Source organism: Strongylocentrotus purpuratus, unplaced genomic scaffold (assembly GCF_000002235.5).
Source record: "Strongylocentrotus purpuratus isolate Spur 01 unplaced genomic scaffold, Spur_5.0 spur5_contig_845, whole genome shotgun sequence".
Classification (NCBI taxonomy): domain Eukaryota; kingdom Metazoa; phylum Echinodermata; class Echinoidea; order Camarodonta; family Strongylocentrotidae; genus Strongylocentrotus; species Strongylocentrotus purpuratus.
Window position 1 is genome coordinate 2,171,938 of NW_022145552.1, and position 131,320 is coordinate 2,303,257.

The following is a 131,320-nucleotide window of genomic DNA, read 5'->3' on the forward strand; positions in this document are numbered from 1 at the left end:
TGCGAGGTAGCAAAGCAACCGAACAGGAGAGGGTGTGAGAGGTGGTTATTCCATCCAATGTCATGAATTTTGATATCCTGGCTTAAAAAAGAGACATAATAGAAAAGAAAAGGAGCATATGTCAAAGTACAAAGGTTAATTATCAGGGTGAAAATGGGGCACTTCTTACACCTACAAAAGAGGCACTCACCGGGGATTTTTAAAAAAGGCACTTATGAGAATGGGAAAAGGGTCACCCATCAGATTGATAGGGGCATTTAAAAGAGGTGAAAAGGGATAGGTCCCTTAGTAGAAAGGGCACGTATCATTGTTAAAAAGGAAATTGTTTTAGGTGAGAAGGGGCACTTATCGCACCTGAAAAGGGAATTTATAATAAAGGAAAAATGTGCATTAGTTGATAGAAAAGGGACACCAATCAGATTTTGATAGGGCATTTATCGAATGTGAAAGGGGGCTTTTATGAGAAGGGGGAAGTGGCTCTTATTCTATTGTTTTATGAAGTCATATGTTACAATAGCCGGGGCACTTATCATAGATTAAAAAGGGTAATTATGAGGAGGGAAGGGGCACTTGTCAAAGTAGAAACGAGTATCTCTCAGATTTTAATAAGGGCAATTATCGGAGGTGAAAGGTGCCACTTATCTGAAGTGAAAAGGAGTAACTTCTCTTACCTGAAAAGGTTCATTCAGAAAAGGGGCACTTATTGCAAAGGAAAAAGGGAACTTGACGAAGGAAAAGGGCTGCTTTTCAAAGATGAAAAGGGGAAGGGACACTTTTACAAACTGTAGGGTCACTTTTCAATGTAAAAAGGGGCACTTCTTACAAAGTCAAAGGGACACTTCGGGGAAAGTGGGAGGGCCGCTTCTGAATATAGTAATTAATTCAAAAATATAATACACGAAAGGTCAAGCTGCATAAGATTACCTGGAGAAAACACATAGATAAATGTTAAACAGTTTCTCGAGTGAAATCATCATTTCAAGAGTTCAGAACCGGACCGTGTACATTAGACCGTCCATGAAAGAGAACGCAAAATAGATTAGATAGTACCCCGAGAAAATCACGTAGCAACATGCAATTCGTCCATACGCATTCAATAGGTTCAGAAACAAGGTAATTCATTTTTGTACATTAATAACCGGAACGTGCATCATTCATTTAAGATTAAGAATTAGAGAAAAAAAGATAAGTGGACTGGAAAAAGCAAACCCAGGATATTAGACATGATTTTAGAAGGAAAACTCGAAGTTGCGTTTAAAGTATTTTAACGATGGTGCTTCCAAACCATTCCAAAAAGAGGGGTCGGTATAAACAATTTGTTTGTAGGGAAAAGAATTGGGGAGATATCAAAATTGACTCTCTGTATTGTGGGATAGGATTGGATAACTTTTTTTATCGAACATAGGAGGCAATATATTACGCAAATCACCCTTGTGAATTTATAGGGCAAATCAGCAGAGTAGCTGATACATGAATATTCCGAGGAAATAATTGTATAAATCAGATACTTTCAGAATACGTTTTGTAAGAAATAAAGACACGTTACATGATCCGAACATCCTTGCAACATGCAATACCACATTGTTTTGAAATTGCCTCCGAGTTGATTTTTTGAAGTCTTTGCGATCATATGATATGTCCATATCTAATTTAGATATATATTGAAGGCACTAATTTATTTTTTCTCCCGGAAATTAGAAAATCGCGCCGGCCTATAACTCGATCAGTGGGGGGGGGGGGGGGGGGGGGGGGGGGGGGGGGGGGGGGGGGGGGGGGGGGGGGGGGGGGGGGGGGGGGGGGTAGTGAGCAATAATTTTTTGTTTTGGCCCTCGAAAATTTGAAAAATCGCACCCCCCCCCCCCCTTGAACGCCAGGGGGGGTGGGGCATCTAAAAAAAAAAGGTAAAATTAACGATTTTTTTTCCCAGGAGGGGCCGCCCCCCCCCCCCCCCCCCCCCTGGATTCGCCACTGGACATAGGTATAATGCCTTTATTTTTCAAGGCATATTTACCAGCAGCTTTTTTTTTACGGACCCTTAAAAGAACATGCATTCATTCACTGTACATGTATCACAGTGCGCGCGAATGACGTAACAAAGGTTCTACGCAATCAGTTTTATTTATAGTGACTCAACAATAGAAGCGCGTTGATAGCCCCTGAACACAAATCATTGCAATGCGCATCGCGTCTAGTAGTAACGGAGCCTCACAAGAGCTCATTATCCAAACAGCATAATCCCGGCTTCAACAAAAGTCAGTATATTTCGCGAAGAAACATCCTTAAAAACTATACTAAAATACCCATTGTCTTGTAATTCAAGTAGGAAACTTTTATAAAAATTATACATCTTCCATAATTAAAAAAAAATCATGACTAAAGGTAAAAAGAAGATAGAAAAGGATATGGAACCTCGGAAGGATGACCAAGTTCTCTATACCGATGAGGTACCGAGTTTGACCAAGAAAGGAAACCTGTATCTACCGAACAAGAAAGGCTCGCCCCTCGATACACTGGGCTTAGATCTTTTGATGGGGAATGTGATGAACAGAGGACAATACTGTAAGGTAAGTGGGAAACATTATTTAAGAACCGGTGTTTAGTCATTTGCTTTTATTCGAAAAATAAACATCGACTAACATGAGAATCTTGCAATTTCTATGCTTCTCGGTATAAGGGAGTTTACAGATAGCACATGGTACAAATGACCCCAAATATCCACTTTTACACATGGAGAAGTTCCACTTTGAGCATCTTAGAATAATAACTGCCAAAGTCATAGATGTGCTTCATGAATACCTTTTGTTTGACCTCTTGAAAAGAATACTTCCACCTGCGTATCATAGAATGTACCGTTGGTGCATAAATGAATAATGTTACATAACTTTCATGAGCGCATATCCAGTATTCATCTCTGTGGGTTTTACCATTTTGGTACAAATGACCTTTATCTGATGCGCAGATTGTATTTGTGAACTGGCCTATTGTCCTGTGGGTATACAATCTATGTCATCATCATCATCACCTTCATCCTTTTCATCATTAATTTCACGGAATTATCATCACTATGATCATCAGCGTCAACATCACTACCACCACCACCATCATCATAATTATAATAGTTATCGTAATCATCTTAATTTTATGTTTATGATATCGTTTTTCTTGGGGGTATTTCATTTCACATCACGGGTCACCTCGTATCGACTAGGACGGATGATTACGATGGTACGATAAAACATTAAAAACAAATAAAAACGAGATCATATTTAATTTAGAAATAATTGCCGATTATACACGGACATAGTCGTACAAGAAGATAGTTTGCCGAATAATGAAGTGTTTTGAGTTTAAGGTAAAGACCAGTATTGGAAACGCCCCAATTTCAAAAAATGAAATAGAAGCTCTTATTACCAATCATGTGAAAGAATATGTTTTGACTAATACATGATGATAAAATTTTTTCCGGGATACCGCCTGTATATTTGGTAATTTATTTTATCGTTTGGCCTGTGAGAGATAAACGCACGTGTGTGTAGTCCCATATACATCTTTCTGTGTACAGTGCTTGTAACTTACAAAGACTGGGCCAAATTCTTATAATTTTGATGATTCCAGAAGCTTGCAGTATACACACTAATACTTATGCTAGATGATCAACACCTTCTGATCGATTCCACAACGTGTCTTTCACAATGCAATCGCATGACCATAACTGGTCTTTATCTTTAAAGTGAATTGGTAATTTCGTTGAAGGTTCATATGAAATGTTACTTATTATATTCCTTCCATACTGTATATACTAGCCCTCTTACATGCAAGAAATTCAGAAAAACATTCTCAAACCACAGAGATATTTATGGTTTTCTTTGAAGGCGTCAATGTGTAACTCCCCCTAACAGTAAATTCTCCCGACCAATTTGTGAATCATCCCAACCGTTTTCCATGAAAATAAGACATAAAGCATGCTTTAAATTTGTTTGTACACTTAAATGTTTGGAATGGTATATAGAGCCAATTCATTGCTTTGTGATGTTATCATTCACCTAAAATTCAATTTAATTATAACAATATAGTTGGGAGAATTAAGAAAACGATCAGATCAGTTTTTCCCAATTTTTATCTTTAATAATGGTCTGATTTCACTCAAAATGTCTGATTATCTTTAATTGTACATCTAGCATTGTAGTCACTACCTTAGCACCATTTTCTCTCATCTGAACAATGTTACCAAGTCCTTTTAAGGTGAGGGAATTATTCTGCTTGAAGGACAACATGTGTATTAAAATACAAGCGAAGATGAATTAAGAAAAGTAAAATACTGTGAAAATATTGTTAATTTTCCCTTAAATTTAGGTGATACATGTTTACAGTAAGAAGCGGAACTGTGATTTTGCTCTGAAGATCTTCTGCAAGTTGTCGGCTCCTGACATCGTGAAGAAAAAGTTCTTCCCGCAGGAGATTCTCATCATGAAGAAACTAAGCCATGATCACGTGGTGAGTGACGTAATAATGGTTTCCGTGCCTTGTCTTCCAGGCTGTATTAGTAATGTTGTTGTTGTTGTTTAATTTGCGCAAGTCAGTCAGTAATTTATGACCATTGTTGCCGAATATTCTGACACTTGGCATTACCTCAATTTGATGGTTATCAATTCGGTTTAACAATCTTTTAATAAATTACTTTTATTATGTTTTATGTTATTAAAGCATTATCTTATGCCACAGATATAATAAATAAATTAAAAAATTCATCTGTAAACAAGTATCGGTTTTGTAAACTTTAGTTATTTACACTTTTTTGTCCGACAATGCATCACATTTTGAATCATATTATTTCTATTCCACCCATCTTTTCTATCATTGATTTCAATCTCAGATTCATTTATTCGACGCACACCTCTATGTCAATATTCAATTTGTTTAAGTCATTTTTGTAACCACATTCAGGACATCTACTCAGTTTACTTCTTTGTCTCTTTTCAACCATTAATCTTTTGCGTTTTCTCTATCTGTCTCACTCATTCTCTCTCTCTCTCTCTCTCTCTCTCTCTCTCTCTCTCTCTCCTCTCCCTCTTTCTCTCTCCCTATTATAAAGTTGGGATTGGTCGAGGTACTTCTCACCAACCGTAATGGATACCTCTTGATGGACTTCATGCCTAATGGAAGTCTTCGTTCATACATTAACAAACAAGGTTAATCTAATCATTTGCATTATCACGGACTGCAACGAGTTTTTACAAGTTTATGTTATAAATTATAGCACCTTCATATTTTATGCATATCCCTCTATTTATCATTATTCATTAAAAAAAACTTTGTCTTAATTTGAATTTAATACCGAAAGTTTATCCGGGGTCAGGTTTCTATTTATTTCAAAGCATAATATTAATTTTTTCTATATAACGGTGATTTTAATGGCCCGTCACCATTCAAGGTGGTTATTCAAATATTATGCAGGCCTCTGAGATTTGTCAGGCATAGCAACAACGCAACCATCGTTCTGATTTATATTGAATTGCAATGAATCGTAACAGTGAATACAATAGCTTGTCACTCTATGGGTACTTAGGATTGAAGAACGCGCGAGGCAATAAACCGGCTTACCAACATACTTCTTCAAATGTTATGCATAGTAATTATACAAAGGTCGTTCTTGACAACCCGAAGCTTGCCCGACAAAGCAACAAGTAATGTTTGCAGACTGGATTCCAAGTATTGTAGTTCATTTATTGATAACAGGTTAATGAAATAACTCGTCACTATGTCCCCAGGCAAGAAACATCCATAAATTTGAATATGTTAGTAAACCGGTATATTGCAAAACGCGCGAGGCAAATGTGATGACATTAGGGACTTTTAGATTCTGCACGACGAGAACGCGGACTGCCCTTTTAAGGCAATGTGACATCACTGTCAGTGCCTTAAAGGACGTTACATTGCCTTAAAAGGGCAGTCCACGTTCTCGTCGTGCAGAATCTAAAAGTCCCTACTAATTTTGTATGAGGTCTAGACTCATGTTTTACGTGTTAACATCCGTTTTCGACCAGACTTTGAGTGCAAATGATTCGAAAGAATAGACATGGAAGGCGGTGTTTAAAGATGTCTCATGCATTGAGTGGTAGAAGACATTTTACAAGACACCGCTTTCATTGTATCCCATTGCTTCTATCGTAGACCATGGTCATCTATCGGAACCCGAAGCTCGATTTCTGTTTCATCAGCTCCAGTCGGCCATCGCCTATCTTCATTCCATGGACATCGTCCACCGGGATGTCAAGTGCAGTGTCCTACTCTTGGACAAAGATTATCGGCTGAAGTTAAGCGGTAAGGTCTTTCGGGTATTCTAGAAAATGTTGCGATTCTTGCAATAACAATTTCTAAAAATTCTACATATTCAGTAAATGAAAACAGCACTCATTTCGAAATTTTGAAAAGGATGGGGTATACTTATCGTTATCTTTTGTGAACTAGACTGAAGGTATGCCACATTGATTTGAAAAAGTCCAGGGAAAACGGGCCGACTTTGCCACTCCCCCCCCCCCCCCTCCCCTCCTCTAAAACCCCGAGTGATCATTTCTTTCAAGTGTGAGAGACCCGGTGAGAGAGTCTCAGCGAGTTTTACAATTTTGTACAAATAATCTCCAAAAAATATTTGAGGGTCATTTTGTTCAAGTGCTATATCACCGAAGTGGCTTATTATTATTGGTTCTAGGACAATAACCCCCTGGAAAATCATCCCAGCCGATTACCAGCGGGACAATACCCCCCCCCCCCTAAGGATAATAACCCCCGGGAAATTACCGCTAGGACAATTACCCCCCCCCCCCCCTCCCCGAGAATAACTCGTTCGTTTGTGTCTCCTTAGATCAAGATAGTTATGTAAAGGTCCTTAAATAAATTAAATTGATTAAATTAAGTTCTTCCATCGCCCGATTGCTGCAGTGGACGTTTCATTAACTACACCCCGAAAAAAACTTAATTTAAACCGACTTATTATCAGGGTATAGACTTCCCCTTTAATGAACAGGGGGTATTGTCTAAGGGGTGATTTTCGGGGATGGGGGTTGTTGTCCACTGGGGGTCATTGTCCTAGGTGGTGAATTTCCGGGGTGATTGTCCGGGGGATTTTTCCAGGGGATAATTTTCCGGGGGTTATTGTCCTGGGGGTAGTTGTCCGGTGGGCAACTGTCCGGGGTGATTTTCCAGGAGGTAATCGTCCTGATACGCTCATTATTGTGCCATTATGTATGTATATCAAAGATTTGATTTCGTCATCGTGATTTTTTTTTTGGTCGGGTTCTAGAATTTCAGTTTGCAACAAACTGCGCAGACGGTGAGAAGCTAACGGAAGCTTGTGGGTCGATGGGATATGTAGCCCCTGAGATACTTGAAGGTGATCCATATGAAGGAAAACCTGTTGACCTATGGAGTATGGGTAAGAACAGCAGCCTTTTTAGATTTAATAAAAAGCACATAGTCTTCCTTAACTGAGTAAATACATTCTCTTTAAACAGCAACAGACATGACTTGTGGATTTGGAATCCCAAACCACCAGTTTTAAAAGATGTTAAAGTAATTATATCCGTTTATTAAGCTACCAAATATTAAAAGTAAAGGCACGTGATTCTGAGACACAAAGGAATGCTGGGGGAACTATGCTCTCGATATTGTTTTTCATGTACTATGCTCATTATCTATCTATGTTTCCTCATATCGGATCCCCTAATTTAATTCTTCTATCTCAAAAAATACCCTCAATATTTTCTACTCATGTCTTTTTCATTTTCCTTATTTTCTTTGTGTATGCTGTTTCAAAGATTTGTGTTATTGTGTTTCTTTCCGATTTTTTTTCTTTCCGATTTCTTTTCTTTATTGCGTAATTTCGGTGTATACTTTTTTTTTTTCTCTCTCTTTCTTTCGATTTTTTCCTATAACCATTTATCTCTCCATTTTTTCTCCTCTCTCTCTTTCCCCACTCTCTCCCTCTCTCTTCTACCACTCTCTCCCTCTCTCTTCCACCCACTCTCTACCTCACTCTTCCCCCACTCTATCCCTCTCTCCGGCCCTTTCTCTTCCCCACTCTCTCTATATCTTTCTTTCTCTTCCTTTCTCTCTCCACCTTCTCTCTCCACCTTCATTTCCCTCCCTCCCTCCTTCCCTCCCTCTCTCCCTCACTCGCATCTCGTATTGTCTTTCATCAGGTGTGACGTTGTTTGCTATGCTGTGTGGTCGACTACCTTACCACGAGGACTGTCTAGATATCCTACTCGATTCCATCTATAATCCTCAAGAGAAACTCTGCTTTCCAAACTCTGTCTCAAAAGGTATGTCAGAGAGAGAGGATAAATAGAGAGAGGGAGAGAGAGAGAGAGAGAGAGAGAGTGGGAGAAAGGGAGAGAGGGAGAGAGAGAGAGATGGGGGGGGGGGGTCAGAACAAGAGACACGTTGGTCACTTACAATGAAAATCTGAGCTATGATCTGCACCGCAATCCATCTTGACAATATTTTGGTGTATCGGCGAGCTATAATATCATTACTTTCTTTTTCTTTCTCCCATTATGACGATATCTGCTTGAATAATGTTCGAAAGTATTTTTAGAAATACATATATTATCTTTGAATTCGTGCGAGGGAACTTTATCTAAAGAATTGTGATGAAAGTGAGACCAACGAAAATATGTTATCAATAAAGAAATGCGGATATTAATAGTCCATGAATCTTAAAGAAGAAAAAAACAATGCGTCATGAACAAAAACATTACTTTTTTACCCCTAATAATTGTTCCTTCTCCATTATTTTTTTTCTGAATTGGAGTCGCGTTGATACTTTTTACGTCATGACAGGTGCGTAACCGGGGGGGGGGGGGGGCGGTGGGGCCGGTCGCGCCCCCCCCCTAAAAAAAAAAAACAAAACAAAAAAAAACGCCGGCCCAAAAAAAAAGAGAGAGAAAGAGAAGAAAAAAGTAAGAGGACGTAGGAAGAAAAAGGGAAAAGGAGTCGACAACGGAACAACGAATCGTCTTCTTTCTCTAAGAATTTAATGAAATGTCAAAGCTTCCGCGCTTCGAAAGAGGGGACTGAATACAAATAAGTATTAAGGGTCGGGAAAGGTACAACGAATCGTCTTCTTTGTCTAATAATACGTCAAAGCTTCCGTGCTTCGCGTAGGAGGAGGGAGGAGGAGAAGGGGACTGAATTCAGACAAGGATTAAAAGTTGAGAACGGTACATCAAATCGTCTTTTTTCTCTAATAAATTAATGAAACGTCAAAGCTTGCGGGAGGGGGACTGAATACAGATAAGGATTAAGAGTCGAGAAAGGTACAACGAATCGTCTTCTTTGTCTAATAATACGTTAAAGCTTCCGCGCTTTGCGCAGGAGGAGGGGGGCTGAATCAATTCAGATAAGGATTAAGAGTCGAGAAAGGTACAACGAATCGTCTTCTTTCAAAGCTTCCGCGCTATGCGCATGAGGGGCGGACTGAATTCAGACAAGGATTATGAGTCGAGAAAGGTACAACGAATCGTCTTCTTTCAAAGCTTCCGCGCTTCGCGCGGGAGGGGAAAAACTCCCCCTCCATGCACCCACCCCCCTCGGGAGCGCGCTCTTTAAGTGATTCGCACGCTTTGCGTGCTCACTACCCGCCCCCCCCCTAAAATGAAATCCTGGCTACGCGCTTGCGTCATGATAATTATCTGTCTCTTTCCAGACTGTCGTGCCTTCGTGCACGCATTGCTGGTTCCCCAGCCTCAAAAGAGAGCCAAGTTCAGCGACCTTGCTAAAATGGAGTGGCTAGTTCACCCCACCATCACAGCACATTCACTTTTAACGTCAGCTCCTACTATGACGTCACAATATAAGAGTGGAGGAGCGGACGACGGCTGTGTGCCTGCTTCGTCGGGTGCTTCGCTCGGTAAGTTCACATCTAACCAAGATAGTGATCTTTAGAAATAAAAAAAACCTCTTTGTAGCTTGCAAAGCATGAATTTTTTTAACTTGCCACGTACATAGCCTTTCATTTTCTCTCCCATTTAATAGGAAGTATCATGAAATAATGATTATAATCAACATCCAAAATATAATTTTCCTTTCGATAATTCAGTCAATGTCTTATAAATATTTGGAAAATATTTGTAGTCGTTAAACAAATTATTTCGACTCTAGAATGACTGAAACCGTTGAGGAAGTTGATGACTTATCAAGTTTTGACGCAATCTTTGATCTGTATGACAGGGTCGACACATAGGTAGATCGAGGAAACAGAAAGGACTTCCTTTTTTTTCATTTAAAAAAAAGTATGTTTAAAAGAAAAAGAAATGCCTTATAAAGCAAATTTTAAATTTGTTTCATTTCGTATGACGTTTTGGAGCGCAAGTGACAAAGTTCATCATGGTTGGAAAGTCACACAAGGGTGACCTCTAACACAAGATGCAGTTCCTTGACACATCCATTTTATACATCATTAAAATTTTCCAGAAATATTTGATCTCTTAAAGCATTGATATTCTTCACCTGCAGATGCGATGCTGCAATCTTGCAGTAAGAAAGGCAAGCAATCAGTATCGTTCGATACCAATGTCGAGCATGGATTTTCCGAATCTCAGAAAGAGGCGGGAAAGAAAGAAGACGGGAATGCCGTCGTTACGGACGTATTGAAAGCAGTTGCTATCAGACATGCGTGAGTAATATTTGTATCTTTTGGTCATTCATTATTCTTGTAGCTATAAGCCTGACATTTGTGTCGATATAGCCGAAAGTAAAATTAAATTTTACTCGACCAACCTCAATTAAAAACATTTCTCAATTTCCCACCGTTGTTCATCAATTTAATTCATTTTAGTTTCGTGTGACACCGATTATATTTTCATTTGTTCTTCTTTCAAATAGAACGGGAGAGAGTCCAATGAGCGTCCACAAAAATCTGGACACGCCCATTGGTCACGGTCCTCATCATTTTGCACCCGACACTATAGGCCTGAAGGGACCAGCTGCGCGTCGGATCAGTGCGCAGCTTAGTCAAACGAATGGTGAGATTACTAAACTCTTCTCCGAGTATTGTAGAGAAATTTAAACCCTACGCTTTGCTTTGATATTTAGTTCAAAATTTGGTTGAACCGAGGACGTTTACTTATTAAACAAGCTCAACTTTTTCCTTTGATGGTCGGGTTTAAAGTAGTCAACCGAAGAATCAAAATTGTTTTGAATTGATGCAAAATTCGATATCATTGCGAAATGGAAGCCTTACTGGTCAAATATAACAACTTTCTTCTTTAAAATATGTTAGGGGCCCCAGTGGCGGATCCAGGGGGGGCCCGGGGGCCCGGGCCCCCCCCCCTTGAGAAAAAATCATGTAAAATCACGTGATTTTTACCTTTTTTGGGGGTTGGGCCCCCCCCCTGGCGCTCAAGGGGGGGGTGCAAATTGAAATTTTTTTGAGGATCAAAAAAAAAAAAAAAATGTGCTTACTACCCCCCCCCCCCCCCCCCCCCCCCCCCCCCCCCCCCCCCCCACTGAGCGAATTTTTGGCCGGCGCGTTTTTTAAATTTTTGGGAGCAAAAAAAAAAAAAAAAAAAAAAAAAAAAAAAAAAAAAAAAAAAATTCTGCTCTCTACCCCCCCCCCCCCCACTGAGCGACTTTTTGGCCGGCGCGATTTTCAAATTTTCGGGAGCAAAAAAAAAAAAAGTTGGGCCCCCTCCCCTAAGAAATCCTGGATCCGCGCCTGAGGGGCCCGTAGTTTCATCTCTCAAAAATGTTAATTTTGAGATCCAGATACGTGCCGCCACATGCGACACACAGCTAGCCACTAAATTGCATTTTACGCTAATCCATGATTTCTATATGATTTTTCAGCAAATTATTCGTGTTTCAAGAGAAAATCTTTAGATCCATTATGTCCATAATTATCAGTTGTCGTGAATTTTCTTCGTGTGGCTACTTTTACCGAAATATGTACGGACCTTTAGACTGTTAGGAATTAGGACTGAGCTAAGGCGTGCGAAGCAAAGCCGAGATAAGCTGGAGGCTAGGGGCTACAAGCCTACAACCCCCGGAACGATGGGGTCTGTTTGTAATTTCCATATTATCATCAAGTGTATTTTGATTATGGATATTTTAGCTACAAGAATGCGCTAGATTTTCTACCCCGGTAAAATTGTGCCCGCGTAAACCTGATGTAGACCGGCGAAAGAGGATTTTGAAAAGAGAACCCCTTTTGTTGGCAAACCATACTTAAAAAGCGCATATCACAAATTTGTTCATAATTATGCGTTGCAATATAGAGAGGAAAACAATGAAAAAGAACATTGAACATATTGATATTGCATATAATTTTCGGTTATGACCTCCAACTGTCTTGTATATTTTTTCAAATATTATTTTGTCTCATCAAAATTATTGTCTTGTCAAATAATCCTTATATCAATTACCTACCAATAAATCTCACAGTGAATTTGAATCAATCACATCAACACCATCACAACGCTCATCCGACGTCGGCGTTGAAGGCCAGCGTCACCAGAGTCGGCCATCACGGCGGCGGCCATCACGGCCTAGGCCCGCGTAAGGCGAACTGGCAGGCTGAGGGCGGTGCTGCCAACGTTGCGGTATCGCGGAAAAACAGTCTTCTAATGCAGACGGCGAATTCATGTGGGGTGTCCAATCTAGGACGCGGTTCAATCGCTCTCCACTGCGGTAAAATACAACCGGGCGGTTCAACGATTAATCTGTCATCAGTCGATTTGAGTTCGTATAACGCCCGTTGCCAGGTACGTACCGGCCCAAGCAACAAGTTAATACCAAAGCAATAATTTCAAATTGCCCAACATCGGGTTTTTGAGGTTTTTGCTGACAAAGGCACTAGCGGATTTAAGGTTTCTTTTTAACACCTAATCATGCATCAGCACGTATTAAATCATTAATAATTGAGAATCGTACGATTTTTTCTCTCTCCCCATTTCAATCAAATGAATGACTCCAAAATTACCTGAAAATTCGACATCCCCGATTTCATTTTATTTGAGATCAGAGATAAACATAATCCTCAATCCAGGGCTACCGTGACTGCAAGGGAGTTCGGCCAAAATCAAGAAATTGCAATGGAACCCATTTGATACATTTTTTCATCAATACCTGGTACCGAGGGCCCGAGCTTGCCGAAAAGGGGTATTGGAGCATATTTCATGAACATTTAAAAAATGCACCTTTTTGACACAGACTGCAAAGCAACACGATTTTGACCAATTAAAAAAAAATGTTTTTGAAGCAAATTTGAATGATAATTCAGGATAAATTGCAATATTTCAAAAAGTATATGTGCGCCTTAAAATATTTCTTGTTGGTGGTTTAGACTATTATCCCAAGGAGCGTAAAATTAATACACTATGTCTTACTTTTGCCTTTCTATTTCATAATCTAAGACAAAGGCTAATCCTGCTTTATTCTCTCTATTATATATTCATTTGTCAACAAACAGGAGAAAGATCGTGAGCATGAGCTACACGATCTCCAATATTCGACGGGGTCAAAGATCGCCCATCTAGCAGGCGCGAAGCACCACCGAGCGGCCGAAACCACCCGAATAAACTCGATCTTCACCGAGGACATGAAGGCCCAGCAGGAGCCGAATGCTTTGAAACCCGAAGAGCAAGAAATGCTCGATTCTTTCCGATCGCAATGTGATACTATGAAACATCTCGTTGCATAACGTCGAGATTACTACTAAATGAATTAACAAACTCTGCAAATAAATGAAACAACTGTACTGATGTTAGGCCTACTTGTTCACCTTTAAAAAAAAAAACATGTACAAATATTGCTCATGTACAATGGCATAATAGTTGTAAGTCATGAACAGTAACAGTCATACTCTAACTCTAAATTATAATGTTAACTTATCTTCAATTGCCTAAATTTTTCTAGTATTTATTAAAAAATGTTTGTAGATATTCATGTATGTGCTTTACTGTGGACTAACTAAAATCAACATACTTTCAATCAACAAACCGATTTTGCTTATTCTGTTGTACGATCACTCTTTCCTTTCATCCATTTCTCTCTGCCCCCCCCCCCCCCCCCCCCCCCCCCCCCCCCACAGCCACCCTCTCTCTGTGCTCCCTTTCGGTTCAATACTTTTCATCTCTCACGAAATTGTCCGCAACCCTCTTGCCCGTCACTTATTCTGTCTGTTGCCAACAGTCACTTGACCATACACACGTGTATACCGGTACTTTGCATTTGTTGCAACTATGCTGATCTCTGAAATGTATTTTGTGTGATGGTATAATATGTTGACTAGACTTTGTGTAAGTTTTATCATACACAACACATCACATACTCTCGCGGTTACTGGCTATGGATATTCTACATACATCAAACAATTATTCAACATAATAAACGATTAAGAAAAAAGATAAATACATACAAATTGACACTTTTTCAGAATTTATGGAATTGCAACAAAAAAGGAGAAGTTATCTGCAAGCGTACAATATTATTTCAGTCTAGATAAGAAATGTATATATCGAGTTGTTTTACAAAGAGCAAGATACATGAATGTACCAACAAATCAAATCCAGTTTGTCAAAGTTAATAAAAACAAATAAGTATGGCATATACTATGTACATACAAGTATAATCAAGAAAAAGATCCTTAAATAAAATGCCCATCTTTCTGATCTCTCCCTTTTTCAAAAAAATGATGTATATTGAAATAACCTTGTTATTCACGGGGGAGATGAAAGTAACAGATGAACAAAAGTAGGGGACGGAGAAGAAAATGACCAAACATGGGAACTGGCTGGGATAAACATCCTATTGTAGAGAGCTAATATAAAAGGTTCATTGTGATTATCATTGTTTGAATAACCATAAATCCACATTCCTATGGATACATGTAATTCAGTGAAAGGGCAGCATTTATAGAGGAAATGTAAAATTTATAAGGAATCAACTGCAAAGGGAGAAATTACTGACCATATTATATTATAAACGGGTCATAATCAATACAAAATAAATGTCAAATATCATGAAAAAAATTGCGAAATTATAAAAGATCTGGCACGAATAGCATTTTATATTATAATCTTAATGACAATGTAAATTAACCAACTACAGGTAAAAAAATACTCATGATGTTAATAAAGTTTCAAAATAAAACAAAATAAATATGCATACAGATTCTGGAAGTTTACAAAGATTAGATTAGAAGTAATTGCCGACTTAATAAAAAAAATAAAAGACTGAAGATATTTTACATTATGTACATATCTTACAAAAACAACAAATTTTGTATATTTGGAGGGAACAATCATATATATCAAATAATACATTAGCAATGCTTTTTTCTTCTTCCAGGGTTTACTTGTAATACCGGTATTGGTTTACCATTCATGATTGTTTTTCTTTCTAAAGCAGCTACAGGCAAAGAGGGAAATATATTAACAATATATCCTTTAAGCTAAATGATGTAGTTTTAATCATTTGATATCATTATTCCTTGGAACTTTTAATTTTAATCAAATTTGAAGAAAAAAAATCTCATCTCAACAACTAATTTATTCCACTTTCATTAAAGACCAAGCACACATGAAAGGGAGGTTAGATTTAAGAGACATAATTACATAACAAATTAAACATCTTTAATTATGAAAACAAAAATTCTTTCAAAAGTTATTTCATTCGAAACCATTTTGGCACTAAAAATACAATCACTACAAAATGTATTTCTTAAACTTTACTTCATACAATCAAACAGAGTTCCATTGGATTTCTTACTTCCATAAGAAATTAATCAACAAATCAATCAAACATCTATAACATACATCACGATAGAAAAATATTTGAAAAAGTAGAAAGTGAAAAATAGAAACGAATGTTGTCGGCTAACACTAGATTATTTTTTCATTAATGTAGACAAAACATTTTGTTTGTGCTTTTCCTATTTACACTAGCCTCACTAATCAAAACATTGCATTGAATGAATCAGAAGATATAGTTTACTGCACATTTTTTGTTAACTCTTTATCATTATTCTGCTGATTAATGCTAGAGTGTACTAGAGTTTTAGAACATTTCCATAGTTCTATATCCTCTTCAATCCGTTTCTCTACTTACTGATGAGTGTCAACTGACTTATGGATTTTTTTTCTTCTTTTGACTAAAACATATCCGAATTGAAATGAATTAAAATTCTAATTATAATTGGATGAGCACATTCCATAATAAAGTAACAAGTCAGGATTTAAATAGTAATGTACATGTAATAGAGAATTTTAGGAGTTACAAAACAAGCCGTTTCCATTCCTATTCTCAGCAATAAACCACCGTTCATACTTCATGCTTGACCATCTCTACATTTTTTTTTGTAGTCGATCAACTTAACCTACACAAGAATTGTGTAACTTGTACAAGATTCCAATCATTTCTTTTTCTCCATGGTCTTGACATTTTGCTGATATTTTTAATGTCATACACCAGACTCCAAGCACTAACTTTGTAAAATACATGTAAGTATATACAGTGAAACCTGGATGTAACGACTGCTTAAAGGAGACATGACAAGCTACCTTTATAGAAAGGTGGTCTATATGTACATTTTTCAGGGGAAACAAAAGTTTGCTGACTACCCAAATAAAAATGTGTGTTCATTCTGTAACACATGTTTTTATGGAAAGTCCAAGAAGAAGAGGTGTCAAAGAGACAGGATTTTTCAAGGAAAACAAGAAATGTGGTCTTTATAGACAAGTGGTCACAAAAGCAGGTTTTAAGTACGAACACAAATATATACACACTATGAACCTCACTGACAAAGAAAGCAGACAAAATATACAGTTCCGCAGGTAGACAAAGGAACATCCCTTCACTGCTATTATGTAAAAAATGTGTAAAACAGGCGTCACATGCTTATTCACTTTTTACATAATAGCAGTGAAGGGATGTTCCTTTGTCTACCTGAGGAACTGTATATTTTGTCCGCTTTCTTTGTCCGCCATGTTCATAGTGACAGTAGGCTTTCGGTTGCACCATGCTAGAGAGGGGGAGGATAGGGGGGGGGGGTCCTGAAAAGGACTGTCAGTAATCTTTCTTTCTCAAGAGTGTGTGTAGTCCTGAAAAGGAATGTTGGTAATCTTTCTTGAGCTTATAGTTCTAAAGAGAACTATAGCGCCGGTTGGAGAGGATGGGTGGTAGGAGTGGCTCAACGTTTCGAACAGCATGACTATCCATCGTCAGAAATATGTATGAAGAAAGAGAAATGACCACACATACAAAAGCTCCGCTCACTAAACCCGTGTACTAATTCCATACATACTGTTCTCTTGACTTCTAAAAAAGCTTGCCAGGGTCTTGCCCAACATAGCCATGTCCTTAGAGATGCCATTATTCATAGCAGGTGAATGAAATGGCTGGTAGCCATGGGTTTGAGAAACATAGAAGATATCGTCGCTGTTTTCACGAAGTGACGGTAGTGAAAAAAAATTGCATTCACTTTGCGTTACGATTTTACTCACTACCGTCACTTCGTGAAAACAAGGACGATATGCATACATTAGTAAACAGGTGTACTGGTAATCAACTCTTGTATACCTACTATTTACATAGTTTACAAGATACAGCCTGAACTTCAAAGTACATGTATCACATAGTACACTATGCTACTGCATTCATCCACAGTCATATAAACTTCAGTCTTATCATTTATATACAATTCATACATTTGAAGTTTTCATAACAAGAATTCAAATGTTCCACTGCAATACTTCCGTAAGGCCTTTACTTTACAATCTGCTCTGAATTAGCGGTCAAGTTCTCTACCCAATTAGCTTATTCTAAGCTACCGGTACTTCGATTTCTAATTACTTGTAGGGAGATTCCTGAATTTCAAATCTTGTTATTTTTTTCTAGATGTTGAATTATTCCCTGTGCATTTCACTTTATGTTCAAAAATCCCAATTTCACTCAAACAATATGATTAAATACTGGATATATCAAGATGAAAAGAATTACGGTAAACAAAATATTTAAAACAAAAATTTCCTCCCAGCTTAACGATTTACTACCCTGATATCAGTTGAGTTATAATGAGTTGTTTTCTAAATGAGCTGTGTTACACAGTGAGGTAGGCATTACGAGATATAAGTTATCATATGTACAACTTGAGAATCCTTAGACAGGTATATATTAATACGCACTTACAACCTTGCCCTAATCTTGTTGGCGAAAAACTATACTTATATATCATAAAGTATTGTGTTTTCGAGAATACAACAATTTTAATAATGAAATGATGATTTTGAACCATGAAATATTCAATATTATTAATAAAGGTCACATTATTTTCACAAAAATAAATTCATCTTATCCAGTTTATGTTAAACATATTGGAGTGTTATTTTAAATATTCATTTATCGCCCAAATTATAATTGTTACCACACCAATACTTTATTTCATGTAAATTTTCATGATTTTCTTTGTTGTCTCTTCCGTTTCTTACACATTTTCAAATCATTGACATAATACTCACTAATGTTTTTGAAACTGTTAGCTTGCTTGTGCTACCCAATCAAATACACCTCCATTTTGAAACAAAGTAATGTTAAACTTGAAATGTTAAACTAAATGTTAAATGACAATATATTTACAACATAGATATGTACAGACACATACATTAATGCCTTGGAGGTGGACTCAAAATAGAACAAAAGTTGAATTTTTTTCTTCAAACATAAACTTGAACAATGACAAATATTGAATATTATATACATCGCATATACACCAAACTATGTTCAGTGACAGCGTGCAATGTCCCATACAGAAATTTCATCAACTTTGAGGCAAATGAACCAGCCAAGTTGCCTCAAAAGAAAAATGACATATTTTCAAGAACAAACTTTTTCAGAAATTCAGATAATCTAAATGTGCGTAATCTTCTCTATCCTCGTATGAAATCAAAACTACATTAAAACTTTTTGGCTATTGATATGGATCATATGAACCAACTAAAAGTACTCAAACTTTGCCTTTTCCCATCAAATAGCTATTGCTGAAAATGATATACATGAAAAATAAATTGTGCTGTGACAGATGCAGTTATAGTTTGCACGTCTTTAAGACAGATTGCAATGAATGAATACAAAAAAATAAAAAAGGAGGAATGTGTCAATGAGCTGTTTTTGCAGTCAAAATTTCAAGAAACATAATGATAATTTTTAAAAGAAGTAAAAAAGAAAAAAGTTTGATCATTCATAAGTCTTTACAAACCAAAGAACCTGATTTTACAAATATGAAGATCAATTTATTAAAGAATTCCATTTATAGACAAGACATACAAGTACACCAAACTTAGTTTGTCATATAGTGGGGGGACCACTGGAGGATGAATACAATATACCCGACATGTGATGAGGCTGTCCAATGAGCCTTTTCACTCCTCCTCCATCTCACCATAACACTCCTCAGAGAGCATGTAGTACTTGTTGGAGAGGCGGCCTTTCATGGCGGCAATTGCGCCCTCTGCAGCTTCGTTGTAAAGCTCAGCTGAAAAACAAGGGTAAAACGGAAATTTGCTTAGCTATATAGAAACAGGGCCTGATGCATGAAACTTACCATCGATGGCAACTTTTAAGGAAACCTTGGTTTGATTGACTAACCATTGAGCGATATTGCCATGGTAGTTAATTTTTATGTCAAATTTACCATTAGTGGTAAGTTTTTATGTTACAGGGCCCAGGTTAGATGAAGTTTATTCTTTGAAAGTTTAAGAGATAAGAAACAAAAAACAAATTGATAGTTTAAAAAACTAGATGGAATTCGACTGCGCGCAGTCGAAAATGATGCCTCCGTCATAGAGCAATTTTACAAACCAAAACAGAAGAAATTTTTCGGATTCAAGTTCAATTGTAATCCATTGACAAGTTCTCAGAATATCGTGATTACAAGCAATTTCTCATATACATATATGACCCTTTGATCTTTGACCTCATGACCCTAAAATCTACTCAGTTCATTGGCTCTGCAAGATGTCCTGAGTTAAATAGTAATCCATCTGTCAGTTCTAATGAGAATGCGTTCACAAGCTATTTTTGCATACATAATGAGCCCATGATCTTTGACCTTTGACCTTAAGAACCAAGAATCTACTCAGTTCATTGGCTCTGCAAGTAACATACATGACCTAATTTTGGCAGGAATCCATCAATCGGTTCTTGAGATAACGCGATCACAAGCTGTTATTGCATACATAATGTGTGCTGTGGCCTTTGACCTTTGACCTCATGACCACTAAATCTAATCAGTTCATCGGCTCTGCAAGTAACATACATGACCTAAGTTTGGCAGCAATCCATCAATCGGTTCTTGAGATAACGCGATCACAAGCTGTTTATGCATACATAATGAGCCCTATGACCTTTGACCTTTAACCTCATGACCCCAAAATCTAATCAGTTCATTGGCTCTGCAAGATACATACATGACCAAAGTTTGGCAGGAATCCATCAATCGGTTCTTCAGATAACGCGATCACGAGCTATTTTTGCATACCTAATGAGCCCTGTGACCTTTGACCTTTGACCTCGTGACCCCAAAATCTAATCAGTTCATCGGCTCTGCAAGATACATACATGACCAAAGTTTGGCAAGAATCCATCGATCGGTTCTTCAGATAACGCGATCACAAGAACGGGACGTACGTACAGACGTACAGACGTACGTACGGACGGACAACCCGAAAACATAATGCCTCCGGCTACTTCGTAACGGAGGCATAAAAAAAAATACTTGGCTACTCTTCATCAAAATTGTTTGTTTGTCCGCTGATAGAAAGTCCTTTTATGATTTTAACAGGTTAAGAATGTCATTAGACAAGATTTCTTAAAATCGAAAGCACCACTTAGTTTAAACAACAAAATAACTGTTTACCTTAATAAAAAGAACAATGATATGTTCTTGACGTGTCTTTTTTCCGCCTCAAACAAATAACTCAACTTACCTGCTTTCTCAGGGTTCTTGTCGAGGTCCGGTCCGCCTGCCCGATACATCTCTGCCATCCTAGCACTAAGCAGGTAGTTAGGATCATCCATGGTGGAATCATAATGGCCGTCTTCATCAACCTTCTCTGTGTTGACCGCTTCCTCGTACCAGTGCATGGCCTCCAACCACGATTTCGTCCTGGTGGAATAAGTCAGAGGGATGAAAACAAACCTGTAGTGTATCGTTGATGTGACACGTGCAAGGTCAAAGGTCAATTCATGGAGCTCAAAATAGTTCTCTCCCACATGTAATCTCAATGGGAGAGAACAATTTCAGCACTCCACAAATTTGACCTTTGAACAAGATGAAAATCCGTAGTATATCGTCGATGTGACACGCGCAAGGTCAAAGGTCAATTCATGGAGCTCAAAATAGTTCTCTCCCACATGTAATCTCAATGGGAGAGAACAATTTCAGCACTCCACAAATATGACCTTTGAACAAGATGAAAATCCGTAGTATATTGTCGATGTGACACACGCAAGGTCAAAGGTCAATTCATGGAGCTCAAAATAGTTCTCTCCCACATGTAATCTCAAAGGGAGAGAACAATTTCAGCACTCCACAAATTTGACCTTTGAACAAGATGAAAATCCGTAGTATATTGTCGATGTGACACACGCAAGGTCAAAGGTCAATTCATGGAGCTCAAAATAGTTCCCTCCCACATGTAATCTCAATGGGAGAGAACAATTTCAGCACTCCACAAATTTGACCTTTGAACAAGATGAAAATCCGTAGTATATTGTCGATGTGACACGCGCAAGGTCAAAGGTCAATTCATGGAGCTCAAAATAGTTCCCTCCCACGTGTAATCTCAATGGGAGAGAACAATTTCAGCACTCCACGAATTTGACCTCTGATCGAGCAGGATTTCTGCTCTGCATATAGTTTTTGTTATGACTTGAAATTACTCTTTTTTTTTGTTGCGATTCAATTATAACCTATTAGGTATGATCTGTACCAAATGTGTGTTTATGTACATAGCAGAGATCAGAGAGTTGCAATGAGCAATCAGGGAGGAGAGCACGAGTAACAAAACTTTGTATGTGCGATTGATGTGTGGTCTTTGAGGGTACACTGTATATATATGGATAGCAATTTAGCTCAGAAAGATTTACATGAAAACACACCAAGGAAATCCCATCCTTGCTATACCAAATCACAAAGAATAATTCTCAACGAAAAGACTAGGTTACAGTACAACCAGAAGCTCTTGTCATCTTTGCCCAAATTCATTATTCTATGAAGAAAAGAAAAACACAGCTAAAATGCATTTGCTCAGAGCCAGAGTACATACCTAGCAGTTCCCAGGTTGTGACCGGTGTCGTATGCTCTGGCTACAAACAGTATGGCTGCCCTGTCCCCTGCCTCTGCAGCCGTCTCCATGTAGTCCATTCCCTCGTTCATATAATCTTCATCATCACTCTGTGAAGGTCAAAGGTTAGACCCAAGGATTGTGAGATAGGAACAAGTCAAGGAATGAGTAAGTTGAAATACAAAATGGTTACAACAAAAGACAACAAATACCAGTGCTACAAAATATACTTGTGGCTGTGCTTCATCAAATATACAGTGTTAGGTTACAGGGTTAGGATTTAGGGTTGTTATAAAATGACACTAAGAGAGGTCCTACCACATAAGCGTCATACTTTATTTTGTCAAAGATACAGGGTTATGGTTAGCCTTGAAAAAAGGTTTTAGGTTCAGGCTCAGGTTCAGGCTCTGGTTCAGGTTTGGGTATGGTAAGTGTTGCGTATTAAAGCCTATCTGCACTAGTTTGGCCAGGAGGGATTAGACCTCCCTGCAGGGTCACTGACAGGTGGTTATCTCATCAAATAAGGTCTCGATTAACATAACAAAAAGGGGTCATGGGAGACCAATGGTCACCAATTAGGCATTGTTTGCTATATAGAGGGTGCAAGTAGCTATAAGTAGTGCAGTGCGGCTTTATACCAAGGGAAATTGTCACAGGGGGATCGTACGTACAACCCTACAAAAAAAACGCTACTCACCGGTACAGACACCTCGGTGAGTACATCGTGGGTTAGCTGTAGGCAGATCCTAGCCATGGCAATGATAGCTTCCAGGACTCCGCAGTCCGCACCGTGACGCAGATGGTAGAGGGCAGCCTCCATGTTACGGCTGTTGTCATCGGGAGCGAAGCGGCCCATCTCGTGGTACTTAGCCATGTCCAGATGAATCTTAGAAGTAGAAGTTCACCAGAACTGTCGAGTTATTACACATTTTGGGCCTTAATGGGGGTTATTAACAAATAATCCCACTTAAAGATAATGTTGAGTTTTGGTCATGCGATTGCATTGTGAAAGAAATGATGGGGAATCGAACAGAAAAGGTTGATCATCTAGCATATAAGTATTGGTGTGTATTGCAAGGTTCTGGAATCATCAAAATGATAAGAAATTTGGCCCAGTCTTGGTAAAGTTACAAGCACTGTACACAGAAAGATGTATATGGGACTACACGAACATGTGGCGTAAAGACCAGTCCCGATTCACATGCTATATTTCGAATATTAAGGCATTTTAAGAACCATGCTTTCCAGGGAACATTTTTTATCTGATGTTCTTCCACACGCATAACAACAATGATAACGCTCACAGATTATGTTTCACCTCTTCCCAGAAATCAAAATTCTCTTTAATGTGTCCTCTCTCCTCCTGAATCAAATCACATCATATGATACCGTCCTTATATTACACATTCTTTTACTTTCTTTATCAAAATTTCGAAAAATATCTATCACGCTTTTTCTCCTGTTCAAGTTTCTGCCATACTTTCACCATGAGACTCAAGCCCCTCAGTTTCTTCCTTAGAGTACTTAAGAGTATTTTCACCCCACTCTCCTGTAACCACAATTAGAACAACAAAAAATGTTTTAAAAAAGAAAATGTTGTTACCTGTCCTAAGATAGAGCCTCCAGTACTGGTCACCAGCATAGTCTTTCGCAGCTGAACCTCCAGGTTCACACAGGATGGTCTGTGGTTCACATTTCTTTCCAGAAATTTTGCCCTTTTTTCATCATCCTATTAAAACAAACCATCAGAATTGCATGTCTTATGACAGGGAAATGACACAAAACTTATTTTTTTATAATATCATTCATGATCTTCATTTCTTAAAAAAGAATTTTGTAAATATAAGCTCCAAATCACTTGCAGTAAATGATAATTACATAAATACATGTATGTAATAAGAAAAACAATCTTACAACTAAAAATTGCAAAATATATGTGTTTTCAAAGCCTTTCTAATCCAGCCTTCTTGTTAAATGGGGTGTAGCATGGCAAATACTCGTATTATACCCAATTGGCCTGAGTCAGGCCACGGCAAAGACACAGTCTCGTCATGCTACAACCCCTTTAACAGCATCATTGCTGACTGCTGAGGGCAATCCAACTTACGTGAGACAGCGTTTCGCTCTCGCTCTCCGAGTCCAACCTAAAACGTGCCGTCCTTCTTTGGAACTGATTGAGCACGCTTGGAGGTGGAGACATCGACATGGCGACATCGTCAGGTGATGAAGGGAGCTCCTGGAAGGAAATGCGCCTCGGAGGCGATTCGGCAAGCGGAGACAGGACCACGCTGGAGCCCGTCGACATCTGCGAGTTGGACCGCTCGAAAACGACGAACTGGGTCATGTCGAGGGGGGAGATGGAGGGCCTTGCGCGAGGTTTGAAGACGCGGTTCTCGGTACCTCGGCAGATGGTCCCAGAATTTTTCTGGGGAAAAGAAGCAAGACAACAGGATAGAACGGTTGAGCTTTAAAGTGTACCAATCACAACAAAAAATATTTAATGTACGTTAGTAGCTCCATGTCGTTATATACTATATTTGGCGTATGAACTTCAAAATATTACTTCTGTTAAGAGATTTTCAAGTTTAATAAATACAACCTCAACTAGAAATCTGTATTGCCGTGCAATGTGAATGTATCCCCCGGCAGTGGCAGCGACTTTGTGTCATCCTTATGTTCAAAGGAGGGACAAAGATCCCCTCTCCTCTCCCTGAAACAGAAAGATGACGTCAAGCTATTAGGATTTTCAAAGCTTTAGATTTTGAGTTTTCAGAGAGCTGATACTCCTCTGACAAGACACTAAAATGGCATATAATTGATATGATTGTAATGTAAGGCTAATCCATTTCACTTTTCAGTTTGGATATGGTCTTTAAAGCATGCTATCATTCATTTAAACACATTCATCTGTTTACTCTAACCTGCAGTTTCACGTATTTCTCATGTTCCGTGAACTCAGAGCAGTGAAGGTCAAACTGGGTCAGCTCCAGATGGTCACAGATCTCGTTGCAGGCATGGGTGGCGAAGAAGAGCGCCATCCCGCGCATGCCGAGGTTACCCTCGTTGTACTCCGTACCGGTAGAGGTGTGGATTTGAGGATCGGTGTACAGATCTCCCACACCTGAGGAAAGTTCAATGCAATTCAATTTTATTTCGTCCAATAATGACAAGGAAATTCATTGTGGGATTTTACATATTGTGTTTACATTAAAAATAAAATCGTGCATAATTACATTCAAAATCGGTGAAAAATTGGAAAATCATAACATGACATCTTGTCATGACAAATTTTTGATGTGTGGTTTGAGATGACACACACAATTGAATTGAAATAAAGAATGCACTATCAAGGAGAGGCAGGGTATTCATACCTCAGTCATACCACCAAGACTGGCACCAGACAGACAACAAACAAACACCTGGGAAAGTCATGAGAATGTTTGATGAGTGGCTTTGAATGTCAAACATAATCAAATTGAAATAGAGAATGTAATATCACCTCTCGAGCGTCAGGGCATTCATACCTCAGTCGCACCATCGAGACTGAAACCAGACTAACAACAACACACACACACGACCTCTACTCACCAAACATCTGTGGACGGTGTCACTGACATATAAATCGTATACTTTTAACACAATGTGAACACTCTTCTATCTTTCAACTGAATACATTACTTGTATAATGAATCCTGAATAAAATATAGATTTTTTTCTTCACCCTAACAAAATTGTATTTTTCTGATCTTCAATCTCAATCAGTTTCATCGACCTGTTCCTCTCATCTTTCTGCTTCTATCAAAACCAACTTGATATCAGAGTGGACTTCCCCTTAAATGTTACATGTGTGAATAAGGCTTAAATCTGTAAAAAAAAAAAACAAATGAATGCACGGACTGTGTCAATACAGACGCTTACCTTGGATGTCTACAACGATGAGCTTGTGACCGGACCTCTCAAATGTGAAATGGCTGAATGCCTGAAAGGAAATAAAAACAGGAAGAACATTCTTCAAAGGCTGCAGCACTTTTTTTACCTCAATATTCCATGGACTTTGAACACTGTGACCCGAATTTACAAAGAGGTTTGTCAACAAACCTTGGTTTTTGTACGTCATATAAAGCGTTTGTAAAAACGCATCGAAACGAGTCATATGACGCACGAAAACCAAGGTTTGTCGACAAACCTCCTTTGTGAATTCGGGCCTATATGTCTGCTTTAGTTGACGGTAGGGATTAAAACTATCTCATTTCTGTAACATAGGCTTTATTACTGAATCCACTATAGGTAATGGGTTAAATGAGGGAATATTTTACATTTTTCAGATTTCATGGTTAATCTTACCCTATTCAAAAAACATCATTTCCAACAAACATGAATTTAATAAAGTGTGTATGCGTGCATTAACTTGTCCACTCAACGAGATGTCTCACTCTACACCGAGAGTGTATTTAATCTGTGATATCTCTTTGTAGAAGTAATATTCTAAGCTTTTATTTTGACTGCAGTATGATAATAATAATAATATTTAGCTTTTATATAGCATTTAATACAAAAGTCTCTAAGCGTTTTCCAGATATACTATTATCCCGGTCATTGGATTCAATACTTGACCGCACACACTGTGTGCACAATCTCCACTCCCTGGGGAGCATCTCAGCCAGGCGTAACTTAGCGACATGAAATGTCTTACATCAAGAGCCAAACATGTTTTAGTGATTTGTACACTTTAGACCACACCTACATGGCACCCCCCGAAATAGTATCACTGTTTATGCTTGATGTACTGGCAAAAAACATACCTGTGGTGTTTTTCGGAGTGCTTCGTCCCTGACGAATCCAGAGTTTGAGTTGTACTTGATGTATTTGCCCTCTATGTAGCTCTCCAAATGGAAGAGAGGCTTACCAGGTCGATTCATGAACTCCAGGACAGCCATCTGAAAGATATCCACCTAAAGAAGCAAAAACACACACAAAAGTTTTGAAACAAATCTTATTATAAAAGAAACATTAAATTTGTTCATGTTCAATTTCAATTTTCAACTTTCAATTTCATTTATTTCCACAGATTCAAAAAAAGGCAGTATAAATTACAATCAAATATAAAAGCATTACAACAAAGGATGAACCTGCAGAGGGGGTGATCAAAAACCACAGAGGTTTATCGGGGATCATCCCCTGCTTAAAATTACAATATCAAAATATAATAGTTTTTTTTTTAATTAAACAATAACATACAAAAACAAATATAGATATTACATGCAAATCTATGTGTGGGGTGAGTAGTAGTGGGTTGGTGGTACCAAGAAATACAATATATAGAGGAAATGAATGATTTACAGGAAAGAAATATTGAGAACAATAGAAAGAAACACCGTACAAACTATATCTTAAGAGTTCGATACGAGATCAAATATTGTTTCAACTTTGACTTGAAAGAATAAAGCATTACAACATGTTGAATACACATTTCTTAAAGGCATCATTTAACAATGCTAAATCTGAGATGCATGGCCCTACGTATTATCAGTGTCTGTGATATGGTGTAATAATGAAGCCCTAACAAAAATTGCGCTTCAAAATGAAGTGCCTCAAAAAAGTAAAAATCTTTGAGTGACCGGTTTTACCATACTCATTTTCCCCAATAAGACTGTAGTGTTATAAAAACTGTTAGGAAATAAATATCTTGATAATCAGACAGGCGTTCGGCTTGTAAAAGTCATGGGATTCCTGACTGACCTAAAGGTTTATAATTATGATTGCAGCATCAGCTAAATCCAGAATTTTTTCTTCAGAATCTGAGACAAAGTTACAGAGTCACTTTAAAGTAGAATAAGGACTCACCTTCTTTGGAGGATTGTGGCGGTTGAACTCCTCTCCCCAGATCTTGGCGTCCATCTGAAGACGGACATCTTGAAAATAGACGTCTCTTTCCACCGTCTCCATGTAACGCTTAGCGACAAAGTTACCAGAGTTCTTCCACTGGTGATGCTTGCTGAAATTAGACTTCTTCTTCCTGAAACAGATGGAAAGAAGGTGCAAAATTCATCATATGAAGCAGGTAAATTTACAGCACATTAGAAACATAGCAACTAATATAATCGTGATGTATTAATCTTTTCAAGATACTTTCATGATCCTTACTTCTTACAATTAGCATTGATCAAACCATTTGAATTTTGATTTTTGTTGTTGTTGTTGTTGTTTTGTTATCATGAACATAATGTTGAAACCATTGCAAATCATGACTGTGAAGAGGGAATACATTCGATGAAATCCTTCAATCACCCGATATTATTAAAGTTATTGCTCTGCACGCACCCTTCACTGCTGTGGATAATTCTCTAACTCTTGCCAACTAAACTTTGAGGATAAAAATCACAGAATCATCGCCCTTTTAAATACATACACGACATACCAATCACTTTATTACTTTCATATCATATTATAAGGCAGGGTATTCTACTGACAGTATTTCAGATTTATGTATACTGCCATCTGCTGCTCACATTGTCCCGATGTGTCTACAACCATGTCCCACAATGCATCACCAACCGATGGTGAGATGTGATAATGCTTGGGAAATGGAAATCGCTCCATGAACACCTTTACCGAAAGATGGTGCTATTAAAAATACTTTACAGCAGTGGTAGCGATGTTGGTAAAATACCCTGCCTTTAAGTTTGTTTATTTTAAATAAACTGAAAATAAATAAATAAAGGTGTGCATGAGCTTCAGTAGAGCAAAAGTTATGTTGATATACACAGGAAACTTACATTCTAAAACACTCTCTCATGGCTCCATGTGCAAAAGACTGGTGGGCAGAGAAAAGAAAGTGATTTGACATTAGATTAGTTTTCTCAAAAAGGAGAAAATAACTCTACCACGACACATCACAAAATTAATAGTTGATGCCTTTTAAGGTCTGTTTTGAGTCAGAAGGCCATAATTAACTTTGTACTTAAGTATGAATTAATGCTCGTCTGGCTCCAAACAGAGGATGTTTTAGATTTAGTGCATTGTAACATTTGTTGCAACTTGTGCTATTTTGTTTTGTTGTCCTTGCTTGTTATGTTTTCTTTTATTTCTCAATAAAAACATGATATTAAAAAAAAATCTAAATAAATCGTAAAAATCTCTCACGAGATCAATCTCTACTGCAAGTAATGAAAATGATCTTTGAAGGGAACATGAAGGGTCAAAGAAGCGACTGACCTCTGAACCCATCTTGACCTGGACTTCATCCTGGACCCAGGTCTTCTCGACGGCGTTGTAGCGATGTCTGATGGCCGTGTCTATGGGGAGATCCTCCAGGTGGAACTCCTTCCAGGGGTCGTTCATCTTCCTCACCTGCTGGAAGGCCCACTTCCACTTCAGCTTGGCGCATGTGGGGCTTCTCTTCTTGGTCCTGGATTCAAGGTTTGGAGGGGAAGGAAGAGAGAAAATCTCATTTTATTTATTTGTCCACCAGACATTCGACAACAATAATTGTTTGGCTCACATGCATGTCCAATAAAAAGCCCATACAGGTTTCACGGTGATGTCTAATAGACTCAGGTTTTATGAATATAGGCCCAGGGGAGTGTTTTACAAAGACAAAGATCTACTTTCAGTTTGACTTAACTATGGCAGGCCGTTCATGCCACTGTTTGCTCTCACCATTCACTGGCATTGGTCTCTCAAAGGATGTACAAATCATGGTCACAGAATTTACATTTTTTGATAATTCTCTATCACAGGAAAATATGTTATCTAAAGATCATAATGGTGAGAGTAAACAGTGGCATGAATTGCCTGCCATAGTTCAGTCCAAATTAAAGTTGATCTTAGTCTTTGTGAAACACCCCCAGGTCTTCTTGGGGGCAGCTGAAGAGAAGGTCGTATCTCATCTAATCCAATCAATCAACAAGTTATATTTGCCTATTTCTTTGTGATCGATGTCTAACTCAAATTGCAATCAATTTAGAACCCTCTCTGGAGGACAGAGATTACCTAAAAAGCTTGGTTCACACCCACCCCTTCCCAAATGTGTATCCCATTCTACAGACCCTATATTAAGAGAGAGCTGATCAAAAGAAAGATAACAGAGAGAGAGATAGACAAAGATTCATGAGAATCTAGAAACCAGGAACACAGCAAATCAATATTAGCCTTACATGCCAAATGTAAAACCTGTAAAGTATACATGTTTTATCAAGGCACCTTCCTGAAACTACAGTAGCAGTGCACTTCCTCACATTCTGAATTCTGAATAGAATCCCTCATATAACACTTACTTGTTGTTGATATTCTCATTCTTAATTGGGGTACTGTGTGTCGCCGGCTCCTTGAGCAAGAAGTCGATCAGGGGCTCGATGAGCATCTCCTCGTCCTCGTCGCTACTGTGATTATGATTTCCATTGTAGTTACCGTTGACCTGGTGGTCGTGGTCGAGGTCGGTGATCTCAAATTGGAGATCCGCCATGGCGTGCTAGGGACTGGTGACCGGGGGCAAAGGGCGGGGACGGCTTAGGGAGGAGGGGGAACTTTAATTCTAAGGTGAGGAGGAGTAATGGTGGTCGGTTTGTTGGGAAGCTGGCGTTCGACGTATACATGAAGGAAGCTCTCAGGAACAGGGTTATCAACAAGTCAGGGTCTGGTTTCAAACGGTAAAGAGGGATCGACTATTTTCGATGTTGCTATACGATACAGTAAGGTTGTGCTTCAATGGAGGGCAAATGAAGTGATGATTCAACTCCAACCAAAAATTGGAGTAAGGTTTGCGCCGACTTTTTTTAAAGGGATCTTTCTGTCAAGTTGAGTTCCAGGGGAACATGATTTCTTGAGGGAAGTTTGGAATGAGTGTGAGATTTGCTAACGATGATCGCAACAGATGGTGGGGAAAGAGAGGTGACTTGCTTTCCCGTAAACAGGATATCTGGCTTCAGGCAGTGAACGGTCCTAGGATCTGTAGCAGGAAAATGAAAAGTATTAGATGCATGAGATTTGAGGGGCTTTTAGCAAACATGGATTTATCTAAAAGAAAAATATCAACAGAACAAAATGCCAAATGACATATGATCGTACATACTGTGTACTCAAGTATGTGATTGGCAATAAAGAAACAAGCAACATATAATCAATCATCCATTCGATTGAAAGTAACATGTAATATATGTGTACTCTACAACCATTGAAAAAAAATGCAGTCACATCAATTTCTAATGTCCTTTATGATTTGTCAGAAAAGCATGTCACTTATCATTATCAAATGTTAAAGAGAGATCATAAATTTGGTTACATTCCAAGAATTACCTATTGTAGTCCAGAAGTTAATAATAACACAGAACGATAGGATATCCATGTATTGCAAACTAGATTTGTCTGGGGCTGGGAGCAAGTCTAGGCATGTGAAGGTGTAAATTGATGCTTCCAAGTCAGACAAACAAGTTAACTTGATTGCCAATCATCACGTACAACTCAGGTATGTTTTTTTTAATTTTTTTTTTTAAAGCAGATGTTTCTGCATTTATTGATAAATCAAATAAAACATTCAAATAACAATAATAGTATATAATATAATTGATTTACATATAGAGTGACAACTTAAATACACACAAATAAAAATGCATAATTGAAAGCTTGAAAGTATGGAAGTAAAAATAATCAAGATAAATGCAGAGGCCAACTATCATACGCAAGAATGCTTGAGTCGATAGCAGCCGGGAAGGGGGGGGGGGTACATGGTGCTGTTAAGTATGTAGGGGAATAGAGTGTCACATATAAAGATTTTGTTCAGATTTTGTTTGGTAGTGACTAGTGAGCCATGGATATATATATCAATTTATCCATTGATATTATTTTTCTTAATGTTGCTTTACAGTTGCTGCAGTATGTATTATAACCGTTGTGAGTCATCATGACGACAATGTTTCACATTATTCATTAGAAAGTAAAATATAGAATACATTTTTTAATGCAATTGATGACAAACTTGACATAATAGCAAAAGATAAAAACTGTCAATGACTGTTGAAGTAGGCTGCAAACAAGACAAAACAACTCAGGAATTGATATCATAAATACATTTCTAAAGTCTTCCATCTGCTAAAGTCACATACTGTAGGCATACGTGACAATGTTCATGTTCAACTAATCAATAATTCTCTTTGCCATGAAACATGATAATATCATTTGTTCGCAGCCAGAAGGGTGTTAACTCTGTAGTAACGTATGTGAGTTAATGTCCTTCTGGCTCTGAATAGAAGATATAAAAACAGGATTATGAGTGAAAGCGAAAGACCATTCATTCGCTGCCTGATCAATGCAGGCCGACTCATTTACTGTAATTAATGCCAACCCACGCAACTTTTCTTTCACATCAGTATCAAGCTGAAACATGAAAAAAATTAATCAGCACAACTAGATGAGCACGTATGTAATTAAGTTCAATAAATATCATTAAAAAACAGTCTATAAAAAAAGAAAATGATACATACATGTACTTTTATAGCACGTTCCTTTGAGCAATGTTTAACAGTCATGCACAAGTTCATTCAACGTTGTAGTTCACTGTATCATAACAGCGCCTATCAGTATAGATCGAGGCACTTAATTGCAAGCGTGTTGACAGTATCAGCCATTTAAGAAATTGACCCCAAACATAACCTTTGCTCTTATCCGCACAACAAGGCAGTGGAACACGTCACATCTTTCGCAAACAGTTTAAAGTCCACTTATCTTCCAGATTTTCATGATAAAATCAGGGATGGATGTTTGTACATTGTTAAATTTCTTAACCTTATATGCATGTAAATTGGCAAATATGTTGGAAAAAAAGTGTGGATTCATAACTTTCTTGATATAAAATTTAATTGACACTATAGTATCTCAAAAAGTCTATACTATAATTCATGTAGTTGATGAGATTCCTTTAAATATGTTAATTACATGAACAGTGTTAGTAATTGATGGGGGGGGGGGGGGTCGAGGGTGCTGGGTCCTGTGATAATTGAAGAGTAGGCCAATTTGTTTAGTTTTATTTCTTTGTAAGTCCTCTATGAGAATTCCTGGCAATAACTAATCAAGATACCTTCGAAAGACATTGCACGTGTACTTCATAACACACATACATTTACAGTACACATACAGTGTAGCTCCTGAATCTATGTGTACTGTAACTACATGACATATACAGAGAACATATGTATGTCCATGAGGCAAAATTGGCAATCACTGTACTGCATCCATAGGACTCTGCAAGTACAGCACCACGGACCCATACACTACATAGAGGTGTACACTGACTTGTGAATGTGTGTGCCCTCTCGTCTCTAACTGGGTCAGTCTAGGTCACATGACCCCATACAGCCTGCGTGACTGACGTGACGTGATATGGAACCAATCTGTAGCCAATCGAGGCTGCACGTGGCACATCAGTCAATGCCAGTATAGCATGCCTTTCTTTCTCTCATCGCTTTATGCAAATAGGCATTTAACTTCCCAATTCTCTTGGAATGGTGCCCAAATATGACATGAAAATATGACTTTGTATGAAGAAAAAATCTGTTTGAACTATTTTCAGGAACTAAAATCTACAGCATATCCTACAGTGTATATAAACAACACCTGATCTCGATATTTATCAACATACACTTGTGTCAAGAGAATCTTTGAACTGGTTAAGAAATGGAAAGAAATATTAGGTTCAGAATCATGTTGGTGGAAGAAAAATTATATTAGTAGACACTCACTCAAACTCAAAAAAATATACATGTACATGTTTGAAAAGCGTATTTTTGCACATCCCTCAGATTCAAATGTTATCTAGCAACAAAAACAAAAACAAACATGTGCATCCCAGACGAAAACAAAACCGAGAATTATCTATGTTTTGTCATAACTTATTCACAATCATAGTTAACAAATGACTTATTTGTAAAGCTTGGATTCTCGATCCTCTTTCATTTGATGCAACTCATATAATCATGCAGGAGTGATTAAAAACAATTTGAAGAAAGAGTACAAAAAAGTCATTTGGCGAACGGTATCTAAATTTCAAAGAGAATATCACATTTCTAGAAAGTTCATTTTCTGCCCTTTCATAAAGACACCTCAATCAGGAAAAAAGAATCAGGAATAACAAAGCTCTGTTTGTTTAAAATAATGGTTGCATTTCCATATTTTTTTTTCCTAAATTCATTTTCACTGGCTGCCTACCGTAGCAAAAAACAGAGTTGACAAAAGACTTAACTCCGTTTCGTTGACGATCAGCCATGCATAAAGTCTTTTTGTCTTGATAAATCAATTAATGAAGAAATAAATAAATTAAATAATAAATAAAATAAACACTGCAGAGTGATTTCACTCTGGAATGCTACAAAGTGGCTCCAGAATTCGGAAAACAATTGCTCAGAAGGCTTGTTTTTTAGAAAAGAATAAAAAATTCCATGACAGAAACTAATATTATAATGCATAAAGAATGAAACAGGACAAACTACAAGATCGTAACTTACATGTACATATGTACAGGGGTGTATATGATCCAGATTTCATGTTTTTCTTTTCAAAGCACGTACATGGACACCAACTCACGCCCTATTGTGAAATGCAAATTGCTTTTCCACTGTGGAATTTCATGATTCATTTTCAATAAAAACCCCTCTCAAAGGATCATTACCCCATCGATTTATGAATATTTCGCAACAGCCATGCATGACAATGATTGCGTGACGATGATTGTATGGCATCATACTAGTTCTTGTAGCAGAGAACCATATTCATGTATTTTTCTATAGATACAGTCATATAGCCTAAAAAGCTGATGGAGTGATAACAAAATGAGCATTAAAAATACCTGAAATAACAAAATTGGAATTCAGTATTTTTGAGTGCATTTTGTAAAAGTCTTACAATGTTTAGCCTACAAATTGAGTGCGAAGAAAACTAGCAATGAAAAAGCCTAAAATAACATAAATATATATTGGTTTGACTTTTTGTGAAAGAAATGATGTTTGATACTGTAATCATTGACAATCACATACAAAGTTGTTCTGCCAATCACTTGGGTTTAAGGGGGCAACAATTTTATCTTGTATACATGTGTGTTACATGTAGTACATGTACGTGATGTAAACAAGCTTTATGAAATATGGCTATGACATAAATTTATGATGTGTTTAACTACAGTAACGTATCAAAAGTAAACATTAAACAGTGGTCCAAAGTACAAACTTGTTGTTGTGACCCAGCCAGCCAGCCAACTGGAGCTGTAAAATAATTGATTTATCTAGGGTATTCCCAGCTGGAAGATTTTGAAAATTTAAAAATCTGTGTAAATAAATATATAATACACCTATGGAATATTGATCAGCTGGACGCTCTAAAATCAACTTGAAACGCTGCCAAAATCAACATTATCTACATGTATTGAGAGATGTAATGTATTAAGGGCTCTAAATCTGTGTTATTGGTTAAACCCATCTGGCCCTCTGGTGAAAAAATGACAGGATTAAGTTTTTTGTTTCTGATGGTCATTAAAAGATTTTTTATCATTCAACTCTTACTAGAAAGTTGAGAGTACTCCATTCCATGGTAACTCGCGTTACACTTAATGGGTACATTGACACGATAATGTGCCTATATCTTTAGAACTGCTAGGATCTACAAGATACTTTTTTCAGACATGGACAGGGTAGATATAGAACAACTGAATGAAACAAAAAAGAATATTGAAGAACAAACATTTTTAGATTCTTGGATTATTGAATTTCGGTAACTCGCGTTACAAAAAAAGGACATGGTCAATTCTACGAGACCCTCTTTTCTCCTCATACTAGACAATCTTGACAAAATCTTTCCTACTTTAATTTGATAGTAGGTTGTGACTTACTAGTATAAGATCACAATATTAAAGATAAGAAACAATGGACTAGTAAAATGCAGGAAGCATATATGGCGGTAACTCACGTTACGGTAACTCGCGATACATTTTGTCCGGAGGCCATTTTCACCCCTGTGTAATGTACATGTAATAGATTAAATATCACAGGACCCCTTAGAATATGGAAATATATTCATCGTTTTCCATTTAGCGAAATTTTCAGGAAAAAATATTACAAGAATCCTGTGTAATCTGCAATAAATTGGTTTTTTTTCAGCTACAGTCCCACATGTACGTTTTTGATGATAGTTTGAGATCTTAGGAAATCAACAAAAATGAAAAAAAAATTGTATTGAATTTGAAAGGCCCTAATGTTTTATGAATATCCATGGCATAAGGTTAGTGATAAATCAAAGAATTAACATAAGAGGTACATTTCTTTTTTTGATGTCATGTCCTTCTTCTCATGGAATGGCCTGTATTAAGGTGATAATGGAAGCAGAAAATATGGATGTAAAGGAATCTAAGATACTTGAAGGTGAAATGATGAGCATTATCAACAAAAATTAATTTACTTCTTTTTAGGCTGATTTAACAAAACATGTGACTTAAAACATTGATCTTTATTTACCATAGAATATTACATTAAATACATTGAAAAAAATATTAAATAACACTCAATTTTAATATAAGTCTTAAAGTTATTCAAAGTTGTTAAGTGTTGCAAGGAGAGGACTATATAATTATCCAATATCCATAATTTTAAAAAATGGTACGTGTATCTAACTATCTATAAAATTATTCTCATCACAGTACAATGTCGATTACTATTCTCCAAATCAACATTCATATTTCTCCCCGTTTTGCTGATTATTATTTATTTTTTTTAGTGATAATTTATCTTAAATTCTAAAGCAAATCAACAATAGACACTTCAAGTACTTTCATGATCACATCAAAAGTTATTTGTAGCCTTAAAGGAATATGCCACATGATCTGAAAACATGTTCCTCCCAGTAAGTGTTTATCCACTCTTCCAAAATCATAATACACAAATATGACAGTGTTTGTCCATCCAGGGTACAGAGTCTCTGATATCATAAGCACATCACCCAAACACAATCCAATCAAACAAGTCGTTGAATATCAGAGAAGCAATTACCACAGCAATGCTTTAATAAATCATCTATATATTTACCTGATAATATTCAACCTTCACACTGGAAATCTGCAAGAAACATCCATGAATATTGTGGCAAAACTTGCAATATTACAACTAGCAGCAAAGCATTCAACTCTAATGACGAACGTGGTACATGTATGAACCATATGGGGCAATGTTATACTGCGTATGTACATATGTACGGAGCGACACCACGAGTTGTTGAATCGCTGTTAAACCCTCGCCAGCCGACCAAAACAATGCCTCTCACGCTGCAGTTTGAGTGCTGCTTGCAAAGCCTGGAAGGCTACCCTGGTAAACACATTGCCCACGCACTGAACTCAGCTATAGTCTCTGGAACACAACCCCCGTGTATTCTCGAATCATCGAGTCTGCGGTCTGTGGCTCTGTGTTGAGAATGCAAACAAAGGGTATGGTACACTGTACCTGTGCGAATGCCCTAGGCACTATTGAAACAGGTTTAAATGGGATAGGATGGTTTGCATATAAAATATTCAATAAAATCTGGCTTCGGTATACATCGATTTAAAACCAAACTTGTTCATGCTTGCACAGAATATCTAAACTATATTCACAAGAATAATGGTATTCAGACCAAAATCAGTAAACATCATTTGTAGAAACTGAATAATATAGCTTGTACGAACAAGTACCACCAGGAGAATTTATGTGTAACCCGAACGAGATAACTTTATTCACACCGAAATCACCATAAATCCATTGAAGAAAAACAAATTAGTCTAGGGAGAGCTGGCATCATAACCATGATATACAACACATCATAAAATCAAAGCATATGTTTCAGTATACTGTACATGCAATTTATCATTCAATTGAGTTAAAGTTTCTGAATGCCCCTCAAATCTATTATGATTGGTATTAATAATAGAATTATTACTATTATCTTTATCAATATCATTATTTTTATTGTTATTATGATGTCATCATTATCATTATTATCATCATCTTTTTGTGATGTGTATCATTATCGAATCCTACTTCATTTTGGAATATACTGTACCCAGCATTGGTTTTCTGTTACATGTTATCATACCAGTTCCAAGAAAAACAGCAAGCCTATTTGTATGCTGTGTGCATGTACATGAATAGTTTAGTGTGGTTCTGCCAACATGGCTGGTAATCAGATAACAAATAATTGTTCGGGGTTCAACCAAATGTCAGCCTAAAACATTTTTCGCCATGTCAATCATTGATTAAAAAATTAAAACATTAAAAAATGTTAGCATGGTCAGATGAGCTAGGTACATTAGAAAGAAAAAAATTAATTAATATAATCCCTTCAGAAATATAAGGGCTTATGTTAAACAAGAAGGAACAAAATCACTGTTTTCAGAGATGATATCTTTTTGCTGCTTCAAAACTGCAGACACAAAAATCAACATCAAAGTCCTCAACTGTCCTTAAAAAGTATGAATGCTACAGACTACACAGGTTCCAGATTGAACTTGGTCATCCCACTCCGTCTGCAACGTCACATGACCTCGCTTGTGATTGGTCAGCGGGGCATGATCTGGTGTTGCTCTCCTGTGGTTTGTTGTGGCCAGGACTGGGGCATGCTTGCCATGATAAACAAGCACACATGTGGAAGCGGGACGGGAGGGGAGTATATTCACAAGCACGTCTATATTTAGGGATGTTTTCATTTGCTGGTGATGAAAATATAGATTTGTCCCAGAAAATGTGAGGTGTTCATTTGGTTAGGAAAAGAGAAGATACATGTACATAAATGCACTCGTTAGCACGGAAGCGAGGAGAAGTACGCATCAAAAACACCAGAATAACTCACAAGTGTTTTGAGAGTGAGCATTTACACTGCAAAAACTGGTGGAGTTTTGGCAGGCGTTTTAAAAAGCCATACTCCAGAGGTGGGTTTTGTCTTGTTTAGGAGTAGTTGCCTAGCAACTACTGACTTTCTAATCCAGAATGTGAGAAAAACCTACAATTTTAGCTTGCCGCGTAGAAACCCCTATCGACAACAACCTACAAACAACTTCAAGACAGAAGAATTACTAGCAAATGAACAGGTCAAGAATATATATCTCCCGAACATTAAAAAGGAACCACTAAACTTTAAATACCTCACAAAGGCTAATTCCAGCAAGACTTACTATTGAAATACCTCACAAAGACTGACCTGCTTTTCTATGCCCCCTCTCTGAAAACTGACCTTAGGTCCACCTCCAGCCATTGGGTCAAGCGTGAATAGACTTGACCTGAATAGACTTGACCCCTGATTGTGATGTCACAAACCTCAGGATGGCCAAGATTTTACAGAAAACCACAACTGAAGGTTAATCACACCACCCAGATTACAATGACCTACTTACTTGTTTTTCTGAGAAACTGACCAATCACAATGACAATAGTGTTGGGTCAGACATGAACTGAAGTCTGAATGCCCTTAGACAATAGAGCAAACAATATTGGAAGAGACTGGAAGAGAAGGAGATCTATTGTATTGGCATGAGAAGAGATCATTTAAGTGTTACTCAACAAAAGAACAAGCACCTTACAATTGATTTCCACAATAATCCAATTAATCCTCATCACATTTTCTAGGAGGCTGACACCTGTATATGGTGGAGTGAGTTTTGGCCCCTTGTCCTACAATGACCTACTTACTTGTTTTTCTGAGAAACTGACCAATCACATGACATAAACTGTGAATGCCTTTGGAGCAGACGATGTATACAAAGCACATTGGAAAAGACTGGAAGGGTAGGAGCCTAGGAGGTCCATCTTAAAAGCATGGGCATTAAGAGAAGATCATTTAAGTGTCACACGAACAAAAGGACAAGCACCTTATAATTGATTTTCACAAGAATCCAATTAATCCTCTTCACCCTTTTAAGGAGGCCTTTATGGTATACCTGGTAGTGAGTTTTGGCCACTCCTCCCAGAATAGGCCTATACACGAGTGGGGGGGGGGGGGGTGGGGGGGGTAGGGGGTAGGGCGTGACTACAAGGGGTCCAGTGCATATGGCACCTAAATTTTTACTCAGACTCATTACATTTAAAATTTGAAACAGGGGCATATGCATAACGACTCTGAAAATTTTAATCTAAATTTTGGAAAAATACAGACGCCCCCTCCCATACATTTATGTATGAAATTCAAAAAGGGGGCACATACATAAAGACACCGATTCTCAATCTGGACATTGCAAAGGTAGAGCCCTGTGAGAAAGTTCTTATAGCAGTCTGTAGACAATAACTACTCTTACTTCGAAGCCAAATTTAATATTTCACAGCACTTTAGAGAAGAGGATGTTAGTCATGGATTACAGTTTACTTATTAAATTAAACTAATCAAAAGAATGTAAACAATGTACAGAGCAGACAACATAGAAAGGGGGCGGGGGGGGGGGGGGAGGGTGCACTTGCACATCATTGTATGCAACAGTAGTAAAGCAGGCCTGGATTAAAAAAGCAATTTTCTCTCCTAAACAACGATAGCACGATATCCAACTGTGATTCTGAGAAAGGCATCAAAGCTTACTCGGTTCATTGGCTTTGTGCTAGGACTCGACCGAGACATGACCTCATATGGATCATCTCAAGCATTAAATGTATTCTACAGAACAAATTATACTCTACCTGAAGAACGTTTTAATACAGAATCCAGTTTCTCTCCATTTGTTATGTTCAACATCATGAACATGCACTTCTTTTTCTGATACAAAAGGACAGTGTACAGCTTTCAATTCAAGTAATTTTAAATTTATAATTCAAAGAAAAACTCAACGTCAGGTCGCTTCATTTCAAAACAATGATAACTTTATTTTCTTATTTAGCTCATTTCATGACCATTGGCCCAGTCAACAAAGATACTTTACAGTTTACTCGGTTTACCACAGTTTACTATAATTCTTCAAATAAATAGGTAGGTACGTGTACTTTATTGTCCAAAATTTACAATTGGCAAAATTTGTAAAATTGTACTTATTGTTTAGTAATGAAATGAAATTTTCTATACAATTTTCAGTCGACACTTAACAATCAACATCAAGTGTACACTGTAGGGACTAAACAAATAATTTATTTTATGTTCAAACTTGTTTCCACCAACATGACTGGAACAGATCAGTTCATTAACATATTCAATTATATGAATAGGCTTGTCTGACATAGCATCAAGTAATGCATGCAGACTGGATTCCACATATTTAGTTCATTCACTAATAAAAGGTTGATGGAATAACTCGTTACTAGGTCCCCAGGAAAGAAACATCCATAAATTTGATTATGTTAAAAAGCCGGTCTATCGACTGCAGACATGAGCAGTAATGGATGTTTGTATAAAACTTCCACGGATAAACAGCAAGTCCAGGTATTAAGCACCGGGAAAATAATATCCTGGGAAGCGAGTGATTTGGAACTGAAAAACAGGAAACTAGAAAAAGTGTTGAGAACTTGGCCAGGCCAGGCTTAAAGTCCAACTTCATGGGTGTACTTCAAAATATGTTCTCTACCTAGCATTTTCTAAGGTCGTATGAGGTACATTATACTGTCCATGGCCGCCTTTATGATTGAACAGAGAAGAAACGTGTATTTATGTACAAAATATTTTAAATTTCTGCTTTCTCCTAAATGCCTTGTCCCTTGAGCACTACCGTACTTAAAATGTATTATGGATAACTTAAAACTTTCTTATCACTTGATTTATTCCAGGGGGGGGGGGGGGAATTATGTGTAAATGTATTTGTATAGTCTACAGTATATTTTTGCCTATATAATCTTTCACACTTGCATACAAACTGCAATTAATCACTGATATGGTCAGCCATGACTCTGTACAAGGTCGTGACTAGGTCACAAGAGGACACAAACCCCCTCACAGTCACAGGTGACTAGTGTGTATCCTAGACCCTATAGTAAATGTTACATCTACATGTACGTGTAAGATGTTGTGATGATGTTTTTTTTTTATACAAGGAATTATTGTCAACCCTCTCCTTCCTGCCACACTCTTTCCTCCCTTCCCTACTTCCACTTTCCTAATTACTTAAAGTCATAGCACGCAATATTCATAAGCAGAACTCCTGTGTACAACTACAGTAGTTGGGACTTAGAGGGGGGGGGGGGGGGGGGAGTTGCAATATTGTTAACGTCTTTTACTCCTTCATCATGCTGTTTAATATGGTATACAGCTTTAAAGTTAGAATACACACTACATGTACAAGATTTTTAATTTAGTTACTTTCAATTATTTCTGTTTTGTTTTGCCAAGGCAAAATAGACAAAACAAAACTTTTCATAAATTCATTTTTGTATGAATCATCATCATCATCATACCTTTGTGCTGTATGGAATGGGAACTTTACCATGACATGGGCCATGTGTGCTAGCTCAACCTTGCATTACAATCAAGGACACAACTCAATATCTAATAACAGAAATGTGTAATTTAATGTACCATGTAGTTACAAGATATTAAAGAGACAATAAAATCCATGATTTAATGAAGTACATGAACCATGCAGCCACGTGGAGCCAGATGGCAAAGTCAATCATAAAGGATCATGAGATTCTAGAAAAGTATATACCCATGATTTCCAAGAAAGCAGTAGTATTGTACACGACCTTACCAAGTTACCTTACATACTTTTAGTCAGCATGCCTATTCTTTATAAGTTGACTAATGTACATAGTAGAAAAGAAATCAGACTTTAATTTCAAATTGAGATTTGCTTATTCATCATAATACAACAACAACAATAGTGATAACAATAACAATACCCTCTTTTTCTGATAAGTGTCTGATTGATAAATGAAGAAAAAAAAGTTTCATACAAAAATTGCTCTTGTGAGTATTGAAAAAGACAACCAAAGGGAAATATTGGAAGAGGAATAGAGTAAAGAAAAATAGGAAAAGAAGGAAATCATTATCACAACGACAACAAAACATCATATATTTTCCTGATAATGTCACAAATGACGTTCACAGCATACAGTAACCTCTGAACTCAGATCACATTCCATTCAAGATTAGTCACAGAGCCAGCTCTGTTCTGTTTACAACGCAGAATCAGAAAGTTCTAGTATCGGGCCCATCCCAAACAATCATACCAAATAACCCAATCATGACGTCACATTAGTCAGACAAGCCCTTGATAACAAATGATTTCCCAAATATGGCAGTGGGTGGCGCTGGTGCATACGTGCAGTTCTGCAGATATATATCAGCCACTCTTGTGTACATAAAAACCCAGCTTGCTGTACATCAGACAAGGACAAGGTCAAAGCAAATATTGCAATTGGATCAGGACTAATTTACGCACAAAGAAAAGCTACTTGTGTTGTTGTTGTTTTTACTTGTGTTTCAAGGGACAATGTATGAAACGTGATTTGACTTGGGGAATTATTATATTGCAACTTATTAATACAGGGGGAGCAATAACTATTCTGTTGGTTTTGAACAACCTCATGATGGGAAAGAAACCTTCCATTTCCAAGTATTTTTAAATAAAACTTCTGATGAAATATATTACAAGAAATAATAATTTCATTTTGTCTACAAAATTTCATTAAACTTTTTTTTCACTGTGCAAAAGACAACTCGCTCCAGTGGAAACACACTAGTACACGATGTAAATCATTTAATAGTAAACAAGTCTTGAATTCCAAGATATTAAACTGTCCTTAGTGTCCTACAAGTGTTTGGTTTCCAAATATTTAGAAGCTCAATCACTAGCCTTCTCTGTCTCTCTCTCTCCCTCTCTCTTTCTCTCTCTTTGTATCTCTTTCTTCCCCTCTCTTCTTCAATTTCCTCTCCATCTCTTTCTTTCTACACACACACACACACACACAAACACGCGCGCACCATGTCTTCAGCCTCTCCTCTATCATCCCTTTCTCTCTCTCTCTCTCTCTCTCTCTCTTTCTCTCCATATGTCTTGAAAGTGAACTTGAGACCCACTAGAGCAGCCTATTGCTGGAATGCTGTAAGCAACACCGACCAAGTCACTGGCAACATATTCCCAACTCTATCATCGCTCAATTATTGAACTCAACTTCCTCATCTGGTAAATAGATTACATTCCTAACACATCTCACTTCCAACAGAATACTGCTACAAAATTATTCAGTCATTCACAAAGATAATCTGAATGGATAGAATGTAACTTTTGAATATCTATAGGACTCCAGCTTGTCAGTCGTGATTTATTCTCGTATTTTCATTTGTTTTGTGGCTTGATTGTAGCTGAATTATGGATACACATACATGTACTCTATCCTTGTCTTTGCTATGCTATGCTACCAAACTTAGCAATTAAATGATACCACTTTGGCAAAGTGGTATCATTTACTTGCTAAATTGTCTTTTCCTTCTTTTGAGAATATCTAGTAGGGCTGTGCACAACAGTGTAATGAGGTACCCGAGTACACTCCCAGGCTCACAGACGAATACTCGAATATTCGGACGCCATGTTTTTTTAATAATTTTTTTGATTTTTTTTTTTTTTAATTTTTTGATTTTTTGATTTTTTTGATTTTTTTTCTTTTTTTGCCACTTCCATACCACTCGGCAGTTTCTCAGGTCCCTCGCTGAAAACGCATGCAACTTTACTTTGAGTTGCAGTTGCAGGCGCCGATTTAATAAGAATAATAACAGTAAACAATGCTGTTTTAAAAACCAAAGATGGCAGAATAATCCATTTTCCTCCAAGTCCAGACAGAAATCTGGACATTTGGTCCCAGTTTCTGAAAGGTGAGTTTGACAGTGCTTGAGTTGGGAAACATTTTTACCGACGGTACCATGCCAGCGGACGCAGCTCTCCCTGGCACGGGTAAGCGTGGGCCTGGACATATTTTTTTTTTTTTTTTTTTTTTTTGCGGCCGAATATTCGGGTACGAGAAATCGTACCCGAGTAGTTGTCAACCGTGCGGGTACTCGAGCATTTGAGTACCCGTTGCAGCCTTAATATCTAGAGACTAGAGGTATCTTATATTGATGTATCTTAGCTTTGGATGTCTTTGTATTTCACTAGGTACATGTAAATCTACATAATGGGCAATTCATTTGGATTTGGTAGAAGAGGGGGCACAACATTCCAAAAGTAAAAAAATAAATATCAAATAATAAAGATAAAAGGGTCATCACCCATCACCTCGAAGGGGGAGATGAGGGTGGCAGTTTCTGAGTTGTGTAAGTACTGAAGGCTTGTCAGGGACCACTTATGCCCCCCCCCCCTCCTACATCTGACACTTTTACAAGGCATCTCTTTAGCTTTGGTTGAAGAATCACCCCATTCCTGTGACCATTTTATTTCAGCTCAGTACAAAAGGGTCTCATCCGCAAAGTGCAACCCATTCTGTCTGAGAAATTTATCAACTATAGCAACGAATTCATGACGGTGGGCACGTGGCCAGTACACACGGTTCGGTGTTCCATAGTTTAGTTGTATGTAAATGTCAAGATGCCTTGATTCCAAACGGATGACTGATCATTCATTCCATCTCCCAATTACGATTGACTTCATAGTCATTTATTTAATTACATGTCTAGGCCTACATGTACCTTTCCAACCTCCCCCCTGTGAATACGTCTCTTCATTTTTCTCCAAACCCGATGGGATAGTCTTTATTCTAGACTTACATTGGATAGTCTTTATTCCAGACTTACATTGTATAGTCTGGGTGAAGTGATTACACACACTGTTGCAAATAAAGTTGGACTAATGTTGTCTTACCTCTTTTTTGTGAAGTGATTCTATTCTCTCGAGATATACATTGACATCTTCTCAGGACTTAATTCCGCAAAAGCACACATCATTGGAATGTATCAAAGATGACTGCCTATAACTATGTTACTAAAAAAATGAATGGCTGAATATATGTGTGTCTTTGCACACTAGAATCGTATACAGGGGCCGGGAATAATCTGGTGTAGACATCTTAGAAGTTAGAATAAATAAGTCTTCGGTTTAATCAGGTACTCTTGAATGAATGCAAGGGCCAATGACCTCAGCAAAAAAAAATTGGTCCCATGTCTCGGATCCGATTCTCGCTTTAAGCCATGTGTACAGCAGCTTATATTAAAGGTACATGTAATAATTTCTAAAAAGATCTTTTTAAATGGCTTGTGAATAATGTTACATTTTCACAATTAAATGATGTCTTTACCTCATATATTATATGGTGCAGTGTATGTACACAGTATTGTGCAGCGGTTTTGCAGTAAAACCTGTGAGAAAGTGTATATTAAATGTTATGTCTTTGTTTGGAAAAATACTAAAAAGAAGAAAAAAGATAAGAAAATTGACACATGACAGGTAAGAAAGATATCGATTTTGAAATCATGACTACCATTTGAACAGTTGTTGAAGATTTAGTCGAGTTTTATTGGTAGGGTACTCTCCACGCGCCAGTCACGGGCCAGACTATATATTGGCACACTTGTGAAGTAGTGCTGACATTTCTACCTCTTGATACTTTTACTTCTGACGTTTTAACCTCCAACATTTTAATCTCTGAATTTTTTTTTCCTTCAGACATTTTTAAAGCTAGGAGCATCCCCATAGTCTACAGTATGTATAATGGCAAGGCCAAGGGTGCAGAGCTACCAAGTGTCATGCATTAGGCGTGACGTCACACATTTCGAGGGTCTGAAAATGCTCTCACGCATGACGCGCTCGCTAGATTTTTAAAAAATGCTATACCTTATACGCGCGTTATACCCTCGCCCACGCACTTGCGCACCAAGTCATGAAAATGTCACGCATTGCTAATCTTTGAACTTAGTGTATCTGAGGGTGGGGTGCAAAGTTAGTACCGGTAAGTAAGAGTAAGAAGTAGTCTAAGTACCATTTCTACTAAGTAACACACCTGGGAAAGAGTTCCATATGGCCCACACCTGTACTAGCCTTTTGACAAGGCCTCGTGACTCTGGCTAAGCGGCTGAGATGAGTCTAGATACCCGGAGTGAACGCGCGACCGAGTGACGAATGTCACGAGGCCTTTTGGAAAGTAGGTTTCACTGCTCTGCATGAATTATTCATAGATACATATTAGCATGCCAATACGCCTACTTTGGATTTATTGACCAATCATAACGGCGATCTCCCAGTTAGCTTCGTTCGTGATTGAGGTCAGTGGTCTTAGCACGTACGTAATAGTTCATAGTAGGTCCATGTTCGTACTACGTAGAGTTTACTGTGTGAGTGTGCGTGTGTGTGTGTGTGTGTGTATGTGTGTGTGTCTGTGTGTGTGATGGATACTATATGCTGACGTCGTGCGAGGATACGTTCGCTGATTGGACGCTCTTTTTTCTGAAGCGATTTCCAGTCGGAAACAATGGTTAACATTAGAAATCCAAACCAGATTGATAAAGGCTACTTGGAACTTTGGAAGGGCTTCTCGCTCTCTCGTTTACTCGGGTTTTCGAGATTAGTCTCGTTTTAGTCGCTCGGCGTCTATCAGACAAGTTGCCTTGTTTAAAGGCTAACACCTGTACCTGCACAAAAGTCAAAAGAGTCGCGACATTTTCTCAACATATTGCGGCACGTAACTTAGATCTACGCAAATGTTGACCACTGACAGACTTTGCGAAAGTTTCATACTTTCATTCATGCCAACAAGTTCTGGTTTTAGATCTACAGCAGTCTCACTAATTTTAAATTTCAACTTCAAAAGTTCGGGTTTAAGTTAATTAAGTTCACCATCTTTACAGAATCAATTGTCATAACGACATAGAGAACGTGATCGCGTGAGTGACTGACTGTCACTGAGCTGAGAAGACCTCAAGTCCCGGGAGACGAAAGACACAGTTGGGAATAGATCTAGGATGAAATAGAAATTAAAACCGGGATTTCTTTTTTTTAACTTACCACATCAATGCATTCAGTTTTCTATACCACCATCTCAGCTCTGACAAATTAACAGAATGTAGACGGTACCCGCGGATTGCGCCTCGAATCTCGTGCTAACTTTCAATCATTTACACACACAGCCAATATACAGTTAGCTACAGAGCTAGATGTAGACACCGACCGTCGATCGAGCCGGTAGAATGTAGCTAGAGACCAGCCACGTATAGTTCGCCCGTGAACTGATTTACGGCGACCACATGCAAGCTCACGGTGAAATGTTATTGTTTTTGTCCACTTGACCCGGAAGCTGAAAAAGATGCGGTATCCGCTTTTGATTGGATGAACATGTCACATGATTTGCATATTCGCTAAAACATCGTCGACAAAATCATGTTACTCAGTTAACCTTTGACGTAAAATATTCAGTCACATGCAGGAAGCGGCATTTTTGAAGTGCTGAAGTATTTTTTTCCGTCCTGGCGTCCATCAAATATATTTTTCCGTGTCAGATATGTCGATATCAGAAATAAATCTTATTTTCCTCACCCATTTTGCTGAAGGTAGCGTGGCCGAGTGGTCTAAGGCGCTGGTTTTAGGCACCAGTCATTTCGATGGCGTGGGTTCGAATCCCACCGCTGCCAATATTTCTTTGCCCATTTTCATGATAACATGATTGGAAAGACAAATCTTGGTGCACAGGTACAATATTTTCTATTTCTGTAGAAAATGAATATTGAAAATTAAAAAAATATATACAACTCCTAGAAATTTCACGACTCGCGAGTCGTGTCATAATACGTCTATATTCTGTTGTATGAACATGATGAGAAGCAGTACTAATACATGTGCAAACTCAATTAACTGTCTTTCTACATTAACTTCCTGTATACGACTCGACAATGAAATCTTCATCTATCTCAAATTAATATATTATATGATTCAGTTTACATATGCAATTAATTTTATTTTTCTTAATTCGAAATCACACTTTAAAATACTCCATTTTGTTAGTATAATGTTTATAACAGTTAAAGGGAAATTGATAAAATAATTACTTCTAAGAAAAACAAAATACATAAAATAATGATGATAATATTAATCAAGGAAATGTAGGCCCCTTGCATATATTGTTTTTAAAAAATACCCCATATGCTTAAATAATTTGTATGTATTTGCACCTAGAAGTGTGATTTTGCATCGAGAAATGGAGAGAAAAAAACTTTAGCTGGCGCAGTCACACGCAATTGGGAGGGATTATATCAAGTAAATACACGTACAAAGAAGATCAAAATAATGCAAGGGACCGGGAGGGTTGGATGACCCTTCCAAAACATTCAAATTTTACAAATAAAAAATCATTATGAATCCCAGTTTTTTTCTCTCCCGTTTATTATTCGTCATTCGATCCCCATCTCCCAAGTCCCAAGGGTTATCCCATTAAATGCCTTTAGGCCTATATACTTTTTTTGTCCACAGTTCACTTTAAATAAAGTGACGTGTGGAATGTCCATATTTATATAATTTATTTATTACAAATATCATTTGTTGGTCCGTTGTTCATGATCGTTGAAAAATCACATACAAATAAAGGGGATTCTGTTTGCTTTGTATCCATGCAGCACCTCAACTCGTGCCCAAGTTAAAATTTGGATTAGCGCCATCTGTCGACAATAGATGAGAATATTCAGCATTGCATTGCAAGCCGAACTTAAATGACCTCTGGGGGTGTTTCACAAAGTTGAACTTATCTTTAAGTTGGACTTAACAATACATGATGGAAAGCCGTTAGCATCTATGAAAATATTTTGTAACAGTTATTTTAAAAGGCATAAAATGTTAATTCAAATCTTTCATATTTTCTATTATCAAGGAGATTTCATGTTCTCGATGTGGAATTTATAAAAAGTCTAAAATACTTGAATTTTCACATTTGAATATACTTCATTTTAAGGCTACAAATGGCTCTCCATAATTTTTAAGTCCAACTTAGAGTTAAGTTCGACTTAGGATCTTTGTGAAACACCCCCAGATCAAAGTGTCACAAAGATGAGCAAGTTCAAGTTCAAGTTTTATTTATGAGAGGACATGATGATACTCCAAAAAAAAAGGGGTAAATGGGCGGCTGAAAATTAGAGAGAAAAAGAGGGATATTATACATAGTAAAGCTATATAATTATGTTAGCCTAAAAGGGCTAAATTGTCTCAGTTTATATTCATTTTCATAACGAAATTTGTTGAAAGCCTCCGAATGACTTATGGTTTGGAATGAAATGTCGCCACCATGCGACAAATTATGTTTTATTACATTGTGAAGGAAGATTCTTTTGACTCAAAAGAATCTTCCTTCACAGATACAAAAATTGGGGTATCTATTACAAGATGATGATCAGACAGGGGCCCGGCACTTGTTCTATACCACTGTAACCCGACGATTCGAGCCCAGCCTGTATTTATTGAGTTTAACAAGACATTTTAAGTTTTGTACATAAAAAAAAAAAGTTGTCATATAGTAAGTATAATAGAGAAGCCAGGAACATGGAGAGGGGGAGGGAGAGAATGGTGGACAAAGAGAAGAGAGAGCGAGAGAGAGAGAGAGAGAGAGAGAGAGAGAGAGAGAGAGAGAGAGAGAGAGAGACGCTTACACATAACACACAGAGGGAGAGGGTGGAGGGGAGGGGGGGGGGGTAGAGCGAATAAAGAATATTGAGGACGCAACTGGGTCGAACGGAAAATCTCAATTTCAAGAAGGAAATTGAACCCAGGGTCAATGTTAGATAAAGGCAATTACACGATAACCTCCCATTCACTTCATTCACTTTCGAGGAAAATGGGGTAAACACATAATTTGAACTACATTTGAGGTCGAGAGAGAGAGAGAGAGAGAGAGAGAGAGAGAGGGGGGGGGGGGGGGTTGTAATGAGATTTAATAAAGAGAGACAGGGGGAGAGAGGGGGCTCAATGAAAACAACATTTCTTTTACAAGACATTAATAACGCATGATGATTGTAACACTAGTAAGTCATCAAGGGCACATACTTTCTCTCTCTCCCTCTCTCTCGCTCTCTCTCTCTCTCTCTCTCTCTCTCTCTCTCTCTCTCTCTCTCTCTCTCTCTCTCTCGCCTAGCAAATCACGTTTCCAACGTTCAGGTTTAGAGCTCGTTGGAGAAAGCAGTTTGTAGTTTGTGTTCTTCAAACGACTTGTGCCGTGCATTATTAGGTCACGAAAGAGTTAATTTGAACAGTGTGTTAAACAAGCAATTCAATTTTTATTCAATTTGATCAATTTCATTGTTTTTCTTTTGTAATTCACGAATGATCAGTAAAAGAAAATGATGCATTTCCCTGTACACATACAAATACAACAATTGAAAAGAAACCAAGTCAATTCAATTTCTTTATTCAATTCCATTGAAAGTAACACAACAATTGTACACATAACATAACAACAAACAGTGTAGTATATACATAAACATACATTTAAAAAGATACAGTGAATCATATCAGGCTGATAGTCTATGGTCAAAAGTCAAGTTACCTACTTGACTATATCTTAAAATGAATGTTATCCGTTGGGAGGCGATGTAAAGCGAGCTGTTTGGTCACTCTGACATAAAGTTCCTCTACACAAGTAACCATAACGCTGTATAAGATTTTAGAGACATTCGATCCGTATTCGCTGTGATAACATAATATATAAGTCACGTTGAAACTATAAATATTACAATTTCCATTTTTTTCAATTTAACATGTTAAGTGAATACTTTTAGTCTCAGACTATATTATTTTCGTTTTGTACTGTGGCTATAATAATTGGGTAATTATCTGTACACTGCAAGTTCGTTGTGTAACGACAGGGGTTGTGTAAATTTGGGTTTAAAAAAAAGCCATTTAGTAACTTTTTTTTTTTACACAACCCCTGTGTAAGGAGTGAACCACACAACTGTTCTGTATACACAACGAATTCGCAGGTTATTATAGACCTATCATAATATGCCTTGCAAATTATTATTTGCACTTGGTTTACGGAGACATCTACAACAAAGCAACAAAGACGAAAGAGACAGATACAAATATTTTTTATATTTATATAATCTAGAGAGAGAGTTCAAAGAATGGTGTATTGATACTCGTGTATGATAAATTGTAATTGGAAGGCGCAGTTTCTACTTACTGCGACATTGTTTTCTTGTATAGCTGAAAGCAATTAAAAAAGAAAGCCTTCACAAACCTCACTCTCACATCATCACGGGAATTCTAGGCAGTCATTGTGTTTTGAGGTTGGCCTTAATTGAATTGATTCCAGGAAATGTGAAGAGTCGTATACAAAGTGAGGAAATGGCTGAAGGAGAAAAGATGGTGATGATGATGATGATGACTGAGAGAGAGAGGGAGAGAGAGAGAGAGAGAGAGAGAGAGAGAGAGATGTATAGACAGATAGATAGAGAGAGAGAGTGAGAGCGAGAGAGAAACAGTGAGATGAAGAAAGAAAGAGAAATCGTATTTAGAGAGAGAGAGAGACAAAGAGAGAGAAAGTGAGATGAAGAAAGAAAGAGAAAGACTGTTTAGAGACATAGAGAGAGAGAGAGAGAGAGAGAGAGACAGACAGAGAGGGACACGATGAAATCTTCATTCTGGGCGATGCTTCTCTCATTATTTTCCGGTCGCATCTCCCCTAAAGAGGTACTTGGAAAACCATTTTGTCCGTCAAGATTTCTTCGAATTCTATCGAATCATCTTTATAAAATTGACACCTTTTTGATAGTTAATGAGGTCATAATATCCAGAAGGAAAGGCTAAATAGTCAGACAAAATATTTTGTGATAACTGTTGCTATGGTGACAACTGCATACTTCTTCTGACGTATAGAGGTGTAGCGACAGTATATATTCTCATCTTTCTTTTAATTTTTCTTAGAAAAGTGGAGTAAGAAAAAAAAAGGGAAAACAGAGCTTGCTACAATATTATAGCATAACCATGGGCGACCGCGTTTCATACTTTCGTTGTAAATGTTATATTAAAGCCCCACTCTCCTACTTGTAGCTACTTGCTCACTCTATATAGAAAAAAAACCCCAATCGGTGCCTGTTGGTCCCCCATGATCCTCTTTTTCATATGTTAGTTGAGAGTTGAGTTAATGAGATAGCCACCTGTCAGTGACCTCGCTGTGTGGTATAATCCCTTCTGGCCCAGTAGTGTTGACGGTATTTAAAGAACGGGGGTTGCGTGCCCCCGGAAAGAAAACTTGTCACGTTTGCCGTTGGATTTTTCTAAAACGAAAATTAAGGAATCAAAAAGTCACTAATCATCATACTATATATTTGTTCTCTAATTTTCCAATAGTTCTTAACAGATTTATGAAAAATTGCTTGTAAATTTCTCATCATTATATTTATACCAAACATACGGATAACTATAACCTATCCGGATACACGACGTGTTGGTCCGAACAGACGGGTTATCCGGACAGTTGATTTTGAAGACTTTGAACAAGACAGTTTACAAGCTATATTTCATACATGCCAGACTATTACGAACACTACTTATATTATATAAGATTATGATTAAAGCAGTATTGCTTATTTGCATCTTGACGTCTTACTTGAAGTGGTATTTGTCTCGGAGTACATTATAATCTGTTAAGATTTCTTCGAATTCTATAACCATGTTTACGAAAACCATGTTACGACTATAAATAACAAGGTCGTATAACTTTAAAAGATGGTGGAACTCTTTTTTTGTGCGTAAATACTTTGGCAGTTGCTATGGTGACAATTGCAGACAATTTATGGGCAACACGTTGTCGGTAGATAATGAGAAAAACGTGGAAATGGTCACATGTATACATGAACATGTGTTTGAAGTCATATAATTTTTTTTGTTATCTTGATAAGTTTTATTGGTCAGAAAACACAATGATTTACAAAATATGCGTTACATCGTTTTGCACAAAAATAATGAATAATCGTATTGTTTCACACTTACAATCTTGTGGTTTCACATTTCACATTAAAAAACATAGCATGATACTTCTGTATACCCCGGCCGCACAGACGATACGACCATCAGACCGACACTAAATGGAACGAGAGAGGCCAAGTAAAGAATATTTATAGCCCCTCTCTCCCCCGCCGGTCCGTAGTCGGCCCGGCTGCACCGCCGGGGCATAACGCATGATATAATCTGACCTTTTCTGTTACATAATAGAACATAGTACATCAAATACACCACAACATGAATAAAACAAAAAAATGTATCAAAAACAAATAAATCTATCCCCTGAAACGTTTTGCACATAATATATAACATTATCATTATGCAACACGGAATTACTTGTTGATGTTTTGCCACTTTGCCACATATTTCTCAAATTTGTTTTTCTTTTTTGCAATAGCTTCTTCAGTGGATTTAAAAGACAAAATATAATTATTAAATTGTTTCAAACTAGGTACACTCTCTTGATATTTACAACGTAGAATGAACTGTTTACCAAATAAAATAAGAAAATTAAAAGCTGAGGTGGCTTGACTTTTTGGTTCGGTAATTCCAAATAAAATGATTTTGCCTGTAAGAAAATAATCGGGATTAAAATCGGTCACTCTTCTGCGTAGCGCATTCCAAAAGGCTTCAATCTTAGGACATGTAAAAAAAAAAATGGTCCATTGTCTCGGGTGTCGCATTGCAAAAAGAGCACAGCGAGCTATTTTTTCTTCCTATACGTGCCAGCCATTCATTAGTTGGGATTAGATTTTTCAAAATTTTAAAGTGCGTAATTCGGAGTCTGGAGTCAATATTGTAACATTTGCTGGTAGAGTGAAGAGATTTGACACTTGTTGCTCATTCATATTATACAGCTCATTGAAACGAGTAAATACTTAAGAAATTTCTGGGTTATCAAGTCTTAAGTTGCTTCGTCATTATTATTATGGATTTGTTTGAATTCGGAATCACAGAAAATAGTAGGAAAATCTCTTAGATCTTTAACGAGATGGTGATAGTTTTGCTGCAAAAAGAAATGCTTCCATGCTCCTGGTATTCTTTTATAACAATCTAGCAATACAAAATACTCAGTGAATTTTAAATCCTTTTCTTTACAATCTTTCCATCGAAGTGGACGTCCAAATTCATCTAACATATCTGCAATTTTTACAAAACCCTTTCCTTTTATTTCTGGTTTAAATATAGATTTTCCATCTAATATGATAGTTTTGTTATTCCAGATACATTGGTTAGCAATATCGGTTTTTCTATTCAAAAGACTCCATGTTTCTAAAATTTCCCTGAACCATTTTGACACTTCAATGTTTAAATATTTCATATCAAAATTACAATAAAAAAATATATTCTCCGCCAACTGGTGACAATAATTCTAAGCATATGTTTTTCCAACCTATAGAATTTGACGTGAATAGTCTTGTCACCCATTTAATCTTCTGAGCTTGAAGAATCGATTTAATACAAGTCATCTTTAAACCTCCCTCGTTACCAAGACTTCACGTTTTATTCCATCTGGGTCGCCCCAAACGAATTCGTATAGTACTGTGTTAACCTTTTGAATAAATGAATCGGGAATGGACACAATGCTGGCTACATATAACAGCTGGGAAATAGCAAAAGTTTTAACTATTTGAATTTTTCCATACAGTGACAGATTCCTGGCTTTCCATAAGTTCAGTTGAGATTTGATTTTGGATAAAATTCTTTGGAGTTGTGCCATTCTATCTTCAAAAGAGTAGGAGATATCGATTCCGAGTATTGTCAAAACATTATCAAACTTTATATTTATTTGAATTGCTGGATTTTGTACGTTGAAGTGTCCTATAAACATTGCCTTCGTCTTTTGGTAATTCAGTGAAAGTGACGAACAAATTTGAAAATCATCAAGCATAAATTTAACAAAAATACTGTTATGTCGTCTGCGTATACATAGAAAGTTTAATTTCGTGAATATCGTTTAACTTTATGCCCTGGATATTTTGGTTCATTCTTATATTTATTGCCAGAGTCTCTATCGCTAAAATAAAGAGGTATGGAGAAAGGGGGTCCCCTTGTCTTACTCCTTTTCCTACTGGAAAAAATCCAGCTGAAATGTTATCGCTCAATACGCAGCTTTCCATGTCCTTGCAAAGAACATTGACAAAATTGCAAAATTTAGTTCCAAAATTGAAACATTTTCAACACTTCTATAAGAAATTGATGATTTAGAGAATCAAAGGCTTTTTGGAAATCGAGACTTAATAAAATACCCCCGATTTGTTTTAACCTAGAGTAAAACATAGTCTCGATCACTGTTCTCACAGATTTTCCGATGTATCTATTTTTAACAAAGGCGACTTGGTCTGGGTGAATTATTGATGGTAAAATATTTTTAAGTCTCCGCGCTAAGGATTTAGAACCAATCTTAATATCGGCGTTTAAGAGTGTTATGGGTCTGTAATTTTCTATAAACATTTTTAGCCCGGCAGCCCAGAGCACTTTGATCAAACGAACAAGGTACCAATATCTGAGTATTGGAACATTTGGGGAAAAACCTAGGATATCCAAATGTGGATGTCTGCCGGGGTCCCTCTGCTGCATGTGCCCACTGGGGCCAGTTGAGAGGGGCCCAAAAATGCTTCTGATCAAACGAACGAGGTACCACTTGAAACCGGTGTTAACCAAATGCATGAATGCCACAGAGCACTGAATGGCCCATGCCAGACAAAATTTCTGCTGCTAAGGGCCCGCCAGACGCCCCCAAAGGGGGCCCCTAAAAAATGCATTTGATCAAACGAACGAGGTACCACTTGAAACCAGTGTTAACTAAATGCATGAATGCCACAGAGCACTGAATGGCCCATGCCAGACAAAATTTCTGCTGCCAAGTGCCCACCAGACGCCCCCAAAGGGGGCCCACTAAAAAATGCATTTGATCAAACGATTGAGGTACCACTTGAAACCAGTGTTAACTAAATGCATGAGTGCCACAGAGCACTGAATGGCCCATGCCAGGCAAATTTTCTGCTGCTAAGGGCCCGCCAGACGCCCCTCAATGTGGCCCAAAGCCCATATCCAGATTAAATATGCAAGGTACCACTCAAAATCAGTTTTTAATGGTCGGGTTTATCTTACAGACTACGGAAATCATCATGTTCAATAAATTTCCTCCTGCAAATGGGCCCACAGACACACTGAAAAAGTGGGCCCCAAATGAAGGAGAAACCATTTGAATCTAATTGTTACTTAATAGTTGAATGCCACAATGCACTGGATGGCCCATACCAGACACATTTTCTGCTTCTTTAGGGCCTGCCAGACGCCCCCAAAATGTGGCCAAAGGCCTATTATTGTATCATTGACCAAAGTTTATTATAAAGACCTACTTTAGGTACGACTCAAAATCGATTAGAAATGGTCGGGTTAATTGCACAGACTAAGGAAATTACCATCACAAATTTTCTGCAGCAAAGGGGCCGTCAGACACACCAAAAAAGGAGGGCCCCACACGGCCCATGGACAAATATCAGTGATACTACTTGTACATAAAAACAAAATGAAATAAAAAGGCACATTCCACAGAGTAAATAACTGCCGCTGCAAGACAAATGTTATTCTGAATAGGGCCCAACAGATAGAAAAATGGGTGGCTCAATATGGATACTGGGCCTAAGGAATTGAACATTAATGTAGATTAAATTTGCCTTGTAACATGACATTTCAAGCAGATTACATTATTGCAATCCTAAATTTGATTACAGAATTATAACATGGTGTATTCTACTAAATAAATATGGTGACTATCAGAATTCTACTCAAGACATGTGACCTCATTTTACTACAACTAACAACTAACAGTAACATAGCATATGCCTATACATTGTATATGTTTCTCAGCAACACCACAAGTTACAGAGGATCTATTGTAATCCCTTATAATCTCTCTGTATCTCTATCATTCCTTCCCTTCTCCTCCCTCTTATCTCCACTCAAATAGAAATTCGAATTATCAAGTATAGTTATGTGTTATGTTATATAAATTGTGTTTTAAATATGTAGATATTGAATACTTTTTACATTCATTGTCAACCTCAAATAAGGGCCCTTATTCTATTTTGGCTGCTGCATACTTCATAATACATGTACTTAGCTGTTTATAGTATTCAACTATTTGATGTGATGTGTCTCGTCCTTAAAAAAAAATTCCTGTAATATTTGATGCTTCCATTGAAATGAAATGAATGAATGACCGTTTATGCCCTACACGGGAGAAGCAATTGTTCGAGTTTCTTTAGCTATTAGCTGCTCTAAGCAAAATTACTTGTATGGAACAACATTTCATGCCATAGGCCTAAGAAAAAGAAACACTGTCATTTATATCAGGTTGCATTTTACAATGAATGAAGAATACTTTCTTCCACTCAATTTCAAAGTTCAACCATAAAACAGTATTGTAACTAATGACAGCATTTCTTCTCTGTAATTGAGGCATATGCCCTTAGACTCTTGTAGATGCTAATAATTTGGTGGAATGACATAAACACAATTCGACAAATCGAGCCTGTAACCCTCAATTATCAAGAGCCTGCTTGATTAGTATTTGGTTTATAGCAAGACTGGAAGAATCATTCAATTATGTTGAACGTTGAATAGGAAAGTGAGTAAGTGCCATAATTTAGCAAACATTGCAAACATTATTTTCATGTATGTCTACCTTATAAAATGCTTCCGGATGGTGCACTAGTGAATCTCAGTTGGAATGTCATATTTCTCCATTTTGAGTCAAATATCGGAAATGTGTTACATCGCTTCATATTTCATGAGAGTTATACAACGCTTCTCCAGAGTGTGAGTATAACCAACTAGGCCTACATTCTAACTGAACTAGCTGAAACAAAAATCAATGGGATATACTGTTAATATGTTGGTCAGCCCATTGGATTGGACGTACATGTAGCAGGGTTGGCCGGGATGATACATCCCCCAGCAGTTGACCAACGAAGCACAGGCGCACAGAGTTTCCAAGCTGGGAATTAATAGGACTCTACTACCTCAACACGACTAAAGAACTAGACTAGGCGTAAATATTCAAATTTGACTGAATGCCAAAAATACAACAAACAACAACAACATTAGATGGCAAACCAGATATAGAGGCTAATGTGATCCAAGTGTGCTTTAATTTTTTTTTCTTCCATACTGGAAAGTTTGCTTGGAGCAGGAAATATAGTTAAAGAAACAAAAACAATAGCTAGTCCAGTGTAGTAGGACATTAATATTCATTCATTTAACCAATTTCAGTGGAAGCATAAGAAATTACAGGAGAATCTTAAAAAGATAAGATACATCATATCAAATAGTCAAATATTATAAACAGGTAAGTAAATGTATGCTACAGTAGCAGGCAGCACCCAAAAGAGCATAAGGGCCCTTATTTGAGGTTGACAATGAATGTAAAAAGAATTCAATATCTACATATTTTAAACACATTTCATATCGCATAACAAAGGACTACATGTATACTTGTTAATTCCAAGTTCTGTTTGAGTGCAGATAAGAGGAAAAAGAAGGGAAGGACTGACATATAGAGATACAAAGAGATAATAATGTGACCTGAGGAGGGAGTGCAATAGATCCTCTGTAACGTGTGGTATCATATGCTACATGTTACTGTTAGCTGTTAATTGGAGTAAAATCAGGTAACATACATTATGTCTTAGGTAGAATATTTATTAAGTAGTATACACCACATTTTAATTCTGTAATCAAATTTAGGATTGCAATAATGTAATCTGCTTGAAATGTCATGTTACAAGGCAAATTTAATCTACATTAATGTTCAATTCCTTAGGCCCAGTATCCACATTGAGCCACCCATTTTTCTATCTGGTGGGCCCTATGTAGATTAAAATTTCTCTTGTATCGGCAGTTATTTATTCTGTGGAATATGCTCTTTTAATTCATATTGGTTTTGTGTAGTTTCTCTTATGTTTGTTCATGGGCCATTGGGGCTCCTCTTTTTTAGGGTGTCATTCGACACTTTTGCAGCAGAAAATAAGTATGTCATGGTAATTTTCTTAGTCTGTAAGAATGAAACTGACCATTCCAAATCAGTTTGAGTCGTACCTAAAGTAGGCCTTTATATTAAACGTTGGTCAATGATACAATAATGGGCCTTTGGCCACATTTTGGGGGCGTCTGGCAGGCCCTAAGAAGCAGAAAATGTGTCTTGCATGGGCCATTCAGTGCATTGTGGCATTCAACTATTAAGTTACAATTAGATTCAAATGGTTTCTCCTTCATATGATCATGGCCCATTTGGGGCCCACTTTTTCAGTGTGTCTGTGGGCCCATTTGCAGGAGGAAATTTATCTGGCATGATGATTTCCGTAGTCTGTAAGATAAACCCGACCATTCAAAACTGATTTTGAGTGGTACCTTGCATATTTAATCTGGGTCAATGCTATTATATGGGCTTTGGGCCACATTTAGGGGCATCTGGCGGGCCCTTAGCAGCAGAAATTTTGTCTGGCATGGGCCATTCAGTGCTCTGTGGCATTCATGCATTTAGTTAACACTGGTTTCAAGTGGTACCTCGTTCGTTTGATCAAATGCATTTTTAGGGGCCCCTTTGGGGGCGTCTGGCGGGCCCTTAGCAGCAGAAATTGTGTCTGGCATGGGCCATTCAGTGCTCTGTGGCACTCATGCATTTAGTTAACACTGGTTTCAAGTGGTACCTCGTTCGTTTGATCAAATGCGTTTTTAGGGGGCCCCCTTTGGGGGCGTCTGTCGGGCCCTTAGCAGCAGAAATTTTGTCTGGCATGGGCCATTCCGTGCTCTGTGGCATTCATGCATTTAGTTAACACTGGTTTCAAGTGGTACCTCGTTCGTTTGATCAGAAGCATTTTTGGGCCCCTCTCAACTGGCCCCAGGGGCCACATGCAGCAGAGGGACCCCGGCAGACATCCACATTTGGATATCCTAGGTTTTTCCCCAAATGTTCCAATACTCAGATATTGGTACCTCGTTCGTTTGATCAAAGTGCTCTGGGCTGCCGGGCTATTTATCCTTGCCCTTTTTTGCTATTAGGGTGATTATGCCTTGTCTCTGCGATGTGGGCAGTTTTCCTCGTCTAAAACTGAAATTTAGGGTGTCTACGAGCAACGGTCCCAATATGTTCCAAAATTTACAATAATCAATATTGAATTCATACAATGGCATAAGATGCAACGATATAGGTTACCATTGATACATTGTTTAAGCAAAGTTGTTGCATCGTAATCTATTTGATTGTATTTCATCGTTATCTTTTGTTAAAAGTGAATTTTAGAAAAATATATAGTTGCATCGTCGTTTATTACATTTGATTTCCTGGTTATATTCTTGTTAAAAGTTAGAAATAGATAAGTGCGTTTTAATGTCATGTTCATCATGATTTCATCGAATTCTAAATTGTTCACGGACTAACAAATTAATGGTCATGAAGACGATACAGAACCGGAAAGGAAAATTGCAAACAGTCAAGAAACAGTTACTTTTATCCAATGTAATAATCTTTGAAGTCACTAGTATGCACGTTCAGTCTTTCATTTTTAATTTGAAAAGCTGAATAAGATACTTTTCACCATAATATATTGACCATGAAAATCACAAAATACTTGCTTTGTTATATTGATGATTTCATGATCACATTTGTTGGTGATTAATTTCACATCTTGACCTTAAGTTTAAGTACCAGGCATCACATCGGTAATCAGATTTCTTCTAACTTTATTACTATGTTGATGACTAACACGTTAAAGATAAACTTTAGTACTGGTAATGCGATTGCATTGTGAAAGAAAAGGTGTGGAAAGGATCAGAAACAGTTGATCATGTAGCATGTAAGTATTGGTGTGCACTGCAAGGTTCTGGAGTCATCAAAATCATAATAAATTTGACCGAGTTTTGGTAAAGTAACAAGCACTCACATAGAAAGCTATATATGGGACAACACACATGGTGTCGGGGCTAGTACTACCTTGATTTCCTTGTCTTTCTATGCTCATTACTCAGCCAGTATACATTTTCTTCCAAAATTGTTTGACACGTGTCATTTATTTGTAATCTTGAACATTCAGTGTAAGTTTTGTTTGATTCTGTGAAATTTTTTAATTTTTTTTTACCAGTACTGGAGTTTATCTTTAATCATACTTTCTAAATCTACAGGAGTGGAAATCCACACTAAACTATAACATCATGTTTTTTTAAAAAATCAAAGAGTAAAACAAACTATTTTGGAGCTGACTCCTCTGTAATTTGGAATGGATTCAACGCCAAGACGAAAACATGTGTTATCTGTAAACATGGTTAGGACATTCGAGGAAATCCTAACGGATACGATACTGCACTTCAAAGTATACCACTTGAAACAAGAGAAGAAAGAAATGCCAAAATGAAAAATTAAATTATAATACACATCAGTTTCCTGCAGTGAACATATCACTGTAGCGACTTCCAACACGTTTCGAATGACTGTATTCATTTTCACAATTTCCTTTTCTACTTATGTGTCCGCATTTTGTACTCTCTGAATATAAAGGAGAAGAAATCCACTCTAGTCATAATTTATTAGGATGAAATCGGACAAAAAAAAATTCGAAAGTTATGAACTTATGAGAGTTGCAATTACTATAGATATGGGTTCCTTAAAGCTTATATCTGCCATAGTTTACAGGAGGGATTAGACCGCCCTGCAAGGTCACTGGACAGGTGGTTATCTCATCAACTCAGCTCTCAGTTAACATAAGAAAAAGAGGATCATGGGGGACCAATGGTCACCGATTAGGCATTGTTTGTTAAATAGAGGGCGCAAGTAGCTACTAGTAGTGCAGTGGGCCTTTAAATGGACTAAATTGATAATGTCTATGTGATGTAGTGGCGGACAACTTTCCCATTGGCTCCAATACATGCACAAAAGGACTAAAATATTCAACTTTTCGTAAATGTATGACTCGAGAGTCGGGATGATCTTTTCTGTTTAGAGGACCTGTGATAATGTACTCTCAATAATATATTTTGAGTAGTGCCCCGAGGTTGAAGGCACTTGGAAGGAAAACAGAAATAAGTGATATATTTGTACACGACAAACCGGAGAGTAATCCGTCACTACGTCACAATCCAATGACAGATTGCCGATTTGAGATTCGCTCAGATGTAGTGATCTCATATTTCACTCATAACCTTCTTGATATCGGTCCGAATTATTTCAAACTTTCGCCATTCTGTTTTTCTGATTTGTCTGCTTTCATTCAAATGAACTTATAAGAAGAGTCGGGTTGCCCTTTAAGTTGTATCCATTCCCTATTTGCCATCAGGATTACAATGAAAGATGATTGCTATACGTCTTATTTTTATTTCATTATTTCTGACCACTTATTGTCGTCTCAAGTGGTAAGCTTGACTTGGAGTGGCATCGTGTCCTTGAAGTCTTCCTGGAATTGTATAACCATGTTTTTGAATTCACTTGAAGCCGAAGAGGAAACGTTATAAAATGTCTGAACTTATAAAATGGCGATAATCAATTATTATGCATGCCCGTTATTACTTTCTAATGAGGTTTTTTTTCTTCCCACAAAACACTGTGACGATAGGCCAAAGCATGGTTGGTCATGAGAAAATGAGAAAAATACCCGTGCTATTTTTTCCTTTTTTTCCTTTTTGTTAAATACACATGCGACTTTACATTGAAAAGAGAAAAATAGGTACTTAAACCTCATAAATATGAATAATTTCTGCTTGGCTGCAAATGCTATATCGTAAAACTGTTTTGTATGAAAATTAGGTATTTAAACCTCATGAATATGAAAAATTTCTGCTTGGTTGCGATGCGATGTCGTAAAACCGTTTTGAATAGACGAAACCCAATAGACCAAATTTAAACACCATTCTATCCATTGTGCATTAAAATCAAATCTTGAGTATAATCAAACATACAAATTAATTAGATAGCTTCGCATTCATTATTTGCACCCATCCAAAACTAATAATCAAACCAAATATATATTTTTTTTTTTAAATATTTTTTTTCCCCTTCCACAGGGTTCTTTATTTTCAAAACAAATTTCATCATATACAGAACATCCATATATCATATACAAATAATTAAAGAAATAATTTCCATACATAATGGCTTGACACAGATAATAATCATCACCAAATATTGGCTATATTATGTACATTATATTATGTACATTTATGCTTTACAGTTGGGAATGACGCTTAAGTAAATGAAGTTATTATGTAACGTGAAACAAAATCATATTTCAACTATTTGAAGACGTCCCCTCCTACGAAAATGACAGGATATATAAGAGTTATTTTCTCGCCGAAATAAATGGATCCACATGGAAGATCTAAAGCCGTCGGTCGTCTCTTTGCTTACTTACAAGCATTTATGCTTCCTTAGCAGTCAGGTAAAGTAACTACCAACCACCAAATGCGTCGCCCCCTCCCATGCCCACTCCCTAAGAAGCCACGATGGATGCGCCATTGGAGGGGTGGAAGAGACGAGAAAACGAGGAGGGAGAGAGAGAGAGAGAGAGAGAGAGAGAGAGATGACACTGAATGGAAATAGTAGTAACAATGATAATGATGAAAATAATATTGATATTCATGATGAACATGATAATAATAATAATGATGATAACAATGATTTTAATTTTAATAATAATGAGGAAAATAATGATAATTTTGACGATCGCTGATGTTTTCTATACTATATACTATAGATCCATTCGATTTCTTCTTTGAATTATTGTTGTTACATGGATATAAATGTATGTATGTTTGTGTTATGTTTATGTTGAATGTAACAATACTATTGGATCAATAACAACTTATCAAATATTTATTTTAAAAAACATATAGATAATAATGAAAAAATAATATGGAACTTATATAATAATGGAGATAATAATAATATGGAGAGAATGTGGAACTTCAAAGCGGAGGTGACTCCAATATTATTATCAGTGGACACACAGACAAGGTGAACAAGAGAATTGAAGGTCTCATCTCTCATCTCCAAGATCTCCGAGAATCTACACGTGATCCGGAAAACACTTGGACAGTAGAACAATAGAGCATAATAATATTACGTTGCACTTGATAACACTCAGCCCTTTTTCTTTTTTTTACAGCAAGTATTTACAAAAAAAATACGGACTTGATCCTGTTTGGCGGAATAATAATAATGATGATAATAGTAATTGGGTTTCATCTACCCAGAGTAGCCACATGCTGCTATTCCTGCGGGCTCTGCAATGCTCCAATCCTATCTTGCGACAGATATAGAAAAAAGAAAGTTCGACCGAACTGTCCTGCAAGGTCGCATCTCACCTGACCACTCTCTTAAGTTTTATTCCGGATCCTGACAAGCTTTTTTAGAAATCCTTTTCCTCCGAATTCAACAACAGACAGTGGGCTCATTATGTAGGCCCAAACCACATTCACCTATCGCCTATTGTCAGTGATAATGAGCAATTAAACCACAACGGTCATTATTGGATTAGCGATGTCTCTCTACCTGCTAATCAATAGTCTAGTTTCGTTTTTATTCCCACTCTACCTCAGTCTCTGCTGACCCAATGCTATCTCTTTCTCTCTCTCTCTCTCCCTCTATCTATCTTACTCTACAGTAACCCCCCCCCTCTCTCTCTCTCTCTCTCTCTCTCTCCCACTAGCTATCCTACTCTACACATTCCTCACCCCACTCTCTCTCTCTCTCTCTCTTCCTCTCTCTTTTCTCTTCCCTCCCTTTCTGTTTTCTTTCCTTCTCGCCGTGTCTGTCTCTGTCTCAGTCTCTTTCTCTCTCTCTCTCTCTCTCTCTTTTCCTCTCCCTCTATCTATCTTACTCGACAGTACTCCCCCTCTCCCCTCTCACCCTCTCTTCATTTCCCTCCCTCTCTCTCTCTCTCTCTCCCTCTATCTATCCTACTTTACATTCCTCACCCCCCCCCCGCTCCCTCTCCCTCTCTCTCTCTCCTATTCCTCTCTATTTCCTCTTCCCTCGCTTTCTGTTTTCTTTCCTTCTCGCCGTGTCTGTCTCTGTCTCAGTCTCTGTCTCTGTCTCTCTGTCTCTGTCTCTCTCTCTCTCTTTCTCTCTTTTAACTTCTCAGTTTACTGTGTCCCTTATTAACCCCTTAACATCCATGTCAAGTGAAGTCATTATAGTGAGTCTATATTATATATATATATATATATATATATATATATAACCCTACATGGTACATTAAGCGGACATCATAAAAATCCTAACCCTAACCCTAACCCTAACCCTAACTCTAAACCTAAACCTAACCCTAACCCTAACCCTAACCCTAACCCTAATCCTTACACTAACCCTAACCCTAATGTCTACTTAATGACTCATTTTTCACTCAAAATGTCACTCCAATGACACCTTTAGTGGAATTACATATTTATAGAGAGATATATAAACAAATTGGGCCTTCTATGAGAAATAAAACGTAAAAAACGTTAAGAGGACACCATATTGTCCTTCTAATGACAATGTCTACTTAATGACTCATTTTTTCACTCCAAATGTCCCTCTAATGACGCCTTTAGTAAAATATATATATATATATATATATATATATATATGGCCCTGTATATAAATAAACATGTATACATATAATTATGTACATTTTATCTTATCCAATGACCTGAAAGAGTATTGCACTTATCTGTCCGCCATGCCTATACATGTCGTGTAATCCAACAATTTTGAATTAAGTATATAATGATGTGCATCTCTTCAAAGTGGTTTTCTGTCATAGTTTCAGGAATCATTTCCAGATCCCTTTTCCAATATTTATGCAGTTCTAAAAGTAAATAAATTCGCCCCGGCCGACAAAGCTAGCGTCATTTTGCGATCAATAACACAATAATGACCATGATCATGAAGGATTCTAGTTTCATATATGTCTAGTTCCCATTTCCTGTAATAAAAATGGCATGCTTTGAAAGCGATAGTGTGACAATTATATGGTTCTCAGAATTCTTCAAGTTAATTATAGGCCTAAAAGTCACTGTTCGATAGAAACGAGATTTTATATTCAAAGGCGAAAGTGAAACTGATTGATATAACAGCAAACGGGTCATCTGACAATTCAAAGTTCGTACCTCCTCATCATTCTTATATATCGTAATCACAATGGTTCAAATTTATTTCAAATTTATCGTATTAAATATACATGTATAATAAAACATTTAAAGACTAATTTTTGGTCACTGTCTTAATGTATTACTTAAATTGATGAATGAATCAATGAATAAATAAATAAAGAGAGAAATAAGTTAGTTAATAATGAATTTATTAATAAATAGATTAAAAGAATAAAAACATAAATAAATACATTAATTAATACATTTATTATTTATTCATTTATTAAATTAATAAATAAGTAGACAAATAAATAACAGAAACAAGATTTTGCAATAAATATAGATCAGCCAAGGCACAGCCCGTTCTAAGCCTCTCTGGAGGGGATTATGTCACCTCCCCCCCCCCCCCCCCCCCACCCGCATTTATCAATTTATGGATACGCCACTTATAAAAATAACCCTGCAACGTGTCTTTCCTAGAATTTCGATTTCATATAAAGAGGATTTCTCTTCTTTCCATATTATGCAATCGATAAACATATCGTATTTGGCTTCGGCAGATGTTAGGTGTGAAGTTTTCTCGTTTGTTGCTGGTATTGATTCGTCACGGCAATTTATCCAACTGTTTATGATTTTGCTGTCTCTACAGAGGTAAAAAAAAATACCGATTCAAATGAAATGCAAGCAGTAAAAACTAACATTGAAATGAAAGTTTACGGTTTAAAATTGCATATTTTGAGTTGTCACTTTTTGTCGGGTCATTGGGTCGATTTGTCGTGGACGAGTGGATATGTCACCGGACTGTAGATCACAAGGTACGCAGTTCAAGTCCCACCGCGGCACTATGTCCTTTGGCAAGACATTGATCTACATTTGCCACTCTCCACCCAGGTGTTAAATGGGTACCCTGTAGGATGCGAAAGCTAATGTTCTTAGATTAGCAAGTGTGCGCTTGTAAAAATGATGCACTGGCTGGAATGCTCCCCAGGGAGTGGAGAATGTGCATACATTGTGTGCGGGTAAGCATGAATCCGATGACCGGGGTATTATGATTGCAGGGCCCTCAGGGAGAACAGTATGAATACTGATGAGGCTACCCTGGGTAAACAAGTCATATTATTATTATTATTTAGATTATTTTTTTAAAAATTATTTAAAAAATAAGGGCAAAGCGTTATGAGGATGAGCATTAGCATAATTTCCTACAGATCTTCGTTCAGGGCGTTTTATTTTAAATATATATAGTATCTATACAGTCAGGGTGAAAATGTATAACTTGTTATGTATGTTAATGCCTGGTAAATGCAAGAGCCCGAAGAATAGTAACATTTGCCCGATTTTAGAGCGTCCCTCGAAATATTAATAATGGTAAAACAGCACAATAGGCCTTAAAAAAAAAGATGTTGTATTGCCCTTTAGGTGCCAAAATCTTCTCTTTTTTCAACTCCCTCTTTGGGCAGATTTTGTCAGTTTTTAATGCTACTAAAAGAAATTGAAATATTGATCGTCAAAATAGGGAGCCATAAACTTAAGAAAACTTGGGAAATAGAAACAGAAGAAAAGTGAATGAAATGATAAAATGCAGTATTTCTCACGTGGATGTAGAACTGGTTTACGCTCATCGTGTACGATGGCTCAGTGGTAGAGCAGTGGTCTCTTAACCGTGAGGTCCCGGGTTCAAAACCAAGTCGATGCGCTCGTTCCCTTTGGAAAGGCATTATTATCCTCATTACCAGGTCCCTCAGAGCGAATTTAAAGCCGTCGCCTGGTTGCTTACTTACAAGCATACATCTATTAGCAGTCAGGTAAAACAAACAATCAAACATCACGGCGAACTTCAGACTCGGACACTCAACTACGGTCTCATCCGCGGAGTCATTTTACCCTCTGCTGCACATGTGGGTGTACGTGTATTTGTGGTTACGCCAGAAACACTCTACAAGTTGCGTCATAACGGTCGTTGATTACTAATTTATTAATTTACTTTCAAAGAAATGCTCAGTAAGGTCAGATTATTATCATGTCGCCTGCTGACCATGATAAGTTTATATTCAAGTATGGTGTGAATTAAACACGTCAGCATCCATTTTGCATCCATATCACAAGGTTCTTCACTAAACGTCTATTACTCAGAGGCCGATTCAGTATCATTTGTACTTTTAAATTATTTAATTTTATAGAGAGGGGGCTGGAAAACTCGATATTTGACTTTCTATTGTATATAATACCGTCACTGAGAAACCCTCCCAAATCCAACTTCTATGGATCCTAGCCTAGCGATGAACATCAGTTTAAAAAGTGTTAGCCCCCCCCCCCCATCCTCACCATGCACGACTACCATCAACATACCCCCCCCCCCCCGCACACACTCACGCCCACATATATACACACAAACATTATACGGCAAAGCGAACAAAACGAATAAAAGCGAGTGCGACCATGGACCTACTATATGGTGCGACTATACATGACCCCTAAGCAGGCGCGTACGCAAGGGGGGGGGGGGTTGTTTAAATCCCCCCTTTGATATTTTAATGTGTGTATTTTTACCTAAAACCCCCTAAACCCCCCCCCCCCCTTGCGTTTTTTTAATTAAAAAAAAAAAAGTTATGCCCATGGCTGACCTAAAAAAGGTGACCTCCCCCCCCCCCCCCAGCGAAGAAAAATGTCAAATTTTCAAATTTCGAGACCAAAAAAAAAGAAAAATAAAGTGTCCTCTTACCCCCCCCCCCCCCACCCCCTCCCCCCGCCCCCCGCTTATTCAGCGGCTGGTTGAGTCGTTGCTAAATCTTCGACCCGATTTCAAAATTTTAACCCCCCCCCCCCCTCCCTTGAAAAAAATCCTGCATACGCCACTGCCCCTAAGTATCCACAGACCCTTTACACATGGAGACGTCCCACATTGTGCATTTTAGAATAATCACTGTCTGTCAAAGTGATGGAGGTGCTTTATGATACCTTTTGCGTACCCTCTTGAGAAGAATACGTCAACTTGTGTATCAGACTATCAGAGAAAGTACCATCAATGATTAATTGAGTAATGATTACATAACTTTCATGAGCATTTAGCACGAATCCAGTATTCGTCTCGATAGGTTTTACAATTTGGGTACAAAATGGCCTTTATCTGCCCATGCTCAGATTGTTTCTACGAATACACGAGAAAAAAGCTTTCTAATGAATTTGTGTACACTGTGTACTTAACGAAATTAGTACATGTATATATTATAATTTTTCAATAAGTGAGAGACAATGTACCCACCCCTGTTTTTGCGTTTGTAAGATGGTGGAAATTGCGGTCGTTGCAACAGATTGTTTTGAAATCATGCGTACATAAAACGCTTCCGAAACCTGCATACCACGATTAACAAAATAAGAAAATAAATATGATATCAAATTGTTAAGTGGACCTATCGTTGGAAAGCAGCTATTATGGTACCACAGTTCTGTGAACGATTAAGGATAGGAGACAATCAAATTGAAAAGAAAAATGGTTTCACACATTCACAAATGGTTATGGTCTATTTCCCGAAGCCTCGATGTTTTGCAACCACTTCTGTGTTTCGTTCTCGGAATGCAAACATTGTGAAAATGAACTGAATGGAACCGCAATCAAGAAATAGACGCACAAAAGTTCGACCGCACAATAAACCGATCACGATGAAATTTAACCACCATGAAATTTTGTTTCTTGTTTGCAAATAAACTTTGAATCAAATTGAATGTCCGGGAATTTTCATTCTATTTATATTTTTTCAGTTTTTATGCTGCTAGGACTAAGAGGTGATTTACCTTTCAACGAACAGAGTATGCCAGTTATAGATGTCTTGATTAAAAACAAAAAAGATAGGTGAAATGCTCTTTAGTAACCTTTAATATCTGTAATACAATTTGCCATGTCTACAATGATTTCCAATGGTTAGAGGGGTAAAGAGATTAAAAGTTCATCTTGTTGGTCGATAAAGATAATCATGATATCACACGATCAACAAAGACTTTCAAATAATAAACCTATGGCAAATCCAACATGATAGAGAGCAACAAAGGCGTTAACTCAGGTGGTTATACAGACTTGATTGATTTCATCAATTTGCTTTCTCTTCTTCTTCTTCTGCTTCTTCTTCTTCCACTTCTTTTTCACCTTCCTCTTTTTTTCTTCCTTCCCTTCTTCACCTTCTCCTAATTATCATTATTATATTATTTTCTTTACTCTTTATTCTATTTTTCTTTTCTTCTCAAATTCACTCTTCTTGTGCGTCTCTATAGAATCTCATACTATACTACTCCGTTTTCGCATCCTATAATACCTTTTAAATTCAGACCTACTATATTGCGTTACTCAAAAAGGGAGCCTAGTCACATACAAGCTATGTTTTTTATTTAGGCTCCCCACATTTTACATTGTTCTACCCAGCCTGTCATATCTATATATTTCGAAACTTCGTACCTATTTTCCGTACATTACTTGATTTGAAATCTTTAATTTTTGTTGTGTGTAATCTACGCTTGTTTAAAAAAAACAGAATTTAAATTGTTTTTAAATGTAAATGTGGAAACAAACAAACTTCAAACTTCAACTCAAGTACTATGCCACATAGTTAAAGCTCTTCTGTCTTTCTGGCAACTTAAATTTGTGTGTTTGATTGAATTTCATTTCTAAGTTCAATAGCGTAAAACAAATAATGATATTACGGAAAATTACACATGTTCAGACATTAAAATTTACTTTTGAATTGGGACAACACTACTTGTAGCTATACTTACGCCCTCTGTATAGCAAACAATGCCTAAGCGGTACCTGTTGGTCACATGACCCCCTTTTTCTTATGTTAATTGAGAGCTGATTTGATGAGATAACCACCTGTCAGTAACCACGTAGGGAAGTCTAATCCCTCCTGGCCAAACTAGTGCAGACAAGCTTTAAACACAAGAGAAAATACGCATATGAGAGACTAACATTTTACAGAATGTGTGAACGCGGCAAGCAGGAGACCGCCATCGTGGGCGAGTGCATGATATCGATGGCGGCCTCAAGTGATTAATATACTTGGAAAACAATGAGTACATCATCATGATCTAACGTGCATACGATATCACGTGTATGAATCAATTCAGGATGCACATCAATTTTTATTATGTATATACGGGTATTGGCGGTCAAGTAGTGTATCATGTATACTTATGTATACTTATGTATACTTATCATTACCACGAACTTCATTTTCACGAGATATTCTACGAAAACGATGAAAACTCAACGAGGCAAATGACCCATTGAGAAAACCGATTAAATATCTGGTTTCGGTTGTGTGCAAAAGTGCTGCAATCAGTGGGATATCGTTTCCTACTTGCAAGCGAAAACAGATGAAATAAGAGGATGGACATTACCAAAATCATCAATGCAACTTTACGTTTCGCTGAAAATCATCGGATATGACCCCCATCGGCCACCAGCAAATTGGTGTGAGCTACGCCGGGCATTTCCGCTAGGAAAACCTGATACAATGCTTCACGCGATGTACAGTAGGTATACTATAATTTGTTATATAGTTACCTTTTTTGTATCGAGAGGTGAGATTTCCGGTTAATAAGATAATAAAGTGCAAAAGGTCAGGGAAATTAGATAATGGATTGAAAAAGGAGGTCCCATATCACTGATAACGATAACTATAACTGTAAAATCCGTCCCACGAAGTGTTTGGTGAGAAAGACCACCCCCCCCCCCCCCAACAAAAAAAAGAAGGAAAAAAAAAAGTAAATTTAAGCTACCAGCAATGAAGTGCAAAGCGACCGCGCGGTATCGATTTTGTTTTTATTTCCATGTATGACGATCAAATACGTTATGCAATGCATCTAAAGACAAGGGATAAAATAGCAAGGTGGCAAAGCAATCGATCAGTAGAATTTTGAAATCATTACTGATGTATACCGTTTCCTATTCACTTCTTCCCTCGATAGGGCGCAAAATATACGAAAACCCTGCATTGCGAAGTATAACAGAGGAATTTAGCAAGGTAGCTGAAAGTTAATATTTCTTTAAAATGTAGAACGTTTGCAAATGCTTTTTATACACTTTGCCCGTCATTGAATTATATAGGGGGCAATCCTTGGCAAGAGGCTCATGAAACTCGTGTAATAGGGAGCCAGGAATAAGAATTACCCTTTCCCCCTCAAATTTTGAACTCTTTGTGAAAAAAAAACAAACTATTTTTCCTTAATTAACACGAGGGAGTAAAGCGACCGACCTTTAGCCAATAATTATAATAGTTAAAATTCTGGAACAAAACGAAGTCACTTTCCAATGATCTCCTTTGTTCCTTTCTCTCGTGCAATTTGCGTATTATTTTATGCACCTCCTTCAAGTGTCGCCTGGGGCACATCCCCTCCTGCCAACCCCCTCGTAGAAACGCCACTGCAAATTTGATAATGGGAAGAGTATCTCGTAATATTTTTAGTAAGTGCTAACCTCTCTTACATCTGAATAGGAGCATACTTTTCAACTCAGTGAAAGAGTTTGTGTGGAACTTTAGGACCTCTATATTTGAAAATATTTACGGCGAGCATTTTTTTCGTCTTACACAATTTGTGTAAAGTGTGTGGGTGCGTGTGAATGTGTGAAGGTAGGGGGGTGGGGGAGGTTAAACTGCGAGGTCTATCGGCATCCAGTCGATACATTTGTTATGATACACTTTTCAATTCGACGCCTTTGGCCCAGGGTAGCCACATCAGTATATAAACACTGCTCTTCCTGCGGATCCTGCAATTATTATCATCATCCCAGCGATTGCCAGATACTCATTTTACACCTGGGTGGAGAGTGGCAAATGCGGATCCATGTCTAGTGCTGGGCTGGGATTCGAACCCTCAACCATTGGATTGAGAGTCTATAGGGAATGATGTACTATAATACGACTCCTCAATTATTGTATCGGTATTGAATAAATGTAATTTGAAGTATTGAGCTTAAAGACCGTCACCACTACTGGGCAAGAAGGGATTAGACCACACAGCGAGCCGTCGAGGTCACTGTGACAGGTGGCTATCTCATTAACTCAGCTCTCATTTAACATAAGAAAAAGAGGATCATGGGGGACCAACAGGCACCGATTGGGGAAGTTTTCTATATAGAGGGAGCAAGTAGCTACAAGTATGGCAGTGTGCCTTTAAACTTGAACTTTTCATCCTAATCCTATGTACATTGAATTATAAAAACATTACAGGTTTAGCTAAACTATCTGGTACTGTATCCTTTTTTGATTTGCAAATGATTGAGACATTTATCAGCTAACAATTTCACAAGGGACGCCCCTGCCCCTGGATGTTCTGAACTCTTCGATATTCTCTAATTGAAATAGGCTATGAAAGAACCACAGCCGTGAAGAGGTAAAGTTTACAAAACCACTGTAAATGTTTATACTACACGGAAAAAGGAAGGAAACCTTATAAGATAAACTTTCCAGCCCCCTCTATTTTGTCCTTTATTTTTTTTTATCTGTTTATACAATCTTCTGGCAACATCAAACTCTTACTGGAGCTTTGTTTCGATCAGTTGTGCCGGATACGTTTCCATGACAACAAAGAATTGCTTTTTGGGGAATAATAATGTGTTGAGAGATCTTTCCTTTATGATTCCCTACAAAAATCTAGAATTCTGTCAAAACAATGGGGGGGGGGGGGAGGGGGGAGGGGGGGGGGGGTTCAATGCCGTTTTCAATCTTTGACATAAATGAAAGAAAGAAATGGAGATTAACGAAATAAAGAAAGAGGGACATGATTGAGAAAGGAAGAAAGAAGAAGAAAAAAGCGAGTAGTTATTCTGTGTTTCAGGTGCATCGAGAATGAAAGGCACAAAACACAATTATAGATTTTAAAATCGGGGGTGGGGGGGGGGGGGACGTGACTGTGTCTATACATGAAGTGTGGGTTCGAGCCCGTAGGGAGGCTGGATCTCTGCATCTCCACGGAGTCGGGTGAATGAATATGAATTATGAAAAGTATTTTTTTTAATAAGATCGCAAATACTTCAGAAAAAAGACCCTTCAGAGTAAACATGGCAATGATGTATTATACAATCCGAACATGATTTCTAAAGTCAATATAATTGGAATTTTGTAACTGCCCTTAAGTCGATTTCATCTTTACGATTTTATTCAAATATGAAGAAACAACTACCAGCAACAACGCCTCATGAAAGACAGTTGAATTATACACTACGGATCTTCAGCAAGAAGTAATCACTGTTACAAGTGTTAGATCATGTTCATGATCATGAGGGGAATCTACCCTTTTCATGAACTTTGATCAATGGACTTTACTCATCCAAATATACTCCATGGTCCACCGCTGTATAATAAATAGACAGTCACTATACATGCGGCTTATAATATTGTTCCCTATTCCCCAAAAGACACCTGACTTTGAACTTTTCTATAAAGGGTTTTACAGAAGCCTTCGAAAAAGGGGGAGACTACTCGGGATTCAGACACGGCTGACAAAGGAACCATCAGTAGACCCATCATTTACTGTGAAAAGAAAACGGATAACAAATACAGATTGAGAACAAAATGTAGAGCAAGCGAAAACGTGATGGTATGCAACCGCAACTATTCTGCCACTGGTTTGTGAACGAGGATGACTCATGACTGTGATGACGTCACTGAAACACGACCATCCGTGCGTGCGGGGTCTTTCCCCTGGATTTGGCACAGTTAAAAATGCATGGTTAAAATGCTATACAAATCAATCATTGAAACACGAACCAAACGAAGCATAATTCTGGTGAGATTGGGTTTTTTCAAGTTATTTTCTCCGGGATGTTTCCCTAGAGCAGACAAAACAAATATAATGATTCAAGAAGAAGGAAATTTTGTTTTTTTATAGTTTATTTTTAGAGGTCTCTATCGCTTGTTCTGCTGAAGTGGTTGACAAATCCGGTTGTCATTTTTTCCGTGTTAAATAGAAAACAAAAGAAAGAGGGAGATGGTTATCCGTATACTTATACACACGGATATTGGGTGATCAAATAAACCATGATCTACATTCATTTGCATTCTTATTTATGTCTATAGATCAAGTCGACTTTTCTAATAATTTGGAAAGTAAATATAAACCATTGTAGTTAATCACATAATTCTTAGAAGTCATTGCATTTGGCAGAGTGAAACTTGTAAATTCCACAGAAAGATATACGGAATTATCATGAGATACAAAAGCGCAACAAACAAAGAGTGGGAAGGGGGAAATGTAAAAGACAGAGATAAATTACAACACCAGCACGACAAGAATAAACGTCTTTTCTTTTCCAAGTAAACATCAATAATCCTATAATGATCGTTAATAGATGAACGTGTTTAGTATTGTATGTAATAAGCCCGCTAGTATTAATCTTACGGAGTATTGGCATATAATTCTATACGTAACAGAAATACGCCTTCAAATTTCTTTGATTTTTTTCTTCTTCAGATTGTGTTTTTAATCACTGGGGGCTTGGTATTCAGGTACATCTCAAACGTATCAGGACAATTAACCCCGGAGATCTACCCCCCCCCCCAGGACAATAACCCCCGGAACCCCCCCCCCCCCAGATCAATTACCCCCATCCCTGTAACTTACCTCCTACGACAAGTACCCCCCTCCCCAGGACAACCAAGGACAACCACCCCGAGGACATTTACCCCCTATATGTCCAACCTGATAATATGTTGGTTTTAATAAAAAGCACTATTTTTTCGGGGGGTTATTGTCCTTGGGGGAGGGGGGGGGGTGATTGTCCAAGGGGTTAAACAAAATCCAGCCCTCGCAAATAATTAAATATAAAAGGAGGACAGCAACATTATTCTCTCATTTCCTTTCGTATCATTGCATCACTTAAGGAATAAGTTCCTGATATAGATAGCTTTACAGGAATTCAATCCACAAGATCAGAATTGGTACAAAAGCATGCTAAGGCAGTATTTTAAAGAAATATATCGCTTGCAATGATTCTGAGAAACATGTCTGAGATTGTTCTGTTAGTTCTTTTTCCTTTGTCTCGAGTCTCGTTTCTCATCCATTTTCTCGTGACTTCCGTCTTCTTTTCTTATAATTCTGTTTTTAGTCGTCATGGTCTTATAGCCTGCCATCTATTTGAAGTAGACATTCACTGATTAGAATACATTAATTATTAAGAAAAATATGAAAATAGAAAGATTTGCACACCCCAAAATAGCATGTTTTCGCCTCAGAGGAAATGTGTTCTCCGTTCTTTTTTCGTATTAATGGCGACCTATTGTGGCATTCTCACATCCTCTTTTGTAAGGTATTCGAATTTTATATATCTTTTATGAGGATTAACGAAAAGGTCGTGTATTTCTCGAAATAGGCCTATATAGTCATAATTCCATGATTATAAGAACAAATATAATTCCCACGATATGACTAGACGGTACTCCCACGCAATCGGTCTGGATGACAAATCGATTCTTACACCAACATGGCGAAATAAAGTAGCATTGATTTCTAAAGTACTCAAAACCTTTGTCAGATTTTTATGATTGTAATCGACATTTTGTTTATTTTACAACTGATACACGTGATACAGTTATTTTGATACATGAGATTCAATTACAAACGATACGTGAATTCGATTCGTGCTCGTCCTTTATTTCTCTTTTCGTATGCTTATTTTCGCCTTCCTTCGCTTCATTGTCAATATCTCCTATCACTTTCTTCAATTTCTAAGTTGCAAATAATGTATTATATGTGTCATGAATTTGAAATTGAATTAAAAACCATCAGCTACATCAACTCACAAAAGTCACAATTATAAGATATTTTACCCTTTTTATATATATATATATAGTGTCAATCAGATGAGAGTGATTTAATCTACTTTTCTGTATGCATATTTTAGTGATTTTGTAATTCCTTTCCTTTACATTGTGGACTTGGATTCAACGACTGTGTTTTAATGGTTTCCGTTTGACATCTCATATATTGCCAGGATCAAAATATGATCGACCCTTAGCATTACCATAAATAGACTTCAATACAGTCATTAAAACAAATCAAGGTAAAATCATTGATCAGACGATATCGGTGCGATGCGCCCTGCGTGATTTGTGGGAAGTTTTTGCGCGCGCAAAGATAAAGAAAAGAAGCAGGAGCGTGAGTCACTGCGTAAGCTATGTGACTTCGCCCAGTTTCTCCCACTGGTTGGATGACGTTAAGCAAAGAAAGGCCAGACAAAGTTTGCAGAATCTATGACACAATAGTGGTTTTGCTTGGAATGTATTACGTTCATAGTCTTGATATAAAGTGACCGCATCTTGCTTTTCAGAACGGTCTTTCTCCTTTTTTCTCCATTGACCGACATTTTTTCAGAGTCAATTACGTCTATTACGAATCGCAAACAAACCGTTGTCCTGCTTTCTGTTCGCTACAATGGCATGGCGATATTTCGGGATAAGGATAATTTCAAAGTGATTAAAATATAGACATGATAGCAGTTAAGGATATTCATTATGTTGATAACATATTAAAAAAGATTTTAGAAAAAAATTACGAGGGGAAATATGTAAAGAAATGCGCAAAGGGGCAATGCTAAACGGACACAAACACACACACACAACAAATATATTGAAGTTTACATTCAAGAAGAAAAAGATTATGCCCCCATCAATTTAAATGGATGATGATGTTGATGGTAAGAATATTTTGCTTCTTATTATAGTGCTCATGTCCACCGCGCAAGACGCTTTAGTATCACCGTGGCTTTATATAGCTATTCCGGTATGTACTTGAACCAAAATCCCACGAAAAATACCATTTTACTGATCTGCTTTTATCACCCATAATTCACATTTACAAAATATTGGAACTTGCTTATATTAATGTTCGATGGTGATTTTCTTTGTATAAGTATTGTAGATAATTTTATGTTTGTCAATTTGGTGGCCCCCTTTTTACTAAACCCTGCTTTCTCCGGGGTCACCAAACCATCATTGTGTTCTGCTAAACGTTTGATGTAAATTATGTTGATTTTATTATTTTGATGGTTGAATAAATAAATGAATTGAATTGAAATGAACATTAGGGATTTCGTCACTGAAGTTAACATATTACTTTTTTATAATTCAAACTTTTCCAAAGTGTATCAATGAATTTCTTTTTAAATCGAGGAAAAAAATAAAACGCCACACAATATTCTGCAGTGACCATTTTCCTCATTAATTTTGAAAAGGGACAAATCGTTAAAAGAAAAGAAAAAACCCATTATGAAACACGGAAATATGGGAAAGTTTTGATAAAACTTTGTATGCCTACATTATGTGGTATCCATAGATTTGTATGAATCCGTTTCCTATTTTCGGTCTCCGTTGTAACCCCCCCCCCCCCCCCCCATCTTAAACAAAAACTCGCCCAAATTGCCAAAGTGAATTCATTTTCTGAATAATTTAGATAATAAACTGATACTTGAAGAGTGAGAAGTTTTGAAGAAATATTTCAATAAGTTGATGGGCTTGTAGGTAACATTGTCCAATTGAAGCATGATTAGGGTATGTACGTTTTGGCGTTTTTTTCTTCATTTTTAAAATCAATTTATTTTCATTTTATTAGCTTCACTTTATGATAAACAAGGCAGACTAACTTCCTGATATGCAACATCTCTACCAGAACCCTCAAACCCCTTAACATTTGTTTTACAAAACATATAGGACTTTGTGTGCGTGAGAAAACAATTTTTCCACAATCAACTTGCACGAGACTTGCAATGCTGAATATATAACTCAACTCAATATTACACAAGTAACTGTCACCAATCTGTGACAATTATCCACAGCCAAAAAGAAAGAAAGAAAGAAAGAAAAGAAATCTGTTGTATTCCCTTGAATATTTTCCGTCAGTAATTACTTCGTTTTAACACAAAGGCAACGCAGAAAATGTTAAAAGGGATGAAGCGAGAAAAGGAGACAAGGAGGAAAAAGAAAAAAGAGAAAACGCCAGCTAGGCGAACCACCATTCTAATTCACGTCGAATGCCACGGTGAGTGTTTTCCAAGAAAACGGGTCCGTCTGCGTCATGGTTGCCAAGGCAACTAAACCAAATATTTTCCCAGTCTTTGGAAGACGAAAGTGAAGTAGAAAAAGAGAATGACTAAGGGAAAGAGAGAGAGAGAGAGAGAGAGAGAGAGAGAGCTCCACCCACTCAACCACACTGGGCCGCATATCATTATGATGAGGGATAATAATATACGTTTTATTTTCTGCGTTACTATGGATAGGTGTGAAAGGTGAATTCGATGAGAAATACGATGCAGTCTGCGCATACCACAGATTTGCTTCCAGACAAAATGGCGGTCTCCTTTCTCTCTCACCTTCTCCGACTCTCTTTTTGTCTGGGGTTGTCTCTCTCCTCCCATTTCTTTCTCTTTACACTTCCTTTTATCTCTCTCTCTCTCTCTCTCTCTCTCTCTTTCTAACACACACCCTCACACATGCTTTCTCTTTCTCTCTCTCTCTCTCTCTCTCTCTCTCAAACACACGCACGCACACACACACACGCACACGCACACACACACACACACTGTGTTCCCCCTCTCTTTCTCTACCCCATTCCATCATTCTCTCTCTTTCTCCATTGCTTCCCCTCTCTCAACTGCCCCCCCCCCCCCCAACACCCTCATCCTCATCTCTGCCCCTCTCAAGCCCAAAATGTACACCATTATTCCTTCTCTCACCCTCTCCTTTCTCTACCCTAAACCATGTGTGTAAGACATGCTTGTAAGGTAACCAATTACATAGCCTGGTTTAGCGTCGCTCTTTCTCCCAAATCTACAAACCATTAGCTCTGAACAAAACTGTATCATTTTGATCCACTTTCATCGCAATTATGGACTGTTGAGGTTAATTTTCCTCATAAATTGTTAATGCGTAGCTCCTCAGGTCAGCGATCTTTGTTATAACCCTCAGTTTGACATGCCCGATTGCATTCTCTTCCTTTCAATCATTCATCGACAATTATCAAAAGATTATAGCGATTATAATCTTTGCTTTCATATCAAAATCGTAAATTAAGAGGGGGGGGGGGGGGGCTTGCTATCTTTAATATAGATCATCGTTTGTCAACAAGTATCGCTAAAAAGTGATGGGAACTATTTTGTTGTCATACTCGTCACCCATTATTGCTTTCCCATCATGCTATTAACGGTGTATTAAAAAGGAAAAATAATTGTTGTGATAGGATTGGGGGGGGGGGGAGGGGCCAAAGCTCTCGTCAATATTAGAACAACGTTGAAAAGCAGAGCATCTATCCTATCCGGTAATCCGACACATACAAAATAATAAAAGTGTTAACGACCATGACCAACTTCTCGTTAACAACTCAAATAAAACCAATAATTCACAAAGCATTTCGTTGACATATGAATAAAAGATATTAATGGCGTTTCCAAAGAAATTCTAAAGGCAAGGCTAAAAACGATCATCGAGCAAAACTAAAAATGTCCCTCTGTTTGCATTGACCTTTTCAATCGTGAATTCTACCGGTGGATGTTTCCTCCGGTTGTAAACAATTTCGTTATGAATCTGACGACCCTTGACGAATTTTTATAACGAATTACGATTTCTTTATTTTATTTTTATTTTGTAAACACTCTTTACATGAAATCTACTGAATAAGATTGGAAATAAATAAATAAATATAGACCATCTCTTTGCCCGGATATGAGTTGACTGTTACCTTAAAGGTACTATGTCCCTTTTGCAGCCAACTTCAAATTCTGTAGAACTTTGCAGGAATCATATGTCATGTATGTCCTATCTGTGAAATTTAAACGTTAGCAGTGTCCTTATATTCAAATTATGCAAGAAAACCCGTTTACTTGCTAGACTTCACTGTCAAACACTATTGTCAGTATTGAGTGACTGACTGGCTTTTTCTTCTTCTTTGGTAATAACAGACATAAAATGAGCTGTAAAGGATTTGCCTACATCAATAAACCACTTCTTGTAATGGCCAAAATTAAACTGATTGAATCTTTGCGCAGCATAAAACGTACGACCATGCGGTACAATGGTCTGAAAAACATCAAGACTATTACTTATTGGCTCTATAGCTCCTAAGTCGATTTGACAACTAATAGTCGTTATTTTTCTCCTTAAAGACATTTTCAAGCCCCATTTTTTTAAGGGGAGTTCTAAATTAGTATTATCTTTCAAATGCCATTGGAATTTAACCTTTTGTTTGGCCTGCAAAAGGGACATAGTACCTTTAAAGGTACTAGGCCTATGTCCCTTCTGCAGGCCAAAAATGAAAACGTTAAATGAAAACGGCTTTTAAAGATAATACTCATTTAGAATTTCCCTCAAAACAGAAGTGCTTGAAAATGTCCTTTTGTGGGAAAATAACGACCGTTGGTTGTCGAATCGACTTTAGGATTGCAGTTTTTTATTAAACAGTCTGATTTTCAGACCCTTGTACCGCATGGTCGTACGTTTTGTGCTGGGCTCAGATTCAATCAGTTTACTTTTGGCCATTGCAAGAAGTGGCTTATTGATGAAGACAAAATTAATGCTTATATACCTGTTACCGCTCATTTTATGTATGTTATTACCAAGGGGAAAAGTCAGTCAGTCACTCATTATAGTGTGTGACAGTGAAGTCTAGAAAGTAAACGGGTTTCCTCGCATAATTTGAATATTAGGACACGGCCAACGTTTAAATTTCACAGATAGAACATACATGGCATATTCATAATTCCTGCAAAGTTCTACAGAATTTGACGTTGGCTACAAAATAGACATGGCACCTTTAATGTGAGGTGAAGGTTGCCAGAATATTGAGAATTCCAAAATTCTCTGGGGGGGGGGGGCTGAAAATGTTTGTCATACTACAAAATGACAGGTCCAGTTGCATATTCTGTCTACAAATCGAGTGGACAGATCAAGGTTTACAAGATGGTTTAGTGTGACATATTATTCTTTATGATCCTGAATCTCATCTGCAATGTAAATGCATTTACCAGGTGAGATTAGCAAAACAACTTTCAATGTATCATCTGTCTGTCCTGTCATTCTCAAAGATCCTACTATACATGGGAAATGAAATCACACCATCTAATAATCTACGAAATTTCAGTACCGCCACCATGGCTCCTATTTTCATTTCATTTCATCAGCTGACGGTTACAGACTCCTGCCAAGTCGGTGGTCAACCAACGCACTTTGATTCCACAGAAATGCATAATTACATGAAGTCATGCCTGAATTCCTTTGACATGATGTCATATCGCAGGAAATCCAATATGGGGATGAGCTGTAAAATAACCTTCGAGAGTCCAAAATGAATACCAATTTTTAGACTTTGAAATGATAGGGAACATTTTTATTTGCAATCCAACCCCTGTAATAAGTTCACTTGAATGACAGCAGTAAAATCAGAGAAACAGAACGGCAAAAGTTTAAAATAAATTGGCCAAATAAAAAGAAAGTTATGAAAGTATCAAATATGAGATCAATACATAATAATATGCGAATCTCTAATTCGTAATTTGGTCAGTGGATTGTGACGTAGTCGCGGATAATTCTCAAGTATATCGCGATCAAAATATTACTAATTTCTCCCAAGTACCTTCACCCTTAACATTACTCAAACTATATCATGGAGAGTATATAATTACAGGTCCTCTAAAAGAAAAGACCTTTCTGAGTTATATATATACATGTTAACAGAAAATACATTTTAGTCATTGTGTGTTTTGGAACAATTGGGAAAATTGTCCGGCACTACATCACAGTGTCATTACCGATTCAGCCAATTTAAAGTGATTACAATTTTATAATGTCATAACTTTCTTGCATTTTGTCAGATTTCGTTCAAACTTTCACCTGTCTGCTCCTCTGGTTTTTTACTTTCATTTAGAGTTTTTCTTCTTATTCAATTTAATAAGGCTGTTTTGTTTTCCTCTTTATAATATACTGTGTCATTTTTATATGACCTATGTGAACTCATAGAGACCCCTATGCGAGTTCTGTTATTAAAAGAAGATACTAAGCATGTTAGAGCTAACGTGAATTTTAACTGAAATGGAGCGTGGGGCCGCTGTGCGAGTTGTGTGTCATGTGACCGCACTAACACAGCCAATCAGAGATCAGGACTGCTCCTTTTATACCGATGGGGCAAATAAATATCCTCTCATTGCACTAAGCATGTTGGGGCTAACGTTTTAAACAGGTGACTTTGTTAACATTTTAGCTAAAATGGGGCGCGGGGCCGCTGTGCGAGATGTGTTTGTCACGTGACCGCACTAACACAGCCAATCAGAGATCAGATCTGCTCCATTCGTACTGATGTGGCAAATAAATATCCTCTCATTGCAGAAATACGACGTGGTTTCTTGTACATGAATGCTAAGGAAACTAGTAATTGCTTGTGAACAAGCAGCTAATATACCTATACGGCTTTTCAGTCCTATCCGAAGGTCTTGGTTATAAAGGCATAGGGCATAATTATTATAGGGCATAAGGGCATTGAATAGTTAAACAAAATGTCTTTATTATTCAGGGAGATGGGAGGCGTGTTTTAGCTATAAAGTTTCACTCCTTCTTTTACCTTTTGGCAAGACGTTAGTCAACTTTTGCCACTCTCCACCTATGGGCAGTTAATGGGTACCTGGTAGGATTTTATTTCTTGAATGCTCTTATGCAGATTGGCTGAAGCCAGGGGAATAACAGTTTAGGTGACTTGGATATCCCCTGGGACGGACATGAGTGAAATATAGATATCATCATTATTACTGTATTTAAAGGCAGTACGGGTCTGTATGTCAATCACGGGTAGAACCAGGAATCGTGTAACTGAACAATACAATCGGGGATGACTTCTGAGTAGGACAGACGGGCAGCTTTCCAAACCAATGGCTCATACACCGCAACTATAATCCCGCTCGGCGCCATGACAGCAAAACCGGCGCGAAAAAATATATCTGCCACCATAGTATAGATTTGCAAAGCCATTTTCTTCTTGGAAAAGTTAGCAGTGGGTTGTCATTTTTCCTGTAGGCCTACTATACAGTGCAGTATCCATTAAAATTGATAAACATGTGGATGGAATGTTATTCTTCCCTTACCGGGGAGGGGATGGGGTGGTGCCCTAATATATCTCTGCACCACATGTGCTATACAGACCTATTTCAATTACTGAAGGCCTACTAATATTTTTTCCTGGACGCTATTCAGCATTCGGATTAAGTCAATTGCCTACACAAAGTATTTCAATTGATTCAACATCAATCGGATTCTTCATGCAATAGAGATAAATATGTGTGCTTCCTTGCCGTCCTTGGGCGCAGCATGATACAAATTAATGATCCTCTCTTTTCTCTCCCTCTTCTCTCTCTCTCTCTCTCTCTCTCTCTCGCTCTCTCTCTCCTTTTCGCTCTTTCTCTTTGTCTCCGTGTCTGTTTGTCTGTGTGTCTCTCTCTCTTGAAACTGTGCTGGAAAACGTGATATAGATCTGACATTATTCTTTTGAGATACCTCAGCACCATTCTGTTCCATGCGTGTTTAAAGGAGTAGCAACATGAGGAAGATGAGCCAGTGGAAATAATCTCTGGTAGTTCCACCCATACAAACAGAGAAAGAAAAAAATCCAATGACCGAATTATGAAGCCACAAATGAGTCAATTCCACGCCACAATAACAATTTGGCACGACATTAGTAGCCTACATGTAATAAGGTTCAAACTTCTCGTCTACTTGTCTATCTCAGCCAATTCGCCTGGTCATCCATGAAGTCTGAATACGCTTACTAAGAATTAGAGCACAACCAAATTATAATATTAGGTCAGCAAGTTACATATTATAATCTACATAACATATGTATTTGATAAATCTGAATTCCGCAAACCAATGGCAATTTGGGGGTATGTTCTCATAGGGTTCTTCAATGGATAGAGGACAGTATGGCTCATATGACAGTATATGAAGTATGGCAGATGGCCTTTAAGAAATAAAAATACAACAAACTGTAGATTCATTACAATAACAATTATCAAGAGATAGACCCTTTAACTCAAACCACTTACGTAATTCATCCCATGACTCCCTGTTACATACTATTTTGTTATTAATCCTTCGTCTTATTCCGCCTCTCTCGTGTGATTTAACAGAATTCCTAAACCTATTTCTACACCTGGTTAATCTGACATTAGGTAACTTTTTTCGAAACTCATTGCCCACAAAAGGCAATTAAAATTTGCATTGTGTCATTCTAAATTTTGGAAGACGTATAATTGTCCACCTTCTTTTTGTCTTGTAGAATAGCTTTGCTCTATAATGTCACTGTATTCTATTAAATTTTGAGGCAAATTGTTATAAAATCGATCAAACATGAAAGTAAAAATTGATCAAATCATACAAATTAATTATACACATTAACGAACTGCCATTTTTTACGAATACAATATGCTTCCTAAGTGCTTCCCCCACACCTTCATTCCGTAAGAAATGTGTGGTTATATAAATGCTCTATATAATAATATTACAGTTCGCCTTGGAGCAAAATGTCGCAACTCCACCTTTCTTTATAATATAGGCCTAAACTGATCAACAAAAACAAATATGCTGGATTAAACACTATAAATCATACAAATTAATTATACACATTAACGAACTGCCATTTTTTACGAATACAATATGCTTCCTAAGTGCTTCCCCCACACCTTCATTCCGTAAGAAATGTGTGGTTATATAAATGCTCTATATAATAATATTACAGTTCGCCTTGGAGCAAAATGTCGCAACTCCACCTTTCTTTATAATATAGGCCTAAACTGATCAACAAAAACAAATATGCTGGATTAAACACTATAAAGGCTGAATCTAGCATGTTCAAAGTGTTAGTCTGACATTAACTGGTCACTCCTCGGCCCCTTTAAGTGGTGATTTAACACTTTAGATGTGTGAGTATATCTTTTTGAAACTGAAAAGGCAAAACTAATGTGATGTGATTTTCGTTTCAGTTCGTTAGCCTCTATTGTCGCTTTGTCACATTAAATCCTGGCCTCGTGCCACCCCAAAATGGAAATAAAAATAAAAATTGGAGGGCATGAATGTGTGAACTTTTGAAGCGGAGGCCAGCCTAATCTACTCAGAAACCAATAAATCGCATGCAGGTAATCGGTTTGGAACTAATTCAAATAAGAACAGGTGCTTAAAGGGAGTCAAAAAATCCAGTATAATACTGGGAGAAATATATCCGCTCTAGTTATTCCTATTCAACCGTTCATATTAGTTGTCATAGTGCGGTTAGCTTCAAATGGTATATGTGGGGTAGAACTGTAGAATAACGGATTAAAATTGAAGTCAAATTTCTGTCAAAGAGAAGGCGATGTGCAGACAAAACGGGACAAACAAAATTGTGTCTGTCTGATTTTGGTTAACCACTGATGTATCGAGAAAAACACAAACAGATATGATAAATAATTATGATATCGGCCTTTTTCGACGTAATTTTTTAGTCAATTGGATCAAAAAGTTACCAGTGGCTTTTTATTAGCTTAGATATAGTGAATAAGTTATATACAGCCTTGTAAAATGTGCAGGAATTCCAAACTACCAATTATGAAGCCCAGCATAGGCTGAAGGAATGCAAATTTGTTTTAAGTTCAATTAGTGCTTCTGGTTATTTTTGATGTTTTTTGATAGGCCTATTATGTTTTGATGATAAATCGGCTTTTATATTGATGAGGATTTTGATTGCTTTCTCCATTGTTATATACTTATATCATCTAATTTAGTGATTTTCAGCAGTGTTTTCTTTATTTTTTGTTTGTTTGTTTGTTTGGTTTGTTTTGATATGTTCTCGGAAACAAATACTCTTTTAACTTATACTAAACATGAGCAGGGAGGGTTGACAGAAAATGAGATATGTATTAGCAGGGCCTCGTTTTTTGTTTAGAGAGTTGCGATTTGTCCGAATCAATCGCAAGTCCTTTAATCAATCGCAAGTTTCCAGTCTCCTATATCTCTTATGACCTGTAGCCCTAAATAGTTGCGATTGATATCAATATAAAATTGCGATTAATCGAAACTGTTTATAAGACGGGGCTTACATAATATATTTTTAAAAAAATACACATAAGAAACAATCAAATTCATGCTAACAAGTTTTAGAGTCACACTGACGAGATATCATTCGGGAATGACGATGTGACAATCATATTATTAAATGCTGAATAAGTACATATGCCATGACTATTGATCACAGGTCGAAATCAAGAACTGGTCCCTCATACCCTGTTTCCGTTCGATCAATATATATTGATTCACTTTCTCAAAATAGACCAGACCGGCCTTAGAGTTGGACTGTCCCTGACATGGTCCAGGTCCCGAGAGTGCCCCACAGACAATAGAAATGCAATTCATTGTATACAGTCCTATTCATTCATTTCCCGGTAAGCATCTATTTACGTCGGTTGCGCCCCACGCCGCTCGAAGGATACGTGGTATTGTGCAGGCCTAATGGCCTAATGGAAGTTTGTATTTTGTTTTTTTTAATCACAGGGGGTCTTCCCTTTCATACTCTCGACATAATAACAGGCGATCAGCAGACATTTATAAAGAGTGCTTTTAAACTGACCTGGGACATAGGGACACAACATTGATGTAAATAGAGAAAGAGAAAGAGAGAGAGAGAGAGAGGGGGAGAGGAGGGGGGGGGGGGCAACGTAATCACTGATTTATATGTAGTGATCCTGTAAACATATTCCTGATTTTAAAGTGTTCCAAGTTCCTACCCACTCTCTGCGGGGAAATTTCCATGCTCTTTGGAATAACAAATACGATTATATAGCTTTATATACACAATATTATCATTCGTACTATATGCCATGATAGATGTAGTTAATAAATAGATAGGCCTATGTAAACTAAAATATTTAAGATCCATGCGCCCCGTATGATTCCCTAAAATTATGCCGCTGCTATAGTTAAATTTAAAAAAAATAAATAAAAAAAAAATCTCCCTAATTTTATGCCGAGAATTTTGTAATTCGTGCTTCATTGACCCATCATTGATGTGAAGAGTTTATTCTGCAGTTAGTTTTCAGCACTCTTTTGTGTTTCTGTGTGCCTGGTCGAAGGCCATTTAACCAGGGAGATCTCCCTGATTAAAACCATGGTCCATGATTAAACATAAAAATGACAGGAAATTTGGAATTCGTGCAGCATTGGTGGGAAGAGATTATTCTGCAGTATGGATTCAAGCTATAGCGAAAGGGATCTTTATGTTTAATCATTGACCATGGTTTCAAGGTACCATTTGCAGGCCAACAAAATATAAAGGTTAAATTCCAACGGCATTTGAAAGATAATACTAATTTAGAACTTCCCGAAAAAAAGGTGGGGCTTGAAAATGTCTTCAAGTGGGAAAATAACGACTATTAGTTGTCAAATCGACTTAGGAGCTATATAGCCAATAAGTAATAGTCTTGATTTTCAGACCATTGTACCGAATGGTCATACATTTTATGCTGCACAAAGATTCAATCAGTTTAATTTTGGCCATTACAATAAATGGGTTATTGATGTAGACAAATGCTCATGTACCCTCTACAGCTCATTTTATGTATGTTATTACCAAAGAAGAAAAAAGCCAGTCAGTCACTCAATAGTGTCTGACAGTGAAGTCTAGCAAGTAAACGGGTTTCCTTGCATAATGTGAATATTAGGACACTGCTAACATTTAAATTTCACAGATAGGACATACATGACATATTCATAATTCCTGCAAAGTTCTACAGAATTTGAGATTGGCTGCAAAAGGGACAAAGTACCTTTAAAGGCCTTTGGCCATTAAATCGAATTTGACAAAGAAACACAAAAGAGTGTTGGACTTAGAGTTAGGATCGGTTAATTTGTCAAAATATTAAATTAGGTTTCAAGGACTGAAAACTTTTAATACACGTGACGAGGAAGCCGATTTCAGTCTATTTTTCTATTAGGAAATGGCGACACTTCAGTTATCTATCCCAGCATTAAAAGCACCTGATTCCCACTATATTAGGCCTAGGTAGAAATGGTAAACTTCCGGTCTTTACTGAATACCTGCATTTTGTTGAGAATCGGTAAATCAGAATGACAACAATTGCGGGTCTCATTTTCACGGCCCGTACCTCCATAAATCATAATTATATTCTACATTTTCCTGGAGTAACCCACCCACCAACTGAACAGGTAAAACGAGATCTCAAACTCAACCAGAACAAAATAATTTCCGTGATACACTGGACTGATATCACAGTACCAACTTTGTTTCTCCTGGCAGAATAATACCGCAGTTAACATTACAAAAAGCCCTTCCTTTTCTGCGACAGTCCCATGGCATTTGCTCAATCAGTGTAAATAGGCCAAGGCAAATCCGCAAATTGACCATTTTTCGCGGTTTCTTGGAAACTGACCTCCTTTCGTGTCTGATAATGATAAGGCCGGGGCATTAATTAGACTTTCGCATTACAATGTACGTGCTTTCCACAGCTATGGCGAGGGTCAGTCTGGTACGGTATTATACCTAATAAGAAATCGAGGGGTGGAACTTCGTGGGGCGACATTTGAGGGGTTTCACCAGTTACGTAACAAAAGAATAATTTGTAGTCATTTCTATATAGCCTGTAAATTGCGACTGAAACCATTCAACGTGCACATCAAAATTTGGAATAAGTTTATGAATGACATACTGTTGTTAATTTCAATGATTATTTTCACAACGTAGGACCCAGGGCTCTTCTTCTCGGAATTAGCTGGCTAATTATAGGGCCAAGGAGTTAGATCGAGTCTACCGCTTTTTTGGAGTGCCAAACGTAAATATCTTTTACACAAATCCTCCAAAAAACTGAAACTAAACGAAAAACACAGTCGTTAAAAATTTGTAACTACTTGAGAAAAAAAAAATCATCCTGAGGCAATTTCCTTGGCCTTGTATGTCACCTTTCAAAATGTGCAAATATTACAATGGCGTAATGTTGAAGTAATCCGAACTTGGTTTCTATGGGACATACCAAAAGGCATTGAAATAAAGAAAATTGCCCTTGGATCTTGAGTTGATTTTCGAATGTAGTTGCGATAGTGTTGAAGATATAAACTTGTCACCATGAAATACCTAATAATTTTACTCATTTTATATCTCGACTAAATCAGTTGTGTTTACCTGTCTTGTAACATATGGATTTCTGTACATCATTGGACTAGGGTTAGGTATAGGTCATGTAGGAGGTCCATGGGTGGATCCAGTGGCAGATTCGGTGGGGAGGGGGGGGGGGGGGGGGAGGGAGGAAGGATTGTTTTCATAGAACTAAAACCTTACACCAATCATGTATTCATTTACTTATTTACTCACATATCTTTTTCTTATGTTATGGTTTTGTTTGTTAAAGAATTTCAGGACTAATTTAACCCAAATAATTACCCTTTGCCGACATAGTCAAATTTTTTAAAGAAGGAATTTTGCTAATTTTACCATGAAGCGGTAATTTGGTAACTTTTCCTAGCATTGGAGATGAATACAGACAGCGTGATCAATTGTTCTTGAGTTGTAACATCCTTGTCAATTGGAACGGCATTGTGCACAGTTTTTTTACGATGTAGTTTCACAAAAATCCTGCATGCACGAAAACGTTTCTCTTTCCCTTTTGTAGAGTACAGTTTCTGAGCAAACGAATATCACTCATCGCTTTTCTCGTTATTCGGTGTGTAATGTGTGGTTTTCATTGGCTTCGATACAGCGTTCACTGGAATAGGAGGATAAAAATCAATAGCCGAGACGTTTTGACCAATCAGAGGGTTGCAGGAATGTTACTCGGTAATTGATCAATTTTGGGATTGTCGTACTCGCTTGGAGGGTATTGCTGGTAATCAAACATACATTTTGTAATATTTTAGAAGTGAGTATTAATTTTAAGCCTTCATGATATCTATAAAACTATGGAACCTTACACATTTTGTAAGGTTTTATTAGAAATACAGGCAGTAGAGAACTAATGAAATAGAGTAAACTCACAACATGATCCAAACACCCCCATAATTGTAGCGTATTGGAATAATCCAAGCAATAAAGTGATGAACGTGGAATTTGTGGGCGGAGCCACAAGATAGCTGCCTGTTCTCGCCGTGACCGTATGTGGTACGTGTGCACGTTATGAATGCGACAACGTTATAGTTTCCTCGTTTCGAGTAATGAATATTCATTACCGTTTTCATAATACACTTGTCCACTCACTCCACACACTTGCATCGCAGCACGTACGAACGTACGCATTGATCCACATTTCGCCGGCAATATCTGAACAAGCGCCAAGCTACGTGTATTACAATAACAGTCCAGCTGATTCTCACTGCAAATTCACTGCAGCGGGCCCTGAAAATAGCAAAAAGAGGAAGTATAAGCTATACACGATATAATGAGGATGCTGTTCGTGGAAATTCTACAGGGTCTTTTGAACTTCGTACACGGATTATATTCTTTATAATTCAGCTGTTCACGGCGAAGTGTCTCATTCTGGATGGACATTCAGTGAAAGCCCATAGCCAAGGAATACGACGTCTTCTTTACATGCCTTGTTGTGTGTGTGAGTGCAGTTTCTTCGCTTCACATTTTAGGCTTGTGTGTTTACGGTCCGAGTCGGAGAAGCGGAATCGGCATTCCCTTTTTTCTCTCCTGCTCTCTCTTCGTCTCTCTCCAGGGACATTGGCCTGCTAATCTAATTCCTGGAATCTCTCTGCTTGGCTGACATCTTACCTTTTTACTTCGCTCGCTGAGTGCGCTACAGGCCAGAGTACAACTTGGCGTTCTTGGTGTACGCTTGTGCTGGCGTTGCTGGAAACATTACTAGTTTATAGTACTACTTCTCAACTCTACATTATGAATTACTAGACTAAAAGTCGCCGTCAGTATTATGTACTTCACTCGTACGGACATTCAAGTTTGATAACGTCAGGTATTATCCGAGGAATATACGCTCTATCCAACAGCGTTCGTGTACTCTTCTCCCTCGATCAGACACCACTGCAGTATTCCGTGTATTATTATCATGCTTGGAGCAACCAGTGCCAGGTCTCTAGCTACGATTCTGTGATATTTTTGTATCGGAACCTGTTATTTCTTTGTATGCAAGCGTGGTAGCCACATGCCGCCACACACCATGAACCATCATCAAAACTGTCGGACTGCTCGACGGGGCATGCCGGCGCCAGCGGGCCAGGTACAGCTACCACCGGCCAAACCACGTACCACTCAGGAGGATCTGGAAAGACTGATCAACACATTAAATAGTCTCCAGATGTCGGGCTGGTATCATGGTGCCATGACATACCGTGAAGCTAAACTCAAGCTAAAAAGCTGCTCAAATGGGACCTTTTTGGTCCGGGACAGTTCTGATGATCGTTACCTCTACACGCTTAGCGTCAAGACGCCGCGAGGGACAACCAGCGTTAGGATAGAATATGAAGATGGACTATTTATGCTCGACTCTGAGGAATCCCTTCGCAGATCCGTGCCAAGCTTCGATTGTGTCATCAAACTATTACAGTACTACATGAGGATGAGCCGGGAGAAAAATTTTGTGGACGCTAACGGGAACGGCTCAACCATTAAACCAAAAACGAGATCGGGACAGTTAGTTTGGCTTGAGCCATCGGGCCGAAAGGACACCGAGGCCCAAATCATCAAACCACTCACCTCTAAAGTGCCCAGTCTGCAGCATTTATGTCGCTGTACCGTCAACAAAACTGTAGAACCAAGATATGTTAATGATCTATGTATACCACGTACACTCAAGAAATATGTTCAGGCATACCCATTCAGTCTATGATACATGTTTTTATCCATCTGGGATATAGACGATGTAGCCAAAACTTAAAATAATTTTAATGATTGTGACTCGGATTACGTGGTACATTTCGGAGGGCAGGAATGCGCCTATTTCCCCGAGGAAGGTAAAGAGACACTCGACATAAAAACACATTTAATTTGCATCGATCCTCATTCCACTTCGTCATAAATGTGAAACACTCGTCCTTATTTTAAAGCAGCTATTGTGTCAAAGTTAGGCAGACTATATAATACATGAATCAACTTGTGACTGGAGAAAAATGGAACCTGCAAACAACATGCAATGCCACACGTGTTTTCACCTAAATAATTTAACTGCATATCTTTACGATTACGGGAAGCAATTTTAATCTGGAAATGTGTTTTAAGAATTGAAAGAAACTAGAAACGGATATTTTTCGTGATGGTCATCTCAACGTAACATTTCAGACGCATACCTCATTCACTTTCCACATGTTGATGACACGGAAAGTTATAAATTATCAACATTTTTGCATTGTGATCCCTCACCATTTCTGGATTTTACCACATCTTATGAGATCATAATGACTACCCGTCTTTCCTGTGAATGCTTGATTACTCAAAAGATTCCCTGAACCTTGGCCCACTACCCGTACACAAAGGATTTTCCTTCACTCCCTCCAAGACTCTTTTTCTCTTTTGTTTAAACCACGTCCTGCTTGGAAGTGTATCACCTACACCGTGTGGTAATTTTCATGGAAAACAGTCCGAGCCTGATCCGCAGCGGTTTTTCTCTGCAACCATTGTCGGTATTCATTGTGGGCGACGATTTGACCACAACCCTACGTAGTTCTATTCTTCAAGAAGGCGAGGAAATGACCACAGACTGACCCTATGCCCTGTGTGCGCTTGTGCTTCATCACATTCTCTCCGCCTCGATTCTCTCTCACTTTCAAACTGTACTCGTAGCGTAGTTGACCTGAAGAGGAAGAAAGGGTTATACAGAAGGAAATGCCATTGTGTTGTATCCGGCGTTTGATATCACCACTTCCCAACTCATTTTCCTCCCTTTTCAAGAGTTCATACAGAGTTCAATAGTGAAATCTACCTTGCATTTATTAATTATTAACGTAATTTTTCGTCATTCAAAATGGCAGTGTTTAATAATAATTTTTTACTCCCCATGAAAAGAATATAAAACTGAATTGGCATTTTGAAAGAATTGTTGATGCTTATATCGGACCGACGGGTCATGTGTCAGGCAAAACTGTGCCCTTGGCATGACCCTAGCCGTTAGGCCCATAAGGAATTATCATCATAATATTATAATATTGAATTTCTCTCACCCTCAAGATATGAAGGCAAGTTGTAGTATTTTTTGGTAGGATAACTTGTTCGCTGTGCTCACAGAGAAACATTAATTGTGAATTCAGCCAAATATGGTGTCGGCGTATTACGATGCAATACTATGGCTTTTAATAGATTGTACCCTGAAATTGGACAATTTCCTTCAAAATTACAAGCACTGCAAATACTGTGAATCTATTTTATTTTACCACAAGAGAGGCTTTGGCAATTGACAGTTTTGTGAACATTACATGCCATTTTTATTACCTTTGTAAATCGTGAGTAAGTCCAAATTGAGTCTTCATTATTTACTTTAGTAAGAAATAACTTCAAATCGAAATATCCATGTGATAGCGGATATTGCGGATGTGGTTCTCAATTGTATTGGCCATACGAACAACGAGAAAGGAAGCACATTCGTGTTGTCAATAATTGTTCGACTTGTTACAAATTCAGTTTTGTCTGACCGAGTATGCATAATGATTTTATTTGTAATGGCGGAGAAAATCGTTTGCCGATATTGATTTGGGTTACATAATAGCCGATGCTTTGTATTGGAATGTTTGACACTCTCCTTCAATATTCTCTTTGGTACTATACCTTTACATTATCATTACGGAGAATTTGGTAGAAGTTTTATTTGGCTCGTTGAAACGTCCTTTTCTCCCTTATTTGATGAAAAATTGTCACTGACGCAATTATACCTAACCACTTGATTAAGTTCTGCAATTATTTTGGTAAAGTAAGGAAAAAGTTATAAGCATGAGTCATCAGGTAGTTTGCCCGAACGGCCATCGGAGGAACCCGCCTTTGACCACTACAAGTAACCATTGTCTGTACGATAGGGTTGACCAAGCGTGAGGCACTTTCGATCTTGTGATGTATGTACTCCAGTGTCCTACGTAATTTTAATTTTTTATTGAATCACGAAGGCCCCTGAGCTGACCTATACTTTGACAATTTCAAATGACTCGATCAATTAGTCATTAGCCTTGTCGATTCGTGTTAAAGTTACTTACAGTCCAAAGCGTGGTCATTATTAATGACAAGGATCTGCATTACTATGCATGTATTTTGTGCTGTTGGCTTGGTAGGCCTGTATCAAACGTCAAATATTGTGCATACAGATCACGAGTGGTCAATCTTTAGGTTTGCAAATGTATACGTGTACTTTACCACAACGATCCTGTTTACTTAAAAACCGCTATTCATCCGCGACAATAACCCAAGTTCCAGGAATCCGCCGCTTAATAATAGACCAGGAGAGGGATAGGTAAATGCAGTAGAGGTTATTTAACATACACCGTACCTTTGTGAAGAGATAAATCAGATGTGCGGCTGTGTACTGTTTGTGTGTGCTGTATACGAGTCAGTGTCACTACTCCTTTCTGTGAATGCAATGTGGGCAGTGTACACAACCCACCCAAGCACACATTACATGCATATATTATGTATACGACAGAGAAAGCCTATATAGACACGGCAAGGGCCTAGCAAATCTTACTCTTAGGTACCTGTACATGTATTTAGAATTGCCAAAATATTTCGGTGTTACTCAGGACATTCAACATTAAACGCCTGCTTAATATCAATTAACCGCCACATTTCCTTGCCTCCAAAAACGCGATATTTTATTTTTCTAAGGTTCTGATAACACATATTTCACAGTAGCGAGATATGTGGTCCGATATTTTCACTCAACAGTGCTTTTGCGCCATTAGATATTCCCCGTATTTAAAGTCAGTTTTTCAAAAGGATCATCATTTATTTTGACACAACGATTATGATAATAAGTTACCTCATTGGATGTTACATTTAAAAAACGGTATTACCGAGGCTGCAATCTAAGTTTTTGACTCTTTGGAACAACGGAAATGTTCGCACTTATTACTGTTGTAATGTGGCATTATCTTCCTAAACATTCCCAAAATCAACGTCATCACCCTGTCTGCATATAATTTTCGACATAAATATTGTGCCAATCAGTTATATTAACGATTTTAAATTATTGATATAAACCTATAATGACATGGTGGCTGTAAATGTTAAAGAATGATAATACCATAATATTGGCTTTTGAAGTCAATATTTATTACATGTCAAGTCAAGAAGAAGTCAACTGTTCATTGTCATCCCCATACTCGTATCAAGCAGGCCTAGTTATTATTTTACTATGTAATACATGATGTGGCCGGTAACGTATGGGATACATACCATGGACTTGCCTTGATGCTTCGGTAGATCAATCTTTGCAAATAATAACAATTTGTAGGTACAACTGAATATGTGACAAAGGAATAGATAACTGTTGACTCCACTTTCCCTCGTAAATTGCAATTTAAGTCCCAGACATAGGTATTTCATTTCTTGTTAATTGTAAGACTTAAACTGGGGGTACATTAAATTGGAGGGTCAAATTCCCTTCTTTTTTTCATGAAAGGCTTGGCTCGCGCCATGGTGTACGGGTCACTTTGGGTCATTGCTTGGCAAATTCTGGGATTATGATACGATCTACCTGCTTGAAAACAGGGAAAAAGTATATTAAATTTCATTTTTAAGGCTTTCATTTTGAGGGTCAGAAGTTTTGGGAGGTCATGCGAAAAATGGCTCAATGCATTACATGTGTATATGAGTTCTGAACAGCACTATAACGGGGTGAGGGAATTGAATAGAGTCGAACATTTCAGTATCTGCATTATCCCAGATACATTATGATAAGTGTTAACATGATGTGGTTATGGTGGGATTAAAAAAAAACATGTTGGACAATATTTCTTTTTCAATTATAATTGGATAATCTTGGACATAAATAGAGAAAATGACACATGAATATGCTTATTATTAATTGAAGGACTTAATGTTTCTTTTAGTCCTGGTGTCCACATCCTACAATATCATTGGACACGTGACGGGATGTGTAAGTTATGTAAATTTCATGTCACATGTGTACTCCATTTAAAAAGAGAAAAAATGAAAATAGGCCTATCTGAATGAGGCGTGTCAATGTGCTATAAAACCGTGTAATGGGATGTGAACAAACCTGTTGGTTTATTATGTGTCACTTTAATATATACTATAAAAAATGAATAGTAAATATATATATTGAACATGCTTTCGAAAGCAGGTTCAGTTCTAATTTTGTTATGAAAGCCTTCAAGTGCAATATGCTATATATTTTGAATACTTGTGTTTTGATATTTTTGTCTATGTCATGCACTGTACATGTAGTAATAAAAAGAATCTAATGAAATGTGAAACAAAGTATGTACTTGCGTTTATTTCGTGTGATGATTTTTTTTTTAATTGATTATTTGAGTCTTCACTATTTTATCACCATGTCGGCTTGCGATGTGATGGGATACATGACTTGTATTGCCTTTAATTTTTGTTAGATAATCTTCGAAAGGAGATCCTCGTATATTAAGGCCCAGGTATTACGTGAATTGGTGTGCAGTATGCGATCGCCTTTTGGAGATTCGAGCGTTATCAGACCATAATATTGTATTAGTGCAATTTACTTTGTTAATGTAATATAGTAAGTTAGGATATATTTCCCATTTAGTGGCTATGCGGGTGGTCATTGTGGTTTTGTGTGGGATTTGTATTCACACTCAAGTCAACACTGTCTACATATTTATTTATAAATTTGTCTATAATATTACATGACAACTTAAATGTACTCCAGTATCATGTTGTAAACATTCTTACCGGTACAATACTAGCTAGACTTGCATCATACACAATATAACGCCTATACCCATGCAGGCATCTGTAGCAACTAGCAACATGCATTCACTTCATCGAAGGAAAAAGTGCCAGTGCCTTAGAACTATGGTCTATATATTCCCACTCGCTCTAATGTTATGCGAGCATGTTCAAAATCTACCGACTCTCCGAAATTAGATTCCAAGTCCCCGTCGCTCGGCTTTAAATGTCACGACCGATTCCGCCAAACGACTGAGCGAGCGAGGGAGGAAAGGAGAGGGAGAGAAAAAAATTCATTTTCCCCGAAAAAAGCAATTGAACCTGTCCAATGGATGACGGATGTGCTGTTAACGTTAGAATTTTGCTGGAAGTGAAGTGAGTAAGGGCGGGGAGATTTGAAGGAATGGAGTTTTCTTTGGAGAGGGGGGGGGGGGGGGGGCGGTAAGGCAAATAATACTGATTCCTAGTTTTCTTGTCAAGATTTTTCTGAAAAATTTAGAAGGAGCGGGTTTGATGTTACCCGATATTTTATATCTTCCTGTATTTGAGAATGCTATTGGGCTGATTACAACAAACAAATTAAAACAAAGGGAGGAGGGACAAAAGGGAGGCTTAGCACGAGGAGTTTGGAATCAGTCTTACCTGGCGTTTGTGTTATCTGCTCTTTTTCGTTTGAGAAGAGTAAGAGAAAAATGTAAACAAAATATGGAAATTGTAAATGTAAAGTAAAACGTATGATGCTTGTAAGCAATACGAAGGAGGAGAATAGAGGGCGGGCGACAGAGAGATATATATATAGAGAGAGAGAGAGAGAGAGAGAGAGAAAGGATGGAGTTGGATTTGGTAGAAAGAACGAAAAGTTGAATGAGAAATATAACCCCAGCACTGATTAATTTATATCTTCAAAAGAAGCGAAGCACAGGATTTCACTTGAACTTTTGAGTAACAGTGAAGGACCAGGTGAGTTAAGCGCAGTAAGAGAGGGTGTTGCATCCAATTTATCTGCAAGTTTGAAAACTTTCAACTAAAAAAAAGAAAAACTTAATAAATTAATTATTGTTTAAATAATAATTTCATGAATAATGATTAATTATGATTAATAAGTGAATATATATTAAATGTATAGATAAACGGATACATTTTTTTTAAATTGCTTAATAGAATGAATTTCCTCTCACTCCTTCTTCCCTTCTTCTATACCTCTTTATTGATTGAGCCCCCAAACATACATGTATATGAGGGTTTTTCTTTTTCATATATATTTATAGGCCTTATTATTTGTTTGGCCTGGACCAAGTACAATATGAACATCAACGCTATACAATGTCATCGGCTCAACGTGAAGGACTTATCCTCTTTTTAAATAAATATTCATCGAAAACTATCATTTCCTGTTGAATTCCATGTGTACTCGATTAATCATGAAATGCGTTCCAGCATTACACCACCACAAATACAAATTTCAGGAGAGAAAAAAAAGCGATGCCACCGGCGAATAAAACGCCAAGTTCATTCTGCGAACACCGGCTGTTTTCCTCTAATCAGATGGCTAGCAGACGACACAATTCACTTTATCCGCTTTCGTCAGTAATCAGTAGCGTTGCCATGACAATGGTCCATCATGAACTAATCATAATGTCGTTTCACCTGTCGTTCTGTACGAGAGCTTTTTTTTTTTCTTCTCGATAATCATTAAATTTTCAAGGTAGAGTACCGGGAATCGGCAACTGTCAAGCCAGGAATACAGAGCATTTGTCACCATTTGCCAGGTATTTTTAGCATCATAATTGAGGACAGTATGTAAGAACGCACATGCGATTTTCTATGAAAGAGGGGACTCGTCATGCCATTCATATCCATCACGCCATCATGGACAGTTTTTAATTTCCTTTTCATTTATATTTAAAAGCGTATCCATAAATTAAACACAGCCTCTATCAGAGAATAACAAATGCAAGAAGAACAGTGTTTCCTCAAATTATTAATCAAGACTTTATTGTATTAAGAAGAAATCAAACATTTTCAGCAAACTTACACTAGAGGAAAGCAGAAGAATCAGATTGGCTGAATTGGTTGGTTCTCTGTGATGAAGTGGCGGTCAACTTTTTTGTTCCAATACTCAAAATGACTCAAATTTCGCTTAGAAAAAAAAATTGACTCAGGAGGTTCTTTGCTCTTTAGAGGACCTATAATAATATGCTATCCATACTAAATTTTGAGTAGAGTCCCAAGGGAGAAGGCACCTTGGATAATAACAGAAATTATAAGATGACGAAGCGGATCCTATTCAAATGATTGGTTGAGAGCATACACGTGACCTGGCATTTATTATACCTAACACGTAATTTTACTAATAACCAGTCATTATTCTTATGAGTGGTCATTAGTATAATCATGTTATAAAACATCATCTTACAAAACAAATAATACATATCATTTTGGTCGGGCATTAGTAAAATTACCCACACTCGGTACCCTAGAAACAGTCCAATCACCCTCGGCTATGCCTCGGGCGTTTTAGACCGTTCCAAAGGTACCTTGTGTGGGTAATTCTTACAAATGCCCTCACTGCTGTGTATTATTTGTATATGAAATATTGTGACGGACACGTATTCGCCCCCTTGGCTTGACACGGAATATTTGTCAGGATGCCCCGGGTCGGCCAGGCGCTCTCCGTCCGTTTGGACAAAGTATATGCCCGTAGCTTGGTGGCTGGAGTTCTTTCACTGCTCTCGTCACAGGGCGTATATCAACAATCGTGCATCCTTCGACTGCAATCGGTCACCCCAATCGTTGTGCACAGCAACAGTCAATTGAACATCCTTCGAGCAATCAATCAATCAATCACCATGCTTTGTCAACTCCTGTCACTGATTCTCGATCTGAATTATCTAACTACGGTTTCACTGTTCTAAGAAATCAGACCAATCATGAGTTGCATATTGAATTCTTTTAATGCGAACCAACCAACATTCAGGGTAAACTTGTTCAACAAGTACAAATGTGGACTAGAAGTAAGACTTCAAGTAAAGACTAAGGCCAGCGCCAATTACAAGTAGGCCAGCCTCGGTGAGGCTGGCCTGTATCGGATACAGTGCAGTGGAAAGTCCTAATTACACAATCCTGACCATCTTAAAAATTTCCCCATACATAACCGTATAAAAGAACAATTATGTCCTCGTTAGTAAAACAACACTTCAACACAACATTTCTACTAATCCCATAAAATCTTCACATATAATCTTCAGTATAACCCCTTATTCCTGATTAGATCACTACTATACAAGTAATATCCCTAAAAGAAACATGATAATTGCACCAACATGATCAAAATATGTAATTTATGCTCATTTTCCTTCAGTTTGGTAATTGCTAAATCAACGATGCACCATATTGCTATAGCGCATGCTCGTACAACAGAAAATGCTTAACCTTCGTCCAATACTAAAACCCTGATTTGTTACACGATTCCCTTCCCTCCCAAGCTTGGTCCCCAAGCTAACTTATCTCTAACTTATGCAAAAACAACAAATCATAACATGTTATCAAAACAATTCAAAACTAAAATCCAAGTCTTTTCTGACAGTTCAAAATGGCTCTTTCCAAAAGTGTTCAACTGTTCTAGAGTTCAAATCATGGGTCTTGGGCTATACCTCATGCTTCACTGGGCCGCCGACTGACACCTCGTTGATCACCTCGCCAACTGCTAGGCTGTTGTCCGGTGGGTCTCCAGCTACTTCTTCATCTATTGGGACAGCCTCTGACGGGTCTTTGGTTGCCTCGTCCACTAGTAGAAGGGTATCTGGTGGATCCCCAGCCGTCTCCTCGTCTGGTAGAATGTCATCTACCGTCCCCCCAAGTGCATCAACATTCGTCGAATCCTCATCCGGTGGAATGGTAACTGAACCACCAACGTCTTGTTCAGGGTGCTTAGTCGCCACCCCATCGCCTCCAGCTGGATTATGAGGACAGTTCTGAAAGAAATGCCCAGAACAATAATTTATTCCAATCTGGACTTGGGTAATCCAGATTCAAATCAAATTACATGCCAAATCCTTATAATTTGAGAACTCTCTCATTTATAGGGCTTATAGCCTCCACTGCTTTGCTTTTCTCATGGTATAGCCAACTATCACCTCCATCACACTTTATATGACATTTTCGCTGTATATTTAACTTTCTCATTTTCACTCCTTCGCTTTCCTCATTAAAGTATTTATGAAATCACTAAAAGTAAATTCTCTCTTTCTCATGCAGTAGTAGAAAGACATCGCATTTATACAAACATTAACACAATACACTTAAATAATTAATTAATGATGCTTTTTGCAGTTGAAATGTAATCCATGTTTCTTTATTTGGCAATACAAATAAATGCACTGATAACAAATAAATAATTATTTACACAAAATAGGTTGTCAATCACTTTTATAAATAACACAACTTGCAAAATATACAAATGTATATCATGCTGTTTGTTCTGACGTATAACTTTATACATGACATGGACCCTTTAAAAACGTATAAGTTTATACATCGTACAGACCATCCAAAAACGTATAAATTTATACATCGTACAGACCATCCAAAACGTATAAATTTATACATCGTACAGACCATCCAAAACGTATAAGTTTATACATCGTACTGACCATCCAAAACGTATAAATTTATACATCGTACAGACCATCCAAAACGTATAAATTTATACATCGTACAGACCATCCAAAACGTATAAATTTATACATCGTACAGACCATCCAAAACTTTTAAATTTATACATCGTACAGACCATCCAAAACGTATAAATTTATACATCGTACTGACCATCCAAAACGTATAAGTTTATACATGGATTTGGAGGGTGCGTGCCATGTATAAACTTATACATATAAACATACGTATAAACTTACAGTGATCCTACAAATTGACCCTCTTAAAGTGATGTGAAACTTTAATATAATAACAAGGAGTAATTACAGCTGGAGTAAAAGCTTAACAATTTCCTCTGAAGTAGGCTCAATGCCACAACAACCACGACAAATATATATGCGCTCTCCGAATACATGCACATTGATTCAAAAGAACTAACGATGAAACACCCGCGGCCAGTATTGCTACAGAGGATGCACATATGCAATTAAAGGTATTCAATATAATGATAATTGGTTACACAGAAAGTGCTCATGAATGGTATAACCAGGTGTAAGCAAACAGATACACGTCCAAAAATACAAGATTTAAAGTTGCTAATTCCATGAGTGGACACATGTGGACTTTACTCTGGTTGATTTAATTTAATAGAAATATTTTCTTGATAGTACCATATAAAATATGAAAATCAGAAAAGCAATCAGCAAGGGATCAATATTGTACTTGAAGCAGTACATATTTATTACACTCTTAAGGCAATATCTCAAGAAATCTTGCTTGTTGAGGAATGGGATTTTCAGAGTGGCATCGTACATAATTACTAAACAATTGCCTATTTGTTTTCTATGTTTATTGATATAATAAATCAACTGTGCAAACAAAAACCCACAAAGTTCACATCCTCTCTAAAATGTTTTCTTTTACTTTGGTGGCATCGCGCATCAAATATCAAAGAACCAAGGCAGTTTAATAATTCTATTGACTATCCTTTGGAATCTGCCAGATGTTTGCATAAATTATCCTCAGTTTGGACTCCAGCTCTGATAATTCCTTGATTATAACTTTGAAGTATATGATCTTCCAACTACATCATTGATATCAACAACCGTCTTCTGATGCTTGGAAATGAGTTAGATCGAGTGTTTCATTTTGACAAGATGGTAACAAAATCAAGGGCCCAATAGTTGTGACCCGAGTTTTTATCCTTGATAAAATAATAATATGTGGGTTTTTGTGTTGATGCTTTAGAAAAATAAATAAGGTGACGAGTCACGTTCACCAACCCTGTGCCTTTGAAATTACCTTCAAAGTAATCAAGTTCACTTGGCAAGACAAAAATATGCTCTAATAAAAGATAATAATAATAATATTGCACTCTAGTATAGCGCTCATCTATATAGCAAGGTGCTCCTGCATGTATGTTACCTGACCTTAACTAGGCTACATATTTTGGTACAACATAGTTTGAGTGTAGTAAATGTATGTTAAGGTCTTGCCAAAGCTAGACCTTAGTGAAGTGGCCGAGATTTGAACCACATACATGTACCTAATGATCGGTAGTCCAGCCACCTATCTACTAAACTAAAAACACATCTACACATAGACTTAAATACTTGTATTAGATAGCTCAGAGAGTTGCTAAGGTGTGATTGGTCCACAGCATGTCAAGTGATATGGGGACTGCAATTTATTGTTAACAGTTCACGCCCGGTCATCTGGATGGTTATATTGACCAGCTGGTCAACGATAACAGTAGGAGCATACGCGCTTGAGCTAAGACAATGTATTCATGTATCAACAATATTCGTCATAACAGCTAAGCACAGAGAAGAAAGGCGAAGACAATGGATATCTACTGTAGATCAGACTCTATTAAACTGTTCGTGTTCAGACTTTCATGTAAAAACCATGACTTGGTCTTAATCAAGGTTATCTAATATTATAATAGATATTTCCTGTTATGTATGTAATACATATTCTTTAGCCTACCTAAAGGAGTTTTATTTTCCCTCATGAAAATACAACTCCAGCGGCCAAAAGAATGATATATAAACACCCTACCAGCCATATCTGTATAAAAATATTTACATAAAAACGTTAGTTTGTCACATATCTTAACAATATTTTTCAGAACTAAATGAGGTAGTGATCGAGGTGAGGAAATGAGAGAAACAAAATGCACTAAGGTATAGAACACGTCTGGTCCATGCTTAATACTAGATCTGCATCTAGAATCTCCTCCGAGTCTGCAGCACCCATCATGGCCTCTATTTCTGTGCTGGACAGTGTTGTCTCCTCTACCATCCTCCCATTTCGTCCACATTCTGCTGCAACCCTTGCCAGCAGTCCTGAAAATATAATAGAGAAAAGAATATTTAATTTTGTTTGTCTGGTGAAGCTTGTGAAGAACCAAGTTATTAGACGCAACACTAGGTAAAGTGCTTTAACCACAGCAAACGAGCACCTAATTCCATACCAAATGCATTACATATTGTTCATTTTTGTATTTTACTTTGGTAAGTTCAATATGGAATGCTTTAGTAAAGTTCAGTCTGTCTTTGATTTTCAAAGCTGTTTTTCGAGTTAAATTTGCTCAACATCTCTTTATCAATACATTTCTACTTAAATGATAAACCCCCTTTTTTAAATTTTTGGTTGTCTTACTAAAATAATACTTTTACATTATCAATAAAAAAGAAAAAAGAAAAAAAGCATAAACCCTTACTGAATGGGGCTATTTTGAAATTTGTAAGACTGGAGGGGGGGGGGGCCTCAGAGCCTACCCCTTAAGTAACCAAATTTGGCACTGACGTTTCAATTTTCTTGTTAGAATTTTTAAAATCTGATTTTATTTCTCGAAAATGGTATACACATATGAGTTATAGTTTAAATAGACCAATCTGAATGTCTCAAATTTTAATATCTATGGAAAGTATTTTTAAATAGTGAATATGTGAGCCATTGTTTAAAAACAATATATCTAACGATCGGTTCTAATAACCACCGTTTTAATTTCTCTCCTGGTGAGAATATATATAAAAAATCTCTGTTTGTAACCTATCTAAAATGTTTCATTCCAAATTGTTTTTGGTTTCAGAGTTTTTGAGAAGATATAAAGCTCTCTATATCTCTCTTGACTTGGATTTTTTTTAAATTATATGCTCACAATGTCATCTTAAGTCTTTAAGCTTTTACACAGTTCATTTCTTCTCAAACAGTTTTTATATGCCTTTTTTTTGCATATTTTTCAATTCTTATGTATTTCAATGTTTTATGAACATTTTTTTTTTTTGCATTCTACTGGAAAACTGGAAGAAAAAAAAAAAAAAAAAAAAAAAAATCGGCTCGACCTTTTATCATGAAAGGTCTGATTTTCAACACCTCAGTGTCATAAGATTTATAACACTTGAAAAAAAAATCATGAAGCGCTAGCTATTGCTGAAAATGCAATGGGTTTGACAACAAAATTTGTCTGGGGGGGGGGGGGGGGGCGCCATCTGAGACCTTTCCGGTAAAGTTAGGGTTAACACAAATTTCCGACAAGGCACAGGGTTGCTTATTGATATTGACCATGATTTTGCACGACCCCAAGTCTCGTGACTAAAATCTTTGTTGTGCAACACTGGGCAACTTTGATGCTATTAATGTCAGTTATTATGCGTCTAGAATTTATGGATAGTGAAAAATAGGTAAATATACTTGAATTGAAAAAAAGCCAATTTGAATTTACACAATTTGGACGTTATTTCACAACTTTCCTTTCCTTACATTTTATTTTATTTTTGTATTCATGTTGCTTTATTGGTATCTCTATATATTTAATCTACCCATTTATTCTAAAACTGTATCATAATTTAATTGGATCTGTATATAGATAAAATGTCTTACCGTCTCCAACGTCAAGAACCACTTCATCAATAGAAGTGAAATGCTCCACTGCATATTTGTAGAAGTCTGATCTTGATGGCATGTAGAGTTGGCTAGTGCCAGCACCCCTCCTCCTAGACTCGACAATACCATACTGCATACAGACATTATGGTTGACATCTGTTGATAAAATATATATGCACATTTTATATGGCTACTTAGAACAGTATGAATAAGCCTTAATTTCCTATAGAAGTAAAACGAATATACATACATGTGATTTTTCACATGAGGCACAATTTCTTTTCAAACAGATACAATGTGATTTTTTGAGTTCTGAATGCACCTTTTTCTTTAGGAATAAAAACCCAGACATTAGAAATGCATTTGTTTCACAATTACTCCGCAGTTGTCTAATTAATATAATTAGCTTGCTTTGGAGGTAATGTGTTTGAGATCACATGGCAAGCATCTTATCTTCATTTGTTCAGCATTAGTCAGCTATTATATGTTTTTTTTCCCCCAAAAGCATTCAGTAATCATTATTTTTTGAAGTTTTGAACATTCATTGTAAATGTCATTGGATTCTGTCAGAAGTTAATTTCTGTCATTACCAGAACTCAAGATTATATTTAAAATCCAAGTGATATAAACAAAAATTTATATGAATGTTGAGCTTCATAGGAGGATTTCTTAAGAAAGAATTTTCATTCAGATCGAGCAGCCAATCTAACACACTGGAAGTTATACGGTAACATTCTTTCTTAATAATTTATATTTTTTTAACACACACTGCAGCTATCTCATTATTACACAACCACAAAAAAGTTTGTTATGTTGCTTTGAATACCGAAATAACAGTCAGCTTCATAAGATATTTAATAAAAGACATGGAACATGCATATAGTTACCTTGAATATCTCCTACTGGGGACTGGACAATATGCAATATATGCACATCGTGTCGGGTATGTTGGCTGACCACTTTGGATATCGCTGTGATGTCCTTTGTCAGGAAGATTCTGGTAGTAATAGCCGATGGTGTTGAGGATAACTGGATATCCTGTAATATCAGAAATTCAAATAAAAAGGAAAGAACATACAAATTAACTATAATTCTAATATGTTGAGCCCAGATAATATACACAGTGCAAAGTTCTGGAAACTGTTTTTTTTTATTTATACCCTTTTCATAATTATCTGCAGCTTAACATTTGCTATGTTGAATCAAAATAGAAAAATCAAATTTGAAAATAGGATGAAATAGCATGTGGGTGCAGTTTTCCATGCCAGTCGTCTGGGCGAAAGTGCCATTGTACGTAATATATGACTTGTGGGAAAATTGCAATTTCTATGCCATGAATATAATTGTTTGTTTTTTGTTATCAATGACAAATTACCAATGATTTTTCATCAGCATAAGATCATTCTCCATGTAAATCCCTTAACCTTGAGTTCCTTATAGATTACAATATTACAACTTTGAGATATTTTAAACTCACAATTTTGAGATTTGTTTTATGTGAAATTCAGTTTACCTCTTTCAATTACCAAGTGCCTACAAATAAGTGCTTTGGAACCTTAAGAATATGGGACAATACCTCTTCTAGTTCTTGTATCATAAGGGCTGGGATGTCGTCTGCATTCATGTCCATGTCTCTCTTGGCCCTGCTGATGTGCTCCAGGAAGACCTCTGGGATGTTACCTTTTGTATACTTTTTACCTGAAAAAAAAACATATACATTGATCATAGAGCTCCGGAGTCAATTTGACCCCCCCCCCCCTCCCCCCACAATATCTTGGCCACAGAAGGTCTGATTGATGGGAAATTTTGCATGGACAGCAATGCACATGCAAAGAAATGTTGCTTTGATGTTTGTTTTTTACAAAAATCACTCATTTATTACTTTATTATAATTCATGCAAATTAAATTCCTATTTTAACACATTCAATAATATATCATTAAACAAGGCAAACGCCAAGCGTTGTCTTGCCTGCATCTTAGGCCCTATAAGCAGATCAGGAGGTGAATTTTGGGTTCTGGTAGTTTACTCTTTAGCAATAATGGAATCCCAAGGAAAGTCTGTTTTCCTTTTGACCTGTTGCCTTTGACCCACATTTGAACTTGACATGTTTTATAGAACAATTTAGAAAAGGCAGTATTTTGTACACAAACGTACTATGCAAAATGTCAATTGTGGCTAGACGTGTGGTTAAGTAATGTTGCATAACCTCTAGCATGGACTGTCCCAATTTTGGGGCAAATTTGGTCTCAAAAGTTGCGAGACAATAAAGTCATTGAAAGGCAGGTTGTGATTTGTAGCGGTTACGTGGCAGTCCTGGATTGTGTACGGGGGAGGCAGGGGCCAAATTGACCCCCCCCCCCCCCAGTCAGAATAGTCAACCCTACTAGTTCATCTAAACTTTAAAATTTGGATTGATGGAGATACAGGATAGCAATTATTGTATATCTTGCTGGGGCTCAATATTCTCTTCAATAGACATTATACGAAGCCATGATTTGTGCATACCAACATAGGGTTCCAGGGCTGCTTCTGAAGTGAAGGTTGGGTATCTTTCTATCGCCTCTTCCCACGTCTTAGCCCCAACTCCCTTAGCAAACACGCTCTTCAGACTCTTCATTGCCTTCAGTTCATCGGCATCCGCCTTCATCTTTTTAACATTCAAAGACAAGGTCGCCTCCAGAAGAAGTGAATATCGCTCCTCTTCTGAGAGTCCTTGTAGCTTCATGAAACACTATAAAATAAGACAAATGAAAATAATAAGAGTAGTTATTAGTGCACGTGAAGTATTGTTGCTCACTGTCAGAAGACAAATTTTATTTGCATATATATGAACTATCAACTTTTTCAATCAAAGTCAATTCTTCTGCAAAGAATCCCCAATTCATCTATTGTTTGATTTGAATATGTAAAAAACTATTGCTTTAACCCTATTCTCACTTTGAGTGCAAGCTTAATGTGAAATATTGCAAGGACGTCAATACAGATTTGTTTTTATCACAAATTTGTTACTTTATTATAATTTATGCAAATTAGATACCTATTTTAACATATTCATTAATATTTCATTAAGTTATGAAGCTCAATCTCTTTTTTAAAGTTGCTGAATAGCATAGGCAACAATACTGAAATAATAAATAATGAAATTTCCGATCAATTCTTTTGTATTCTATTGTTTCATAAACTACTTATGTATCTATTGTTTTCATTTATATATGTGATTTTTTTCATGTTTCAAAAGTGTATCTTGAAAAGTTTCAAGACAAGTATGGTCAGGCAAAAAGACTAGAAGGCACAATTAACAGTGTTGTAAAGCAATTTAGGAAAAGCAGTATTTTGTACACGAACGTACCTATGCAAAAAGTTGATTTTATTGTTAATTTTTAGAACTCGGTCTCAAAAGTTGCGAGACAAACAAAAAAAGTCAGAAAAAGTCACCGGAAGCCGTGTCGCTATTTGCAGCCATTGCGCATCAGTCACAGATTTTGAACAGGAAATTGAACCCCCCCCCCCCCCCCCCCCCCCCCCCCCCCCTCCAGTCAGAATAGGGTATCCGCCAATGGTGGCGCTATATTACTTTATTTACTTTGGTTGTGATGATTTGATAAACTCCTTATAGCGGCTGAATAAACCACAATTCTCATTTGCACAGAAAACATGTGGTATGTGTGACATCCAGTCCAGCTCAATTTTTGTATTTTTCATATAGCTCATTACTCAGCAATAATATACATTTTCTACCAAAAAGTTTTGAACATTCGCAAGTCAAGTTTTGTTCGATTCTATGAAGAAAAAAAATGCTTTCCTTCATTACTCAAGATGATATTTAAATGTGTAAAAAAAAAAAAAAAAAATTTAAAGCTTACTTACACATTGTTTCAAATCCTTTCCAGTAGATTCTCTAGTTGCATCGAAAAGGAGAGTGGCTTTCCTGTAGCATCTGTTTGAATAACTAGCCAACTGGAAAGTTGGCTCGAGAGCCCTCAGTGCCTGTAAATTACAACAAAAAAAGAAATGGATAATATATGCTCTCATAACCAGTTTGATTCTGAACATTCCAATTCATTCACTGCAATCACCATTGCATTACATAATTCACCATATTGTAATATGACCCCTCAAGTTAAAATATAAGAAATGTTAGAACTTTTTGGCTAAAATTTATGTTTCCAACAGTCACTCTTGAAAGCTCGATCATCTCAAATCAATCATTGATTAAACTCCATTTTGTCATGTACATGTAAGTTGGCTGAATATAACAATAACCTTTTTATTGGGGGGTTGGGTGATGTTCATGAGTTTTTATGCTGAACATAAATCTAATTTAATGTCCGATTCATCGTTTCATTAAAAAAAAAACCTACTTCGCTACAAGTAAAAATAGAACATTGAATGAATTCAGCATTTTATCTAGATGAAAATGTCAGATGAAAATGTCAGCTCTAGTGTTTAGACTTACATTGAAGGAGCCATTTTTCCCAAGGGCTAGGGAACACTTGCGTCTTGTCGAGGCAGTCATAGTGCAGGGCTCATCCTCCACATCAAGGTTGTTGTCATCGTATAGAATTGACCTGCAGACAGCAACCTCCTCCTGCAAGCACGGCTTGTCTACAGCAGGTTGCCCACACCTATGCAGTGATGCCACTCTCAATGCCTCAACCTTGTCCAGGTTTTGGTACACCCTGCAGCGCCATCCACGAGATAGATGTTCATATCTAAAGCAATCAGAAAAAGTATATTGGTTATAGGATATTGAGATGGGTAGGATATAGAAACATGGTGTATATATGTATCATGCAGAATAAAATATTGGAAAAAAGCTTACACGGTATACCTTTCCATGCAGTCACACACTTTTTAAGAAAACAAATATGAACATGGTACACAAGGGAAATATTCTATGGGATTTTATTTGAGTCAGGGATCTAAAAATATTTTGTATTGTCCTTAATATACCCTTCATTGTATAACTATAAATGGAACACCTCTCTATTACCATTTTTCTTCCCAAATGGTACATTGACTACCTGGGTAGCATTTCTTTTATGTTACATGCTTCCACTACATATTTGTGGACTGCATAATAAATGGAGAAAAAAAAAGACAAGTGATAAATGAATATGTTCTGTACATATAATATCGGTAAGTACATCACATAATCCCTTTAAAAATTTAACCTTTGTCTCATACACTGTAACTACAAAAAGAAACAAAAATAACATTAAAAAGCAATTGCAAAAACGGGTAACTTTTATAGAATAAAATACCTTTCATCGTCAACAAGATCCTTAGCTGCAAGAGCATAGCACACCCCTCCTAGGAGCTGGTAAGCTGTTCCAGAAGGGCCATCTACTGCGAGGACTGGAAGGACATGGGAGCTCTGGAAGTGGGTTGCTGCCTTCATCACGAACTGTTTGGCCTCCATCACTTCCTTCCTGGTACGTGGTCTCTGGAGATCCTTCTCGGGCTCCACAAGTTTTTTGAGGGAGATTTCAGAAATGCCTACATGTAAAGAAATAAAATTTCAGGTCAATGACACATTTTCAAAGATTGTGACATTTAAATCTTTAATGTTTATAAATAATATCCCCTGTGCAGAGAACAATCTACATTTTGAAAATGACACCAGGGGCCCGTTGCATAAAGACTTACTATTATGGTAACTTTGCCATTGGTAACTACCATGGTAACCGGGCTCAGCAGCCAATCGAAATCAAGGTTTCTATGGTAGTTACCATAATAGTAAGTCTTTATGCAACGGGCCCTGATACATATTATTAGTAACTGGATCAAAACACACAGAGGCTCATCAGGGAAATTTTGTCCTAGAGCTATACAAAAAATATTCCTATAGCCCTTTTCAATTCAATCTCATTTTGCCTTATGTGGAAAATGCAACATATGAACATTGTTTTGGGGAATTGGCAATTAATCATTTTTCAACTTTATTTTGGTTTTAATCAGCAGTTGGCCATTTTACCTTCCCTGTGGCTATTGCAGAGGGGCATTAAATAATCAATTTGGCCCCAAACATGTACTTCATAAACAATAAGAAAAAGGAGATTGTAGTTTTGATGAAAAAAATGGAAATATTTGTGGTATTTGTATAGGAGTCCATTTAAAAATTGTTTGAAGTTATACAAAATCAAATAATAAAAGTGGAATGTCCCAATTTTATCAGGCTTTCAGTGCTGTTATATTGATAAACTATTTTGTACACATTCTCTCCATGATATTTGCATTTCTCTTTGATTTAAAAACTGCCAATCAATAACATCACATTTAAACTTAGTGATATCATGTAGAGAGAAATGTTGTACGTCTGGAATTATTAGTGAAATGAATTTTGTAAAAGAATGGAACACAAACTAACCTTGACATTTTTGTTCAATTGCTGCATCTGAATTCTCCGCCAAATGTTCAGAAGTCTTCTTTCGTCTCTTACGTTCTGGTGGAGTTCCGTCGCTGCTAGATCCAGAACTGCTACGTTTTTGCCTCGATTGTGTGTAAGATTGAGAAGGAAGGAGTTCTTCCTCTGATGACGGAAATGAATAGATCATGTCGTCATTAACGATCGCCATCACTGACAAAACATCGGTCAGGCTGTTCTCCGTTTTTTTCAAAGTCTTTGCCATGTTTGTGACACTCATTTGGCAAAACTTTGCCTGTGTAGAAAGACCATTACTAAAACAGACCTGGGAAGAAAGTAAATCGGACAAATACAGGCATTAATATAAGCTGCTTAATGAAATTATATTCATTTTGCTTTGACAACCTCACACAAAGATTATAAGGGATACAGTTGAATGTTCTACATGTTTGCCTAGAACTAGAAATATCACCGAAAGTGATTAATACTCACTCCCCATGTGTGTGCACGAAAAATGAAGAAGTGGTTTGATATATACAAGATTTTACAGATTTATTGCAATAATAGACCATTACCATGGCAACACACTTTCCGACACATTAAAAAATGTGTCTTGCACATAATCAACTCAAGACCAATATTTGTGCGAAATTTAATGAGCATTGCTCGAAAAATGAAGAAGTGGTTTGATCTGCAAGATTTTACAGATTTATTGCAATAACAGACCATTACCAATGCAACGCACTTTCCGACACATTAAAAAAAATGTCTTGTACATAATCAACTGGAGACCAATATGTGTGCCGAGTTTCATGAGCATTGCTCAAAAAAAATGAGGAAGTATACATGTATATAGTTCGATCCACGAGATTTTCCCCCGATATATTACAATAATATGCCGTTCCCATGGCAACGCAGTATCCAACACAGTAAAAAAGTATGTCTTGCACATCTCCATCCTAAGACCAATATGTGTGCCAAGTTTCATGATCATTGCTCAAAAAATGAGGAAGTAGTTCGATCCACAAGATTTGCAACAGACTGACCGACTGACCGCCCGACAACCCGACCGTACGCCAATTCCTATGTACATGTATACCCCCTTCAAACTTCTTTTGGCGGGGGAACATGCAAAAAAAGATCCCTTTTTCCTTGAATGCCAATTTTTACTCATATTTCTTTGTTGTACATGTACATGTAGCTAGGGTAGATATGTTTTGCATAATATACAAATTACAATTCCCCTTGAGAAATCAAGAGTGAAGTTGTAGTCTGCCTGATGATCGTGTCATGTAACATACAACAAATGTGCATGCACAGGACATTCAGAAACTTTTAGTAAGTCGATTTCCTCCGAAATGTACAAACAGTACAGACTATATACCTCTATGTTTAGAGAAACAACCTATATTTTGCACTCTCATTAATTAGATGAATTTTCATTAATACAATTGCGATACAAGTATGGGATGTATAACTTTCAACAGTTTGCACTGCGGTAGAGTTTAGATTCTGCCCTCGTTATAAAGGAGAATAAACTCCTCAGAGACAATTGAATTGTAAGAATGCAGAAAAATTAAAGTAACATAAATGTCAGTGAAATTAAGTTGAAGCAAAAACAGTCAATTAATGAGTAAAGACGTGAATTTAAAAAAAAGTTATGATTACTAATGTTTAATATGGAGATCATACATGAAAAACTTTCCAATTTCTTTTGCAGATATTGCACTAAAATCACCTCTTTTATAGGAGGACTTGGACAAAAATTCTGTTCTATGAATTGACTGAGGAAAAAAATGAAATTCACATATTTTTGTACATGTGGGAGAGTTCTCCTTGTATGACATCACAAAAAGTGACTGCGTTGCCAATATGAGATATTCCATGTCATCAGTGATTGAAACTTTTAATGGTGCACCATCCTCTCAGGTTGGCTAGCACTAGGTGGGTAGTCCAGTAATATGGCATAAAGCTAGTCTTGATACCTTTACAATACATTGTACATTTCAGTATAAATTATACCTGTATAATTGGATTTATAATGGAAAACAGGAATGTATGGAAGGGCATTGTACTAATTTGTTACAAGTTTGGTAACATATTTGTGGTATGAATGTCATAAAGAATAGAGGAAAAATTTGTAATCATTTAAGTGTGCATATATTATAAGACTACATTATCAGGATGCTGCATTCTAGGTTAGGAGCCTGGACAGTTCGAGTACCACCGGTACGATTTCAGGACTCAATTATGTATACAGTTCTGTTTCTGTCCCGTTTAAAGCCAGTATAACCTATAGCACCCTTGTAAGGACCATCTGCATAAGTAAGTCGTGAACTATTATATAAATAGTGTATACTCTATCATACAATAATGAATTATATGTCCGACTAAATTACTAAATTATCCTGAGTCAAAATAAACCTGCACGAGGGATAATTTAGTATTTGGAGTTCATAGTCCAGTATTTATAGTGTACATGATAGAACATTCACTATTTATTATAGTAAATAGACTCCTAAATACAAACCCCCCTCCCATTCATGAATTTCAGATTTCTCCAAAAAGGGAATTAAAAAAAACATTCTTTAGAGAATTCTAGATGTGTTTGTTTTTTTTTTGTTTTTTGAGAATCCTGAAATTCTGAAGAAATTTTTTTTTGGAGACTTTTTTATTTTGTTTGGTTTTTGTTGAGAATTCAGAATACTTTCTTTCTTTCAAGAATTCATAAACTTTCATAATACAATATGCTGATTTACAGAAATACATTGTCAATCGCTATGTCAAAAGGTATAAGACTAACTTTGAATGTCGCCCAGTACATAGTCTAGCTAGGTTAATCCTCTTTTAAATATCTCTTTAAAAAATCTAATCTAATCTAAGATGGTTAATGTCAGCTTAAAGCTTAAAGGGAAATTGAATCTTTCATAGAAATTTGGTTTGGATGAATGTAGAAAAATCAAACAAATATGAGTTTTTAAAAGTATATACAAGTATGGAGACCCTCCCATTGGCAATGTGACCATGTATGTATGACTTAGTGGGGAAACTTTCAGTTTGTTAGGTATACTTTCCTACATGTAAGTTCCATGTTTAACCAACATTGGCCATTTAGAAAAAAAAGTACTTTGTATAAAAAACACTCTCTGCACATCACATCAGAACAAAAAATACAACACAAGGACAACGCAAAGCGTAGCAAGCCCTCGCTGGAAACAAACGGCATAATACATCAGAACAAGTTACATGTACGTCCATTAGACGGAATTAAGTTACTGACATCTGGGGATTGAATGAAAAGAAAGTTTACTACTTTACGGAATAACCCAAGACATTTGACCTTTGACCTAATGTACATTATTCCAAAATCAAATTTAGGCTGTATTTGATACCATGCATGTACCTTCATATCAAATTTCATGAAAATCTGTCAAACATTTTAAATTATCAAACGGAAACCAGTACGTGTTCACAAGATTTGTTACAGGCGGACGGAAGGACGGACAGTAGCGTTACTATTTTCCCCTCAGATTTCCTCCGCAAGGGGATTATCTGACAAACATTACTAAAGTTATCGAATGGCAGGGGCCGCGGAGCCGCGGGGATTAAGGGGGCTGCAGCCCCCCACTTTTTTCAGTAGACGTGTACAAAAACGCGAAAATGACTATAAGATTGTGCTTTTTTGCATGATCCGCCCCCCCCCCCCCCCACTTTCAAAAAACGCTCCGCGGCCCCTGAATGGAAACCGCATATTCAGATGCATAGTAAGCTATTTTGCATATTTAATGAGCTATGACCTTTGACTTAAATACTCTGAAATCAAACTTAATAGGCTGTATGTTTATACAATATGTACAGTACCTTCATACCATATTTTATAAAAATCCATTAAAGGGGAAGTCCACCCTGAACTTAAGTTGTTTTTAATAAAAGCAGAACAGTGAGAGAAACATATCAGTGAAGGTTTGACGAAAATCCGACAAAGGATACAAAAGTTATGAATTTTTAAAGTTTTCATTTTGTGACGACGTCACATGCGAGCTGCTCTCCTATACGTTGTGTACTGTAAATTCCATAAATTGCCATTTTCTCAGAAAAATAATAATTATTTTACCTGTGCATTCGATATATTATCAGACACATGCTTTTATACACGCCTCTATGAAATAGATCCATTCCTTCATCAAGAACCATGAAAAGGGGGCAATTTATGGAAATTACAGTACACAACATATGGAAGAGCAGCTCGGAAGTGACGTCACAAAATTAAAAATTTAAAATTCATAACTTCGTTATCCTTTGATGGATTTTCGTCAAACCTTCAATGATATGTTTCTCTCATTCTTCTGCTTTTATTAAACCCAACTTAATTTCAGGGTGGACTTCCCCTTTAAACATCGAACGGAAACCACACTTTCGCATATTTAAAGACTTATGACCTTTGACCTACATACTCCAAAATCAGACTCAGGCTGTATTTTGATCCATGTACCTTCATACCAAATTTCATTAAAATAAGTCAAACATTACCGGTACTTAAGCTATCGAACGGAAACTACATTTTAACATATTTAAAGACTTATGACCTTTGACATATATACTCCGAAATCAAACTCGGGCTGAATTTTGATTCCATGACGTCATACCAAAATTCATTAAAATCCATTGAACTTTACTAAAGTTAACGAACTGAAGCCATAATTTGCTATTTTCGCATATTTAATGAGCTATGACCTTTGACCTACATACTCTAAAATCGACCTTAGGCTGTACTTTATACCATGCATGCACCTTCAAATCAAATTTTATTAAACTCTGCAAAACACATCTACAGTTATCAAAAGAAAACCATTTGTTATGGAAGCACGGAAGTAAGGATGGACGGCAGCTTTACTATATCCCCTCTGACTTCATCCGCGAGGGGATAATAAAGTCTTCCACTATGTGTCAGGTATGTTTTAGCTATGTGACTCGACTGGACACACAAAATATGGGTAAACTAATTGAAGTTAGAGAAACCAATCAGTGAAGGTTTTGAATGAGTCAGAAATATTCAACAGGAAAGTCTACACAAATAATATATATTGATTTTTATGAATAAGCAGAAAAATCAGGTTGACAGCTTGATGATAGTTATCTGACAAAATCTGAAAACGGATTATAAGCAATGTTATACAAATTTTAATTTCCAATCAAACAAAAATCTACAACTCTGTGACGGACATGTAACTTAAAAATTCTTATCACATTTTTGTAGACGTTTCCATGGTAGTTGATAAAGTAAAAAATCTAAAAGTGTGTGAAAACATATGGCACAGGCATGAATAAATTGTGTTCAAGAAATTATGAATTCATTCAATTTTAGCACACAATAAAAGTTCATCGCAGAGTTTTAATTTGGGTTTAAAAAAAACTTTGTAATAAATCCTTTATCAAATATTCACCAAACTTTTACTGATAATTACTAGATCTAGCTAGCTTGGGTCGGCTCCCAAGACGAAAATCCAATTGGATATCTCTCTGCACACCTGGATCTGTGCGATTGTTAATTAAAGAACCAAACATGAACTCAATCACTTTTCTAGCAATATTTTGAATTACATCCTGGGATACAAAAAGCTTTGAAGATATTTTGATTAAAAATTATATTGAAGGAAATTAATTTTTCCTGGCTCATTATATAATTTCATATGTTATGCAGATGCAGAGAGTTTGAAACCCTATATTAGTTTACCCAGATCTACATGTATTCATAGATCCATTTTTGCATATGGCATGTAAGTTTTTGCTGTGATTAGATGAAATAAAATTCATCGTTTTTGTAAATATTTTTTGTGTACATGTGTAACAGGGATATAATTGGTTACATTTATACTGGTCACAAGAAATAATTTGGTGGAGGCTAGGCTTCAAGACTTGGTCGCTAGTAGACAGTCAGCCGAACTGTCTCATGACCTGAACCAAGTCTGAATTTGATGTGATTTCAGTTTAAATAGAGACCTCTACCTAGATTTATAGTTGAGATCTCAATCACGATGGAGTAATAATTAATGGTTTAATGCTCTGTCAAACTCATTTCACATAGACTCTATTTGACCTCAACCAGAATATTTCTTTACATAGTGACAACTAGTGTCTTTGAACAACAAAATAGCAGACACAACTTACTTACTACTGACGTTAAGTTTTAATTGGCTTAGTCTAGATCTAATCTACTTAACTTAGACACTATAAAATAATATATATTCTAAGCCCGGGTCACATGCAACCAGCTCAACCAAACCAGTCCCAGCAAGCTACTATAGACTCTACTAGTACTAGTAGTACGACTATAGTGCTAGAATAGATAAGTGATATACATAAAAAAATAGGTCTAACACTAGTTTGTTAAACCGAACTTAGAGATCTGAGATAAATAGATAACTGAACTGACAGTTAACTGTTGTTGAGTTAAAGTTAGATCTTAATCCCTACGTTGAAAGTCTACGTTGCACTTGCACTTGCAGGCAGTGCTGCACACCATTTGAAATGATTTCATTTGCACTTGTCCAACAGTTAGAATGTCTATCAATCATGTCTTGACTTGCATTGTTGCAAGGTTGCATTTTTTTAAAGAGTAACCATGTCAGAAACACGAACTGCAGATTATTCTAGTAGGTTATGTAAGTTTCTCACCTGTATGCTGTCTTCAGTAGATGAAGTGTTAGCGACGCAAATCATGCTGATGACGTCGGGAAACTCGACATTCCTGTTTCGGCTGAATGCCCTCCGTCCATTCACTATCAGGAACAACTGGTTCTGCTTTCGCTCAAGCCACCACATGTTGAACTAATATAGTCTGGATCAAGGCACTTTTAACGAATCGACGATATCGATGACTTTTTCGAGCAAAATAGATGCTTACTAAACTAAAATGCCAACTAACTATATAATAGAGGAATGTTTGAGTATCTATACAAGTCGTCAAGGCAAGCTTAAACTGACAGAAAGCGAAGTGAATACTCTAGACTATTAGAGAGATTAGTAATGCTTTAAACACGACGGGGCGAATGCAGACTATTCATATGCAAATGAGTCTACACTATACCAATATAAGCCCTCGATCTATCACTTGTTATGCAAATTTTCGCACGCGACCATTGCCGATTGGTGTTTCGTTGTGAATGGGGGACAGGAAGTGTACCCCTTTGTTTATTTTGTTATGTAAAATAGAAGAGCTCAGTATCATCATCTAATTTCTTGAAGGCAAGCATGTAATCCCCAGGCACGCAGTGAACTTATTGTTGTTTTGTGATGGGGGGGGGGGGGGGGGGGGTTACTAGTTTGTCAAATAAATTGTAACTATAGCTGTGATATGCCAGTGCATAGCTTAATCAAATCGTTCATTGTAAACAGCATGTCATTTTTATTTTCAATTTTCAATGTAGTTTCAAAGCAAATTGGAAACATTTCGGCGATCCCTCATTTTCTTTTAAAGTTGACTCATAATACCATGGAGGACTAAGAGCTAGGAAGATAATTATGTTATGCCTTCATGACTGCATATTTTTCTCGCTTAGTTTTAGACAATTGCAGGCAGCAACCAAACAAGAAAGAAATTAATTTAATGATTTAGTTATTTGGCGCCCCATTTATAAATCATATCATATTTGACTCACTTTGGATGACTGGGCCGAGGTTTATTTATTACCCCAAAAGTATATGCGCCTAATCTTAGTCTCACATAGTGAGACATTTCTAAAAGAAGAAGAAGAAAAAAAAAGAAGGAGAAGAAGAAGGAGAGGAAAAAGAAGAATTAAGAAGAAAAAGTTCAGAATTACAGAAGAAAACGGCGAAAGTCACACTCAAGTGACTGCGAGCAAGACTAGCTCTCTCAAACTGTTAAACAACCATTTCGGTTTTATGAATGGGGTGACAGAGCGTGGTCCAAGTACCCCTTTGTTTGTTACGTAACATAGGAGAGCCCAGAAAACATAATCCTAGACTTGTTGTTGAAGTTGTTTTTGTAATGACTTCATGTGTCAAGTTTAACTTATAATTGTAACAATGTGTCACAATCCTCTGGTTATCATTATTATCTATTATTCTACTTCTACTCCGATCCTAAACTAAAACCGTACGTGATTTACAACTATTCATATTACTACTGTCAGGCGGCGGGGGGGGGGGGGGGGGGCATAAACCCAAATTTAATTTATAAAGTGCCCCAAAACGGGTACGAACAGGATTCCCCCCCCCCCCCTCGAGAACAAACACACACCATCAAGGCGGAGTAACAGAGGCTGATTTCAAAGCAAAAATCATAATTTAAAAACTTTGTTGGCCGTTGATCCCTCATTTTAAAAGAACAGCGGTGGATCCAGGATTTGGAAATAGAGGGGGTGCAGACGGCAAATTTGAATAAAGAGGGGGCGCAGAAGGAAATTTTCTTAGTATGTTCAATGTGTGATTCTCAACAACAAGAAAGAAAGGAGGGGCTTGCGCCCTCTTGCGCCCCCTGCATGGATTCGTCACTGTAAGAATAGGTCTAAGCAACAACAAACATGTTAGTTAAACCTTCACTTCCAACACTTTTTATAATTTAATTTTGGAGCCCATTCGTTAAATTCATTTTCTTATAATCTCCTTTAAATCTGCCCCTGATATATTTGAATGCATAATGCGGGCTTCATTTTTTTTCCCCTGAAGACCTAAAATTTGACCCGTGTTAAAATATATTATGAGGAGGGGGGGGGGGGTGCTCAATCCGAGACCCATCCAAAATAAGCTAGGCTCAGTGATATCTAAACTCCACCGTAAAAACCACCCCCCCCCCCAAAAAAAAAAAAAAAAAAAAAAAAAAAATCGAAATGAAGTCATGCGAGCTGTTTTTTTTTGTTGTGTTTTTGATAAAAGAATGATATCTGAGCTCCCCCCCCCCCCAATATTTTGGGGGAACTCATCACACGGGTGGAAATGTTATCCTTTTTTGGGAGGATCGAGAGAGGAGCTCAATGATAATCGATTCCCAACAAAAATATGGTAGACACAATGATATCTGAGCCCCCCCCCCCCCCCAAAAAAAAAAAAAAATTGGGAGAGGGCTCAGTAATATTTGAGCCACACCAAAATTATAAGTGGCTTAGAGATAACTGTCCCCCACCAAAAAAAATTGGTGGTTGTTCAATTAATGTCTGAGCCACCCCCCCCCCCCCTCCGCACACACCCCTCTGAAAGATAGAAGGGGCAGGCTTAACCCCAAATCCGTCTTAGTTTGTTCCTACTAAAAAAAAACCCTGCCCCTGATATATTAGAATGCATAACATGGGCACGATTTTTTTTTGCCCGATAAAGACCCGAAATTTGACCTGTGTTAAAATAAATTAGGAGGAGGGGGGGGGGGGGGGCTCAATCCGAGCCCCACCCAAAATATGATGGGCTCAATGATATCTGAACTCCACCCACAAAGAAAGAAAGAAAAAAAATGAAGTCATGCGAGATGATTTTTTTAAAATTTGGATAAGAAATTATTTCTGAGCCCCCCCCCCCCCCCAATATTTTGTGGGAACTCATAACGCGGATGGAAATTTTTTCCTTGAAAGAGAATTGAAATTTGACTTTTGTTAAAATATCTTCGGAGGAGAGAGGAGCTCAATGATAGTCGATTCCCAACAAAAATATGGTAGACACAATGATATCTGAGCCCCCCCCAAAAAAAAAAAAAAAAAAAAAACAATGGGGTAAGGGCTCTATAATATTTGATCCACACCAAAATTATAAGTGGCTTAGTGATAAATGTACCCCACCCAAAAATTTGGTGGTTGTTCATTGTCTGAGCCCCCCCCCCCATCCGCACACACCCCTCTCCAAGATAGGGCCATTAGCCCCAAATCCGCCTTTGTTCTTCGTATGAGCAAATTTTCAAACTGAAGTGCACGCGAGCTGATTTTTTTTTTTCTCGATAGAGACCTAGCTGAAATGTGACCTGTGTTAAAATGTATTGGGAGGGGAGAGGGCTGTATATAGGGCCAAGTTTCGTAAAAATAATGCAAATCGTAAAGATGCATAGCCTACGTTACACACTTCAAATGGGGGTGTTTCCATTTGTTGACCTCACCTTACACCCCTAACTCTAAGCATAATCTTAAACATAACCCTAACCCTACCCATGTCAGCTAGGATGACAGGGGGTGTATACATGCAGGTAACATGTGGAAACACCCATTTGAAGTGTGTGAAGCCTGTGCACTTTACAATTTTTTTTTTTTTTTTTTTTTTTTAACGAAAAGTGGTCCTGCAGATCGAGGCTCATATAATTTTCGAAATGCAAAAAACCCAACAAATTAATGATTTAGTTTCTTATTACACCCTTTAGTTGGCATCTCACTTGTTCGACGTTGGAGTCGAGGGCAGAGGCACCTCGGCCTACGTTGTACTGTATAGAATTATATAGACTCAGACTAGCGGGAGTGGCGTAAACAAAAACAACAATAAAATAAAAGCTGGAGACTTGAGGTCGATGGATCGAACTCGATCTTGTAAAGTTCTAATTTTGAGGTTGTCCCAACAGTACAGCAATTAAATGTCTTTACCCCACCCTCACCCTGCCCCTCCCCCTCCCCCCATCCCGTACGCGCCTTTACACCTGCCCAGGCCCTACAACCGACAGTCTAGTCGTCCCATCCATCGGCGCTGCACACCACCGAACTCTCACGTAGCGCAGAACTCTCTATACTAACTAGATCTTCCTACGCGCATACGACTCTAAGACTGAATGCGTGTGAGCTCGATTTAGCGTTATATGCCGTCTTGAACGCATCGGTACTAAGTCTTCGACTAGTCGTTCTAACTTCTACACACATTCAGCCTCAGTCGTCGTACGTCTTAAAGTCGTCATCACGACTGACTAGTTGACCATTTCTAAGAAGTAATAATCCCGCACGGGCGATGTGTCGAGCTAGTTTTAAGAAATTCCACGGAGCGCGGCGGACATGTCTACCTACGTGTGACTACTTCTATAATCCCCATGTTTGGGTGTTTTGTAAACAATAGATTTCCCATCGACAGCACGTGCCGAATCTTGAATCTTGAATTGTTGCACCCAAAAAGCTACGTTGACAGCTGTCCGAGGAGAAGAGTCAAGACTTGATTATCTACGGTACCTTCAGAGTACTGGCGTTGCGTTGGAAAGCGAGAGGTAATTTTACAATGCTTTTTCTTTCAAGTTTTACAGTAACGTTAACTTAATTAGATAACAGTTAATGTGTTACAATTTACAAAGTGTTACAGCTACTAGTACTACCACAGTGTTTTGTTACTTAGATTCACACGTTGTGCACTGTAGTGTACTGGGCGAGACGGAGCTAAGTTACGGTGTTAAACAGTTATTGGACTAACGTTGCTGTACTAATCCACAGTAGTAGCTATAGACTCTGGCAATTTGGAAGTCTATTTTATGTTGGATCTAGATCTAACTTTATGTCTAGTATTAGTAAAACTAGATCTAGTAGATCTAGAACTTAAAGGTACTAGATCTATGTCCCTTTTGCAGCCAACCTCAAATTCTGTAGAACTTTGCAGGAATTATGAATAGGGTCTAGCCTATGTCATGTAGTAGCCTAGACCTATGTCCTATCTGTGAAATTTAAATGTTAGCAGTGTCCTCATATTCAAATTATGCAAGGAAACCCGTTTACTTGCTAGACTTCACTGTCAGACACTACTGAGTGACTGACTGGCTTTTTTTTCTTCTTTGGTCATAAAATACATGAAAAGAGTTGTAAAGGGTACATGAGCATTTGTCTAGATCTACATCAATAACCCACTTCTTGTGATGGCCAAGATTAAACTGATTGAATCTTTGCGCAGCATAAAACGTAGACCTCTATGACCATTCGGTACAGTTGTCTGAAAATCAAGACTATTACTTTTGGGCTCTAGGCCTATAGCCCTAAAGTCGATTTGACAACTAATAGATCTAGTCGTTATTTTCCCACTTGAAGACATTTTTAAGCCCCACTTTGTTTAGGGAAGTTCTAAATTAGTATTATCTTTCAAATGCAGTTGGAATTTAACTTTTTCATTTTTTTGGCCTGCAAATGGGACATAGTACCTTTAAGTAAGAAGGAATACAATGTCACTTTACAAATATGTTGACTGGGCTAGGCCACTCATACACGATGTCAATACAAAGTATAGGCCACTCATAACACGATGTCAATACAAAGTATAGGCCACTCATAACACGATGTCAATACAAAGTATAGGCCTAACAGTTAGGCCCTGGCCGAAGTTAAAGTGATCTTTTTAAAATTTGATGGTCATAGATCTAGTCTACTCATAGTTTAGATCTACAACTGTATGATGGAGGTACTTTTAATCCACGCACTTTGTTTTGAAAGGCTAAAAAGTCAAATAATTTAACATTTTTTATCAACGTTTTTCCTCATTAAATACTAAATATTCTGAGGATCATTTATAGAGAAAACTTTGACAGGAATATTTGGTGAATGTTAACTCTCGTGTCGATTACGTGACCGCTTCAATTTTTCTTTGACAAAATCAAGCGGTACATTAATCCACGCACCACAGTTTTAATACAGGAAATGAATGTATATTTTCGTTTTCTGTCTCAATGAAGTGTATTCTTGATGATTTCATGAAATCATAAAAATACAAGAAACCAATGATTTTCCCTCAAAATTGTTGTGATATCGCGATAGGCTTGTTGTTTTATTGTCTATCCAAAAAAAATGAGCGCATATAACGCGTCGCATCGCGCGTATTGAGGGATGCGTGGATTAATGTACTGCATGGATTAAGGTACCTCTACCATACTAATAATACAGTTGTTTATGAAGTCTTGAAGAATGTTGTATAAACCACAAATATTTTTTCAGGCATTTTTTATGGCAACACTTTCTTGCTGCTAACTGTGTGTTAGACTTTCGAAATTTGTGATTTTTTTTCTTCACTTTTTTGACTTGTTTAAATTTCTAGATGAGAATAGAATTATACTTTTTATAGATCTAACAAAGTTAGGTCTAGACCTACATATTACATCTAGATCTAGATCTGTTTACATTGTAGAGTATTGGCATGCACCCCCCCCCCAAAAAAAAAAAGTATCTGAAAGGCCCACTTTTTTTAAAAGAACCTATTGTAATTAATGTGGACCATTTATCAGGGGAGGATTAACAGGATCCTGTTAATGAGGATTATAAAAAGCGCTTAAAATGCCCTGTTTTCAGGTAACTAGATCTATATGAAAAAATTTCCGCTCGCATTATTTGTTTAAATGAAACCAAAACTAGAATTTCATCAATTATAATATATAATTTTTACCACAAGCTTTCCTTTGATACATAGATCACCAAAAAACGCCCACTGAGTACCCCACATCAAACTGGCAAATATTTTGAAAAAATAGGCATTTGCGATGTCGTCTGCTATCAAGGGTGCTGGCATGTTTATGATCTGTAGTGAGACCCCCTACATGCAAGTCTGTGACGTATATTGGACTTTGATAACATTCCATATTACCTTTAAAATTAATTAGATCTAGATACAATTTTGATATAAAATACGCTATACAAATACATAAAAATAATATAATGATAGAAACATTATTTGTTTTACTCAAATTTTAGGTTTAAACATTGCGATAGAATAACAGTTATATTGTTAGGAAGCTTGTAACTCCCATTGTGTAAGATTGGCTGCATACCAGCATATGAATGACTAGACTTCTTTTTCATTCATTATGCAGATCGTACAGCTGATCTAACACAACGGGAGTACTGTGAAAAAAAAGTTCTTCAACAATTACATGTATGTGGATAAATTAAGATCTACAAAGCTTGCTAACATCCTCGTTCTGATTAAACAGTTAATGTCATGATTTTCATGCAGTTTTCGGGATGAACCGTTGCTAGAATTTTATTTTGAAAGGGATTTTACATATTAAATATATAAATGCAATGCAAGAGGTTTCTAACACTGCACATTTCTTTTTAATTAATATACTACACAAACAGTTCGTTTATGATTGTGAAAGACCAGTAAGGGTTTGTCCATAAATACATGTACGTCAAAATTGGGGGGAATGGAATCATCATGGTGCCGCCCAGGGCATACCAAAATGGCTTTGAATGCTAGCGTAATATTTGGTTTACACCTTTACATGTATGGAAATATTTAAAGAGGTGATTCAGGGATCATATGAAATGTGAAAATGCTTCTTTTTGCACACAGTATGCCTTTGCGTTTTGGCTTTTGGCCCCCTTTTTATAGGAAATACATATCCTGCTCATCAGGATTTAGAGGAGTGCATGAGCCTAAAATTCCCTGTGTTCAGGTTGCTTTAAATATAAAAAAATGACCTCGTGTTTTGCGCTCGCATGATTGATTAAGAGAAGGGAGGGGTATTATACATGTATGTTCATGGAAAATTTAAACTCAAAAAGTGCAATGATTAGCCTACTTGACTTCAGGTCACTTTATGAAAATTTCCACTCACGATTTGCACTCGCATTATTTGTTTAAGGAGATACATTCCCTGTTCATGAGGATTAAAAGGAGGCACTTAAAATGCCTTGCTTTCAGGTCACTCTGAAGAAAAAATGGTTAATGTTGGATCTGCCTCTGCAAACAGTTATTTTGTATCAAAGGTCCGTTTTATCAACTTACGCACCCCCCCCCCCCTGAAAAATCCCATTTACAGGCCTGCCTTACCATACCCATATTGGCAAAAGAGTACAAGGTTATAACTAGACCGAGGTATCTGTCTTCAGATACATGTCTAGGTTATAACCTCATATAGTGGATGAGTGGTTAGATCTATAACTTTACGCCTTACCATACCCATATTAGTAAAAGAGTACAAGGTTATAACTAGACGAAGTATCTTCAGATACATGTCTAGGTTATAACCTTATACAGTGGATGAGTGGAATAGATCTATAAATCTTAAACTTTTAGTAGAAGAATACTTCAGAGTAATAAGACTAAATTAGACATACATGTTGATCTAGTTATAATACTACATCAAGTAGGCTAGATGTATATAGATCTTGACCTATACACATCATATGTATGTCCCCCCTTAATCTAAATGGCGTAACTTTTTATCAAAAAGACACTGACACTTACCTCTTGTGTTTACAGAACAATTGATGATACATTTTGGTAACAAGATCTGATGTGAATTTTTTCAATAAACTGAAGGGATTTTGTAATTTTTTCAATTTAGGAGGCTTGAACATTGCAATTTGTCCCTAAAATTATGCTCACCAAACCGTGCAAAGACACAAAAAGTGTCAGGATAAGTCAGTTGCAAAGGGGTCTAACAATGGATGATAAACAACAACAGTACTTGAACTACTACACCATATAAAAGGAAATTGCCAAAATGCACCGACCCCCCACCCCCCACCAGATAACTCTTGTGACTTTAAAGAAAATCCAATCTCAGGGCATCCAATGCCAACATAAACACTGATATTTCGGTCTAGCCTAGACTAGTCTAGATCTATGCAGGTAGTGCCTTATATGTTTTTTATTAAAAATGAGTTTTTAATTCATGTTTAAATGTAAAACTTTGATTTATTCCCTCTGATCATACATTTAAAGATAAACTCCAGTACTGGTAAAAAAAAAAAATTAATTCTCACAGAATCAAACGAAACTTACACTGAATGTTCAAGATTACAAATAAATGACATGTGCCAAACAATTTTGGAAGAAAATGTATACTGGCTGAGTAATGAGCATAGAAAGACAAGGAAACCAAGGTAGTACCATCCCCGACACCATGTGTGTTGTCCCATATATAGCTTTCTATGTGAGTGTTGTTACTTTACCAAGACTCGGTCAAATTTATTATGATTTTGATGACTCCAGAACCTTGCAGTGCACACCAATACTTACATGCTACATGATCAACTGTTTCTGATCCTTTCACACCTCTACTTTCACAATGCAAGCGCATTACCAGTACTAAAGTTTATCTTTAAGTTTAAGGACACTCTATGGGTTACTTGTTAAAGAATTAGAAGAACTAAACAGTTTACATTTGCCCATAGATATATACCAAACACCTGGGCCTGCGTCTACCACGTGCATGTGCATTGGGTTGCTAACATAGAGTTACATGTACATACGCAGGAACTGAGTGCGCGCACATGAATAAACGCACTTAGCACCCAAGTCGAGTTGGGTGCCGCGCGTCGAGGGTAGACCCGTTAAGTTCTTCTAACTCCTTAACCAGTAACCCATAGAGTATCGGATAAAGTTCTTTGGGGTTTTTATGTATTCTAGCTGTTCAAGATCTAGTGCTTCATGCTGAAGAAACATGGCTTTTTGGATCCACTGACAGAGTTGGAGAGTGCAGCTGAGCCTGATGATGCTCTTCCAAACACACAGATGACAGGTAAGTAAATTATGGGAAAGAATTCTTAAATAATGTGCTGTAAGTGAATGCAGAAACAAATGTAGCACAGCGAAAGTTTGCAAAATGGACATAGATGAGAACTAGTAGTAGTGGGTCTTTCCATAACCTGACACCCTAACCCTAAACCCTAGGGTTAGGATTAGGTTTAGGATTAGGGTGTCGGGTTATGGAAAACCCCGTAGTAGTAGGCCTACATGTACTGTGAATTTTCAAAGATCATTGTGATAATTGTGTAAATATCTTCAGCTTTCATAGCTATTGTTCAGTGTATTTTAAATTCACAGCATATTGAATTGAATTGAATTTATAATATTAACAACAATACTATTATTTATTATCATAGTGGTGTTACATAATACATGTATGCTGTAATGTTTTGGACGATTACAATTCCTAGTTTTTTCAGAGCTTGTTTTTTCCCCAAAATTGTAAACAGATTTGTTTTGATGTTGTGCAACATGGACAGAAATTGAGCTTTTACACAGTCTGTCATGTTGTCTACATGTACAATGTATCCCTCATTTCTAGGAATAGCTAAATCCTTTCATTGACCTTTCCATATAAAATAAAAGAAGAGTGCCAAACAATGTAAACCATTTAAGCAATATCATATTTATGAATGTACTTAGGTCTCCAGACAGAGCTTGAGAGTGAAGCTGATGAGGATCTACATTGTGAGACAGGTATGTTCTGGGAAAATTCCATACAATGTTTGGGGGAAAAGCAGAACAAACTTTAAAGAATGAAGAAAAAACTCAAAAACTT

General features: G+C 37.2%; 4 protein-coding genes and 1 non-coding gene across 11 annotated transcripts; 3 read left to right on the forward strand and 2 right to left on the reverse strand.

The window, feature by feature from the left end:
* Positions 1–2,209: 2,209 nt before the first annotated feature.
* LOC100889556 (SNF1-related protein kinase catalytic subunit alpha KIN11) lies at positions 2,210–13,878 on the forward strand. Its single transcript, XM_030991327.1, has 11 exons — positions 2,210–2,564; positions 4,354–4,494; positions 5,093–5,189; positions 6,172–6,321; positions 7,301–7,432; positions 8,199–8,321; positions 9,707–9,910; positions 10,516–10,675; positions 10,885–11,024; positions 12,442–12,761; positions 13,469–13,878. Exons 1-11 carry the CDS (start codon positions 2,370–2,372, stop codon positions 13,697–13,699), a joined length of 1,893 nt encoding a protein of 630 aa, XP_030847187.1. The 5' UTR covers positions 2,210–2,369; the 3' UTR covers positions 13,700–13,878.
* A 3,789-nt stretch (positions 13,879–17,667) lies between these two features.
* Positions 17,668–48,494, reverse strand: LOC583067 (eukaryotic elongation factor 2 kinase). 7 transcript variants are annotated; one of them, XM_030991862.1, is made up of 14 exons: positions 48,235–48,494; positions 30,617–31,287; positions 29,556–29,748; positions 29,117–29,154; positions 28,185–28,356; positions 27,143–27,292; positions 26,259–26,319; positions 25,262–25,461; positions 24,448–24,765; positions 23,944–24,069; positions 23,038–23,226; positions 22,323–22,450; positions 20,982–21,160; positions 17,668–19,528 (listed from the first exon to the last, which is right to left on the reverse strand). In XM_030991862.1, the coding sequence occupies exons 2-14, from the start codon at positions 30,802–30,804 to the stop codon at positions 19,416–19,418; spliced, it is 2,055 nt and encodes a 684-aa protein (XP_030847722.1). In that variant the 5' UTR covers positions 30,805–31,287; positions 48,235–48,494; the 3' UTR covers positions 17,668–19,415. The 7 variants fall into 7 exon arrangements, with proteins under 7 accessions (XP_030847722.1, XP_030847750.1, XP_030847740.1 ...); XM_030991890.1 differs by lacking the exon at positions 48,235–48,494 and adding an exon at positions 39,733–39,786; XM_030991880.1 differs by lacking the exon at positions 48,235–48,494 and adding an exon at positions 39,540–39,620.
* A 281-nt stretch (positions 48,495–48,775) lies between these two features.
* On the forward strand, positions 48,776–48,857 carry TRNAL-UAG. Its single transcript has one exon. It is a non-coding gene; the product is annotated as a tRNA-Leu (tRNA).
* Positions 48,858–93,447: 44,590 nt separating this feature from the next.
* On the forward strand, positions 93,448–99,174 carry LOC594503 (suppressor of cytokine signaling 2). The gene has a single exon (XM_003725319.3). The coding sequence runs from the start codon at positions 93,497–93,499 to the stop codon at positions 94,178–94,180; it is 684 nt and encodes a 227-aa protein (XP_003725367.1). The 5' UTR covers positions 93,448–93,496; the 3' UTR covers positions 94,181–99,174.
* A 5,001-nt stretch (positions 99,175–104,175) lies between these two features.
* LOC115926719 lies at positions 104,176–121,421 on the reverse strand. Its single transcript, XM_030991908.1, has 10 exons — positions 120,802–121,421; positions 114,130–114,451; positions 113,024–113,258; positions 112,216–112,471; positions 111,627–111,746; positions 110,265–110,490; positions 109,334–109,455; positions 108,645–108,795; positions 107,755–107,913; positions 104,176–106,214 (listed from the first exon to the last, which is right to left on the reverse strand). The coding sequence occupies exons 1-10, from the start codon at positions 120,946–120,948 to the stop codon at positions 106,048–106,050; spliced, it is 1,905 nt and encodes a 634-aa protein (XP_030847768.1). The 5' UTR covers positions 120,949–121,421; the 3' UTR covers positions 104,176–106,047.
* Between the last annotated feature and the right edge of the window lie 9,899 nt (positions 121,422–131,320).

Bases quoted from the DNA above. Each gene is read 5' to 3' on its own strand.
- LOC100889556 (XM_030991327.1), top strand. From the start codon at position 2,370: ATGACTAAAGGTAAAAAGAAGATAGAAAAGGATATGGAACCTCGGAAG. The intron at 9,911-10,515 runs GTAAGTTCACAT...CTTCACCTGCAG, and splicing joins TTCGTCGGGTGCTTCGCTCG to ATGCGATGCTGCAATCTTGC. The intron at 12,762-13,468 runs GTACGTACCGGC...GTCAACAAACAG, and splicing joins CGTATAACGCCCGTTGCCAG to GAGAAAGATCGTGAGCATGA.
- LOC583067 (XM_030991862.1), bottom strand. From the start codon at position 30,804: ATGGCGGATCTCCAATTTGAGATCACCGACCTCGACCACGACCACCAG. The intron at 29,749-30,616 runs GTAAGTGTTATA...CCTTGAATCCAG, and splicing joins AATGAGAATATCAACAACAA to GACCAAGAAGAGAAGCCCCA. The intron at 21,161-22,322 runs GTATGTACTCTG...TTATTCCACCAG, and splicing joins CACAACCTGGGAACTGCTAG to GACGAAATCGTGGTTGGAGG.
- LOC594503 (XM_003725319.3), top strand. From the start codon at position 93,497: ATGCCGCCACACACCATGAACCATCATCAAAACTGTCGGACTGCTCGA.
- LOC115926719 (XM_030991908.1), bottom strand. From the start codon at position 120,948: ATGTGGTGGCTTGAGCGAAAGCAGAACCAGTTGTTCCTGATAGTGAAT. The intron at 112,472-113,023 runs GTATTTTATTCT...TGATTGCTTTAG, and splicing joins GATCTTGTTGACGATGAAAG to ATATGAACATCTATCTCGTG. The intron at 106,215-107,754 runs GTAAGACATTTT...TTATATTTTCAG, and splicing joins GGTTCTTGACGTTGGAGACG to GACTGCTGGCAAGGGTTGCA.